The sequence below is a fragment of the Lithobates pipiens genome, unplaced genomic scaffold (genome assembly GCF_037356315.1).
Source record: "Lithobates pipiens isolate NorthernLeopardFrog02 unplaced genomic scaffold, aLitPip1_a1.2 Scaffold_8, whole genome shotgun sequence".
In the NCBI taxonomy this organism is placed as follows: domain Eukaryota; kingdom Metazoa; phylum Chordata; class Amphibia; order Anura; family Ranidae; genus Lithobates; species Lithobates pipiens.
This window is the reverse complement of record NW_027507903.1, coordinates 493,716,567-493,841,544: the sequence shown is the minus strand read 5'-3', so window position 1 is coordinate 493,841,544 and position 124,978 is coordinate 493,716,567. Positions and strand designations below refer to the sequence as shown.

At 44.9% G+C, this 124,978-nt stretch overlaps 2 protein-coding genes and 1 long non-coding RNA gene across 3 annotated transcripts; 1 reads left to right on the top strand and 2 right to left on the bottom strand.

The window, feature by feature from the left end:
• The first annotated feature begins 7,743 nt into the window (after positions 1-7,743).
• Positions 7,744-76,566, top strand: LOC143960477 (aldo-keto reductase family 1 member C1-like). The gene is made up of 9 exons (XM_077469125.1): positions 7,744-7,915; positions 32,009-32,176; positions 38,854-38,970; positions 44,295-44,372; positions 47,693-47,815; positions 53,031-53,140; positions 54,146-54,311; positions 73,377-73,459; positions 75,915-76,566. The coding sequence occupies exons 1-9, from the start codon at positions 7,829-7,831 to the stop codon at positions 75,955-75,957; spliced, it is 975 nt and encodes a 324-aa protein (XP_077325251.1). The 5' UTR covers positions 7,744-7,828; the 3' UTR covers positions 75,958-76,566.
• Positions 74,379-79,618, bottom strand: LOC143960478 (uncharacterized). The gene is made up of 2 exons (XR_013270328.1): positions 78,996-79,618; positions 74,379-76,572 (listed from the first exon to the last, which is right to left on the bottom strand). It is a non-coding gene; the product is annotated as an uncharacterized LOC143960478 (long non-coding RNA).
• Positions 79,619-81,352: 1,734 nt separating this feature from the next.
• LOC143960476 (aldo-keto reductase family 1 member C3-like) lies at positions 81,353-122,769 on the bottom strand. The gene is made up of 9 exons (XM_077469124.1): positions 122,603-122,769; positions 108,759-108,926; positions 105,734-105,850; positions 101,247-101,324; positions 97,240-97,362; positions 92,202-92,311; positions 91,949-92,114; positions 85,163-85,245; positions 81,353-81,544 (listed from the first exon to the last, which is right to left on the bottom strand). Exons 1-9 carry the CDS (start codon positions 122,687-122,689, stop codon positions 81,502-81,504), a joined length of 975 nt encoding a protein of 324 aa, XP_077325250.1. The 5' UTR covers positions 122,690-122,769; the 3' UTR covers positions 81,353-81,501.
• Between the last annotated feature and the right edge of the window lie 2,209 nt (positions 122,770-124,978).

The following is a 124,978-nucleotide window of genomic DNA, read 5'->3' as shown; positions in this document are numbered from 1 at the left end:
AAAGGTCGATTTTCAGAGCTCCGCAGAGCGCCCTCCAGAATCTTGAGGTGAACTGCACTCCCCTATCAGATGTGATGTTGGCGGGAATGCCATGGAGTCTTACAATCTCCTTAATGAAGGTGTTAGCTGTCTCTGTGGCTGAGGGGGTGCCCTTCATGGGCAAGAAGTGGGCCATTTTGGTGAGTCTATCGACTACGACGAAGATCGTTGAATAGTTCTCCGAAGGAGGGAGTTCGACGATGAAATCCATGGAGATCATCCTCCATGGTCTATCAGGAACAGGCAGCGGTTTTAGTAGACCCCAGGCTCTTGACTTGTTGCCCTTACTCCGAATACAGGTGGCACAGGTCTCCACATACCTCTTGCAGTCGTCCTTCATACGTGGCCACCAGAATGTACGTCTGAGTAATTCCAAGGTTTTGAATACCCCAAAGTGGCCAGCCAGTGGATGGTCATGACAGGAGGCCAGAACCAGGGTCCGAACTTCCTGGGGAACAAAGATCCTGTCCTCATGCCACAGAAGGTCATCACTAGAAGATAGCGGGATACCGGATGGAGGTGTAGTGCCTACGGAAGCCTGCTTAACTTGAGACACCACATCCCCCTGGAGTAGGAGAAAGTTCCCAGTAGAAAGGATGGTATCAGTAGGTGGCAAGCTCTCCGGCTGACTGAACATGCGGGATAGAGCGTCTGGTTTGGTATTCTTGGATCCGGGACGATATGTGATGTGGAATGAAAACCTCGAGAAGAAGAGTGCCCACCTGGCCTGACGGGGCTTCAATCTCTTTGCTGTCTTTAGGTATTCCAAGTTTTTGTGGTCGGTATAGACCAGGATCGGGTGGATGGCTCCCTCCAGCAGATAGCGCCACTCCTCGAGTGCAGATTTAATTGCCAGTAACTCACGATCCCCGACGTCGTAATTCTTCTCTGCCTCTGACAATTTGCGGGAAAAGAAAGCAACCGGGTGGAGTAAGGACTTGGGTCCCTGCCTCTGGGAAAGTATCGCTCCGACTGCTATTTCTGAAGCGTCAACTTCGAGGGTATATGGTAGAGCGGGATCAGGGGGTTTCAGGACCGAGGCCGAGACAAACAAATCCTTCAGGGTCTTGAAGGCCTCTTGCGCTTCGGGGGTCCAACGAAACCTTTGACCCTGTTTGGTCAGCCCGGTAATGGGAGCGATAATCGAAGAGAATCCCTTAATGAACTTGCGGTAGAAATTAGCGAACCCCACAAACCGCTGAACTCCCTTCTTATCGGAAGGGCCAGGCCAGTCCTGAATTGCGGAGATCTTCTGGGGATCCATCTCGATCCCTCTTACCGAGATGACCAGGCCGAGGAACTGGATGCTCTGCCGTTCGAAAACACATTTCTCGGGTTTGGCGTATAAACCGTGAAGGCGGAGACGAGTCAGGACCTTCTTGACGTGTTCCCGGTGGTCGGCTAAAGTGGGGGAAAAGATTAAAATGTCATCCAGGTAAATAATTACAAACAGATCAAGGTAATCTCTAAAAATGTCATTGACAAAACGCTGGAATGTGGCTGGGGCATTACACAACCCGAATGGCATCACTAAATATTCGAAGTGCCCGAAGCGGGTACGGAAGGCCGCCTTCCACTCGTCACCCCTCCTAATACGGACGAGGTTGTAGGCACCCCGAAGATCCAGCTTGGAGAACAACTTAGCAGAACCCAGTCTCTGGAAAAGTTTGGGTACTAACGGCAGGGGGTAGCGATTTTTAATGGTGATTTTGTTCAATGCCCGATAGTCCACACATGGGCGTAAGGAGTGGTCTTTCTTTTCCACGAAGAAAATTCCAGCGCCAGCCGGGGAGGTAGAAGGTTGGATAAATCCTTTTTCAAGGTTATCATCCAAGTAGGACTTCAGGGTACTCAGTTCAGACTCGGATAGAGGGAAGATTCTTCCGAAGGGGATTTCTGCCCCCGGGAGCAGCTCAATAGGGCAGTCATATGGCCTATGGGGTGGTAGAGTCTCGGCCCCCTTCTTACTGAAAACGTCTAGAAAATCATGATATTCCTTGGGCACAGCTTGTCGGGTTTCATCGTCTGCTTCCAAACAGAGGAGGGCCGAGGAGCCCCCGTTGGGAGTCGGGCAGCAATGCTGGAGACAGTAGTCCGAAGGGAACTCAATCATTCCAGTGACCCAATCAATGCGTGGGTTGTGTGCTTTCAACCAAGGCATACCTAGAATGATGGGGAACAGAGGAGACTTGATGACGTCTAGGCATAGGAATTCTTGGTGAGTCCCGGCGATGACAGCGGATAGGGGACTAGTCTCCTGAGTCACTGGTCCTGATTCCAAAGTAGACCCATCGGCCAGGTATACCGAGAGCCCCTTCTCTCTCGGTCTAAGGGGAATCCTGTTCTTCAGGGCGAAGGACGAGTCTACAAAGCCACTGCATGCCCCGGAATCAATAACTGCGTGGGTTGGAACAGTCCTTCCTGGAAGCTGCAAAAGAACAGGAACAGCCAGATGAGAGGTGTTATCAGACAACACAGGTGAGGGGACAGGTGGAACAAGGAGGCACTTACGCATCTTAGCGGGGCAAGAGCGAACAAAGTGCCCTGGTTCTCTGCAGTACAGGCAGAGGTTGTTGACCCGGCGACGTTGGCGTTCCTCTGGAGTCAGGGATGGACGGAGTAGCCCCAGCTGCATGGGTTCCGGGGAGTCCAGTGTGGATGCAGCTGGAACAGGAGGAGCTGGGTGGGCGGAGCTAGGCACCCGTGGTAGCATCCAGACCGGGCGAGTAGCTGTGGAAGAACGTTCTTGGCGGCGCTCTCTCAGGCGCCTATCGATTTGGACTGAAATGTCTATCAGAGCTTCCAGGGTCTCGGGAACGCCCACACGTGCCAACTCGTCCTTCAGAGGCTCGGAGAGACCCATGCGGAACTGGTACCGCAGGGCCGCGTTGTTCCAGTCTGTGTCAGCGCTCCAACGTCGGAATTCCGAAACGTAATCCTCCACAGGCCTGCGACCTTGTTGCAGGGCATGTAAGGCTGCTTCTGCGGTCGCAGCGAGTTGGGGATCCTCATAGAGTCTAGACATCGCCTGGAAGAAGGTATTCATGGAGTCTAAGGACGGATCCTTTCGTTCCAGCAGACGGTGGGCCCAGGCCTGGGGTTCGTCCGTCAGCAAGGAAATTATGAACCCCACTTTAGTCGCCTCAAGGGAGAAGGTCCTCGGTTGCAGGGCGAAATAGAGCTCGCAGGAGTTGCGGAAGGCTCTGAACTTGTTCCGATCTCCCGCGAATCGTTCCGGAGTTGGGACTCTGGGTTCGGGTGGCATCATCACCACTGATGGTGGGGCATGGGCCCCCGAAGCAGCTGGTGAAGAAGCAGATAGCGCCTGGACTTGTTCTTCCAGTCTGCCGTATCCTTCCTGTAAACTCTTAACTGCCTAGGTAAGGCCGGCCAGGTGGCGGCAAAGCTCATCCATGGGGGAGGCTCCCTGCGCAGGCTCGGACATGGCTGTCCAGTACTGTCACGTACCTAATGGACGAGCCCGGAATGCAGGGAGCGGCCCCTCGTATCCCCTGGCTAATGAACCCCTGGAGATGGTGACAGGAATTCAAAAGTTCAGAGGGCACAAGTGCCTGGCAGATGGAGACCGGTCCAGATAAGCAGCAGGATACCGACAGCGAGTAGGAAGGGCTGGTGGTACTTGGCTGGTGTAGGCAGGCACAAGTGGGTAGACTGGCAGGCAGATGGACGTCAGCAAGGGTGTCAGTCACAGGAAATCCAACGGGTAGGCAGGAACAGCAGAGTTGGGTGCAGGCCGGGTCAGCAGGAAACGGTCAGCGTGGTACAAGACGATGAGGCAGAGACGTGGTCAGACAAGCAGAAGTCGTAGGCAGGCAGCAACGGATCAAGGTCAAGAACTAGCCAGGTATCAGGAACCAAGGTAACGGGTACAGGTATGGAATAGCAGGATCACAGAACACGCTGTAGACTGGACAGCAAGAATGGGATGGAGCAAGGGCCTTAAGAAGTCCTTAGGGCGCCAAAACGGTCGCACGACGGGTAAGCGTGCCCCCGCGAGTGGACGTGCGCCCATTCGTGACCCCGCGTGCACGCGTGCGCTCGTTCATGGCGACGCGGGTGCGTTCGTTTGCTTTAGCGCGCGTCAAGGGGAAACGACGGGTTCTCAAAGCCAGGCTTCTGCGGGTAAGTCTCCCGTGTACGACCGGAATGCCAGGACGATCGTGACAAGCACTGATTTTAATAATTATTAAAGTAAAACAATAAAAGTGTAATATTCCTTTAAATGTCGTACCTGGGGGGTGTCTATAGTAAATTCAATTACCAGGCCCTTCAGGTCTGGTATGGATATTAAGGGGAACCCCACATCAAATTAAAAATATTGACGTGGGGTTCCCCCTAAAACTCTTCAGGTCTGGTATGGATATTAAGGGGAACCCCGCATCAAATTAAATAAATTGACGTGGGGTTCCCCCTAAATATCCATACCAGACCCTTCAGGTCTGGTATGGATATTAAGGGGAACCCCGTGTCAACTTTAAAAAAATTGATGTGGGGGTCCCCCTAAAGCCGCGTACACACGGGCGGACTGTCTGGCCAACTAAGTCCGTCAGACAATCCGACGGACAGTCCGTCCTACTTTCGAATGAACGGACTTGACCACACACGATGAACAAACAGTCCGTTGAAAGCTTGCGCGATGACGTGTACAGCACGTACGACGGGACTAGAAATAGGACGTCCAATACACAGCAATGCAACCTTCCGCCGTGTAAATCCTTTCTGAGCATGCGCCATACTTAGTCCGTCCAACTAGCCTACTCACGAGCGGACTGTCCGCTGAAACCAAAGTTGGACGGACAATATTACGGAAATTCCGAAATACTTAGTCCGCCAGACTGCACGCTGAAAAAGTCCGCTGAAGCCCACACACGAGCGGACTGTCCGCTGAAATGTGTTTCGGCGGACTAAGTTGGACAGACAGTCCGCCCGTGTGTACGCGGCTTAAGAATCCATACCAGACCGTTTATCCGAGCATGCAACCTGGCGGGCCGCAGGAAAAGAGGGGGGACGAGAGAGCGCCCCCCTTCTGAACCGTACCAGGCCACATGCCCTCAACATTGGGAGGATGCTTTGGGGGTCTGTGACCCCTCAAAGCACCATGTCCCCATGTTGATGGGGACAAGGGGCTCATCCCCACAACCCTGGCCAGTGGTTGTGGGGGTCTGCGGGCGGGGGGCTTATCAGAATCTGGAAGCCCCCTTGACCTCCAGATCCCGCCCCCCCGTTTGAAATGGTAAGGGGGTACCCCTACCATTTCACAAAGAAAATGTAAAAAAATAGTTAAATAAGACAAACACACTTTTGAAAAATTCCTTTATAAAAAAAAAATTATTCCAGCGGTGGTAATCCACTCTTGCTATCCATCAACGGATGATCATCTCTCCGGGGTCTAGCGATGGCTGATCTGATCCAGCGCAGTGCATCCATCCATCTTCTGTCGCCACGGAGGAGACACTGCGGGGATCCCAGCGGCCTGATGTTTGTTATATGCGGAGAGCGGGGCCACCCGTCACCTGACCCCGCCCCCCTCTGACGCCAGTGAGGAAAGCCGGGCTTCTCCAATGACGTATGGGTGACCCCGCCCCCCTCTGATGTAATGCAGGTTTCCGTAATTCCATAATATTTTCCTCACTATTAAGTGATTCTATATTTTTTTCTCTGCTTGATCTGCAAAAACAGTTGCAATTGACTGCAGTTTTCTTTCTTTTTAAGTGTTTCTTAAAGTCAGAAGGTCGGAATGTTAAATGAAAATAGTTTTGAGGCATGTCTGTGATTGTTTATTCAATTGTGCACAAAAAAAAAATCATTTTCCAAGAGTGGTGATTCTATACTTTTGCCAGGGGTTGTAGTGATGAGGGCTAGCAAGCTGTATTCCAGTTGCTAATACTGGCACTGTAAAATTATAGCTATATCTGTGCTATACACCAGTGGTTCTGAATGCACCGATGGCTAAAAGGGACAAAAGGGAATGATTTGCATCACTCTGCCCACTTTCCTACAAGCAAAGACTGGGCTCCTTGTTTTTAGGAACCCACGGTATGTATGTGAGTCTGTCAGGCTGCTCGGAAATGTAATCCTGTGCCTGCTGCTGTGAGTGCTGGCTGGGAAGGAGCCTGCCTACGCTCCAGACAATAACAGATAAGAGTAGAACATCCCAGGAGCCACACATCAGAACAAGACCCCTGTCAGGCCACACCACCAGCGCGTTTCACTCCACTCACTGGAGATTACTCCATTCCCATGAGTAAGCTCCAGTGGGCGGGGCTACACACAGTAAGTCTTGTTCTGATGTGCGGCTCCCTAGATCTTCTGCTCTTATCGCTCCCTGTTTTTGGATTTGAGAAGTAAGGGTGTGTAAACAGTGCTAGGGCTAGGTCATCCAGGGAAAAGATGTCATGCTACAAACCCCTTCCCTGATATGTTCGCCCAATTGTCTTACCCTCATCCAATGTGTGCGCTCAATTATCATGTCCATTTACAGAGTGCAGGGATCAGGGGTGGGTAACCTACAGCGTGCAGGGGTGGGTAACCTACAAAGTGTCAGGGTCAGGGGTGGGTAAACTACAGAGTGCAAGAGTCAGGGGTGGGTAAACTACAGAGTGCAAGAGTCAGGGGTGGGTAAACTACAGAGTGCATGAGTCAGCGTTGGGTAACCTACAGAGTGTAAGGGTCATGGGTGGGTAACCTACAGAATGAAAAGGGTCAGGGGTGGGTAACCTACAGAGTGTAAGGGTCAGGGGTGGGTAACCTACAGAGTGTAAGGGTCAGGGGTGGGTAACCTACAGAGTGCAAGGATTAGGGGTGAGTAAGCTATAGATTACAAGGTTTAGGGGTGGGTAACCTACAGAGTACAAGAGTCAGGAGTGGGTAACCTACAGAGAGCAAGGGTTAGGGGTGGGTGACCTGCAGAGTGCACGGGTCAGGAGGAAAGAACACACACATGACACGGTTGTCCTTGAGTGTGCATGTACATACACAGGCTGTCAGCTCACTCAGTGTTGCTTAGCTTGCACAGATAGGCTGTGCGTCAATGAGGAGACTTGGCTGCAGCAATGGGCAGGGAGCCCAGTAATGATGACCTGTGAGTTTACCAGGCTCAGCATTACAGAGCTGTACAGAGGACGGAATGTCTGATATGAACACACTTCGGCCTCAGTGTCGCCCTCCCATCATGCCTTTATGAGAGCTGCCTAAGGCATCCACCTCAGATGACCTCATCGGCAGTGCAGCCCTGGTGCTCACATAATGCAGGCCTGTTCATGTACAGCAGACAATTTTAGAGTGTACAAAATGCTGCTTAGTTTGGCTTCATTATAAAGTTTACTCACATGCTCTGACAGGACTAAACCAAACTCAGAGCACAAAGGGGTCAGTTGGTACATCATAGCATTATATCTGTTAAAGCAATCCTCAGTTTTTTTTATAAGATATTAACAAAGATATGCATTTAGTGTATGCACAGTCATGTATAACATGTTTTAAAAATTTGAATGAAAGCATAAGGCTGGATTCACACCTATGAAATTTTAGTGCCTTTTGCAGATTTGCACTACAGTCCATTTACCATTGTTTTCTATGGAACACGTTCTGTAGTGCAAGTCTACAAAATGCAAAAAGCACAAAAAATGCATAGGTGTGAATCCAGCCTTAGAATGTGAGTTGGTACAGTCCCAAATAACAGGCACGCCCATAGGACTGGATACAGAGTAAAGTCAGTAACACAATTATCAAAGAAGTCATTGTTTAAGACAAGGAGTAGAGGCAGACAATGGCCCTCAAGTCTGGCTCCTGCATGGCCCTGAACGATGGGCACAAGATACCGGTGATTGGGTTTGGTACCTACGCCCCAGAACAGGTGAGGTGCTATGATTCTATGGCTCGGCCTACATGCATGGGAAACTGTGTTTGCTACTGACAGGTTTTTTTTTTTTAATCAAATCAAATTAATTAAAAACAAAACCGTAAGATTTTTAACAGAATCCATATACGTAATTTCATAGTATGGCAGTACAATTTGAGCAGGGCCAGGACCGGGGGGGGGATGTTTTTTGTTTTATCACGTAGTGTGCTGTATGTACGTAGTCACAGTCTGCTAATTTTTTTGTAAAGTGACAGTGGGTGTCACATGCAGGAATGCTCTTTGCACTCCTGTCATGACAGTCTTCATTGGAAGTGGAATCTTTAGGATCTTGTGAACAACAGAGTGTAGCTTCATGCGCACATCTATAAAACAAAAACATATACAAGTGTTTTTTTAATTATGGATCTGAATGCAGCTGCATTATTTTTAATGAAGCGATTTACACAGTTCTGTAAACATATGCTGCTTACAGATCCCTAACACAGAATCCAAAAATCTAAGAACATGCATTTTACACACTTATGTATATAAACGCATGTATACGCATCTGTAGGTGCATAAATGAAGTCAAAACAAAGGGGGAAAATAATTTATCATATAAACAAATTATGTACACATACGTCTCTTTACACGTTTAAAAGCAATCTAAATGCAAATATTTTACTGATCATTAACCACTTGCTTACTGGGCACTTAAACACCCTTCCTGCCCAGACCAATTTTCAGCTTTCGGTGCTCTCACACTTTGAATGACAATTACTCAGTCATGCAACACTGTACCCAAATGAATTTTGTGTCCTTTTTTTCCCACAAATAGAGCTTTCTTTTGGTGGTATTTGATCACCTCTGGGGTTTTTATTTTTTGCGCTATAAATGAAAAAAGACCGAAAATTTTGAAAAAAAACGCATATTTCTTTGTTTCTGTGACAGAATTATGCAAATTATTAATTTTTCTTCATAAATTTTGGCCACAATTTATACTGCTACATATCTTTGGTAAAAATAACCCAAATTAGTGGATATTATTTGGTCTTTGTGAAAGTTAGAGAGTCTACAAGCTGTGGTGCGAATCGCACAAAATTGATCACATCTGATGTACTGGTGGCCTATCTCGCTTCTTGTGACCCAAACAAGTCAGGAAAGTACAAATACCCCCCAAATGACCCCTTTTTGGAAAGTAGACATTCCAAGGTATTTAGTAAGAGGCATGGTGAGCTTTTTGATGTTGTCATTTTTTTCCCACAATTCTTTGCAAAATGAAGATTTTTCATTTTCTTTATTTTTCTCCACAAAATTGTCATTGTAATAGGTTATTTCTCTCACGTGGCATGTGTATACCACAAATGACACCCCCCAAAAAATTCTGCTACTCCTCCTGAGTATTACAATACCACATGTGTGGGACTTTTTCGCAGCCTGGCCACATAGAGAGGCCCAACATGCAGGGAGCGCCATCACGTGTTCTAGGAGCATAAATTACACATCTAACTTGTTGACTACTTATTACACTTTTGAAATACCAGGACAATGACACGTGACACTGATGACAGATGGCACTGATACGTGGCAATGATGACACTTATACGTGGCACTGATGACACGTGGCACTGATGACAGATGACACTAATATGTGGCACTGATGACACGTGGCACTAATACGTGGCACTGATGACACGTGGCACTAATACGTGGCACTGATGACACGTGGCACTAATATGTGGCACTGATGACACATGGCACTAATACGTGGCACTGATGACATGTGGCACTAATACGTGGCACTAATACGTGCCACCGGTGACAGATGGCACTAATACGTGGCACCAATGACACGTGACACTGATGACAGATGGCACTGATAAGTGGCATTGATGACACGTGACACTGACAACAGATGGCACGTGACACTGACAGGTGGCACTGATGACAAATGGCACTGATACGTGGCACTGATGACAGATGGCACTAATACGTGGCACTGATGACAGATGGCACTATGTGGCACTAATAACACGTGGCACTGATGACAGATGCCACTTATACGTGGCACTGATGACAGATGGCACTGGGGACAAATGGCACTGACAACAGGTGGCACTGGGGACAGATAGCACTGCGGGCAGGTGGCACTGGGGTGGGGTGGATTGCACTGGGGTGGATGGCACTGGGGCGGATGGCACTGGGGCGGATGGCACTGGGGCAGGATGGCACTGGGGCGGATGGCACTGGGGCAGGATGGCACTGGGGCAGGATGGCACTGGGGCAGGATGGCACTGGGGCAGGATGGCACTGGGGGGGGGGCATGGCACTGGGGGGGGGTGGCACTGGGGGAGGATGGCTCTGGGGGAGGATGGCACTTTTTATTAAACTTTTTTTTTACTTTTTTTTTTTTTTTTTTCTTTTTTACACTGACGGCTGCTGCAGCCGTTCTTCTCTCCCCTCTCACACGCTGTCTGTGTGAGGAGGGAGAGCGGCGCTGAGAGATGATCTCATATGTTTACATATGAGATCATCTCCCATTGGACACGCCGATCACGCTGTAAACGGCCGCTGTGATTGGCCGTTTACAGCGATCTGTGTTTGCCTGTCCCCGGGGGACACGGCAAACACAGAACTTCCGCGATGCGCGCCCGCGGCGGCGCGCATTGCGGAAGTAAACACCAGGCCGTCCAGGGACGGCCAGGCGTAGGAAGCCGCCCGCCCTAAGGCCGGCATTCGGCTATAGGGCGGGCAGGAAGCGGTTAAGCCTGAAATTTCCTCTTAGAAAACACGTAGTAAAATCTTTATGGGCATGTGAATGAGATCTAAGGAGCACCTGGGTTTTGCTGCAAGACCATTACCAGGTTGAGGCCCTCAGGCACACCCATGCAGGCTATGGAGGATTAGAAACCAGGAATAGCGAAAACACGTAAGCAATATGAGTCTTTTACAGCACAGGTACAGTAAAGAAGTTTCTAGCAGAAAGTCTCTCGCAGCACTGGGAACACAGGAGAGACCTGGTACAGTATTGCTGTCATTCTCCTGGAGTATAGAAAGCAACCAGCTGTGGGAACGCTGGTGCTCACTTGGAGGGTCACACTTGTTTACACATAAAATGCAAATGTAAAAAGTGGAGCAGTGTTTGATGAAACTTTGGCTGTTGTCGGTCTTACAGACTGCAGTTTCGAGCTGGTTTCAGAATATAGTGGGCTCTAAAAGGCTGACCCTGGGCTTCATTCAATGTACTGTGCTTGAATGGTTCTCAGCCAATCCCTGGGGGGGGGGGGGGGGGGGAGTGTTAGTGCCCAGTAGGTGGCTGAGAGGAGATAATTAATCTGAGGTACAGAGCAGCAGGGTTCTTGTCCTGGAGGAGATCCCAGCCTGGAAGGGTCAGGTCAGCTGAAGCCTGCAGAGAATTCACTAGGGTTCCAACTATTGCAGAGAATTCATTGAGGTCCCGACTCAGGAGGATTTGAGTGGCCTATTCTCCTGGAATTAGTTCAGACGCAAGTAAAGGGAGTGGTTATTGTGAGAGACTGTGCCAGGTGCCTGGCAACCTGAGGGTGCAGAAGGGAACAGAACCTGAGACAAAACAATGACAGGAAAAGGGAGAGGGCAGTTTCTTGCCCCCCCTTTTCCTCATGGGAGAGCGGCTGGATCAGCTGGTTCAAGTTCCCCCGCAGAGCCTGTGGCCAGCGGGGAAACAGCTGTTAGTCACATGTTTTGAGAAGGGGTACAGGTGACCTCTCTTCATGACATGTGAAAAGCCTGGGAAGAACTGGTTTAAACCAGTTTTCTTGGGGTTATAAAAAGGGGGTTCCGCTGAGGGGGGCTCATTCGCCTCAGAAGAAAAGCTGTGGTGTTCTCTCTGGGTTCTGCCCTGAACAAACAGTCTCTTCTGAGGCAGGAAGATGAGAGAGGAGGGAAGCCTGGATTCGCCAATGCCTAGACCTACCCGCCCGTCGTGTCAAGAGGCTCCGGTGGGAGCTACACCGCCTGTCAGCCATCCTGGTCCGGAGGAAAGAAGAGGAGAGTGGTCAGCGGTGGAAGCCCGGGAGCCGTCGCTGCGTCAGGAAGAAGCGGATCCCGAAGATGTGGAGGAGGAGCCAGCGCGTCAGCAAGGAAGCACCGCCCCTGGTTCGGTCGGATGGGGCGGCGAAAAAGAAGCGCAACCCCCGCCGGAGCTATTCGTCTACCCTCCGCGCCCTGCTATTCAGAAAAGCTGGTCCTTCTCAGGACCGTACCAGAGGGCAGGTGGGCGGGGGAAGGCTTGGAGCGGGCAGGCAGAGCGGCCAGCTGAGCGGAAGAGCATCCACGTCTGAAGCGGTGGTTGGGGCCAGAAGTGGTACGGAAGGTGGAGCAACCTCTCTGAGAGAGTGGGCTCCCCCTCCACAGTGTCAGGTATCACCTAGGCAACCGACCATGCTGCCTTTCACTGAAGCAGGGCTTGATAGTGGGCCTGCTTTACATCAAGGGAGTGCAGGTATGTATGAACCTTCTGTTAATGAATTATTAAATGGTACTATTATCTAAAGTGTCTAAAGAATTAGCTATTCAGAAATCGTTTTGTCAGCCAGCTATAAGTAATGTTTTAGCCTCTAAAGTTTCAGCTATGGAAGTTTGGTCGCCACCTAGTGGCGTCTCTGCTAATGGCACTCCAACTTTGCCAATTCATTTAGAACAGAATATCAATGTGTATTATAGTAATGCTAAATCACAAAACTTGCTGGAAATTTGTTTAACCACTTGGGATCCGCGCTATTGCAAAATGACGGCAATAGCGCGGACCCACATTTTCGGGACTACGTCTATTGACGTAGTCCCGGTTACGAGCGGCCTGCGCGCCCCCTGAGGGGCGCGCGCGGCGCGCTCTGTGATCGGCGAGTCCGTGAGACTCGCCTGATCACCGATCCGTGTAAGGGGTCGATCCCGACCCCTTATCACGTGATCAGCTGTCAGCCAATGACAGCTGATCATGTGATAAAACGGAGCCGGTAATCGGCTAGTATTCCTCCTCGCGCTGACAGCGCGAGGAGAAAAAAAAAAAACCGATCGCCGGCGGCCGTGTTCGGGACATCAGTCCCGATCACGGCCAGCAATTTAAACGGACACCTGCCCCCTGCCAGTGCCCACCTGCCACCCGCAGTGCCATCCTGAAATAAAGTAAGTGCCCCCCTGTCAGTGCCACCCAGCAGTGCCCATAGTGCCCACAGTGCCACCCAGCAGTGCCCACAGTGCCACCCAGCAGTGCCCACAGTGCCACCCACAGTGCCACCCAGCAGTGCCACCCACAGTGCCACCCAAAATCTGCCTCAAAGGTGCTGCACCCCAGTGCCGCCCATCAGTGCCCAGCAGTGCCGCCCATCAGTGCCCAGCAGTGCCGCCCATCAGTGCCCAGCAGTGCCACCTATCAGAGCCACCTATCAGTGCCACCTATCAGTGCCCATCAGTCCCATCTATCTGTGGTACCTATCAGTGCCCATCCGTGCCACCCATCCGTGCCACTTATCCGTGCCACCCATCCGTGCCATCTTATCTGTGCCCATCTTTGCCCATCAGTGCCGCCTTATCTGTGCCCATCGGTGCCGCCTTATCTGTGCCTATTAGTGCCGCCTTAACTATGCCTATCAGTGTCCACCAGTGCAGCCTATCAGTGCCCACCAATGCAGCCCATCAGTGCCCACCAATGCAGCCCATCAGTGCCCACCAATGCAGCCTATCAGTGCCGCCTAATCAGCGCACTTCAATGAAGGAGAAAAATGACCCGTTTGCAAAATTTTATAACAAACTATTAAAACATGATTTTTTTTTTTTTTTTTTTTTGCATCTTTTTTTGTTTGTTTAGCAAAAAATAAAACTCCGAGCTGTAACTAAATACCACCAAAAGAAAGCTCTATTTGTGGGAAAAAAATGATAAAAAATTCATTTGGGTACAGTGTTGTATGACCGCGTAATTGTCACTCAAAGTGCATCAGCGCTGAAAGCTGAAAATTGGTCTGGGACTGAGGGGGGTTTAAGTGCCCAGTAAGCAAGTGGTTAAAGGAATCCATGCCCTGTGATATTTTTCCGTTGGGATTTCATTTGTGTCAGGTTGTTAAGGAAAAATTTGGCGGGGGGAATTTTTTTTTTTAGATATTCTTTCATTTTTCCTTCCGCTAAAGATTTTATTATTAAAAAAAAAAAAAAATAAATAAATAAGAGGATGACGACAGACGTAGACCTGTATCAAAAAATTTTTTTTTTTTTTTTTTAATAACTGGTTACAGGCGTTTTTGTATTTTTGGGGGTGTTTTATGTGAAATATCACCTAAAAAAAGTACGGGTTTATTTCAACACTTAGACATTAAGTGGCATGGTTTAATTTTGATGAGGCATTTCGTCTGAAGTAAAAAAAAAAAAAAAAAAAACAGCAACAAATTTGTAATCTGGAGATTTTTCAAACAGCACACACACCAGTGATATTAGCAAACATGCTCCCATGGCTTCAGGTGTTTCCAGACAAGTTGAAGGCCCATCTTCTCATTGTAGGTTTTAGGGATGGTTTTTTATTGCCTATATTTCAAGGTCAGGGTTGTACCATAGTTAATAATTCAAATCAGTATCTGAATTTCTTCAAGTAGTTTTAGATGAGGTTAATTTTGAAATTTCAGAAGGAAGGGTGGCAACTTTTCTTTCCCTCCATTTTCAAATTCCCCTTTTCTTTCCCTCAGTTTTCAAATTTCAGGATTTCTACTTTAGGTGTATTTCCTAAAAAAAAAAAAAAGGAAAATAATTATTTTAGATTAATTCATCACTTATCTTTTCCCAAAGGCAATTCCCTTAATGACCAAATTGATGAGAGTATGTCATCAGTTTCATATGCTTCTTTTGGAGGTGTTCTAGTAAAGTAAAGAATGTTGGGGAAGGGAGCTATTTTAGCAAAGGCGGATGTCAAGTCAGCTTTTAGCTTACTTCCCATTAATCCTTTATCTTTTAATTCCCTTGGGTTTTTTCTTTACTGATGATTTTTATTTTGATAAATGTTTACCTATGGGTTGTTCCTTGTCTTGCTTTTATTTTGAGTCTTTCTCTTCATTTTAGAGTGGGTAGTTTTTGCCATTTCCGGTTCACAATTTTTAATTCATTATCTAGATGATTTTGTTTTTAGGCCCTCCCGATTCTTTCCTTTGTATTAATTTATTACAGAAAATTTTTGAGGTTTGCGACCATTTTGGTATCCCATTGGCTCAGTAGAGGACTATTTGGCCTTCAACTTGTCTGGAATTTCTAGATATCATTATTCATACTGGTTAATGGAGTTTAGGTTATCAGAAGAAAAAATTTAGAAAATAGCCTCTTTATTGTTCAAGTTAATAATAAAAAAAAAAAAAAAAAAACAGTGATGTGAAGGAGTATTTGCTGGTTTGGTTGCAATTTCTTTCACATTTAACAATGGTAGGGCCTTATGGCAGGGGGATTTCATTCTAGATTCGGATTTCCTTCTCTTCACTGATGAAGCAGGGTCACATGGCTTTTTGCCGCAATTTGGCAGAAGCATTGGTGCGCTGAACGTTGGCATGTTTTTTGATTAGTAAAGTGTTACATTAAAAACATAGTCTTATTGGAATTATTTCCTATCATTGTTGCATTTGAGCTTTGTTCTTTCTTCCAAAATAAAATAATTTTGATACGTACAGATAATAAAGGAGTAATGTACGCTATTAATTGTCTAACATCCAAGTCTCCGCCAGTCATTGTCCTTATAAGATACCTGATTTTTAAATGCTTACGTTTGAACATATTGATTAAAGGCTTTACATGTACCAGGTAAGGACAATGATTTGGCAGATGAGTTGTCTCGTTCACAGGTGGAGCGTTTTTTTTTTTCAAGCTACTTCTGGAGGCGGATCGTGTGGGACACTCCTGTCCAATCAATTTATGGGACCTGGTTTAAGGCCTATTTCTATTTATATTATCAATTCTGCCTGGTTTTTGTATATAAAAAATAATAATAATAATAATTTTGAATATGATAGGTGAACCGTTGGGTTCCTTGTCTGAGTTGTTGTTGCTGCCTGAACTGTGGTGGTTGGGCTAGCTTTAAGTTTATTTGTTGTTGCTGCCTGAGCCGTGGTGGCTGGGCTAGCTTTAAGTTTATTTGTTGTTGCTGCCTGAGCCGTGGTGGCTGGGCTAGCTTTAAGTTTGTTACTGTTTATTAAAGTTTCTTGGTTCTGCTTTGCTTCACGACAGCTACAATTTTTATTTTATTTTCCTTATTTTGAACATTATCAATTCTTTGGCACCTTCTACTTGGGCAGGATATCAATCTGCTTGGTTTATGTATCAAGAATTTTTAAACATATTAGGTGAACCTTTGGGTTCCATGTCTGAATTGCTGTTATTGAAGTTTGTTGGTTCTTTGTTTGAGCAGAATTATTTCTTGGTCGTACATACATAAAACCCTGTCGGGAATTTATTTTTTCTTGAAATTAAATAACATGCCATCTTGCATGCAGTATTTTTCTATAAAACAAGCTTTAAAAGTTTACAAAAGGATTAATTTTAGGCCTGATTCAAGGAAGCCCATCACTCCTCTAGTACTGGATGAGCTTTGCTCCGTGATGGATAAAAAAAAAAAAAAAATTCTCATTTTGAATCGGTTCTTTTTTGGGCGGTTTTTTCAGTTATGTTTTTTGCGGCGCTTAGGGTATCTGAGCTGGTTCAAATACACATGTCTGAAGTTGTTATTTTTGAAAGTTCATAAAAAAATTTTATTAGCAGATCCAAAACGGATCAGGTAGGTAAAGGTAATTGGTTAACATTAGATATGTGTATGAGTACTAGCATTTGCCCGGTGGCTCTAATAAGTCAATATTCATCAATTAGGCCTTTGGGGGTTTTCTAAGTTTTTCATTCATGAATCAGGGTTACCCCTTACTAAATACCAGTTCTTAAGTGTTTTCAGGAGATGTTTGAAGGCCTTAAATTTAGATCAGGAACATTTATCGATGCATTCTTTTCGGATTGGAGCAGCAACAGAGGCCACTAGATTGGGTTTTGATGTTAGATCTATTAAACAGTTTGATAGATGGAAGTCGGATAGGTATTTGCTTTATATTCATCCTAACGCAATACTATGATTTATTTCAGGTAACACTCGCATTGTATGGATGATTGGACACTCCTTCATCTATTGGGCGAATTTGAGAGCTCAGCAACGAGTTTATACTAGCAATTTAGGATTGGATGCTTCTAAATTTAAGATTTTTTGGTTAGGATTGGATGCTTCTAAATTTAAGATTTTTTGGTGTGGAAAGAGGGGAATGTTATGGTCAGACCTAATTTCTTTTATTTCACAGCTTCTTCTTCATTTTCCCTCTCTGGATATCTTAATTATTCATATAAGTGGTAATGATATTGGTTACCATAAAACTTTGGACCTTAATTTTCGGATTAGGGATGATCTACAGAAGATACAGTTATCATTTAGGATACAGTTGTCATTTCCCAATTCAGTAGTGTTTTTTTTCAGAAATTGTGCAGAGGATAAGTTGGCTTTCTCATCCTTCTGTACGTCCTTTTGAAAAAATCAGGAAGAGAGTGAATAGGGCAGTATCCAAGTTGCTATCAAGATTGGGAATGCTATCCTTTAGGCACACTGAGCTGGAAGGGGGTATCCCTGGCCTTTTCAGGCAGGATGGCATCCATCTGTCTGATATTGGCTTGGATATTTTCAATGTAAATTTAAGTTACTGTGTTGAGATGGCCGCGGGTTGGGGTTCTGTGGGCAGTTGGCCTTAGGTCCTCCTGCCCTTTTGGGGATTTTGTGTTGCTGCCTGAGCCGTAGTGACTGGGCTAGCTTTAAGTTTATTGGATGAGTTTTGATGAGTTATGTACAACATTTTGAAACCAATAATAAACAACCGCGGCCATTATTATCCAAACACTTGTCTTCTTGTCTTATTTCAAAAGTTATGGAAAAAAAAATTCCGGCCTGCTGTCCCATGACAGGAAAAGGGAGAGGGCAGTTTCTTGCCCCCCCTTTTCCTCATGGGAGAGCGGCTGGATCAGCAGTTTCAAGTTCCCCCGCAGAGCCTGTGGCCAGCGGGGAAACAGCTGTTAGTCACATGTTTTGAGAAGGGGTACAGGTGACCTCTCTTCATGACATGTGAAAAGCCTGGGAAGAACTGGTTTAAACCAGTTTTCTTGGGGTTATAAAAAGGGGGTTCCGCTGAGGGGGCTCATTCGCCTCAGAAGAAAAGCTGTGGTGTTCTCTCCCCTCCCTCCCTCCCTATAAAATAAATTTGTATTTAATTGTATTTTAATTCTGTATGGTTATGTTAATTTATTCTGTCGCGGTTGTTGTTATGTGGTAAGTCACCTTTGCAAAAATAAAATAAAAAATAAAATAAAAATAATAATAAAATAAAAAATATTTAATAATAATAATACTGAATTATAACAGCAAAGGGGGACAAGTTATTAAGACTTTTAATTATAGTGTTCAAATATGTGCTACCTGAGCCGTAGTGACTAGGTTAGCTTTAAGTTTATTGGATGAGTTTGGTTGAGATATGTACTACATGCCCCTTTTGGGGATTTTGTGTTGCTGCCTGAGCCGTAGTGACTGGGCTAGCTTTAAGTTTATTGGATGAGTTTTGATGAGTTATGTACAACATTTTGAAACCAATAATAAACAACCGCGGCCATTATTATCCAAACACTTGTCTTCTTGTCTTATTTCAAAAGTTATGGAAAAAAAAATTCCGGCCTGCTGTCCCATGGGACAAGTCAAAGGATCTGCGCTACACAAGAAATATGAACATATTTCTGTAGCGCCCTCCTAGATAGGTGCTAGGATTAGTTAGAGTTAGTGCTGGCTTCAGTGAAGCTGTATTTATTTTTGCTAGGTACATTTATTTGTGCTAACTGTAATCAGTGCAGCTTCATATGATTAGTTAGGTCTGCTCAGCGTTTCAGCTGCTGCTAGTTTTGCCTGTTTCCTCTGCTTTCCAGAGTGCTGGAGAACTTTCTGTAACATAAGTGTGAAGCAATGCAAATAGCAGTATGAATATTTATACAACCCTGGAGGATGGCCCTGAAGGCTCCTGGGAGTCTGTATAAATACTCTGCGACACAGAGCTTCTGGGTCTTTGCCTGCAGAGGGAATGTCCAGCCTGGAGGGCTTGCTTCCCTCTAGAGCAGCTCCGCCATCTGCTTGATGTTCTTGTGGCCACAGGTGGGCAACCTGAGGACCTGTATGCTGATGCTACAGAGATCTAACTGAGGGAATATCTGCTGAAGATCTAGTCTGGTATCACAGGGGAAAAGTGTTGCATGGGTGTTGGAAGGAGGCAACCAACTGTCCCTGGGCATTTGTGAGTACAGTTTGCTGTTAAAGAGCTCAGGCTTCTGCCACCCCTCTTGTGCTAGAGAGTCAGCTGTGTGTCTGAACAAAGGGGACATCGACTGGTGTCCTGAAGAGATCAGCCAATCCAGTTCTTTGTGAAGAGCAGGACCGGACTGGCCATAGGACACATTGGGCATTTGCCCGGTGGGCCGGGGCCGCTTGGCTGCTCCTTGAGCACCTGCCCTCTGCCTATCCATTATATTGCTTGTGCTTCTACTATGGAGGCTCTCAATAATGGGGTGCCTTATGGTGGTCCCCCCCAGCTTACGCATGTATTTGCAAATGTGTGCAAATGAAACCCCTGTTTTTAACGCAAACTGTTAGACGGGTTAATTCGGTTGGTTGCAGGCTGGCTTACAAGTTGAGCTGGGATCTTCTTTGGTTCTGTTTTACATGTGTTGCCCTTTGCATGTGCTCCTTACCGCTAAGACCAGTTATAGGTGGGGGCAGTGGCCATTTGTTTGTATTGAAGGATCCAGGCATTGCACCTGCAATCTGCTGATCGCGGTGCAATGCCTTACAGGCTGCAGAGTAAAAAAAATAAAAAATAATTAAATGCACATTTTTTTTTACCTGCAAAAAAGCATGCGCGTTGATTTTTTTTTTTTTTTAAAGTGAACTTAGCCTTTTAAACCCAACTGAACCTGTCATTTTAAATCTGTTAAATACATTTTAGACAAACTACAAACTAAAACAAAAGATGTTCAAAGTCTTTCAGATTTAGCACCATGGAGTTTAGGTAGGGTTGCTCCTCACAAATTTACTTGCCAAGAGTAGTTATCCTGGTTGATTGAGATCTATTGATTCCTCCCTAAGTTTGGCCTTGCTGCACTTTTCTCTTCTACCGCTAGGTGGCCAGGTACTTGGTGGTACTAGATGTGAGAAGGGTAACTCAAGGTCAAATTATGTGTATGTGGGGTGTCTCAGCCAATGGGCAGGGTTTTCTTGAGTCCCTTGGCCTGCTGGGAGAGCCTTTGTATTCAGGGGGGAGTCAGGTGATCTATGTTCTGTGCCACCTGGACGGCTGACTGGGTGGACATGTGTCATGTGCCCCGGGCTGCTAGGCCGTAGATTGGGCCTATCCCAGGGGCATCTGGCTGCTAGGCTGTGCAAAGACCATCCAGAAGTAAGAGAACAGCGCAGAGTTGGGATTGCGGCTTGCAGTCTAAGTGACGGTTTTGGTGGCCAAAGAACATGTCAGTGGACAGAGGTAGAAAGGAAGCTGTTGCCTCAAAGGGACCGACCGCCTTACTACCAGGGACCACAGGGGACCACAGTGAGTAACTGAAGCAAGTACCAGAGCAGCATTCTCACCGAACAGGCATGGGGGAGAATCGGGAAACTTCAGGCGATGATCAAGTCAGGGACCCAACCAGCGGAGGTGAAGCTTGCAGAGCAGCCTTGTGTGTAAAGCTAGGGACCGAGCCAGTCAGCAGGGTTGAAGCTTGAGGAGTATCTGGTGTGCCAAGCTAGGGACCCAACGAGGAAGCGTGGGTAATGCTTGAGGGAGATATCTATGCACAGATTGGAGGAACTCAAGGGATTCAGAGTCAGAGGGTCTACTGAGAGACTGGAAGCTTAGTGTTGAAGAACTAGAAGAGGCATCTTGCACCCACTATGCCTCAAGACCCACCACATACAGAAGGATGTCAGCTATCTTTGGCCTGGAAAGTTCTCATTAGACTGGACAAGGCCAGAGACCTTGCTCCATAGTTCATTGTATTTAGAAAGCAGCCATAGCCCGAGTGGAAAAAGCTGTACCTTGCCAGCAGTCTGCAGAGAATGAACCTTTCTGTGGAAGCAATGCCCTCTCTGTAACGGACAGATGCAGAGTCAGAGCTAGTGCTCTCCAATCGGGAGGGAGCTTGAGGTTTTCTTATTGCAAATCTACACGTCTGACTCAGCAGGGGAGCGGGGGGTAGTCAGACCTCTGTAGAGAGAGACCACATGCCTTTTTTTTTGTTTAAATAATAAACCACAGCATGTAAACAAGGAAAGTAGGGGGAGAGGTGACTAGCCTCAACGGGACTTTTAACAGTATCAAACATTACATATGAAAAAAAAAAATCGCATAGCAATCAAAAAAAGTTTTTTTTAAAAACTAATTTTCTTAGAAATTTATTATACAAAAACATAACAGAGTTTGCTAAAACAGCACCATGAATACAGATATACATCCATACAATACATAGAGATCTGGAAGAATCATTTGTGAACTCACTCAATGTAGTATGATGCTCGACATGTTTCACTCGTAAGCGAGTTTCTTCAGGAGCTTAGAGTATCATTGACAAGAATAGTACTGCATGGATAAACACATAGACAAACAAAGATTAAAATAGTGCAAATTCCATTATTCACAATGAGCTTTAAAGAAAAGCAAAACAAATCGATATGATTGCTACAAACAGCATTGCCATAAACAAAATTCAAATAAATGGGTATTTAGGGAACAAAACATTTGGGTCATTCAGAATCATGGGGGCTGAAAGATCACATACTTACCAAATATATATTTACACAATAGATCAAAATAATCCCGTATTGCAAAAAATAGAGAGGCTCAGTGGAAGATAAAGGGATGGGGAAACCATCCGGACCATATATGCTTGCAGGGAGGTGCTTCAAAATAGCAGTTTAAATATATGCTATAAAAAGAGGAAAACAAAAATCCTGCCTTGATTAAAAGGGCATAATATTGCTCTCCTGAATCGCATCAAATTATGCGACTCTGGAGAGAAATTTATATTAACTGCATAGATTGATAAATAATTTAAAATTAATTACCTGGTAGGATCAAGATTAAAGAAACTGAACTCCCACATAGGGGTCAGGGGCTGCCATAGCTAGACCACAATTTCCAAAATGGGCAGGGGAGATGTCCACCTAGCCGTTCTTATATAGGGTGAAATTGACTCAGTGTTATGCTGGGGCTTATCAAATCTGGTATGCACAGAAAAGAAAGACCAAACAGCAAGCAATAGCCACAAATGAGTTCGGATAAATTCAGTATTAAAAAATCAGGATAGAGATAAAGATTTGAGCTGAAAGTCACACAAGCAAGCAAACAGCTACATACCTAATTACATAGGTGTAACGAACTTGCACATACACAGTCCTCCACAGATCAAGTGAAAGGCAGACACATGCTGCCTTATGAAGCCCTCCCCCAGCACAGAGGCGTCTGGGAATGCCTCCGGTGGGCGGGCGGAAATATCTCAGCTTTCAGTCTCGGAACGAGCCGAGGAGTGTATCGTACATGCGCGCCGTGACGTAAACCGACGTCGCCCGCGCACGGCGGTCATTTTGGAAAATCTAAATAGTCATCCACAGTGCTGGCAAACCGGAAGATTCCTAGAGTACAACTCCTGCACCTGCGTGAAATAATGACAACAACACACAGGATATGCCATATTGGCTGGGGGAATCCACAATATACTGTGCGTGGATCAGAATGAAAGAGCTGAGAGGGGAAAGCGGGCATTGAGTATATAAAATCACTCGCCACCAAGATAAACCCAGTGGGAGGGAGCAATGCCGGGGACCACCTACATCTGCTCATTAAAATACCACAGCGAAGGATCTCATTCACCTACATAGAGGAGCATAAATATGCTTCTATATGGAGGGGAGAAGGTCCTATCATTTAAGGCATAAATAGCCAACAGAAAACTGAGCAGAATAGGGACTTACCGTATATACTCGAGTATAAGCCGAGATTTTCAGCCTCTTTTTTGAGGCTGAAAGTGCCCCCCTCGGCTTATACTCGAGTCATCGCTGTCTGCCTGCTCGATCAGCGTATCGAGCAGACAGACAGCGGCCATTCTAACATTCAAACGCCGCGCCTCCGCCTTCGCCTGTGATAGGCGGAACACTGAATTTCCCAGCAGCCTGTGTTCCGCCTATCACGGACATCGTCTCATCCTCGTACTACGGACGAGGATGAGACGATGCCCGTGATAGGCGGAACACAGGCTGCTGGGAAATTGAGTGTTCCGCCTATCACGGACATCCGATAGGCGGAACAGCAGTCAGTGGGAAATTGAGTGTTCCGCCTATCACCGACGGAGCGCGGCTTTTGAATCCTAGAATGGCCGCCGACGAAGAGCTGAAGGACGGAGGCTCGGCTCGGGACGGGACGGGCCGGGCCGGGACGGGCCGGGCCGGGACGGGACGCAGGCTGGACGGGACGCAGGCTGGACGGGACGCAGGCTGGACGGACACAGGCAGGCTGGACACAGGTAGGCTGCACGGACACACACACACACACACACACACACACACACACACACACACACGGATGCATGGACACACACACACACACACACGGATGCATGGACACACACACACACACGGATGCATGGACACACACACAGGGATGGATGGACCCACAGGGATGGACGGACACACAGGGATGGACAGGCATGTCTCACCCTCGGCTTATACACGAGTCAATAATTTTTTCCAGTTTTTTGGGGGTAAATTGGGGGCCTCGGCTTATATTCGGGTCGGCCTATACTCGAGTATATACGGTACATAAATATGGCCAAGCAATAGTAGATCAATCAATGTGAGATTATAATAAGGCCCAGTACGCCCGTACAAGCTTTGGTCCAGAGGTGCCCCAATCGCTATAAATAAGCAATATCAAAAAAATAATAATAATACGTTTTAGGAGTGCTCTTCAAAATGAACTTGGGAATTATAATTAAGAAAATTTATTTCCTCTTAGATTCGAATAATCAATTATGGTATGGTAAGTATACAAGAATATCTCAGCCACTTGATTCATCGACCAAATTGAAATATAGGTTTACATATAAATAGCAGAGTGCCAGTCCATACAATAGAAATACAAAAAACAAAACAAAAAAAAAACAAGAAAAAACAAAACAAAACAACCAAATAGTTATAGTATTATAAAAACATCAGAGGAAAGGTTTATAACTTAGAGAATCGTTTAAACCAGGGGCACAGGTGGCCCCCAGGGTGTAAATCCATCGTGCCTCTTTTTGTAAGGGTATACGGTCGTAATTGCCCCCTCTCTCACCTGGTGGGTAAAACTCCAGTGCAAAAAAGTGCATACACGTCTCATCGAAGGCATGGAAGAGACCCATATGTCTACTTATTGGTGTCTCCATTTTCTTGGCCCGAACCAGGGCTACATGGTCCCTGATTCGGCAGAAAAAGGGACGCTTGGTCTTACCTACATAGTAGGCCCCACACCTGCAAGTCATTAGATATACAATGCCGATAGATTGGCATGTTGCTAAGAATTTAGGTTTGTAAATTTGACCATTGGGCAATAATATATGCCTAGAAGCAACCAGAAAACGGCAATAATTACACTTGTGAGAGGGCCTACTGCCTGTTTCCTTATTTTTAGTTTTAACTATCGGGCTGTAATGACTCCGGACTAACTTGTCACGAAGTGATTGGGACCGTCTATATGTAATAGATGGGCAATCCCCAACAAACTTGCAAATTTTGGGGTCTACGCGCAGCAGGTACCAGTATTTATTTAAAACATCACGTATCTGCTGGTGCTGCCTCGAGAAACGTGTAATGACTCTGGTATAGACATTCTTCTTAGGGACTTTGTTACCATAGATCAAAATAGATCTATCTTGTTTTTTGGCTTTGAGATACCAGCGCTTCAGGCACCTGTGGCTGTAACCACGTTGCCGCAGACGCTCCTGTAACTGTTTAGCCTCTCTCTCGAAGAGTATGTCATCACTAAAGTTCCTCCTCACTTGTAGGTATTGGCTATAAGGTATACTAGAGACTAAAGGGGGAGGGTGAGAACTAGTGGCGTGTAACACTGTATTTGCCGAGGAGGGCTTTCGAAACAAAGTGGATCCCAGACTTCCATCATTATTGATGAAAATTTGGAGATCTAGAAAAGTGAGGGAAATTCGGCTTTTTTCCAACGTGAATTTTAAATTAAACTCTTTAGTCTTCGAACTTTCAAAGGAAATCAGTAGGTCCCCCTCCATCCCCGTCCAAACAAAAAAAACGTCATCTATGTAGCGCCTCCAAATGGGGATCTGATCGAAAGCAGTACGTAGATTTTCTTGCGCTAGGAGGTGTCGCTCCCACCCACCCAGGTACAGGTTGGCATACGATGGGGCACATTTTGTCCCCATCGCAACCCCCTGCACCTGGAGGTAGTGGGAGCCACCAAACATGAATATATTATTCTCCAAAATAAATCGAAGGAGACTCAAGATGAAATTGGAATAATCTGGGGTACAGTTGCCGCCCTCGGAAATGAAGCCCTCCACAACTCGCACCCCCAAATCATGGGGTATAGAGTTGTAGAGGGCTTCAACATCGAGGGCAACAATGAGCATAGTATGAGCATCATACTACATTGACTGAGTTCACAAATGATTCTTCCAGATCTCTATGTATTGTATGGATGTATATCTGTATTCATGGTGCTGTTTTAGCAAAATCTGTTATGTTTTTGTATAATAAATTTCTAAGAAAATTCATTTTAAAAAAAAATTTTTTTTGATTGCTATGCGATTTTTTTTCATATGTAATGTTTGATACCGTTAAAAGTCCCGTTGAGGCTAGTCACCTCTCCCCCTGCTTTCCTTGTTTATATTGAATACTTGGGATGTGGTATCATTTTGTTTGGTTGGCTTCACTTCATCCTTTAAAACCACAGCATGTGTTGAAACTTACTACCTACACTTCCATGTCTTACCATGGGTTTCAGTAATGAACAGTAAAACTATGGGCTTCACATGTGGTTGAGCTTTCAAAACTCTAGCTTAAAGTGGAAGAAGTAAACTTTTTTTACTTGAACCTACAGGTAAGCCTATAATAAGGCTTACCTATAGGTACAGTCAGGGTCAGATTTCCCACAAGGCCACCGAGGCCAGGCCTCGGGACAGCAGTGGTGCAGGGGCGGCGTTGCATTCAGGGGTGATCCTAGGTAGCTGTTCGGGGTGCAGTGCTCCCGGGCACCAGAGAGGTGGGGGCGCTGAAGCACCAGAGTGCTCCCTTCCCTCCTGTCAGAGAAGGAGAGCAGCCAGGGATGAGATCGGAGGCAGAGGTCTGTGTGGAGCAAGACCAGCGTCAGCCACGTGGGGGTGGGGGGGTGGGGTGGGCAGTCCGTGCCTGACACATTCTCTTCCTCCTCTCTGTGTCTCTCTCATGCTTGCTGTGAACAACTGCTCTCCACCCGGGCGGAGCGGCTGCACACTGTCCTCTCCTCTCCTCTCCTCTCCGGGTGTTTTTATGTACCCTAATGGAGGAGGGGGACCCTGGGGGGGGGGGGGTCTGTACTAATAAGGGGCGTGGGGGTCTGTACCAATGGAGGGGGAGAGAGAACCCCGCTGCCCTGTGCCACCAGAGGGAAAGCCACACAGCCTAACGCCATCCCTAGCAGAGAAAGGAATGGAGTCAATGCAGGAATACAGATCTAGGTGCTACCCAGCGGAGTCACCATGGGTAATTCAGCGTGAGCTGACTCCTGATCAGAGGAACCGTTACTGTATTGCTGGGTCAGGTGAGAGGGGCGATCAGTCATTATCTACCAACGTCCATAGGAACTACAGTCTGACCATCTCCTGTCCTATGTCTGCAGTCTCTGACCATCTCCTGTCCTATGTCTGCAGTCTCTGACCATCTCCTGTACTATTATCGCATAAAGGATGAGAATGGTGGTGTGTCTGCGGGGGGGGGGGCAGCATTGAAGGACCTGGCCTTGGGGTGGCAAAGGGAGTAAATCCGGGCATGGGTACAGTGGCTATCTCCCATACTTCCCAACATTTTGAGATTGGAATGAGGGACACCTACTAGAAAATGTATGTAGGCATAGGACACTCCCCCTGCTATGCCCCCTTAAAGGAGAATTAACCCCCAAAAAATTAAAGGGGTTGTAAAGGTAATTTTTTTATTTTCTACATAGTTTCCTTTAAGCTAGTGCATTGTTGGTTAACTTACCTTTTCCTTTGATTTCCCTTCTAAATGTTTTTTTTCTTTGTCTGAATATCTCACTTCCTGTTTCTCCTCAGTAAACTTCTCACCATCATCCGAGCTGGTGGTTAGTCAGCCAGAACAGCTTACTGAGGAGGAACAGGAAGTGAGAAATTCAGACAAAGAAAACAAAGAAAAAAAACATTTAGAAGGGAAATCGAAGGAAAAGATAAGTGAACCAACAATGCACTAGCTTAAAGGAACCTAGGTAGAAAATAAAAAATTTACCTTTACAACCCCTTTAAATCCACGAGGGACTTTTTTTTTTATTACTACTATTCCTTTATATTGGCTTTTAAAATTTACAAATGCAGCAATTTATAATAAGGGACATTGCTCCAAATTAGGGACAGTCTCTCGAAATCAGGGACAGTTGGGAGTTATGATCTCCTAAAACTGACATCATCGGCACATGTGCTCTGAAGGGACAACATACCTGTGCTGTCCCTTCAGAGCTCCATGCCACGGTCCGTGATGTAATTGCGGTGCACCCAATCAGATGACCGGAGGATGCAAACCCGGAAGGAAGACCAAGTGAAGATGGAAGTGCATGTCAGCTGTGATATCGTGGCACTGGAAGACTTCGTTCTCAGGCAAGTATTGCAATGCATACTAGCACATTATGCCTTTACCTTGCAGGGTTTAAAAGAAAAAAATAAATAAATGCAGTGTATTACTGCTTTAATTTCCTCTGCTTGTAATTTAATGTCAGATGGTGCTCTAACTATGTCCTTTTGTCTATCTTTGTGCATGTATGCGGCTCTGTGCCATATGATCACTATAAACAGTGCAGTACAGTGTTTCCTCCACATCCTCGATTTATCTGACCCTTAACATGTCATGTTTTCTGATACTTTCCTTTCCTGAATGTACACAGTGAGTGATTGGTACTGATCACTCCTGTGTTCATTCTTAACCACTTCAGCCGCGGAAGATTTTACCCCCCTTCCTGACAAGAGCACTTTTTGAGATTCGGCACTGCGTCACTTTAACTGACAATTGCTCGGTCCTGCGACGCTGCACCCAAACAAAATTGACATCCTATTTTTCCCACAAATAGAGCTTTCTTTTAGTGGTATTTGATCGCCTCTGCGGTTTTTATTTTTTGCGCTATAAACAAAAAAAGCGACAATTAAAAAAAAAAAATATTTTTTACTTTTTGCTATAATATCCCAAAAAAAATATTTAAAAAAAACACTTTTTTTTCCTCAGTTCAGGCCGATATTCTTCATATTTTTGGTAAAAAAAACAAAAACACACACAACTCAGCGATTTTTAATCAGGACTGTGACAATATGGCAGACACCTTAGACAATTTTGACACATTTTTGGGACCATTGGCATTTTTACAGCGATCAATTCTATAAAATTGATAGATTACTGTTAAAATGTCACTGGCAGTGAAGGGGCTAAGTGTGTCCTAGTACGTGTTCTAACTGAAGGGGGGAGGGGACTGTGCAGGAGTCTGTATGAACAGACGATCTGTCTGTTCTACCCTCAGAGAACCGGAAACTGCGTGTTTACACACACACACACACACACAGATCCCGGTTCTCAGTGTGCCCCGAGCGATAGCTGGAGCCTGGCGGAGATCGCGACTGCGGGGCACTCGCGTTGGCTCTGTGGGCGAGCCCCCTAGTGGCCGTCTATGTTACCGACGGTTAACAGAAGCATAGTAAGCTGTGCCTTCAGTTTGTGAATGAACAGAAAGTCTCTGTACAAAGTGCCTCCAGTTTATTTGTGAGTGCATCCGAGGCTGCAGAGAAGGTGACAGAGGACTCTCAAGTGAAACAATAAGGTTCTGTTTATTCACCCTGATAATTTAGCAAAGCCCCAAAACAGGAATGTAAAAAAAAAAAAAAAAAAGTATAAATAAGATTGTAAAAAGGAAGGCAAACTTTTTTTTTTGTGGCTATGGTCATTTGGAGCTACATGGAAAAAGAATGCCCTTGGATTTTGCGGGTGGGAGTATAAGTAAGGGATAGATAACAACAGTATATATAAAAGTAAACAATTTTATTCCAAAATAATAACAAATACTATACATATTCCTAAAATCATTTAATAGAACATTGATGCATATAACGTTGCTAAGTTCTTGGATCAACAAATGAACTTTACAGATGGAGTCCTGGAAGTGATGCGATCACAAAAAAATCCCAACATATTTCGGAAAAGTGGGGGGGTAATAATGGTAAACATATTAATTTTCTTCCTCTGGGTCAGATAGAAGCAAACTGTTATGTTATGTCTAATAAACAAAAGAAAAAAGGAGGAATTACATTGTGATATCGTACAACGTACAATATAAATTGTATATCAGTATACTTTAACAGTGTGAATTCAATCTAAGCATCACATAACATACCAAATAAAAATAAGAATGGTACCAACAATAATTTCCAATAGAAATTACACAGACCAAGCATGAAGAGAGACGGGGCTTCCAACCTTAAAACCATTTTTGCATCGCAATAAAAGGCGCAGACTTCAATCTCATTGGATGATGGATCGGAAGATTAATAAACTTCAAGAAAATGAGACTGGGAAAAACCCAAATCTCTGTTTTCCCATATATGTGGTATTGCGGTGACTAATGCCCACAGCCCTGAGCAGCAGATCAACGCTCACAATAAACAGCCACAACGTCAACACAGCACCAATCTAGTATAAACAGTAAAAAGACTGAGTGTGTATATCTATCCTAATTTGTTGGAAAAAAAAAAAGTATCTATAGAGTCAAAAATCAATGCATGCTTGTATAGCAGCATCAAAAAACCCCAGTGAAAAACCGTCAATAAAATAAGTGCAAATGTAGCAATATTGAAGTAAGCTCAGTGCAAGACTAAAGTGTCATGCAGCGAGTTCCAGCATTAAATGTTCACGGTTTTAAATCTATAAGTATATGAAAATGCTCTCCAAGCTTAAAACAGCGCCCACCTTATTTGCCACATCAGATATGTGACCAAATCCTGGCTGTGCAGCAACAAACTGCTGAATAGTAGGAATATTTATAGCCAGGTGTCAAAGAATTAAATTCAGTAAAGATTAGACACAGCTGAACACCAGGTATGGGCACTAACATATAGTGCTGACCTCCTGGTGATGTTAGTCAGCTGTGTCTGCAAGGGAAGCGCATCTAGATGGAGCAAGTCCGATGCATAGGCGTTTCCCCCGGCCGATGCGGCGTCCGAACTCACCACGTCGCAATGCGCGTTGACGTCAGACGCCAAAACGGCCGCCGGTACAGGAAGAAGGGAACTCAAATATGGGCACGGTGGAGAAAAGCCCTATTGCGCATGCGCCGCCTGTTTGATGCCCACACGGCTGCGCAGCCAATACAGGAAAGCTGTAAGTGTGGAAAAATACTGCGAAAGGCGATTATTGTGGACGCCACCAGGCGGCCGCGCAAGATATCGCAACCCTTACAAAAGGAATTCCCCGGGGAAGGAAAAGAAAAGCCGCCGGGGCTCCTGTGTGGCGGGGAGTCTCGGCGAGCCACGGGGGGGGACACCACAATACCAACATATAGTATAAAGTTTTAGACATAAAAAATGTATAATAAATTATGACCATTATTTTCCATAGCGGGCAAATGCCGCCGCTAAAACGACGGTAAAGTGGCGCTAAAAATAGCACCGTTTTACCGCTGGCGCCCGCACTGCCCCAGTGTGAAAGGGGCCTAAGGTGTACGGAACACAGTGCCCCTGTAAATGAGCAACAAGACCTCATTTATACACAGAGCTTATTTATATGAGAAAGTAAACAGAGACAAATTTGTGCTTAAGGGCCGGTTCACACTGCAGGCGCGGCGAGGCGTCTCCGACTTGCCTCGCCGCGACCTGCGGCGACCTCAGCGGCGACTTGCAGAGGACTTCTGTATAGAAGTCAATGCAAGTCACCCCCGAAGTCGCCCAGAAGTAGTACAGGAGCGACTCGAGTCGCTCCTCTCAGAACGGTTCCATTGTACAGAACGGGGGCGACTTGCGGGAGCGAGGCGAGGCGAGTCGTGTCGCCTCGCATCGCCCGCTGTGTGAACCGGCCCTAAAGATTGCTTTCATAATTTTTTATAGTATATAAATATAATATAATTATAGTATATGTTTCTTATCTAGTAACAAAAAGGAAAAAAAACAACCAAAAAACTAAACAAACAAAAAAAAATGGTTAATGAATACCACTAAGGCCTCATTCACACGAGGCAGATCCACTCAGCAGAGTCCTCCAGCTCAGCAGGAGATCTCTCCATTGATCTCCATTGAGCCGGTGGATGACTGGTCAGTCTCTGGTCACTGAGTAAGGAGGGGCCTGTCAGAGTGCCACTGATTCCTATGGAGGGATCGGACGAAAATGGACAGCAGGTCCGTTTTCATCAGATCTCATCCGATCCGCCAGGACGGATGCGAACATATGACTTTAGCGGATCGGATGTCAGCGGACATGGTAACCGCTGACATCCGTCGTTCCATAGACCTGCATGGAGAGTCCGTTCAGGTCCACCTAAAAAACTGACAGGCGGATTTGGGTGGTCCATCTGTGTGAAAGGGGCCCAAGAGATAAATATTAGATAAATTAAAATGAATTTGGGTACTGTGTCTGACCGAATAATTCTGAGACAGTCAAAGTATCACCACACTGAAAATGGCCTGAACATAAAAGGGGTGCTTATGAAACACGATTTCTAAACAATTTATCATTGTTTTTTCTTTTTTTTTTTTTTTTTTCAGTACACTAAAGAGCAGGCTGAAGAGGCTACAAAGGTGGCAATCGATGTTGGCTATCGTCATATTGATGGTGCTTTTATCTATGGCAACGAGGCGCAAGTTGGCCGGGCTATCAACGCAAAGATTGCTGATGGAACAGTGAAGAGGGAGGACATTTTCTATACTGGAAAGGTAACTAGACCTTTCTATAAATCGCATTAGATGGAGTCACTGTTTGGAAATTCAATTGTTTTCAGGCAGCTGCAGGTGCCATGGCTGCCTGAATACAGTGCTGACAGTAGAGATTTCTCCATCCAGTTAGCGTGGATGGGGAAATCAATTGATTTTCTCTTATTCTGCCTGCAGGCTGAACGAGAGAATAATATATATATATCGAAGCCTTATAGAAGCCTTAAAGTGGTTGTAAACTCTTACAGACCACTTTTTACTACAGGTAAGCCTATATTGAGGCTTACTTGTAGCCACCCCGGATATGTCCTAAAACTGGCAGTTTAGGAGATATCCCCTGTATCAGCATGTGCTGACGTCACATGCGCACTGAAGCAATGGCACGTTCGTGCTGTTTCTTCAGCTAGTGTGCCGTTACTGGCGGCTCCCGTGCACATGTGGGAGAGTGATGCCATCACAGCTCCGGCCAATCACAGCGCCGGAGCCCACAATACCTGGAAGTAACTCCGGGAGCAATGTCGCCAGCCCGAGCGGTGTATGAAGACTGCTATGGGGGCTTCGATCTAAGGTGAATATTTCATAATGAGCTCATTATGCCTTTGTCTTGCTGTTTTTTTTTTTATTTATTGTGGGTTCACAACTACTTTAAAGCATTTGTTACCCCAACACTTCATATTCCTGATATGTGCCTTCTATACCATGTACTTGTATGAGAAAGTATCCTGTTCTCTTGGTATTGCTTCCTTTATGTGAAAACCCTGGTGTTCCTGCCAGTCCCTCTGCTTTCCTGTTAAACTGACCACACTAAGCAGGAGAGCACACCATGGTCAGTTCTCTAGCTGTGCTGGGAACTAAGTGTGCTCTCCTCTAAGGATTAGACTTTTCCTGACTTGCCCTCGCTGCAAAGCTATTCACTGACAAGCTCAGTGTGCTGCTGCTACTCCTTCCCCCAGCTCTGAGAACAGAGGGAATGTGAAGAGTGTTTTTTGTTTTTATTTATATCTATAGAAATATGTTTTGCCTTTCATTTCTATTTTAAATGGAATGGAACAGAACACCTATCAAGCTTTTTTTGTTGTTAGGGAGATTCACCAGGGCTCAAGTCCTGTGGGAACGCATGGGAATGGAGTTCCTGTACTTTTTCCACAACAGGAACTCCGTTCCCGTTAGCAGCCACATCCTGCAAGACTTTTATGTATGCGAGCTGTGTGGCAGGTGCTACACCAGCAGCTGCTGACACAGCTCGCAATTGTAAGTGCCGCACACCAGGGGTGGACTGACCATTCAGGCATTGCCAGTAGGGGACCCCATGACAGCTTCCTCTACGATCTACCTGTCAATCACAGCTAGCTGACGGGTAGATCAGGTCCCTGCTGCTAAGAGATTGTATTTAGTCAGATCTCTCGTGATGTGCTCCTCCCGGCCAGCCCCTCCTGATTTTCTGTCTCCTCAACCCCCCCCAGTCTCCTGCATACTTGCTCTGTGTGTCCCGCTGAATCCCCCCCTCCTCTATCTTCAGTGCCATATGATGAGAGAACTCAGAGGAGGAGCACAGCTACTTCAGGAGCTAAGGGGCACCCGTGACTGGCTGTCTTTTATTTGTTAAAACCCACCCACTACACCCAAACCTCCTACTCCTCTCATAACACGTCATATTAAATTTTATCACTTCCTACTTCTGCCAAAAGTGGTACGGCCGTCATCTTAGTACTTAATTGGGAGTGTTGCGACCGCCATATTACCTTAATCTTATTATTTCCTGTTTAAACAGGAAACTCCTATATGGCCAAATTTGTATTCCATATTAGAGAAATGTTTATGGTTTATTTTACAACTCTCCCTTTTGTTCATACTATATGCATTCCCATACCATATAAAGAGGTGTAATACGTATGTCCTGGGATTCATTTATAACTACCCTTTTTAAATATATTAGATGCATTCCCGTACCATATATCAACAAAATCCCTAACATACGCATAATTAATAAATCAGCATAATCAATTGCCTTACTCTCTCCTTAGACTACTTATTAAGCTCCTGAAGAAGTGAAACTTTGCAAAACATGTAGAGCCTATGAGCCTATTATGTATAATATCATTATGCCCCCTCAGAAATGATTTTTTGAGATATAAATAGTTTACATTGGAGAGATTTAGCCATTATTGCAATTATTTTGCAATTTTTTTAAATTGTCTTTTATTGTAATATATTAACCTTGAATAAAATATTGTTGTTTCTTTTTCTATTATTGGTGCCTGGAAAGTCAATTTTTTCTACCCCCCTTCTATTTTTGACTTTTTGAATTTAGGATGTGGCACTGCGCTACATTAGGCCCCCACAGTTCCATTCTGTGCTGGTGCCTTGTGTAACTTTCTGATCTAGCATAATCAATTGATCACCATACAAAACATATAAAACATATATATAAAAAAAGTAATTTTACATCATATACATTCCAATTTAATAATTTGTAATAAAACAGTTTATGTTTAAATCCACGTTTAACCCTGAAGGTGTCATTGAATGTAATTGGTATATCCATTTTGTTTCATTTTGCAAAATGGCTTTTTTCATACCCCTCCAATGACTTTCTTCTTTATGTATTCCACAGAAAGTTAATTTAGATGGATCCCTATTATGATACAATCTAAAATGGTTGGAAAGGCTGTGCTTGCAAAAGTCTTTTTAATGTTGTCGACATGTTCCTGTAATCTTATTCTCAATTCCCTAGTGGCTCTACCCACGTAATGTAACCCACATTCACACTCCAAAAGGTATGTAACGTGTGGTTCCGCACGTGATGAACCTGGTTATTACACATGTTTGTCCTGTGGCCCTAGATTGAAAATGTGTGCTCTTTCTCTTCCCGTTAGACATTTGCCACATCTAAAAAATCCAACCTGGTCCAAAAAGGTGACCATTTTCTTAGGTGGATCAGAAATACCTTTCACAATTTTATCCTTTAATATTGGTAAGCCAAAATTTTGGAATACTCCTAGTGGTGGACTTTTAAGGCAAGTACAGTAAATATCAGATTTTAAAGATACAAAAGAGTTTATTATTATTATTGATGTTTTATGTTTTGTATAGTGATTAATTGATTATGCTGATTTATTAATTATACGTGCGTTAGAAATTTAGTTGATATATGGTACAGGAATGCATATAGTATGGACAAAAGGGAGAGTTGTAAAATAAACCATAAACATTTCTCTAATATGGAGTACAAATATGGTCGTATAGGAGCTTCCTCTGTAAACAGGAAGCAAGGAATACGATTAAGGCATACCAATATGGTGGTCGCAACACTCCCGGTGGAGTACTAAGATGCCAACCACTTCCGGATGAAGTAGGAAGTGAAAAAATGTAATACCATGCGTTATGAGAGGACAGTCAGTCACGGGTGCCCCTTAGCTTCCGAAGACTCCCAGTCGGAGGGGCGAAACGCGTCAAGAAGGGACAAAGCAAACAAGACCTAGTGACGGCTCTGAGCATGCCAAGGCGGTGGTTTTTACTTATATGCCCTTTCTTTGACGTAAGTGCAATATTACGCTGCATATCTCTCTCTTCATTGGCATGTTACACACTTATAGCTTCCTAATGGAAGCCTGAACCCAGGAAGGAGCAGGAAGGAGGACGTTAAAACCTGAGCCATTGGAGCTGGATAAATCATGCCTTATTAAAACATACTGCTGGTGAGTGGGGACCCAGGAGGGGAGCACAAAGCATCACCAGAATCCTCAGAAGCAGGAATTGAACACATTTGACACTTTATGCATATGGCTGGACTTTTTCACTATTATGTTAATTGTATAAGCACTTTATGTATAGTTTATGTGATGTAAATGAGCAGCGCTATGTTTAATATCTTGTAAACATTTATTGTTTTTTTTTTACCTTACCCTACAGCAGCAGCTCTTTTTCTGTTTTTTTTTTTTCAGATTATTTCACTTTTATTATTTAATTATTCATATGTCACCATACACTACTTTACTACAAAGCTACTGCCTTGGAAATACCAGTGCTTTCATCCTGCCTGCTCATCTTTTCAGTTAATTGTTGGGTTGCTTATCTGATCAAAAGTATAGGTAAACTCAAAATGCTCACATGGCAGGCTGACAACACTGCTGCTCCATAGCTCCCAACTGTCCCTGTTTTTGAAGGACTGTCCCTGAATTGGAGAAATGTCCCTCTTTCCTCCTCATATGTCCCTCATTTTGATCTGACCTGTATAGTTGTATATAAAATGAACTATTTATCTTTCAAAAGTGTTTCCCAGTGCTAAACCTTTCATCCATTTTCTAAATTGCTGCATTTGTAAATTTCAAGAGCCAATTTAAAGGAATAGTAGTGGTAAAAATAAGCCCTTGTGGGTTTAACAATTTTTTTTGTTAATTTTCCTTTAAGGGGGTGTGACAAGGGTGAGTGTCCTATGCCTCCATACTTTTGCTAATAGTGTCCCTGATTCCTATCTCAAAAAGTTGGGTGGTATGCTATTTGCAAAGCAGCCGATAGATGATTTGATTATCTTTCCTTCCACCCACTCAATTTCCCCATCAACACAGTGGGGTTGATTTCCTAAAGGCAACAAACTACACTGGGGGTCGGCAACCCGTCGATTGCGTTCCACCTGTCGACCGCCTGCTGTTGACAGGTGGACCTCGAAGAGATTCCTGCGCTGCTGACCCCTGTCTTCTAAGTGCCAGTCCTTGTCTTTCCTCCCAGCCGGCTCACCAAAGGTGTGCCATCCCAGTCTCTCTCTCCCTCTGGGGTTATGCAGGTATCTGCTCTAGTTCCCTCCAGTCCCCCCACTGAAATGCGCCAAATGTGACACCGGGGGGAGGATTCTGAAAAGCGTAAGTTCCATTTTTGGGGGAGCTCCACTTTAACCCTGCATTCTGAGCGTAATACATTCATTAACTCTGCATTCTGAGCGTAATACACTCCTTAACCCTGCATTCTAAGCGCAGCACACTCCTTAAAGCGGAGGTCCTGCCAATTTTTTTTATTTTTTTTAAAGTCAGCAGCATCAAATATTGCAACTGCTGACTTTTAAAATATCGACACTTACCTGTCCAGGACGCCCATGATGTTGGCACCCGAAGCCGATCTGTCTCTCAGCTCTCGGATGGAGGCGCCGCTATCTTCAGTAAGGGAATCAGGAATCAGAACGTGGTTCCCTACTGCACATGTGCAAGTTGCGCTGCGTGATCCCACAAGTCCCTGCTGTCTTCAGGGACCTGTGTGTCTCCCAGAAGACAACGGGGGGACAGAGGAGGCACCGGATACGGCATAGATATCCGCGGGTACTGTGGCTATCTATGCCCGGAAGTGGGAGCAAATACCTGGGTTATGCAGGTATCTGCTCTAGTGCTCCCCACTGAAATGTGCCAAATGTGACACCGGAGGGGGGAGGATTCTGAAAAGCGGAAGTTCCATTTTTGGGTGGAGCTCCACTTTAACTGCATTCTAAACGTAATACACTCCTTAACTCTGCATGCTGAGCGTAATACACTCCTTAACCCTGCATTCTGAGTGCAACACACTCATGATCACGGCATTCTGAGCATAATGCACTAATGAACCCTGCATTGGGGAATTGTTCTCTCTTTTTCTTCAATTGATTTTTGGGGTGTGGTGTGCAGCTTTTTTAGACCCAGTGGGTATGTTCGATTTTCTTTTTCAAAACCATCTAGTTCAACCTGAGTGAATGTCTACAATTGTCCCAAACCCTGTACATTGCACACTCACATTGGTCCTTATACCCTCAAGGAGCCCACAATCCAAGGTCCCCATACATATACTAGGGCCAATTTTGGACAGAAGCCAATTAACCTACCAGCATATCTTTGGAGTGTGGGAGGAAACCGGAGTACCCGGAGGGAACCCATGCAGGCACAGGGAGAATATGCAAACTCCAGGCAGGTATTGTCATGGTTGGGATTTGAACCAGCGACGCTTTTTACTGCTAGGCGAGAGTGCTAACCACTACACCACTGTGCCACCCCCAAATGGACTTTTGGCGGAGTTCCGATGGACTTTCCGAACGAACGGACTTGGCCATACACAATCACTCCAAAGTCCAACGGATTCGAACGTGATGACGTACGACCGGACTAGAATAAGGAAGTTCATAGGCAGTAGCCAATAGCTGCCCTAGCGTCAGTTTTTGTCTGTCGGACTAGCATACACACGAACGGATTTCTCGATAGGAACTGGTTCCGGCGGAACATTTTTAAACATGTTCCATTTCTAAAGTCCGTCTGATTTTTAGACAGCAAAGGTCTGATGAAGCCCACACACGATCGAATTGTCCGGCAGATTCGTTCCGTTGGACCTTTGCTGTCAAAGTCTGGTAGTGTGTACACGGCATAAGAGGATGTGTGGGTTTGTGGGGGGGCGGGGGTTGGGGGACTTATAGGAATCTGGAAGCTGATTTAGAATTAGAAGTCCCCCAGATATCAACCAAACCCACAGGGAAATGACGGTTAAAAAAAAAAACTGGCCCCATGACAAAGATTTTTTATTTGAAAAGCAAAAAGTCACCCAATGTAAATACATCGTCGTTCATGTCCTGCTACATGATGAGGTTACCCAAGTCTTTGTCTATGACTGATCCTTTTCACTATCTTTATCACCTTTTCTGACCAAGTTCTTTTTATTTTTTTTATTTCAAGCTTTGGTTAACTAATCATGCCCCTGAAAGGGTTCGTCCGGCTCTTGAGGGATCTCTAAAAGATCTTGGACTAGATTACATGGATCTGTTCCTAATCCACACCCCTGTGGAGTTTAAGGTATGTTCACACTTCATCCCTATACAGACTTGTTTAAAAATTATTATTATCACTATTATTATACACGATTTATATAGCGCCAACAGTTTATGCAGCTCTTTACAATGTATGGGGGGGGGGGGGGGGAACAACACAATTACAGTACAGTTCAATACAAATGGTACAGGAGGGCCCTGCTCGTAGAGCTTACATTCTAAATGGAGGGGGTGGTGGTACAAAAGGTAATAGCTGATCAAGTAAATCAGTGACCATCTAGTTCTTAGTTTTCTTTGTCCTGACTGCTCTAAAGTTAAGGAAACAACCCAAATAGTAGCCCTGAGTTAGGGTGCATCTTCAGTTCTGACTTGTATTACTGATGTAGCACCCTGGAGTTTAGTCAGGGTGCTTCTCACCAAATTCCTTGATGGGATCCATTGACTTGATCCTAAGTTTGGCCTGGTTGTACTCTCCTCTTCTACCACCAGGTGGCCCAGCATTTGGAGGTATTAGATTGAGAAGGACAACTAAAGGTCAGGTTATGGGTATATGGGGTATCTCAGCCAATGGCCAGGGATTCTGTTGAATCACTTAGCCTGCTGGCAGAGCCTATATATTCTGGTGAGGTCAGGTGATCCGGTGTTCTTGTGTGCCACCCAGACCGCTGTCTGGGTGGATGTGTGTCGTCTGCCCCGGGCTGCTTAGTCAGAGATTGGGCCTATCCTGGGGGCATCAGGTTCTAGGCTGTGTGAGGGCCTATCCAGAAGTAAGAGGGTAGTGCAGGGTTGGGACTGCAGCTTGCAGTCCAACCAAAAGTGATGGTTCTGCCGGTATTCTCACTGAACGGGCACGGTGGAGAATCGGGAAACTTCAGGCAGTGATCAAGTCAGGGACCCAACCAGTGGAGGTGATGCTTGCAGAGCAGCCTTGTGTGTCAAGCTAGGGATAGAGCCAGTCATCAGGGGTGAAGCTTGAAGGTATCCGAAGTGCCAAGCTAGGGACCCAGCAGGGAAGCGTGGGTGACGCTTGAGGGAGATACCACCACAAAAGCCTTGAGGAGCTCACAGGATTCAGAGTTAGTGAATCAGAGGGTCCAGTGAGAGACCAGGAGCTCAAGGGGCTAAAGAACTACAAGGAAAAGTTGTAGTACAGCGGAGAGAACTGTTACTTTGAGTTAGGAACTGTTTAAGTATTGTTGACATAGGAGACAGCAATCCTGCACATGCAGAAGTGGCGCCTTGCTGGGGCCTTTCACTGTGTGGCTGTTCTCCTATTGAAGTCTTGGAGTCTGCCATTTGAAATTGCAACTACTTAAGGGTGTCCTGGCCCTAGCCCTCTTTCCCCTGCATAATATAAAAAGGACTGTCAAAGAAATAAAACCTCTTTTACACCCAAGAAGTGTCTGGATCCCAATGACTTTTACCGTCTTTGGAGTATGTACGGTATTTAGGAATGCGTCCCTATTGTACCATAAGAGTATTAGTGAGGTCAGTTACTGATGTCGGAAAAAAACTTGAAGTCGGCGTTCCATTTCATTCTAATGGTGTTCAGTAGGGTTGAGGCCAGGGCTCAGTGCAGGCTATTCAGTTCCTTCATATCAAACTCAACAAATGATATATTTATAGAGCTGGGGCCTTCCACCAAAGTGTTTTCACAAAACTGGAAGTCCACGATTGTCTAAAATATCTTTGTATGTTGTAGCATTGACAGTACCCTTCGCCGGAAACACCAATAAAAATTAACCCAGTAATTTAGAGGTATGTCCACATTCTTTTAGCAATAAAGTAGGTGTGATGATCTGATGTACACAAACTTTTGACCATACAGTAGTATGGTTTATATCTAGGGCAACTCAATTGGTAAGTATCTAGGTCTGCACTTCTGCTCTGCTCCCACCATCCCTGCTGGATGTTTATTCAATTTGTATTATTTATGTAGGGACCTGCTCTAAGCAAGTGTTCCTACCCTAAATCGTTGCGCTGTAGTCAGCCTGAAAATGGATTGTTCCAGTTTTGCTTTTGTTAAGTTTTCCGTAAGCTCAGTTTGATTGATTACTTCTGACTGGTGTTGGGATTGTCCCTGGCAATAGTCTGATTTTATTTTGAGTTCTGAATATTTGTCTGCCCACCAATCCATAGGAGATTTATTGCTAGTGGTGCATGTTAGAAGAGAATATTACAATTTGGGTTGTTCTCCTTGAAGCCCTTTGACTGCTGCCAGGAAAAGAGGCTTTGTGTATTTGAGGCCCATCCCTAGGGTGGGCTGCTGCCTAGGGAGGACTTTTTGCTAAAGGAGAGGTATATGAGGGGGTTAAGTCTTCACTGCTAAAGAGTGTCATAGAGAGCTAGATAGAAGCTATTGTGAGTGGACAGTGCAGAAGAGTCTAATGGCTCATCCAGGGGATGTAATGTCTTTTGAAAATGTGAAACCTATCCCTTGCAGTGTTTACTTATTTAGTCTAGGGGAGAGTTTTTCGCACTATAACTTACCTGATCCACCACTCCTGTGGCAGATGGTGCTCCCCCACTCTCCACCGGTGGACTGTCCCTTTGCGTCATCACATCCAGTGCAGGGCTATTGACCCAGCATTGGTCTTAATAACATCAGGATCTTAAACCTCTAGAACATGAAGGAAAAAATGCTGCAAGGAGTGATTTAGCAGCACAGAGGATTAGATAAGTAGATAATCCTTTTTTTATGTCCCCTAGACCTAAATAAACATTTAACCCTTGCAGTGTGGGCACAGTACCACCACAAGGGATAATTTTTAGGTTTCCCAGAGTTGCGCTTTAAAGTTGTCTGTAGAGTACAAAGTGCCAGTTCCAGCTTTAAGTGGTTGTAAACCCTTACAGACCACTTTTACCTACAGGTAAGCCTATAATAAGGCTTACCTGTAGGTGCTGAAAATATCTCCTAAACCTGCACAGTTTAGGAGATATTAGCCATATACGTCATCAGTGCATGCGCACTAAAGAAAGGGCACAGTAGTTTCTATAGGCCCCCTGCCGTGATCGTTGGCTTCCACGCGAATGCACGGGATTGATGTCTCGCGACTCTGGCCAGTCACAGAGCCAAAGTCCACGGTCCCAGAAGGAAGAGGGGTGAAGATGGACGCAGCCACCAGCGGGGACATCGGGACATTGTGGGCTTCGTTTGCAGGTAAGTGGCACATAATGAGCTAGTAAGCAATGCATACTAGCCCATTATACTTTTACTTTGCAGGGCAATAAAGAGGAAGTAAAACCCATCAGAGTTTATTTCCTCTTTAAAGGCCCACCCTCCTGTATTGACTGTAAGTAGAATCAAGGCTCTGCATTTTGGCTATTTTTTTATATCTTGTTGCCCTACCCCACTCTCCCCAGGTTTATTGGCTTTAATAAATTCTGTTAAACTCCTTAAAGTGACTGGTGTCCAATTTCTTGCACCCCACTAAGAGTCAAACGTTGCGCCATGAGGTGAAATCACTAAGCCACCTGGGTGTCCTCCACCATTACCTAGGGGTAAAGGGGTGCTACATTTAGAATGTAAAAAGGAGGAGCTAGAACACACAAATTGATTGGAACAACAAAAACTCCCAATAGGGACAAGGGCAGAGCTGTTGGAGTGATAACTCTTTGCCATACTCCCTGTCTCGAGTATACTGGTGGTGCATTTACTTTTAGAATACAAAGTTTTTTTATTGGGTAATATAGACAGTTTAATTCAGAAATGCAAAGACCATAGTGGATCTCACAGAGGTCCCATAAAAGTCAATCCTTCCTAATTGTTCAGTGTTTTAAGCTCACTAAAGATGGAATTTGGTAAACATTTTATTTTTGTATTTCTTTTCTGAAAAAGCCAGATTTTGACATAATCATCATTTAAATTCACTGTTCTGATGAAGCAAAGACAAGATGGTCAAAATTGGCTTATTGGTATGGCTACATTATTGCTTCAAGTCAGGGCCGTACCGTGCTGGTGGCGAGACCGATGCCCGCTGGGGGCGCATGCCGAGGGGGGGGGGGGGCGCTGTCCCAATCACTTCAGCAGGAACAGGCTTCAGCACTGTAGAGCAGCGGTGGGCTGGCGGCGGTGGCGCCGAACACTGCTGCTTGCTGCTGGCACTGCAGAGCCAATGATAGGGGGTGGGAGGAGTGTCATCTCCCTCTCCCTCCGGTGTCAGCTTCAGATGCTGGAGGGAGAGGGAGCGCTCTGGCGCAACTACAATAGCGGCTGAGCTGTGTGTCTCTTTCACACACAGCTCAGCCAACACTGTCAGTTCCACTGCTCCACTTCTTCCCGCCCCTCTACTCTGTCTGCCCCGCCCACACCCCCTGTGTCTGCCCCGCCCACACATCCCCGGGGAGATGTGAAGGAAGGAAGATTTAAAGGCTGCAGGCAGCCTGCTCCTGAGCCTCATCCTGGGGTGATTAAGCTCACCCTCTCTCCTGCCTTCTAGTGTGTATAGAAAATGAATTTAAGGGGTGTTCAGTGGACTCTGATGCAAGAAGGGGGCTTTGGTGAGCAGAGACCCCCTTAAATCAGTGTTCCCCTTTACATTAGGGTCCACAGAGCTCCCCCTTACAGTAAGCGGGGGCTCTGTTTGGACTCTGATGTAAGGGGGCTCTGTTTGGACTCTGATGTAAGGGGACCTCTGTGCGGACTCTGATGTAAGAGGACCTCTGTGCGGACTCTGATGTAAGGGGACCTCTGTGCGGACTCTGATGTAAGGGGACCTCTGTGCGGACTCTGATGTAAGGGGACCTCTGTGCGGACTCTGATGTAAGGGGACCTCTGTGCGGACTCTGATGTAAGGGGACCTCTGTGCGGACTCTGATGTAAGGGGACCTCTGTGCGGACTCTGATGTAAGGGGACCTCTGTGCGGACTCTGATGTAAGGGGACCTCTGTGTGGACCCTAATGTAAGGAAGCAGGGAGTGGGAGGAGCTGGAGATCTGCACAGTGAGTAGAGAGTAAAAGCTGGGGGGCATGATTGCAGGGACACTAATATAAAGGGGACTGCACTGTAAAGGGGCACTGTAATCATTACAGTGCAGTACCCTTTATATTTATATCAGTGCTCCTGCACATTATAGCGTGGTGGCCCGGCATCACACCCTGCGCCCCCCCCATCCCCTGCTCAGTCTAAATGAAAGGAAATTGATGTAAAAAAAACAAACAACTGAAATTCTAACTTTAATGAGGGGCGGGGGCGCTGATGCAGATTCTCGCCAAGGGCGCTGGAGACCCTAGGTACACCTCTGCTTCAAGTGTCCCCCCCCCCCCCCCTTACTACTAATGGTGTATCTCTGATGAAGACTACTGCCCCATTTCAAACCAGAATGTAAACATTCTTTCTTACTCCCCAGCCTGGAGATAATCCAATGCCCAAAGACGAAAATGGAAAATTGATTTTCCACAACACTGATATCCCGGATACCTGGAAGGTAAGACAGGAGATTTGGTCATTGATTCTGGGCTCAGCCATGTTTGCTGGGGAGGACTTAAAGAATATGTTAAATTATTTTAATTTCATATAAGATTTACCATACAACTTGTACTGACACAGTGCATTGTTTCAAAAATGGTCAGGTTGTCTTTCTAATTGCACAAAAACAAATACAGTAGCTTCTAACAGCTGTTAGCATTAATGAAGGCCCCTCGAACCTCCTTTAACCACTTCAGCCCCAGAAGGTTTTACCCCCTTAATGACCAGGTAATTTTTTGCGATTTGGCACTGCGTCGCTTTAACTGACAACTGCGTGGGCGTGCGACGCTGTACCCAAATAAAATTGATTTCCTTATTTCCCCACAAATAGAGCTTTCTTTTGGTGGTATTTGATCAGCTCAGGGGTTTTTATTTTTTGCACTATGAACAAATAAAAGAGGTTAGTGTTCATTATTTTATGCCAGTAGGTATTCTAAGGGAAAATCTTGTGCTAAATAAAATAAAAGACTGCTGCACTTTTATTACTCCGTGAATATGAGGAGGTGAAAAATAGGTGCTAAAAATATAAAAGATATGCGCTGTCTTGTGTAAACCAACAAAATAGAATATTATGACCCAACACAAAATATTTAACCATGTAATTATGCCAACATGTGACACAAATATTAAAAAAGGATATCACACAATATTGTGTAATATTTATTTTTAATATTTGTGCCATTATGTTGGCATAATTACATGGTGAAATAATTTGTGTTGAGACACAATATTCAATTTTTTCTTGGTTTACACAAGACAGCGCATATCTTTTATATTTTGAGCACCAATATGTATTCTGCTACACATTCAGCAGATTCAGCTATCACAAGTGTCCCCCCCCCCCGGGTGTGATTTTTTGTCACAGCTTTATTGACAGTTTTGACCATGCCAGCAATTGATGTTGCTTAATGGGCTATGCCCTCAAGTTCAATTCTGGGGTCAGTCTAACGTCCTGGTACTGATGGTGAGGACAGACCTCTTAGCCCTTGTACACACGATCAGAGATTCAGACGGAATGTATCCTATTGGGCCATTTTGTCAGATAATCCGACTGTGTGTGGTATGCATCGGACCGTTTCCATCGGAATATCCGTCGGACGCAATTTTCCAACTTGTTGGAAATATTTTCCGACAAACTGGTCCGATCGGACATACTCCGATCATGTGTAGAGAATTTTGATCGGACAAAGTGCCACGCATGCTCAGATCAAATTCCTACATCAAAGCTATTGGCTACTAGCGTGAACGTAGTCCCGTCGTAATGAAATAACGTCATCACGCTCTGAACAATCGGATTTTCCGACAATTTGGTCCGATCGTGTGTATGCAACAGTTTCGGACACAATCCATCGGACAAAATCCGTCGGACAAAATCCAATGGATTTGGTTGGCAGAATGTCCGACCGTGTGTACAAGGGCTTAGACTATGAGTTCATGTTTTATGGGTGCTCACAGTATAACTGTGACTGGCATGGTTGTTTGGTACATTTGGAAAGTTGTTACTTTTGCAAAGTTATATAAAGCTGTGGCCTTGCCCTATTTCCAACTTAACCACTTCCCGACCAGCGCACGACGATGTACGTCGACAGAATGGCACGGGCAGGCATATTGGCGTACATGTACGTCCAATATTCGTTGCCGCCGTGCCATCGGGAGCGCGCCACCGGCGGCGTGCTCGCGCGCTGGTCGGGACCCCCGTGAGTCCGGTCGCGGGACCCGCGGACTCGATCGCCGCGGGCATCCCCGCAATCGTCTCACGGAGCGGCCGAATGGAGGAAATGCTGTATAAACAACATTTTTCCATTCTGCCTAGCAACTAGTGACGCTGATCTCTGCTCCATGTGATTGGAGCAGAGATCAGTGTACACTAAATGAAAGCCCAACCCCCCCACAGTTAGTAACACACCCCTAGGAACACTTAACCCCTACACTGCCACCCACTGGTTAACCCTTTCACTGCCAGTGTCATTTACACAGGAATCACTGCATTTATATAGCAGTGATTACTGTATAAATGACAATGGTCCCAAAAATGTGTCAAAAATGTCCGATGGGTCCCCCACAATGTCGCAGTCACAATAAAAATCGCAGATCGCCGCCATTACTAGTAAAAAAAAAAATAATAAAAAATTATTAATAAAAATGCTATAAAACTATCCCTATTTTGTAAACGCTATAACTTTTGCGCAAACCAATCAATAATCGCTTATTGTGATTTTTTTTACCAAAAATATGTAGAAGAATACGTATCGGCCTAAACTGAGGGAAAAAAATGTTTTTTTATATATTTTTGGGGGATATTTATTATTACAAAAAGTAAAAAATAATGCGTTTTTTTCAAAATTATCGCTCTATTTTTGTTTATAGCGCAAAAAATAAAAACCGCAGGGGTGATCAAATACCACCAAAAGAAAGCTCTATTTGTGGGAAAAAAAGGACGTTAATTTTGTTTGGGAGCCACGTCGCACGACCGCGCAACTGTCAGTTAAAGCGACGCAGTGCCGAATCGCAAAAAGTGGTCTGGTCTTTGACCAGCAAATTGGTCCGGTCTGAAAGTGGTTAAAGCAGAGTTCTCAAAGAAAAGACCACCTTTCCACCCCTCGTTTTTGGATATTAAATGTTTTTTTTTTCTTATTGTATAGTACCTTTTTATGAAGTACAGCCTGTACTTACAATCCATCCGGTCCACAGCGCAGGACGTCATACCCTCTTGTGCAGCGAACCCCCCCCCCCGCTGTCTTCTGGGTCCTGTGTGTGTCCCAGAAAATAGCTGGCCATTCAGAAAGCGCCATGCGACTCGCACATGTGGAGTAGGAAATGGGCACTGAAGCCGCAAGGCTCCATTGCCTGTTTCCCTTAGACTGCGCCTGCACCTGATCCGATAGATGGATCGGCCTCAGAGGACCAACATCGTACGCTCCCTGGACAGGTAAGTGTCCTTATTAAAAGTCAGCAGCTACAGTGTTTGCGGGTGGAACACCGCTTTAATCAGCTTCCGTGTCTTTTTGGGGGGCAAGGTATTGGTTTATTAGTTGGTCATAAATAAGCCTATGATTCTCAGCAGTCATGTCCTTATGTTGCTTGAGGGAGTATTTGACTACTTTTAGGGTTCAGGAAGGATTTCTTTTTTATTAGAAATGTATAAGGCTTTTTGACTTCTTCTGAATCAAATGTAAGTATAGGGTTCTAAAGATGTAACATGTTTTTAGTTTGTTTAATTCAATGGATGTGTGTCTCTGGTTTTAAGCTAACTAACTAATGTAAACTGGCGATTTCCAGGCTTTGGAGGCTTGTAAAGATGCCGGGTTGGTCAGATCAATCGGTGTGTCCAACTTTAACCGCAAACAACTGGAGCTGATCCTAAATGCACCCGGACTGAAGTATAAACCTGTCTGTAACCAGGTAACTACAGTGAATAAAATGAGAAGAGACTTTAGGAAACATAGCATTTGTACAAAAAAAAAAGGTAAATTGATTTACCTTATCTGGCCAGTTTGCCTCCACTCCTCTGCTGCTGCATGCCAGACAATACAGCCACACCTTATGCTCTTCCTTCTTACCGCTTATTGGCTGGGGTATACTTAATCCTGGCAATGCCTGCAGACTTCTTGCCTTTACATTGTTCTTGTATCTTTTTGCACCTGATTCAAAATTCACAAGCCCTGTGCATGGGTTTCTCCACATGCCTCATTATCTGTCCTTTTCCCATATCTGTATCTTGATCTGCCTGTTGCTTGAACTGACACTTGACTGTATTAACCACATTTTCTGCCTACCGCCTTGGCCTACCTTTCTGCATGTCTCCCTGACTAAGCACTTTCTGGGGCCATTAGTGTGTAGACCATCAGTGGGACATCAAGTCCATCAAAGTCCAACCTATGTGTGTGATCATATGTCAGTATTACATTGTATATCCCTGTATGTTGTGGTCGTTCAGGTGCTTATCTAATAGTTTCAAAAAAACTATCGATGCTCACTGCTGAGACCACTGCATGTGGAAGGGCATTCCACATCCTTGCCGTTCTTATAGTAAAGAACCCTCTACGTACAGTAGTTTAAGGTTAAACCTCTTTTCTTCTCATTTTAATGAGTGGCAACGTGTCTTGTTAAACTCCCTTCCGCAAAAAAAGTTTTATCCCTATTATGGGGGTCACCAGTATGGTATTTGTAAATTGAAATCATATCCCCTCTCAAGCATCTCTTCTCCAGGGAGAATAAGTTTAGTGCTCGTAACCTTTCCTTATAACCAATATCCTCAAGACCCTTTATTAGCTTTGTTGCCCTTCTTTGTACTCGCTCCATTTCCAGTACATCCTTCCTGAGGACTGGTGCCCAGAACCGGAAAGCATATTCTAGGTGCGGCCAGACCGAAGTCTTGTAGAGCGGGAGAATTATCGTTTTATCTCTGGAGTTGATTCTCTTTTTAATGCATGGCAATATTCGGTTTGTTTTGTTTGCAGCGGCTTGGCATTGCATGCCATTGCTAAGCCTATCATCTACTAGGACCCCCAGGACCTTTTCCATCCTAGATTCCCCCAGAGGTTCTCCCCCCAGTGTGGGATTGCATTCATATTTTTGCCACCCAAATGCATTATTTTACATTTTTCCACATTAAACCTCATTTGCCATGTAGTTGCCCACCCCATTAATTTGTTCAGATCTTTTTGCAAGGTCTCCACACACTGCAGAGAGGTTATTGCCCTGCTTAGCTTAGTATTGTCCACAAATCCAGAGATTAAACTGTTTACCCCATCCTCCAGGTCATTTATGAACAAATTAAATAGGATTGGTCCCAGCACAGAACCCTGGGGGACCCCACTAACCACCCCTGACCATTCCGAGTACTCCCTATTTATCAACACCCCCTGAACTTGCCCTTGTAGCCAGTTTTCAATCCATGTACTCACCTCCATGCCAACTGACCTTATTTTGTACAGTAAATATTTATGGGGAACTGTGTCAAATGCTTTTGCAAAAAGATACACCACGTCTACGGCCTTCCTTTATCTAGATGGCAACTCACCCTCTCATAGAAGGGTAATAGATTGGTTTGGCAGGAACGATTCTTCATGAATTCATGCTGATTACTTCTAATAATACCGTTCTCATTACTAAAGTCTTGTACATAGTCCCTTATCATCCCCTCCAAGAGCTTGCATACTATTGATGTTAGGCTAACTGGTTTGTAATTCCCAGGGATGTATTTTGGACCCTTTTTAAATATTGGTGCTACATTGGCTTTTCTCCAATCAGCTGTTACCATTCCAGTCAGTAGACTGTCAGTAAAAATTAGAAACAATGGTCTGGCAATTACTTGAGTTCCCTAAGTACCCTCAGATGCAAGCCCCGGTCCCGGTGATTTATTAATGTCAAGTTTCCCAAGTCTAATTTTAATTCTGTCCTCTGTTAACCATGGAGGTGCTTCCTGTGATGTGTCATGAGGATAAACACTGCAGTTTTGGTTACTGAAGCCCCCGATTCCCTTGTGAAGACTGAGAAGAATAAATTCAATACCTTCGCCATCTCCCCATCCTTTGTAATCAGATGTCCTTCCTCATTTTTTATGGGGCCAATATAGTCTGTCCTCCCTTTTTTACTGTTTACATACTTAAAGAATTTCTTGGGATTTTGTTTGCTCTCCTCTGCTCTGTGTCTTCCGTGTTCTATCTTAGCCTTATCCTTAATTGCACCCTTACATTTCTTGTTGCATTCTTTATAAAGTCTGAATGCTGATGCCTCAACCTTGCATTTTTTGAAGGCCTTCTCCTTTGCTTTTATATGCATTTTTACATTGGAGCTAAGCCATCCACTTTTGTTCGCTCTTTTAAATCTATTACCCAGTGGGATGCATTGGGGAATGCCCTTATTTAATATGCTCCTAAAGCAAACCCATCTCTCCTCCGTGTTCTTAGTTCCTAAGATTTTATCCCAATTCATGCCTTCTAGCAAGGTTCGTAGTTTAGGGAAGTTGGCTCTGTTGAAATTCAGTGTCTTTGTATTCCCCTTATATTTCCTATTTGTTTGATTTATACTGAAGCCAATTGACCTGTGATCGCTGTTTCCTAAATTGCCCATATTTCCACATCAGTGATCAGGTCTGTATTGTTGGTAATCAGTAGATCCAGTAACGCTTTATTTATAGTTGGTGCGTCTACCATCTGAACCGTGAAATTGTCCTGCAAGACATTTAGGAACTGGCGAGCCTTAGACGAATGCGTGGTTCCCTCCGCCCAGTCTATGTCTGGATAATTAAAATCCCCCATTATGATAACACTTCCCATCCTTGCTGCTAATCCAACTTGTGATAGGAGATCCGTCTCCCCCTCCTCCCCCAGGTTAGGGAGCCTATAGCATACTCCCAGTATTATTTTCCCGATTATATCGATTCACCTGTTCAGAGGCTGCCAGGCCCAGGTACCAGAGCACAACAACAAACTTAGGCTCAGTCTGTGAGTGTCTATGGAAGAATTATTCCAGTATTTGAACACAGGTGGGTAAAGGGATGATGGTGCAGGATACTCCAAAACACAAACAGGTACAAGAGGACAGATTCACAAGCAAAGACCTTCGGTAGCAGCCTTAAGTATTGCTGGAGGTAAAAGGTGATAGCCAGCTAGTGTGAAACTCTGTAAGAGCAGTCACAGTCCTTGTAGCAACCTCTGGCATCTAACTCTCAAAGGACAAGCACACCTTGAAATCTAGGTAAGGTCCTACTCAAAATGTCCAGAGACAGCTCCAACCAGCTTCCCTACAATATACTTCAGTGAAAGGGATTCTACTCCAGTCCAGCTTCCAAAGGTAGCATCCTCCAGCAAATGTCTTTAAGTGTAGGGTCCCCCAGGCCCTTCAGCCAAGCACATGCTGAGGTCTGACAACAACAGCTCTTCAGTAACACAGGCTGTCTCCCAGAGGGAGAGGTCCCAGGAGAGAGAAAGAGCTCTGAACAGACCCTCCCAAACAACTATCTTCTCCACAGCCCCACCTTCTGTGCCTGCCCCACATGGATTGGCTAAAGTTAGATAAATATTCATAACCCAATGGCTAACCTTCCTACTAAATTTATGAAAGCGTCTTCCAGAGGCAGGCGGCAGCAATCAACCTCCTGGCTTAGAGAAACCTGACCAGACCTAAAAAAAACATTGCTGCTCAGCTGGGTACAGCAGAGCCAAAACTAAATTTAGCCAGCCTAGAGCAGGAGCACTACATTCATTTTCTTCATCCTCTGCAAATATATGAATCTCCCAAGTACCACATGCACCCTCAGCCACTTGTTCTGCTTAGCCTGAGAATATGCCATTGTGTAAAGAGTGCAGAGCCAACCAAGGAAACCTTGCCTTAAGGAAACAGACAATGCTATAGGTTAAGGATCAGTAAGCCATTGATCCTGATCTACCAGTTGATCGCAGGCATTCGGCAGGTAGATTAGGAACACAGCCCTGCATTGCTGGTCCTTCCATTCCTTCAGAGCGGGACATATTACAGTATGGGAGCTGCTGGAGTTAACTGTTCACATTACCCAGCAGGTGATTGGTTAATAGGAATCTGAGTGGTCCTAGCAACCAATCACCAGCTTGTTCATGTGAAAAGGTAATTCTGGCATTTCCCACTTCCGCCTTCCATCCAGTACTATGACACCTCTCGCTCTCCTCTCTGCTGCACAGTGTTAACCAGTGTAAGGTAAGAGACTGCTACCTACAATGTGTGTGTGTGTGTGGGGGGGGGGGGCAGAGGAACCTACAGTGGGGTGTGAAGGGGACAGGTGACACTCGTTTGAGGGGAGGGCACTGCTATGGGGGAACAGAGGACACTACAGGAAGGGGAGGGGTGATGTGAAGGGACACAGGGGCACAGGGCACTGCTATGGTGGGGGCTCAGGACACTACAGGGGGGGGATGTGATGCAAAGGGGACAGAGGGGAAGAGGACACTACAATTGGGGCTGTGATGGGGTGATGTGAAGAGGAGCAAAAGACACTGCTTATTGTTTTTTTTTTTTGTAAGGGCTTTCCACCCCCTCCCTCCCCTCTTACCTGAGACACTTTAATTTCCTCAGTGTTGTCCAGGTAGATCTCAACCTCTGCTATAGGTTGCCTACCCCTGCTATAGGTGACGTTACACTAGCCAGCCATATTCTCTGACCCCATGAACAGGATTAAGCATTATGGCTAGGTAATTTTATATTGGCTGCTGAGATACTTCTTACAAATGCCAGTGAAGTTTCTCATTTATCCAGGTCAGGGTATAGCAAGTAGAAGCGGGTTCCATCCAACTGGACCTGTTCAAGATGTTTTACCATCCAAGCTTCCTCATTGCCCCCCCCCCCTCTTTCAACACAAAAGAAATAGGATTAAACAATTATGATTGCCTTGGTACTGTTATCGAATGCTTCCAGGCGGCACTACAGAAGTCATTGCACCTCACCAATGTCTTTTGGCAATGCTGAGTGCTTGAAATACTGTAAGAATGTTCTCTTACTAATTGCAGAGGAGTTTGTAGGGGGGGGGTTAAAGTCATGAGTTAACAGGTATATACATTTTTTTTTCTTGCATACTGAAATATGTTTTTAGCATGGAGTTCTTCTTAACCAGTTTCTCCTTAACCAATGTTTCTCTCTGCAGGTGGAGTGTCATATATACCTCAATCAGGGTAAAATGTTAGAATTCTGCAAATCCAAAGACATTGTACTGGTCGGGTACAGTGTCCTGGGATCTAGTAGAGCTGAGGGCTGGTAAGTGCGGATGCAACAAATTAAGAACCTAGGTCATACCTTATACACCTCAGAGAGTCCTTTTCCAGATGCAGACTTATGTAGCTGCCAATGCCTGCTGTTTGACAGCTAAGGTCCTGTTTTGTGAGTCTTTGTTGCTATCATCAACTAATTCAGCAATAATCAGCCAAAATAGCTGTTACTCGATAGTGTCTCAAAAAATGTGAACAAACACTGATGTTTTACTATTACTGTGGCTGTCGGAGAAACAAATCTTTTCCAGAATCACTGTAAAAATAATAATATATTTTTTATATATATATATATATATATATATATATATATATATATATATATATATAAAATCCCCCCCCCCCTTGTTTAACCCTTTTATTATCCATTTTTTTGGAGAAAAGTCTCTCAATATAAATTCCTTCATTCCTTTCCTTTTTTTTATTTTTTATTCTTACACACACATACATTATAGCATATATTGTTGAGGTATGGGAATCCTATAAACGGGCAGCAATTATTTATTTTTTTCACAGAAACAAATGTTATTTTTTCTGAAGTTAAATTTAAGCTAGTTTTATGTGGTCAGCTTAGATGAGTTCTTTAGCAATGTCATCCAGTTGGGCTCTTTTCTTTAACACTGGCGGACTCCACAAGCATTTCCACCTGCTCAGCGGGGGATCTCTCTCTTTCTCTCTCTCTCTCTCTCTCTCTCTCTCTCTCTCTCTCTCTTTTCTGCAGAGCAGACACAGCCTGCTTTACTCTATGAGTGGTCGGAGGTCTGTTTACATCCAACTGTCATCTGGCGGATCGGCTAGAATGTTGATGGGTGTAAACAAACGCATGTCCGTTTACATCCACTGCTCCATAGAGGGCAGTGGATGGTTTGATCATGTTCGCCTGTCAGTTTATTAGTCCACCTGTGTGAAAAGGGACTAGTGGTTTGGATTAACTTTGATACTGATAGTAAAAGATTGGGAAGTAAACAAGCTTCTTGTGTTTCTTCTCTAAAAGGGTAAACCAAAATACTCCCCAAATGCTGGAAGATCCCGTACTCAAAGAAGTTGCGAAGCAGATTGGACGAACAGTGGCACAAGTGGCAATGCGTTATCTGTTGCAGAGAGGGATTGTCATTGTTGCAAAGAGCTTCACCCCAGAGAGAATCAAACAGAACTTCCAGGTGACGCACAGAGTTAACCATGCAGAAATTTCAGACACTAAACACATAAAAGTAGGGTACTCCTTAAACAAATGTCCATACAACAAAGATGTAATAAAATAAACAAATTCTTTATTATGAATAACAAACACTACAAGTACAAAGAATCCCACAAATGTAACCCACAGCAAAAACTCATGAAAAAAAAAGATAAATACCATGCTACTGGTCCCTTTTTATAAAGATCATTAACCACTTGCTTACTGGGCACTTAAACACCATTCTGCCCAGACCAATTTTCAGCTTTCGGTGCTCTCACAATTTGAATGACAATTACTCAGTCATGCAACACTGTACCCAAATGAATTTTTTGTCCTTTTTTTCCCACAAATAGAGCTTTCTTTTGGTGGTATTTGATCACCTCTGGGGTTTTTATTTTTTGCGCTATAAATGAAAAAAGACCGAAAATTTTGAAAAAAAACGCATATTTCTTTGTTTCTGTGACAAAATTATGCAAATTATTAATTTTTCTTCATAAATTTTGGTCACAATTTATACTGCTACATATCTTTGGTAAAAATAACCCAAATTAGTGGATATTATTTGGTCTTTGTGAAAGTTAGAGAGTCTACAAGCTGTGGTGCGAATCGCACAAAATTGATCACATCTGATGTACTGGTGGCCTATCTCGCTTCTTGTGACCCGAACAAGTCAGAAAAGTATAAATACCCCCCAAATGACCCCTTTTTGGAAAGTAGACATTCCAAGGTATTTAGTAAGAGGCATGGTGAGCTTTTTGATGTTGTCATTTTTTTCCCACAATTCTTTGCAAAATGAAGATTTTTCATTTTTTTTATTTTTCTCCACAAAATTGTCATTGTAATAGGTTATTTCTCTCACGTGGCATGTGTATACCACAAATGACACCCCCCAAAAAATTCTGCTACTCCTCCTGAATATTACAATACCACATGTGTGGGACTTTTTCACAGCCTGGCCACATAGAGAGGCCCAACATGCAGGGAGCGCCATCACGTGTTCTAGAAGCATAAATTACACATCTAACTTGTTGACTATTTATTACACTTTTGAAATACCAGGACAATGACACGTGACACTGATGACAGATGGCACTAATACGTGGCACTGATGACACGTGGCACTGATGACAGATGGCACTAATATGTGGCACTGATGACAGATGACACTAATATGTGGCACTGATGACACGTGGCAGTAATACGTGGCACTGATGACACGTGGCACTAATACGTGGCACTGATGGCACGTGGCACTAATACGTGGCACTGATGACACGTGGCACTAATACGTGGCACTAATACGTGCCACCGGTGACAGATGGCACTAATACGTGGCACCAATGACGCGTGACACTGATGACAGATGGCACTGATAAGTGGCATTGATGACACGTGACACTGACAACAGATGGCACGTGACACTGACAGGTGGCACTGATGACAAATGGCACTGATACATGGCACTGATGACAAATGGCACTGACACGTGGCACTGACGACACGTGGCACTGACGACACGTGGCACTGACGACACGTGGCACTGGGGGCAGGTGGCACTGGGGGCAGGTGGCACTGGGGTGGATGGCACTGGGGGCAGGTAGCACTGGGGTGGATGGCACTGGGGGCAGGTAGCACTGGGGTGGATGGCACTGGGGGCAGGTAGCACTGGGGTGGATGGCACTGGGGGCAGGTAGCACTGGGGTGGATGGCACTGGGGGCAGGTAGCACTGGGGTGGATGGCACTGGGGGCAGGTGGCACTGGGGTGGATGGCACTGGGGGCAGGTGGCACTGGGGTGGATGGCACTGGGGGCAGGTGGCACTGGGGTGGATGGCACTGGGGCGGATGGCACTGGGGCAGATGGCACTGGGGCGGATGGCACTGCTGGGGGTGGATGGCACTGCTAGGGGAGGATGGCACTGCTAGGGGAGGATGGCACTTTATTTTATTTTTTTACTTTTTTTTCTTTCACAGTCAGAACGGCTGCCGCTGCAGCCGTTCATCTCTCCCCTCTCGCACTGTCTGTGCGAGGAGGGAGAGCGGCGCTGAGAGATGATCTCATATGTAAACATATGAGATCATCTCCCATTGGATACGCCGATCACGCTGTAAACGGCCGCTGTGATTGGCCGTTTACAGCGATCTGTGTTTGCCTGTCCCCGGGGGACACGGCGAACACAGAACTTCCGCGATGCGCGCCCGCGGCGGCGCGCATTGCGGAAGTAAACATCACGCCGTCCAGGGACGACAACCCGGACGAAGGCGCCTGCTCTACTGCCGTCATTCGGCCATAGGGCGGGCGCGAGGAGGTTAAAGGGGTTGTAAAGTAATTTATTTATTTATTTAAATAACAAACATGTTATACTTACCTCCACTGTGCAGCTCATTTTGCACAGAGTGGCCTCGAACCTGCTCGTCTGGGGTCCCTCGGCGGCTGTCTCTGCTTCCTCCCGCAGGTACTTCTCGCGTTCATGCGAGCTCCCTCACAGGGTGAGAAGCACCTGCGGACACGCTTGCGTGATACAGCCGGCGGCTATAGCTGCTCGCTGTATCACACGGCCCCGCCCCAGCGCACCACTTCATTGAATGTGATTGACAGCAGCGTGAGCCAATGGCTGCACTGCTTTCAATCCATCCACTCCAGCCAATCAGCGGCCAGGCTGAGCGGCGAAGAGGACGTCGGGGGCGAGCGCGGGACTTTCGAGGGGTCAGGTAAGTAAAACGGGGGGACTGGGGGCGCCGGCACTGTCAGATGTTTTTTCACCTTAAATGCATAGAATGCATTAAGGTGAAAAAATATTTACCTTTACAACCCCTTTAATATAAATATTAGCACAAGTAGGTACAAAGATGAACATGCTAAATCTCACTAATGAAAAAATGAAATGCAACTGAATCTAATCTTTACAAACGCTTTGCGCCATGAGTTGCGCAACGACCGTTTTTGTATTCACAAAGCATTTGCGCCTGTAACACAGCACAATTCCCCATTTACTATCAACAGGAGGCGGCGATCTGTGCGCCGCTAAAGACCTGGTGCACGCATTATTCAACTCAGAATTAAAAGAAGGTGGAAGTGCCAATATTATGGGGGTGATGTGTGTGATGTGAGGAAGTATAGTTATAACTATCCAAGTAACAAATATGCCCAAAATAGAATGGAAAAGTAACTTTCTCTGAGCAAGCTTGCTGCGCCTGCAAATACACTTGGAACTGCGCAAGGTCAGTTTATGCACTGCGCATGCGCAAGCAGCATTTGTGCATGTTCAAGTTGGTTCACTGCGCCGGCAAAATCTTGAACAGGCGCACCTCTCAACTTGACTTTTTTTGTTTTTTTTGCGCTGGTTCACTTCTATGTTTTTTTTAAGGCTATTTGCACACAGGTCATGTTGGCATTAAGAAAAAATAAAAATTAAGAAAAATAAATGCGTGGTGGTCCACCGAAATTCCATACCAGGCCCTTCAGGTCTGGTATGGATATTAGGGAGAACCCCACGCTAAAAAAAAGAAATGGCGTGGGGGCCCCCCTCAAAATCCATACCAGATCCTTATGCGAGCATGCAACCTGGCAGGCCGCAGGAAAAGAGGGGGGGTGAGAGAGCACCCCACCTCCTAAACCGTACCAGGCCACATACCCTCAACATTGGGAGGGTGCTTTGGGGTACCCCCCAAAGCACCTTGTCCCCATGTTGATGAGGACAAGGGCCTCATCCCCACAACCCTGGCTGGTGGTTGTGGGGGTCTGCGGGTGGGGGGCTTATCGCAATCTGGAAGCTCCCTTTAACAAATCAGATCCCGCCCCCCCCCCCCCCTGTGTGAAATGGTAAGGGTACCCCTACCATTTCACCAAAAAAGTGACAAAAGTGTTAAAAATGACAAGAGACAGTTTTTGACAAGTCCCTTATTAAAGTCTTCTTCTTTCATCTTCCTTCTTCTGGTCTTCATGCTCGGCTAAAGGTCTGATATGGATTTTGAGGGGGACCCCACGCTATTTATTTTTTTTTGGCATGGAGTTCCGCTTAAAATCCATGCCAAGACCTGAAGGGCCTGGTATGGATTTTGAGGGGGACCCCCACGCAATTTTTTTTTTGGAGCGGGTTTCCCCTTAACCACTTGCCGACCGCCGCACGACGATATACGTCGGCAGAATGGCACGGGCAGGCATATGGGCGTATATATAAGTCCCTGCCTGCCCGCGGGTGGGGGGCCCGATCGGGCCCCCCCCCGGTGCCTGCGGCGGTCGGCATTCCTTCGAGAGCGATCCGGGATGAGGGGGCGGCCATTCATTCATGGCCACCCCCTCGCGATCGCTCTCGACGAATGGAAATCCCCCGTGACATCACTTCCTCTCCTGTAATGTAAACACAGGAGAGGAAGTGATGTATTCTCTCCTCCGTGTCGGTATTTTTCGTTCCGACACGGAGGAGAGCGGATCGGTGAGTTGCACCAACACTCTACACACACAGTAGAACATGCCAGGCACACTCACACCCCCCCTTTACCCCCCGATCACCCCCCCAATTACCCCTGCCCCCCAGTCACAGTGACACCAATGTCATTTTTTTTTTATTTTTTTGCATTGGTGTCATTTGTGACTGTAATAACTGTTAGGGCAGTTAGAGTTAGCCCCCTTTAGTTCTAATGTACCCCCCTAACCCCCCCAATAAAGGTTTAACCCCGTGATCACCCCCCGTCGCCAGTGTCACTAAGGCTGGGTTCACATTGCAGCGGTTTATGAGAACGAATGTGATTCGCACCGCACTGCAGTGCAAATCACATCCGATCTCTGTGCGATTCGAGTTCAGCCATTCGCCGCACCCGCCGCACCCGCCGCAAATTCGCACGGGACCCTTTTTTTGGCCCGCAGCAGAATCGGATCGCATGGGTGTTCACACCATGCGATCCGAGTTTGCAGATCGCACTGCGATATGCGAACTGATCTGGGGGTGTCAGTAACATTTCACTGACACTCCCAGCAGTTCGCATAGGGCAGTGTGAACTGCCGCCGGGAGGCATGCGATGCGGGAACCCGCCGCGGATTCGCGGCGTTTCCGCATCGCTCCAGTGTGAACCCAGCCTAATAAGCGATCATTTTTCTGATCGCCGTATTAGTGTCACCGGTGACGCTAGTTAGGCAGGTAGGTATTTAGGTTCGCCGCAGCTTTTTATAGCGCCAGGGACCCCCATATACTACCGCATAAAGCCCCCTGATTGCCCCCTAGTTAACCCTTTCACCAGTGATCACCATATAACTGTTACAGGTGACGCTGGTTGGTTAGTTATTTTTTTATAGTTTCAGGGCACCCGCCATTTATTACCTAATAAAGGTTTAACCCCCTGATCACCCGGCGGGTGTCATTTGTGACTAATAACTGTTAGGGCAGTTAGGGTTAGCCCCCTTTAGTTCTAAGGTACCCCCCTAACCCCCCCAATAAAGGTTTAACCCCGTGATCACCCCCCGTCGCCAGTGTCACTAAGGCTGGGTTCACATTGCAGCGGTTTGAGAACGGATGTGATTCGCACCGCACTGCAGTGCAAATCACATCCGATCTCTGTGCGATTCGAGTTCAGCCATTCGCCGCAAATTCGCACGGGACCCTTTTTTTGGCCCGCAGCAGAATCGGATCGCATGGGTGTTCACACCATGCGATCCGAGTTTGCAGAGCTCACTGCGATATGCGAACTGATCTGGGGGTGTCAGTAACATTTCACTGACACTCCCAGCAGTTCGCATAGGGCAGTGTGAACTGCCGCCGGGAGGCATGCGATGCGGGAACCCGCCGCGCATTCGTGGCGTTCCCGCATCGCTCCAGTGTGAACCCAGCCTAATAAGCGATCGTTTTTCTGATCGCTGTATTAGTGTCACAGGTGACGCTAGTTAGGCAGGTAGGTATTTAGGTTCGCCGCAGCTTTTTATAGCGCCAGGGACCCCCATATACTACCGCATAAAGCCCCCTGATTGCCCCCTAGTTAACCCTTTCACCAGTGATCACCATATAACTGTTACAGGTGACGCTGGTTGGTTAGTTATTTTTTTATAGTTTCAGGGCACCCGCCATTTATTACCTAGTCTCACTAGTGTACCCCTAAATTTAGGGGTGTCTAATTTCCAAAATGGGGTCATTTGGGGGGGGTTTGTGCCATCTTGGCATTTTATGGCCTTCAAAACTGTAACGCCCTTAGAAAGCCTGAAGGCGGTGCTTGGTTTTCGGGGCCCCGTACGCGGCTAGGCTCCCAAAAAGTCCCACATATGTGGTATCCCCGTACTCAGGAGAAGCAGCAGAATTTATTTTGGGGTGTCATTTCACATATGCCCATGGCATGCGTGAGCAATATATCATTTAGTGACAACTTTGTGAAAAAAAAAAAAAAAGTTTGTAATTTTCCCGCAACTTGTGGCAAAATATAAAATATTCCATGGACTCAACATGCCTCTCAGCAAATAGCTTGGGGTGTCTACTTTCTAAAATGGGGTCATTTGTGGGGGTTTTGTGCCATCTTGGCATTTTATGGCCTTCAAAACTGTAATAGGTAGTGAGAAGTGAACTCAAAAATTTACGCCCTTAGAAAGCCTGAAGGCGGTGCTTGGTTTTCGGGGCCCCGTACGCGGCTAGGCTCCCAAAAAGTCCCACATATGTGTTATCCCCGTACTCAGGAGAAGCAGCAGAATTTATTTTGGGGTGTCATTTCACATACGCCCATAGCATGTGTGAGCAATATATCATTTAGTGACAACTTTGTGAAAAAAAAAAAAAAAGTTTGTAATTTTCCCGCAACTTGTGGCAAAATATAAAATATTCCATGGACTCAACATGCCTCTCAGCAAATAGCTTGGGGTGTCTACTTTCTAAAATGGGGGCATTTGTGGGGGTTTTGTGCCATCTTGGCATTTTATGGCCTTCAAAACTGTAATAGGTAGTGAGAAGTGAACTCAAAAATTTACGCCCTTAGAAAGCCTGAAGGCGGTGCTTGGTTTTCGGGGCCCCGTACGCGGCTAGGCTCCCAAAAAGTCCCACATATGTGGTATCCCCGTACTCAGGAGAAGCAGCAGAATTTATTTTGGGGTGTCATTTCACATACGCCCATAGCATGTGTGAGCAATATATCATTTAGTGACAACTTTGTGTAAAAAAAAAAAAAAAATTTTTTTTTTGTCATTATTCAATCGCTTGAGGCAAAAAAATAAAATATTCAATGGGCTCAACATGCCTCTTATCAATTTCCTTAGGGGGTCTACTTTCCAAAATGGGGTCATTTGGGGGGGTTTTGTACTGCCCTGCCATTTTAGCACCTCAAGAAATGAGATAGGCAGTCGTAAACTAAAAGCTGCGTAAATTCCAGAAAACGTACCTTAGTTTGTAGATGTGACAACTTTTGCGCAAACCAATAAATATACAATTATTGACTTTTTTTTTACCAAAGACATGTGGCTGAATACATTTTGGCCTAAATGTATGACTAAAATTGAGTTTATTGGATTTTTCTAATAACAAAAAGTAGAAAATATCATTTTTTTTCAAAATTTGCGGTCTTTTTACGTTTATATTGCAAAAAATAAAAATCGCAGAGGCAATCAAATACCATCAAAAGAAAGCTCTATTTGTGGGAAGAAAAGGACGCAAATTTTGTTTGGGTACAACATTGCATGACCGCGCAATTACCAGTTAAAGCAGCGCAGTGCCAAAGTGTAAAAAGACCTCTGGTCATTTACCAGCAAAATGGTCCGGTCTGAAAGTGGTTAATATTCATACCAGACCTGAAGGGCCTGGTATGATCTTGGAGGGGAACCCATGCCATTTTTTATTTTTTTTAAGTCGCCTGGCCTGGGGGCAACTTAAAGTTGTGTTGTAAGTCGTCCCAAGTCGCGCTGTGATTCACACTCAAGTCGTGTCCAAGTTGCCTCCCAAAGTTGCGCTGGAAGTCATGTTGCCCCTGTGAGAATGGACTATTAATGATACGACGTGCGCTATTATCAATGGGATATTATCAGGCGTGGCGGCATATTATCAGTTGCACTTATGCGTGCGCCAGTTCATATGCTCGCTTAATAATTTATCTGGCGCACAAATTGAGGTATGAACCGGTGCAGCGCATTCATCTTAGTAAATCAGCCCCACTGTGTATCCCAGAATATTCAATAATAACAAGAGGTTAAATAGCAACTGGTGCCTAAACATTCTACACATATTAGGGCTTATGCATAGAATAGGGTTTTTGTGGTGTTTTACGCTGTTGGTTACATATGCGGGAGACTTTATACTTGTGCAGTGTTTGTTATTCTAATATAGAATTGTTCTTTTTTTTAACAGTTCTGTTCTGATATATTCCTTTTGTGGTGTGTGTATTTGTTTAGGGGGTACCCTATTTTTTGTCTAGTGTCTTAATGGTATCCCCCTGTTTGCACACTTGATTAATCTGATATTCACTTTAAGCATCCAGAAATATATTGTTAGTCTATAAGAAATCCTTGTTAAAGCGAACTGCCGCTCATCGGAACCCCCCCCCCCCCCCCCCTCCAGTGTCAAAGTTGGCCCTTTCAGGGGGGAGGGGGTGCAGATACCTGTCTAAGACACGGGAGTCTATGCTTCTTCCTGTCCCGCCGCTCTGTCTGCTGGGACACACACGAGTCCCAGAGACAGAGCGGACCATTCCCATTGTACTCTGCGACTCGCGCATGCGCAGTAGGGAACCGGGAAGTGAAGCCACAATGCTTCACTTCCTGATTCCCTCACAGAGAATGGCGGCGGCAGCAGCCGAGAGTCATGCGATCGAACGGCCTTGGCTGCCGACATCGCTGGCCCCCGGGACAGGTGAGTGTCTATTTATTAAAAGTCAGCAGCTGTAGTATTTATAGCTGCTGGCTTTTAATATTTTTTTTTCCAGTGGACTCCCTCTTTAACGCCTAGTTCCCTCTAAGACCTCTTTCACACTGGGGTGGTTTTCAGGTGCTTTAGCACTGGAAATAGCCTCTGCTAAGCGCTTGAAAACTCATTCATTCAAGTGTGACTCATTGGCGGATCCAGAGTCTAATGACACGAGGGGCACTGGCAAAAATTTTGCGGGCAATTTGTCGGGGCAATGGCTGGTGTTGGCACTTCAATCATTACGGCACCGTGGTTGTTATGGTGTCAGGATAATTCAAGCGCATTATTTCTATTATTACATTGTAATGTATAATGAAATAGTTCAACTCACCATAATGCAGAATCAGTGGGAGCCCTGGGTGTGTCACTTGGGTGTGTCAATTGCCATCGTCACCTGCCAACAGATGCGGATTGTCACATGCCAGTGACAGTGTCCCTGTTGTCCCAGAGTGAGGGCAGGCAGTCAGAGATTATGTCATCTCTCTGCTGCCCACGCCTGCACGGTAATGGCAGTGTTCTTTTAGATTCAGAAATGCGGTGATGCATGAGGGCGGTGAGAAACACTGATGCCTCCAGCTTTCATATTTAAGGGGGGCACATGGAGGGACAGGGACAAAAGTAGGGGGGCAACTATAAAATGCAATTATATACATATATATATATATATATATATATATATATATATATATATATATATACACGCGCACGTGCGCACACACACACGCAAACAGGAAGGGGAGGACAGGGTGGATGCAGCCAGGTGGAGGGGAGGACAGGGTGGATGCAGCCAGGTGGAAGGGAGGACAGGGTGGATACAGCCAGGTGGAAGAGAGGACAGTGTGGATGCAGCCAGTGGGGGCAGGAATATCTTCCCAGTGGGTAAGACATAAAGAAAACCCTGACAGAAAAGTTAACTTGTCCTGTCCAAAACTAAATAAATACATTGAGCTTAAAAAAACATTTGCATCACATTTCAGGGCATGTTGCACCGTTGGTATCAGCCAGTATCCCTCTCCAAAGGAGCTTGCAGTTCCCACCATAGTCCTAGGTTAATTCTGACTTTATTGGCCCTATCACTAGGCGTTGACATTAACCACTTGACCACTGGGCACTTAAACACCCTTAATAACCAGACCAATTTTCAGCTTTCGGTGCTCTCACATTTTGAATGACAATTACTCAGTCATGCAACACTGGACCTATAGGAAATTTTTGTCCTTTTTTTCACACAAATAGAGCTTTCTTTTGGTGGTATTTAATCACCGCTCGTTTTTTTAATTTTTTGTGCTATAAAAGAAAAAATACCGAAAATTCTGTAAAAAAAAGAATTTTTCTTTGTTTCTGTTATAAAATTTAGCAGATTAGTAATTTTTTCTTCATAAATTTTGGCCAAAATTTATACCACTACATATCTTTGGTAAAAATAAGTACAAATTGGTGGATATTATTTGGTCTTTGTGAAAGTTATAGAGTCCACAAGCTATGGTGCCAATATCTGAAAATTGATCACACCTGAAGTACTGACGGCCTATTTCAATTCTGGAGACCCTAACATGCCAGAAAAGTACAAATACCCCCCAAATGACCCCTTTTTGGAAAGAAGACATTCCAATGTATTTAGTAAGAGGCATGATGAGTTTTTTGAAGTTGTCATTTTTTCCCACAATTCTTTGCAAAATCAAGATTTTTTAACTTTTTTTTTTTTTCACAAAAGTGTCATATTATCAGTTTATTTCTAACACACAGCATATGCATACCACAAATTACACCCCAAAACACATTCTGCTATTACTCCCGAGTACGGCGTTACCACATGTGTGAGACTTTTACACAGCGTGGCCACATACAGAGGCCCAACATGCAGGGAGCACCATCAGGCGTTCAGGAGCACCCAGGACAATTCTGACATTTCTCTCCTACATGTAAAAATCATCATTTATTTGCTAGAAAATTACATAGAATCCCAAAACATTATATATGTTTTTTTAGCAAACAACCTGGAGAATACAATGGTGGTCGTTGCAACTTTTTATCTCGCACGGTATTTGCGCAGCAATTTTTCGAATGCTTTTTTTTGGAAAAAAAACAGTTTTGTGCTTAAAAAAAAAAGAACACAGTAAAGTTAGCCCAATTTTTGCATAATAAGAAAGATGAAGTTACGCAGAGTAAATAGATACCTAACATGTCACTCTTCAAAATTTCACATGCTCGTGGAATGGCGCCAAACGTCGCTACTTAAAAATCCCCATAGGCGACGCCTTTAATTTTTTTTTTACTGGTTACATGTTTTGAGTTACAGAGGAGTTCTAGGGCTAGAATTATTGCTCTCGCTCTAACGTTCGCAGCGATACCTCACATGTGTGGTTTGAACACCGTTTTCATATGTGGGCGGGACTTACGTATGCATTCGCTTCTGTATGAGAGCACACGGGGACAGGGGCGCTTTAAAACATTTTTTTTTTTTTATTGTTCATTTTACTTTATTTATTTTAGTCTGACATTTTTTCCCCCCAAAAAAAAATGTTTTGATCACTTTTTATTCCTATTACAAGGAATGTAAACATCCCTTGTAATAGGAATATGGCATGACAGGTCCTCTTTACAGTGAAAAAGATTCTGGCTTTGATCGTATTGGCGAGTCGGTAGAGGCACCGGAGGGCGGCGGGGGATGTCTATGGCTGGGTATTGCAGGGTATCACCGACTATGGCTGGGTATTGCAGGGTATCTCCGAGTATGGCTGGGTATCTCCGAGTATGGCAATTTATGGCAGGGTACTGCAGAGTATTGGCGGGTACTGCAGAGTATTGGCGGGTGTTGCAGAGTATTGGCGGGTGTTGCAGAGTATTGGCGGGTGTTGCAGAGTATTGGCGGGTGTTGCAGAGTATTGGCGGGTGTTGCAGGGTATTGGTGGGTGTTGCAGGGTATTGGCGGGTGTTGCAGGGTATTTGCGAGTATTGCAGAGTATTGCAGAGTATTGCAGGGTATTGCAGGGTATTTGCTGGTACTGCAGAGTATTTGCTGGTACTGCAGAGTATTTGCTGGTACTGCAGAGTATTGCAGGGTATTTGCTGGTACTGCAGAGTATTGCAGAGTATTGCAGGGTATTTGCTGGTACTGCAGAGTATTGCAGGGTATTGCAGAGTATTTCAGAGTATTTGCTGGTACTGCAGGGTATTGCAGGGTATTGCAGGGCATTGCAGAGTATTTGCTGGTACTGCAGAGTATTGCAAGGTATTTTCTGGTACTGCAGAGTATTGCAGGGTATTGCAGAGTATTTCAGAGTATTTGCTGGTACTGCAGAGTATTGCAGAGTAATGGCAGGGAATTGAGGGGTTAAATTTCGGTGACACCGATCTCTTCCCCCTCCGCTGTACCGATCGGTACAGAGAGGGGGAGGGAGGAACCGGCGTCATAACATGACGCCGGTTTGTTTACAAGTGATCCCTCCGTCATTTGACGGAGCGATCACGTGGTAAACAGCCGCGATGAGTGGCCGTTTACCATGATCCGTGATCCGGCGGTCACGGATGCTCTCGAGTGCGCGCCCCAGGGGGCGCGCGAGAGCGGAATTCTGGGAGGACGTCATATGATGGCCTCCCAGAGTTAAACAACCGCCCTGTAGCCGTCATTCGGCTATGGGCCGATTGTTAAGTGGTTAAGAGGAAGTTGGAGCAGTTGTTGCAAATCCTCACAGTCATGGGACAGTGTTATTGGTGGGAACCCAGATGGGTAACACTGCTAAACCTAGAAACCACACAGCTGTAGTGACATTTTGGTTTGTGTGCTGTATGGCTCCCGCATATGTAACTGTTCTTTTCTCTTAAGAAAACGGAATGACCCTGAACACCTGTGAGATATTGATAGGACTCTATACTCCATATGCAGTCAACAAAAGTAGAATGTTACATTGTTTCTGTACGAAACACATCTGAAAAGTGTCAAAACACATTGAAAATGCATTAGAATGCATCAAAAACACTCATGCAGGAACACATCTGTAACACAGAAATTGTGGTGATCTGGTCATTAGGCTTGTACAGAATGACAGATTTTGCCTTTCAACCAGCAATAGCGTTAAATTCGATATAAAAACTTTAGAAATGGCATTACATTCAACACTGGAAACGGCAAGATTTGGTACAGTTTCTGTAAGAGTTGAACCTGGCAACTGACTTTTGGTTGATGCTTTTGATAGACCTAGTACAAGCGGTAGTGCACTCACTGCTATGAGAGCATTTTGGTTACACCACTGAAGGGCACAAGCCTTCAACATTTCCTATAACAAGAGGTTATTGTTTAGCCAAATGCTGAACAACTCAATTAAGCAAATGACAGGAGGAAAAGTCGGGACTGTGGCCACAGACTAGTAAGAGGAAGCTGCCCTCTTTCACTCATGCCTATTGAACTTCAGAAGGTGCAAGAAGCCAAATATTATATTACAGGCTGCAGATTTAACAGATCAGTGGAGGTACCTCAATGTTACTTTTTAAATCAAGTGTAGAGCAAGTTGTTAAGATGGCTGGAAAGTCTTTTGAAAGTGTATCCAACCAGTCTCTTCCAGTTGGGGCCAGGGAGCCTGAATGAAGTTGATGATTGTAGCCTCCTTCTGGAGGGTTTGGTCGACAATCATCAAAGACCCGTGGATCCCGAAGACAGGTGGGAGTACAATGGAAAATTCCAAAGTTGACCACTGAATCCATTGAATTTATGACCAACAGATCTCTGAAGCGAAAATGTTTGCAAGATTAGGTATATTAATTTATACTGCTACAATGCCATCATGCCAGTAAAAAATCTTTGTGTCTGTACAAATTCAGCAAGAACAAAATTTTGGACATCACCATTGTGCTTCAGCCCAGGAGATAGGATGATTCTGAAGCCATATGCCAGTCTCTGAGGCTGGGGAGTCCACAATCTGAAGAAACAAGTGCAAGGCCATTGGAGCGCAGTGGACTCACCAAGTATCCTGAATGGAAGAAAGCATTTTCTAGTATTGCAAGCCTTTCAGAATCTTTAAGGGGGCCTGAGTAAGGTTGACAGTAAGACAGTAGTAGCCTACATTGCGTGATAAGGGGACACCAAAAGTCTTTTCCTGTTACATCTTGCAAATAAACTTTTCGTGAGGCAGAGAACCACTTAGGCCGCGTACACACGCGCGGACTGTTCGCCCAACTTTGTCCGTCAAACAGTTTCGGCAAACAGTCCGCTCAAAATTAGCATGGACGGACATGGCCACACACGACGAACGAACAGTTTGCTGAAACCGTGCACGATGACGTGAACGGCACGTACGACGGGACGAAAAATACGGACTGTTCGCTGAAACAAGGTTTCAGCGGACAGTTTTACGGAATTTCCGAAAAACCTTGTTCGTCAAACTGTCCGCTGAAACTGTCCGCTGAAAGCCCACACACGAGCGGACTGTCCGTCCAAACACTGTTCAGCGGACAAAGTTGGGCGAACAGTCCGCGCGTGTGTATGCGGCCTTACAGTCAGTTAAGGTTGGTCTTCTTGCTAAGGAAACAAAATCTACTATTGGTTCGGTTAGGCAGAATATTTTTCAACAAGTGCCTCAAACCAATATTGGCCCTATGGGGCATTCCAGCAGTAGTTCTCAGGGAGACTTCACTGAACACGCAGCTTCTGATGTTTGCAACAGGATACCAATGCAAAGACTCCATCATATTAAATAGGTTCACAGTGCCATGGAATTTTCTCTTTGATCTTTGTCTGTCTCCGGAGTGTGCTTCTGAAATTTTGGACAGAAAAGATCCTTTCTACATACTGAGAAGGCCTTGGCTTTCACTGCTCCCCCAGATGTCATCAGCTCCACCAAACCCATTTCTGGTCAAGCAAAATCTTTTATGGCAAGGTCAGTGACAGCACTCCAATCTAACTAGACTACTTTTATTAGCCTTGCTATGGAATAGGCTAGACTAGAGGCGCAGGGATTCACATCCGAGGTTGTTCAGACCTTGGTGACCAGAAAATCATCCATGAACGTATGAGCGTATATGAACGTTTTCTCTCCTGTGTTCCCTGCTATAGCCAATATCCTAGTCATTTTACACTCAGTGCTAGAGATTGATATGGCATATAACTCCATTTAAGGTACAGATCGCTAATTTATCTTTCACAGGCTGCAGATGGGTGCAAAAGCCAGTGAACAGATGCTTCTTGCAATTGACAATCTATATATGACCTTGAGGGAAATCCTTGTTCCCTCTGTGGGACTTAGACATGGATCGGAGAGCACCCTTTGCTCCAATGGTTTCATTTAGATTGAAGTACCTCATGGTAAAACTAGTTCTTCTGACAGCAACTTCTTCAGACAAAAGGATGTTGAAGATTGCAACACTTTCCTGCAAGGGCCCTTTGGTGTCTTTTTTTCTCTTTTACCAGAGATAGGGATACCACGTCTATCTCCAAAGTTCAATTTTTAAAGTGGTATCCAGTTTCCAACAAAACTGGGAAGTTGTCCCTCAGAGTTTTCACACAAGAGTCACTGAGTGCACAACAGGAAGACTCCAGTTCCTTACACATGGTCAAGTTACTAACAGTGTACTTGGTCAAAAGAGGAAAATTGACAATATTTTCATTTAGCCATCAGGTCCTCAAGAGTCATCCACTCTTGTGGTTACCAAGGTGATTCGATTTGTATGCAGGAAGTAGGCCTTTCTGCTCTTAAACAATTGCAAGATTATTCATTTGGACTCTGAACTCTCCTTTCCGCCCCATATCCAATCACTTTCCAAAGCCTTCTCCTGCAACCTCCACAACTTCTCCAAAATTTGCCCCTTCCTAACAAATGATACTACAAAGCTCATTCACTCCCTGGTTATCGCTTGCCTCGAATACTGCAACTCCCTCCTTATTGGCTCACCTTTATATAGGTTATCCCCTATTCTGTCCATCACGAATGCTGCTGCCCAGAGGCATCGCTTTAATTAGGAAAATTAGGCAGTCACCTTAGGCCTCGGCCGCCTAATTTTCCTGAAGTGTATGTAGGAGTGGGAGGGAATGTTCCCCTCTGACCCTGTCAGTGTTCCCACTAATCGAGCCGGATGGATGAGCGAGGGTCTCTCCTAGTATGTAGCTGTAGTGCTGAAGCTTCTTCCCTCTGTCACTCTCGGCTCTCTCCAGCGCCCCTCTGTGTCCTCCAGACAGGGCCGCATGCAGACAGATTATAGAGGTGGAGGCAGAGCTGCCGGCTGCTGCTGAACCCAGGAGGGATTAGGGGTGCAACGGATCAAAGAACTCACGGATCGGATCGTTCCTCAGATCAGAGTCACGGATCGGATCATTTTTCGGATCAGCAAATAATAATTGAATTTGCAGAAACCTGTGAAAATTCCACCACCATATAGTCCCCACTGTAATGGACATCTCCCCCACTGTAATATTGGCTGAGTATGGCTGGGTACGGCTGGGTATTGCCGTTTATGGCTGAGTATTACAGAGTATTGCAGAGTATGGCTGTGTATTGCAGAGTATGGCTGGGTATCGCTGGTTATGGCTGGGTATTACCGAGTTTTGCAGAGTATGGCTGGGTATCACCGAGTATGGCAGGGTATGGGCAGGGTATTGCAGAGTATTGGCAGAGTATGCCAGGGTATTGGCAGAGTATGGAGGGATGGCTGTGACTGCAATTGTCACAGAGCAGCGCTGTGGGCACTACAGTTTCAGCCCACAGCGCTGCTGCCATCCGATCTCTCCCCTCCACTGTACAGATCAGTACACGGGGGGGGGGGGGGGGAGAGAATCATGATGCCGGTTTGTTTACCACTGTGATCGCTCCGTCATTTGACAGAGCGATCACATTGTAAACGGCCACCAGCTGTGCAAAGATGGCCGCCGCTCCCGTGCTAGGTCGAAGCTGCAGCCTTTCCTAAGTTAAATAAAATAAATTAAATAAATTAGGGCACATTCACACCATATACCACTTTTTTATCATGTGCACCCCTCTCATGTACATACTACCCTCCCATACACTCTGCACCCCTCTCATGTACATATTACCCATCCCCATACACTCTGCATCCCTCATGTCATACTACCCACCTCCATACACTGCGTACCCCTCTCATGTCATATTACCCACCCCTCCCATCTACTCCACACCCCTCTCATGTCATACTACCCACCACCATACACTCCGCACTCCTCTCATGTACATACTACCCACTGTCACACCCTCCACTTTCCTCTCCTACACACCATTGTATAGTGCCATCATAAAAGCATTATGGGCAAAATTATGCACTGGGGCCCCTACTAGGGAGATGACCTGTGGCATATAGTGAGCGTAGCTCAATTATGCTACATATTGGTCATGGCTTTTAAGTCTCTGATTTAGAATTTTCTTTTTTTTTTTACGTTTTTTTGGTGAGAGTTTTTCGGCCTCTTTGGTGAGATATCAGGGGTCTAAACAGATCCCTAAAGTCTCACTTTTTTGGACCGAGAAAGGGACTTAGAGAACACATTCCCAACCTCCTTTCTCTGCAGCCTCAGCCGCACTGCAGATGAATGAACAGGAGACAGAGGCTTCTCTCCATTCCTAAACCGAAGCAGAGTAAAGACAGTCACACACTCACTGCGTACATTTAGAAAAGGAAGCTGCTGGTAAATGACATATTTACCAGCCCCTTTTTCTGAAGATCTCCCACAGCAGTCAGCGTGAGAGAAGAGGAGGGAAGCCGGAAGCACTGTGGGGGAACATACATCTTTATTTTTGTATTGCTTGAATTATTTTTCCTATTATGGACGTGAGTGGGGCCTCATGTCTAAGTTTTGCCTAATCCCTTGTACACACGGTCAGAAATTCCGACGGAAAAGTACAATTATATTGTCGGAAAATCTGATTGTGTGTGGGCTCTATCGGACTTTTTCCATCGAAAATTCAGATGGAAATAATTTAAGAGCAGGATCTCAAATTTTCCGACAAAAAAAATCAGATCGGACTTTTCCCGATCGTTTGTAGAGAATTCCGATCGAACAAAGTGCCACGCATGCTCAGATCAAATTACGAGACCAAAGCTATTGGCTACTAGCCTCAACGTCATCACGTTCTGAACTATCGGATTTTCCGACAACTCTGTCCGACCGTGTGTATGCAAGACCAGTTTAGGACAAAATCCGTCTGAAAAAATCTGACGGATTTTGTGGTCGGATTGTCCGACCGTGTGTACAAGGCACCAGGCTTCACAAAGTCTAGAGCCGGCTCTGCTGCTGCCAGACTTATCCACCTCACAAACCGCTCATCATCTGCTACCACTCTCTGCCAATCCCTCCATTGGCTGCTACTCAACAAATGAAATTTAAAATGCTAATACTAACTTACAAAGCCAACCACAACTCTGCACCCAGCCACATCCCTAACCTAGTCTCAAAATACCAACAAACCTGTTCCCTTCGTTCCTTCCAAGACCTCCTGCTCTCTAGTTCCCTTGTCACCTCATCCCGTGCTCATCTCCGGGACTTCTCCCAAGCCTTTCCCATATTTTGGAATTCCCTTCTCCAATCTGTCCGACTATCTCCTAATTTATCCACTTTTAGGCGATCCCTTAAATCTCTTCTCTTCATAGAAGTCTATCCTGCCTCCACTTACCAATTGTACTTTTAGGGGTGTTTTTCATAGCAAAATATTGCATGGGAACATGGATGGGTGGGTGAGTTTACTTTGAATATTAGAAATTAATTAAATAGTGTTTTCAGTTTGTTATGCTTAGTAAAGTTCCCCTTTAAGCTGAACACCAGGCAGATAAAAAATGCACAAATTATTGCAGTTATGCATGCATTAATACATTCTTAAATGTATTTTTATTGCAAAAAGTTGAAGTACCTGCTTCTTGCGGTCCCTGTATAACTCAGGTTGGAAAAGGAGAAAGTAGCACATGGAGTCAATCAGCTGTGCTGCAGTGCTCATGTTCTAACGCAGAACATGCTGATATAGGGAGAGAGAAAAGTGATAGAGATGAACTAATCAGTCTTTTCTTTTTGATGGTTCAGTCACAGGTTGGAGTAGGAGCGAGACCTGTAAGTATTACTGAACTGCAGCAGAGAAAAATCTGGTTAAGCTTTGTGAGCCGTATAAATCTCAGAACCAGCTACAATTTTTACTTTTCACTGTTTCCTCTCAAAATTTTCTTTGTAGTTATGATTGTTTTGTTGCTTTTTTGCAGCTCTTTGACTTTGAGCTGAGTTGTGAAGACATGAAAAAACTGGATGGCCTTAACAAAAACTTTAGATACTTAAGCCTTGATAGGTATGTAAGAATCTTGTCTGTCTGTAGTTTGTGGACTTTTATAGAATTCATGGATAGGATTTATCTGTTTAAATGTACCGTATATACTCGAGTATAGGTCGACTCGAATATAAGCCGAGGCCCCTAATTTACCACAAAAAAACTGGGAAAACTTATTGACTCGTGTATAAGCCGAGGGTGAGACATGCAGCAGCTACTGTTACAGCTTAAAAGAGTGGAAAAGAGGGTCAACAATGCCCATCTGCAGCTGTATACCTCCCTGTGTCCATCCCTGTGTCCATCCCTGTGACCATCCCTGTGTCCATCCCTGTGACCATCCCTGTGTCCATCCCTATGACCATCCCTGTGTCCATTGCAGCCTACCTATGTCCTGTGCATGCCTCCGTGTCCTTCTGCAGCCTCTGTGTCCTTCTGCAGCCTCTGTGTGCCATTTTGCACCGATCTGCATGTATAAAAAACATACGGCGGCCATGCCATTCAAAAGCCGCACCTCTCCTCCTCGTCTGTGACAGACGGCGGCCATTCCACTGTTCAAAAGCCGCGCCTCCGTCTGTGATAGGCGGAACACTCAATTTCCCAGCAGTCAGTGGTCCGCCTATCACGGACATCCTCTCATCCTCATCCGTAGTATGAGGATGAGCGGATGTCCGTGATAGGCGGACCACTGACTGCTGGGAAATTGAGTGTTCCGCCTATCACAGACAGGGAGGCGCGGCTTTTGAATAGTGGAATGGCCGCTGTCTGTCTGCACGACACGCTGATCGGGTAGGCAGACGGCGGTGACTCGAGTATAAGCCGAGGGGGGCACTTTCAGCCTAGAAAAAGGGGCTGAAAATCTCGGCTTATACTCGAGTATATACGGTATTACTAAACCTAAAACACAAATTACAAAAAGTTATTCAGATCATGCATAGCTGTATATGTAAAAGCCAATTTATTTTGATGCAAAAACTGTTGATATTTCAGTGCCATCCATTGATTAATTACCCAAACGAGTGAGCTGCTCACTGGAACGCGGTTCAGTGTAAAACTTTGTTGACAAAGAGTCGAAGCGCAACCCATTTGGGCTTCTCCTATTCACAAATTTTAATGGACTAAGCTCTGTTAAAGAGTAAAAATAGAAAGATAAGCCCAAACTGGTTGCGTATTGACAATCAATACAGTTTTAATGCAGCATTGTAAAATGGTGTGCAGCTAAGTTTCTTCATGCAAGGTTTGGACGTTGGGAATATCTGAGTGGGAATGCTATGCATTAGGGGGGATTTATTAAAACTGGTGTACTCAGTATCTGGTGCAGCTGTGCGTGGTAGCCAGTTAGCTTCTAACTTCAGCTTGTTCAGTTAAACGTTGGGTATAAAACCTGGAAGCTGATTGGTTTCTGTGCAGAACTGCACCAGATTTTACACTGCCATGAATCCCTGTTCCTGTACAGCTGGGAGTTTTGGGTGTCCCCATCCATCATTTTGTGTTTTAGCTCTACCAGTTGCATTCATATTTGGCACAGCAGGTGTACAGACCAAGGAACTCAGTGCAGGCATGATGGGAACTTCTCATTATGGGCACAGCGGGTGTGCAGAGCTGTGCAGCTCTAATGCTGCGTACACATGATCAGAATTTAGGCCTGCAAAAGACCGATGAGAGTTGTTTGTCAGAAAATGCGACCGTGTGTATTCTCCATCGGACTTTTGCTGCCCGAATTCCAGACAGAAAAAGATTGAGAGCATGTTCTAAATTTTTCGGTTGGGAAAAGTTCCTATCCGAAAATGCGATCCGTTTGTCTGTGGCAATTCCAACGTGCAAAAAACTCACGTATGCTCAGATTCAACTACGGGACAGAAGCTATTGGCTACTGCCAATTAAACTTCCTTTTTCTAGTCCCGTCATACTTGTATGTCACCGTGCTCTTGACAGTCGGAATTTGGTGTGACCGTGTGTATGCAAGACAGCGTGAATGAAATCCCGTCGGAATTCCGTCGGGAAAACTATCAGAGCTTTTTCCGACCAAAATTCCAATTGTGTGTATGCAGCATAACAGAATCCCTAAAAGACATGGAAATGTCATATGGTCTAAGGCTAGCCATACATTATACAATTTTCTTCTACAATTTTCCTTTAGATTTACCCAAACCATATAATATAAGGTCAATCCTGGTAAATCTAAAAGTTGAATGAGAAAATTGTATAATGTATGGCCAGCTTAAATCTCCAGCACCTATCAAACACAGAATTTTAGTTTCAGGTGGCTTGACCTCTAAATGCCAAAGGGCATAAGAAGTTGCTGGGTAACCAAAATCCATTCACAATTATTGGTTTCAGGTGGGGGCTGCTATATGCCTGAATATTAAATGCAAAGCCATTCATCCTATATTTTTTTTTCTTTTGAATTTTTGATACTGTTTTGCAGATATGAATTTTACTGATTAATGTACATCTTCCTCTCTTTTTTCCCATTTAGTTGGAAGGAATCTCCTAAATACCCCTATCATGATGAGTATTAAGACATTGGGTTTCCCAGCCGGGCACCACAATGTCCAGAGCCCTCAATTGACATTGGTCAAGTGTATCTGTACAAGAAGTGCAAGAAGATGATGACACAAAGTGCTGTAATGTCACACTGCTCAGAATGATGGTTTAATGGGAAAGTTTGAAGCTTAACTCCAGGTTAATTTTACTTTAAATGGGTTTTTTCGGGCCAAGCTCGGTTTAACTTGATTTTGTTCAGCTGAACCCGTACGATTTCATAGCCGTATGTCAGTCCCGGCTTTGGGGGTGATTTCAGAGACATCTGTGTTGGTTCCTGCACAGATGTCTGTTGAAATCCCACCCAAAGTAGCCAAAAGTAGTACAGAAACTACTTTTGGGAATCGGTGTGGCGCCATAAAGTCAGCGTCGCACTGATTCGGACTGTGCCATTGCCGGCAATAGCCACCGATTTGGCATGCGATTTAACATGCCAAATCGCATCAATGTGAACTTAGACTTTAACTTTAAAAAAGAAATTTGGACTAGTTTAATGAGAACGTTTAATTAACTGTTGTATACATCTGAACTTTTTAAGTGAATGGTGTTGGAGTTTTAGCACTGAAATAAAGCTTTTGCATTTCTTATTTCTTCTTAGGCCTCATGCACACGAGACGCAGATGAAACCTCTGTTAAAAAAAAGCTGAAACGCGCGTTTAGAAACGCGCGTTTTGCCGCGTTTGCATGCCGCGTTTAGACGCGTTTAGACGCGTTTAGACGCGTTTGCGTTTAAACGCGTTTATAAAGATAACATCATGTAGACCCTCCCCAAGCTCTCAAAGCATTTTTTTAACTATTTCTGCTATTTTGATCAGAGTGAGCAGCAGCAGCATAGAGAGCAGTTGTACACTTGCATTTGCCGTGTCACTTGCCACGGCACCTGCCACAAGTTGTGGATTGTCCACTTGCCACGTCACTTGCCACAAGTTGGGGATTGTCCACTTGCCACATCACCTGCCACGTCACCTGCCACAAATTGTGGATTGTCCACTTGCCACGTCACTTGCCACATCACCTGCCACGTCACTTGCCACGAGATGTGAATTGTCCACTTTCCACGTCATCTGCCATGCCACCTGCCACAAGCTGTGGATTGTCCACTTGCCACGTCACCAGTCACATCACCTGCCACAAGTTGTGGATTGTCCACTTGCCACGTCCCTTGCCACATCCCCTGCCACGTCACCTGCCACAAGTGGATTGTCCACTTGCCACATCACTTGCCACATCACCTGCCACAAGTTGTGGATTGTCCACTTGCCACGTCACCTGCCACAAGTTGTGGATTGTTCACTTGCCACGTCACCTGCCACGTCACCTGCCACAAGTTGTGGATTGTCCACTTGCCACGTCACTTGCCACAAGCTGTGGATTGTCCACTTGCCACATCACTTGCCACGTCACCTGCCACGTCACTTGCCACGTCACCTGCCACAAGTTTTGGATTGTCCACTTGCCACGTCACTTGCCACGTCAGCTGCCACGTCACTTGCCACGAGATGTGGATTGTCCACTTTCCACGTCATCTGCCATGCCACCTGCCACAAGCTGTGGATTGTCCACTTGCCACGTCACCAGCCACATCACCTGCCACAAGTTGTGGATTGTCCACTTGCCACGTGACTTGCCACATCACCTGCCACGTCACTTGCCACATCACCTGCCACAAGTTGTGGATTGTCTACTTGCCGCGTCACTTGCCACTTCACCTGCCACGTCACTTGCCACGTCACCTGCCACAAGTTGTGGATTGTTCACTTGCCACGTCACCTGCCACGTCACCTGCCACAAGCTGTGGATTGTCCACTTGCCACATCACTTGCCACAAGCTGTGGATTGTCCACTTGCCACATCACTTGCCACGTCACCTGCCACAAGATGTGGATTGTCCACTTGCCACGTCACCAGCCACATCACCTGCCACAAGTTGTGGATTGTCCACTTGCCACGTCCCTTGCCATGTCCCCTGCCACGTCACCTGCCACAAGTGGATTGTCCACTTGCCACATCACTTGCCACATCACCTGCCACAAGTTGTGGATTGTCCACTTGCCACGTCACCTGACACAAGTTGTGGATTGTCCACTCGCCACGTCACTTGCCACATCCCCTGCCACAAGTGGATTGTCCACTTGCCACATCACTTGCCCCATCACCTGCCACAAGTTGTGGATTGTCCACTTGCCACGTCACCTGACACAAGTTGTGGATTGTCCACTCGCCACGTCACTTGCCACATCACCTGCCACAAGTGGATTGTCCACTTGCCACGTCACTTGCCACATCCCCTGCCACAAGTGGATTGTCCACTTGCCACGTCACTTGCCACGTCACCTGCCACAAGTTATGGATTGTCCACTTGCCACGTCACATGCCAGTCACCTGCCACAAGTTGTTGATTTTCCACTTGCCACATCACCTGCCAAGTCACTTGCCGCGTCACCTGCCAGGTCACTTGCCACGTCACCTGCCACAAGTTGTCTATTGTCCACTTTCCACGTCACTTGCCACTTCTCCTGCCACGTCACTTGCCACAAGTTGTGGATTGTCCACTTGCCACATCACTTGCCACCTGCCATGTCACTTGCCACAAGTTGTGGATTGTCCACTTGCCACGTCACTTGCCACAAGTTGTGGATTGTCCACTTGCAATTGTTTAAAATATTTTTCTAATGGTTTTTCATCATTTGCAATCATTTTTGAGATTTTTAATGTAAAAAAAAGGTCACCTTTAAAAACGCATATAAACGCAAACGCGGCTAAACGCGGTAGCGGCGTTTTGCCACGTTTTACCGCGTTTTGCCGCGTTTTGCGTCTGAAACGCAGAAATTTTTGTTTCTGAACGCATTTTTTTGCTTCTGGAAAAACGAGATTAAACGCAACTGCATATAAACGGAAAAAAACGAGACTGTGTGCATGGACACATAGGATAACATTGAATGAGTTCAGGTGCAGTTGAAAAAACTGTCCAACTGCATCTGAACGCGCGTTTAACTGCGTCTCGTGTGCATGAGGCCTTATCTGTTTATTACTAAAGTCTCATAATATTCTCATTCTGTGACTCTTTTTATCACAAAACTATCAATTTATGCAGAAGAATAAGAGTTACAATGTATCGCCTGTGCACTACTGTCAACAACAGGCAAATATTGTGGGTGATTTTGGCACTGGAATTAGAGAATATGTAGTGGCAAAACATCTCTTTAAATGTTGGTAAACAGTGTGGTTACAACCCCTATCAGGTTTTTATTGGTCTACACTGGGGAGATTCACACAGTCTGTTTGTCGTGGTGACCATTGTTTTGAAACAAAAAAGTGAAAGGAAAACCAAAATCTTACAGTGGAACGGGAACACAGAGGAAACCTTCCAATGGGGACACCTGTTGCCCCCCTCAAATGAAGGGAAACCACCTCAATGGGACATGGACATCAACAAGAGAAAACTGCCAGGGGATTTAAATCTTTACTGTATTCAAAATTAAACAAAATAAGTTGTGGCTCTAGACATACTTAGAATAGTTGGCTATTTTTTTAAGGAAGACCATCTAAGGCAGTATTGGTCAACTTATGAGGAACAGGGGGCCTCAGCTGTAACCACCCTCACCATTACCATGGGGAGGGGCACATTATATATGTACTGCTACAAAGGACTGTCAGGGACAGCAGACATTACAGGAGATGGGCACATCTAGGGATGAGCCGAACACCCCCCGATCCGGTTTGCAGCAGAACATACAAACAGGCAAAAAATTTGTGTGAGCACTGTTAGTCTATGGGACACGAACATTAAAAATTAAAAAGTGCTAATTTTAAAGGCTTATATGCAAGTTATTGCCATAAAAAATGTATGAGGATCCAGGTACTGCCCCAGGGGACACGTATCAATGCAAAAAAAAAGTTTTAAAAACTGACTTTTTATCAGGAGCAGTGATTTTAATAATGCTTAAAGTTGAACAATAAAAATTAAATATTCCCTTTAATATTGTGCCTGGGGGGGTCTCCTTAGTCTGCCTTTAAAGTAGCACATCTTTCCTATGTTCATAACAGTACCACAAAAAATGACATTTCTACTCTACAAACTCATTGAAAAAAACGCGCCAAAAATCTAATAAAAATGGCGTGGGGGTCCCCCACAAAATCCATACCAAACCCTTATCTGAGCACGCAACCCGGCCGCCGCAAGAAATGGGTGAGTGGACAAGGTGTTTTGGAGAGGACATTTTTTCCTTTAGCAATGTCATTTTGCTGCACTCATTACACTATACCCCCACTATGTAAGCAGCCTTACATAGTGTGGGGCGTGGACTTAGCCCCCTGAGCCATGATTGTTTTGGCTAATTGTGGCTCTCTCAGCAAAGCCCCCTGTGACTGGCCAAAGTATGCAGGTTAGGTGCATGCTTAGGCCAATCATAGGACGCCAATGCACTGTGATCTTGCAGTACATTATAGGGCGTTCCACAATGCTCGAATTTGCTGGGGATACCCTATAATGGCTGGTATTCACCAAACAGGCGACCACCCGATGGTCAATTTGAACTTACATTCGACTCGAACATGGGGCTAATCCCTAGTCACATCCTGCAGAAGTACTGCAAGAGTGATTGGAGATGCTACAAGAGATAGTCAAAGATTTGCGGCATGTTACATGAGACTGGTAGAGATCACTGCCATCTTGTTGCATTACAAATAAACATTCCCACTTCTGACTTTTGCAGTCCAAACAAATTCAAAGGGCAGCAGGCTGTGCATCGGGAAGATACTGCTGCAATGGGAATTTTCATGAGTTCCTGTCCTGCTTGGGGAGTTCTCTCCTCTGCTAATTTTCAGTATTCTAAAATAACAGCAGGTGTGCAGGTCAGGGAACTCAGGGCAGATATATCACAATTTTCTAAAAAAAGACAAATTGAGAGCAAGGTTCCTAGACCAACCAACCTTGAATCAACTAACCCTTCAATACTCGGAAGAGACAGCAGACACTACACAGCCTCTAAGTGATTTAGAATGTGGTCAACAATGTGTCACGGGAGTTCAGTTTCAGATAATTTGTTATACACAGACTCTGGACATGGCAGCAGTCTGATATGGCCGCATACACAATGGCCAATTTACCCATAACCAATTTGTGTGTGGTCAAAACTGCAGAAATGCTGACCCTGGAAGCACACTGGCTGCTTCCAGGGTCTGTATTTGCATGTAACTGCTCTGATGAGCAGTTACAATTAGACAGCAGCACTGCCTGCCATTGATTTGTACACCTGCTGACAGTTTACAGCAACCAGTAAGAATCTACTGATCCTTGCTGGTGACTGCACACTGACTCCCGTGTGAATGTAGCCTAATTCTAAACAAAGCAGTGTTCATTCAAATGCTAAGTATGTATGTAAACTGTAGTTTATTAATTTTTATCATCCATAAATACAGCTATAATTTCCTTTTCAAGATAGTGTTGGTGAAGCCAACCTATCAGCATCCAGTCCTGATAAAGTCTCTTCTGTAGTAGTGATGGCTGATGACATCATTCTTCAATATTCATCGTGGAATGGGTACTTTGGATGGTCCTGCCACCTGAGTAAAAGAAACAAATACACCATATAAGTATGGCAAAGTGTAGTGAAATAATTTATTAAAAATCCAAACACATACGGGGGAATTCATAACGGATGTTGTAAACACCCTTTGGCATTCCATGAGGGTACAGCATGGAAACTGTCAATGCTTGAGCTCAGTTCATGTACCTGAATTTGTCCCTGTCTGCAGTGAGGAAGAAGCGTCCGCACTGGACATTCTTTCCTCAGCACACTCACTTTTGCCCTCTGTCCTTGGAAACTGCATCTGTCACATTGATAGGCTCATGGCCAAGCAGTATACTAGGTGCGAACTAATGAAACTAGTTCTCCGTCAAGTTCGCTTCACTTTTGATTGACAGCGCATGGAAGTGTGTGTGGATCCATAGCCACTATTCAGTTCAATGCAGCTTTTGAATCTGCCCCCAGCAAAATGGATTAGGGGGAAGAACCACGGAAGGCAAATTATAAGTAGATTTAAACGTCAGTTTTATATATTAAGAACAATGGTTCACTCTTGCCAGAAGTTTACTTATAATCTAACACAGTAAGCCAATGGTTCATTTTATAAAAAGGTTTAAAGTGGTTCTAAAGGCATATGTTTTTAACCTAAAAAGCCGAATTCCAGGAATTCAGCCACCTGGTAAAGTATAGGCACACTATGAGTTAAGTCCAAGGAGGTGCATGCCTCCTCCTTAACCTATCCCTATTATTTACATCTGACAAGTTTATTGCACTCCCAGAGGAGACACTGGGGCTCTGAGAGGAGAAAAGCACACAGAGCAGCTATGCTCACCCCTCTGCTGCCCATTCACAGCAGCCTTTGTATTTTGTGAATGAGTTCACATAATACAAAGGCTTCTCTGGTTGGGGAGGGATGGGCATAGCAGCTGCCATGACTCTAAAATTGAAGGAGCTGAGACCACAGCATTCAGCATTGAAGCTCTGGAAGTTACCATCCTGGAGCACAATAAACCTCTCATATGTAAATAATCAAGAGAATTCCACCAGGTAGCAAGCACCCTGTTGAGACTTCATCGATTGTATTGGTCTGTTCATTAAGGCAAAAAAGAAGTTCAAATCCAATCCCCTCAGCCCCCCCCCCAAACACCTATTTTTCGACCCAGTGTGTGCTTGTCTGCATTAGCACTGCTTCTCTCCCTCTTCTCACAGAACACAGAGGTAGCCAATGGCTCCCACTGATGTTATTCAAACCCTGTGGGGGATGAGACCGCACCGTGTGTGTCCATGAACACATACAGCTCGTCTCAGGAGCGCACCCGCATGAGTGCCCTTAATGCAGTCAGCTTGCTATAACGCACTCACAGAAGAGGAGGAGCAGACAGCACTGGTGGCTGACCCCAGAAGAGGAGGATTGGGGCCAATAAGATTGCACAGAGCAGGCAAGTATAATATGTTTATTTTAAGGAAAAAAAAAATGCATTTACAGCCACCGGTACTTTAAATTTGAACTCTTCCCCCTCACTTTCTGTCCCGATGACAAGGTGTCAGAAAGACAGGAAATTATAGGAAATCCCTTTGTTGCATTGAACCGCTTCACACAAACAGAACCAATCCAATTACCCTTTGCTTCTTGGCAAGTGTTGGAACCTCTGCCAGCTATTTTCCATCTTAGTAACCTCCATTAACCTAATTTCTTGTCCTTCTAAGAAGAAATGTCTTCAAAGGTGTCACAAGCAGCTAAAAATATTTGATAGAGGTTCTAACCCCCTCCCCCAGAAAATAAAACCAGTTTTGACACAAAGTTGGTTTTACATTTAACATTTACAGGTAAGTATTTTCCCTTTTGGTGACTGAAAATGGATCACTTTGACACAGTGGGCCAGCTTGAACATAATTATCAAGTGTATTAGCAGTGTCAAGTGTATTGCAGGTTATAGCAGTCTGCAAGGGACTGGTGGAAAATAAAGATATGTTAAATGGAAAAAAGCTAATTTTGAAATTAATAAATTGATTAGAATTGTTGTAACACAAATCCAGCTTTGAATGGAACAAAAGAAATCCGTTTATTGTACTAAAGTCAGGGAATGCTCTAACCTTTCTTTGAACAATCCTATAGTTCAGCAGGCTTTTTGCAATGTCATTGTCTCATGATTTAGCCTTGTGCTTCCTGTATTGATATGCTCTCTGTTGGGCACCTTATATTTGCACAAACTTATGAATATAAGGTAAGGAGACTGGCAACCCCTATGGAAACTAATTGAACAAGTTTAATGCTTGGATCAAAATCAAACCCACTGAGAAATCAAGCTGAATGCCCTGCCAGTTCAACTGCTAAACTGTACTATAATCCAAATCTAGTGGCTTTGCTCCAAAGACCAAATCTGGGTGACGGCCATCTACATCTCTAATCAATAGAATGTAACAGAGTGCAGGCCGCACATCAATGGCACCAATTCTTTATAAAAACGTTATTGAGTCGCAAACGACACATGGCATGTCCCCACCTGGGAACTGGTCTCGTTTGACCCCAATGGGCTTAACTGTAGAGAGTCTAAACCAATATTTAAACCAAAGCATCCCTTTAAAGCGGAGTTCCACACAAAAGTGGAACTTATGCTCATCTGATTCCTCCCCCCCTCCGGTGCCACAATTGTCACCTTTCATGGGGGAGGGGGATACAGATCTGCACCCACTTCTGGGAATAAACTCCCGCGGGAGTCACGCCCCATTGCGTCACCCCCGCTGTCTCCTGGGAAACACACAGGTCCCAAGAGATAGCAGGGGCCATTAAGGGCCGGTTCACACGGGGCGACACGACTTGCCGTGCCGCGATCTGACAAGTCGCCCCCGTTCTGTACAATGGAACCGTTCTAAGAGGAGCGACTCGAGTCGCTCCGTCTTAGAAAAAAGGTTCCTGTACTACTTTTGGGCGACCTCGGGGCGACTTGCATTGACTTCTATACAGAAGTCATTTGCAAGTCGCCGCTGAGGTCGCGGCAGGTCGCGGCGAGGCAAGTCATGTCGCCTCGCATCGCCCCCAGTGTGAACCGGCCCTTAGGATGCGCAGCAGCAGCCGAGGTCTGAGCGATTGATCGGCTTTGGCTGCCAACATTGATGGACTCCAGGAAAGGTAAGTGTCCATTTATTAAAAGTCAGCAGCTGCAGTATTTGTAGCTACTGGCTTTTAATATTTTTTTTTTAGGTGCACTCCCGCTTTAAGATCGTCAAGGAAACAGCCCAAAAGGGATTAAAAGCTACAATAGCATGGCATGTGATCATCACATGCCTGGCGAAGGGGTCCTGCATGGCTCCGAAACGTTGCATCACACTGTTTTGTGATTTGATCTTTCTTCAATAAAAAACGTTTGGACGTAATTGAAGATCCTTGGTGTGCTGGCGAATGTCTACATTCTAGTGTATGTTCCAGTATCCAGCTGGTGGTCGCTACAGCACCCGGTACCTTAAGAGCTCATTCCAGGAATGTGTGCGATAGTAAAATGGACAGTGTAGTTGTCAGATCTGTCCCAGGTGACAGCTTCTAAAGAGCTTGTTGCACTCAGCATAACCTTGGTCTGCTCATGACCCACCAATAAAAATGATTTAAAGGTAAGCATATATGAACAAATTTAATTTCTGATTAAAGAATGGCACTTACTGTGGAGTTTGTATATAACGCATGTTTTTGTTTAAGCCATCCAGGGTCTTCATGTCTTCTTCACTCAGTTGGAAGTCAAATATCTGAAAAACAAGCAACATGCACATTTACAGCTGTCCATGTCTCCTAGCCAAGGACTAGGAAACTATCAGAGAATTGTACAGATCCCAGTTGGTTCGGTGAAGTGCCCATTATTTGCCATGGACCCTAAGAGAAAGTTTGGGATTTTTAGGATACTGTCAGAACCTTGAGATTGCTCCATTGCATGCTAGCAGTTGGTTTAAATCTAGGAAACCAAATGTGATTCCAAATCATAAGACAGGAGTGTAAAAGGTAAACGGGTGAATGCCAGGGTAGATGGCGTTTAGGCAAAGGCAGAACAGAAATCAAAAAGCCAGACAACAGAAACATGAAAAACAAAAAGATTTGAGGCAAAGATTAGGTCAGAAGGCAAGAAATATAAGTGAAGAGCTGAGCAAGCAAGCAGGGCCAGAAGTTACATTCCAGTAATAGGAACTGTATGACACAGAGGCTTGGCAGTAGAGACCTTTTATTTCAACATAAATCTTCCTGTAAGATTATATGTACATTTGGCAGACAATATTTTGGGCATGCTATTGTCCTGTAAAAGCTTGCTTTGATTAGACATGCAAAAGCCCTGATTGCTACTAGGGACTGCTGCTACTGGGCACCATCATCTTGAATGTGACGTCAGCAGCCCAGCAGACTAAGTAGTAATAGCAAAGTAGCTGGGCCAGCTAAGATATTAATTAGACATACCCAGAAAAGAAGAACAAGAAAGTATGTAGCTGTGCTAGGAAATTAACTCTCACTGTGTAGTCAATTTTTTTGCAACTTCAGTGGCACATTGCATTTCCATAATTATATATGGAAATGAACAAAAATGCTGCAAGTTAGCATTTAAAGTGGTTGTAAACCTTAGCCATGTAATATGAACACAGCATGCCCCTCTATTATGTGTACTTGTATCAATTAAGAGCATTAAGTGTCATTTTTGTCTGCTGCGTCATTCCTCTGCTATCAGCATGAATCACTTCTGACAAGTTTTTATGACACAGAGAGGAAAAAGCTGAAGGGAGGGATCTCTAGCTGATTGACAGCCTTAGCTCTCTTACTGTGTGCTGTGTGAAGGGGAGGTGCCCCTTCCCTCCACTGAGCTCTGCAGGGTGTAATTTCAGCTCAGCTCCCTTTTTTCTGAACTCTCAGAGCCCATTCACACAGGGGCAACACGACTTGTAGGCGACTTGAGTCAGGCAACTTGGACACGACTTGAGTTAAGATCACAGCGCGACTTGGGACGACTTCAAAACGACTTGTGATGACTTCAAGCCCGACTTGGGACGACTTACAAGTCGCCCCAGGCCAGGCGACTTTTGCCGAGGCCAAGCAGAGAATGAGCTCAAGGGGGAACTCCACGGCAAATTTCTGAAAAAAATTTGGCGTGGGTTCCCCCTCCGAGAGCATACCAGGCCCTTAGGTCTGGTATGGATTCCAAGGGGAACCCCCTACGCCGAAAAAACGGCGTGGGGGTCCCCCCCAGACCCTTATCCGAGCACGCTACCCGGCCGGCCAGGAAAGGGGGTGGGGACGAGCGGGCGACCCCCCCCCTCCTGAGCCGTACCAGGCCGCGTGCCCTCAACATGGGGGGGTGCCTTGGGGGAGGGGGGGCCTGCGGCCCCCCCACCCCAAAGCACCTTGTCCCCATGTCGATGAGGACAAGGGCCTCTTCCCGACAACCCTGGCCGTTGGTTGTCGGGGTCTGCGGGCGGGGGGCTTATCGGAATCCGGGAGCCCCCTTTAATAAGGGGGCCCCCGGATACCGGCCCCCCACCCTATGTGAATGAGTATGGGGTACAATGTACCCCTACCCATTCACCTGTGGAAAAAAAGTACAAAAAAAAAACACAACACAGGGAAAAAATATTTTATTGCACAGCTCCGGGGGTCTTCCGTCTTCGGGGGTCTTCTCGCCGGACTCCTCCGCTATCTTCTTGTAGCTCTTTTACTAGCGGAGGAGTCCGGCTTTCTTCCTCCCCGCCGCCGGCCTCTTCTCCCGACTTCGGGGGTCTTGTCCCCCTCTTCGGTTCTTCTGCCGGGCCACCGCGCCTTCTTATAGCTCTTTTACAGGCGGTGGCCCGGTCTTCTGTCGTCGCCGCCGCCGCCGCCGCCTTCCGTTCTTCTTCTTCTTCTTCTCCAGGAGATGTTGACACGACGCTCTCTCCGGCCGGAATGCCAGAGCCGCCCTGCGCTGCCACTTATATAGGGACAATGGGGCGGTGTCACATGGGTTGATGTCACATGGGTTGGTCACATGGGTTGATGTCACATGGTAAGGGGGCGGGGTCACCATGTGACATCAACCCATGTGACCAACCCATGTGACATCAACCCATGTGACACCGCCCCATTGTCCCTATATAAGTGGCAGCGCAGGGCGGCTCTGGCATTCCGGCCGGAGAGAGCGTCGTGTCAACATCTCCTGGAGAAGAAGAAGAAGAACGGAAGGCGGCGGCGGCGGCGGCGGCGGCGACGGCGACGACAGAAGACCGGGCCACCGCCTGTAAAAGAGCTATAAGAAGGCGCGGTGGCCCGGCAGAAGAACCGAAGAGGGGGACAAGACCCCCGAAGTCGGGAGAAGAGGCTGGCGGCGGGGAGGAAGAAAGCCGGACTCCTCCGCTAGTAAAAGAGCTACAAGAAGATAGCGGAGGAGTCCGGCGAGAAGACCCCCGAAGACGGAAGACCCCCGGAGCTGTGCAATAAAATATTTTTTCCCTGTGTTGTGTTTTTTTTTTGTACTTTTTTTCCACAGGTGAATGGGTAGGGGTACATTGTACCCCATACTCATTCACATAGGGTGGGGGGCCGGTATCCGGGGGCCCCCTTATTAAAGGGGGCTCCCGGATTCCGATAAGCCCCCCGCCCGCAGACCCCGACAACCAACGGCCAGGGTTGTCGGGAAGAGGCCCTTGTCCTCATCGACATGGGGACAAGGTGCTTTGGGGTGGGGGGGCCACAGGCCCCCCCTCCCCCAAGGCACCCCCCCATGTTGAGGGCACGCGGCCTGGTACGGCTCAGGAGGGGGGGGGGCGCCCGCTCGTCCCCACCCCCTTTCCTGGCCGGCCGGGTAGCGTGCTCGGATAAGGGTCTGGTGTGGATCTGGGGGGGACCCCCACGCCGTTTTTTCGGCGTAGGGGGTTCCCCTTGGAATCCATACCAGACCTAAGGGCCTGGTATGCTCTCGGAGGGGGAACCCACGCCAAATTTTTTTCAGAAATTTGCCGTGGAGTTCCCTCTTGAGAGCTGATAATTCTGTCAAAGTCGCCTCCGTATAAACGGAGATCCGACTTGGAGGCGACCTCCATTGAAATCAATGGGTACCGGTCGCCTACAAGTCGGATAGAAGTAGTACAGGAACCTTTTCTGAAGTCGGAGCGACTTCAGTAGTGTGCATTAAGACGGCTCTCATTCACTTACATTGCTTTTTAAATGTTGTCCGACCTGAGGCGACCTGAGGCGACTAGGGGCGACCTGAAGTCGGATCAGGAGTTGCCCCTGTGTGAATGGGCTCTCAGACTGCACTTTAAATGGATAGTGAGAAGAGAAGGCTACAGATAAACAGGTACAACTTATGTAGGGGGATTTGTTTCATCTCTGTGTATCCCCCGAGGCCAGTCACTTCATTGGGTATATGTAAAGGTTTACAGCCGCTTTAAAATACTTTTCTACGCTCTTACCTGTAAAGTAAGTGATAGACTAAATCATTTGATAAAACCTGGTATGAGCCTGCTGGTTGATCGGAAAAAAAAATTATTGTCATCTGTGCCTAGATTTAGGTAGTGGGGAAAATCAGTGGCAGATATATTGCCAAAGATCATGGCACAATGGTAAGAGAGTGTGCCTAAAAGTACACAGGCAGATCAGTGACTAACACCGCTCAATTTGACAGTTGGTAAAGTGGTGTGTGACAACGGTGCCAATCTGCTTAGCGCATTGAAACAGGGCAAAATTACGCACGTGCCATGCATGGCACACGTCTTAAACTTGGTCGTGCAGCGATTCGTTGTCAAATACCCTGGGGTCCAGGAGATCTTGCGGCAGGCAAGGAAAATCTCGGCCCATTTCAGAAGATCTTACACGGCCATGGCTCGCCTTGCTGACATTCAGCGGCGACACAATCTGTTGGTCAGACGTCTTATTTGCGATTGCCCGACGCGATGGAACTCAACTTTCTATATGCTTGATAGGCTGCTCCAGCAGAAACGTGCAGTTAACGTCTACCTGTATGAACTCTGCGGCAGAACAGGTTCTGAGAAGCTGGGTTTTTTTCACCGCGCCAGTGGCTGCTCATGCGCGACGCATGCAGACTTCTGCGGCCATTTGAGGAGATCACCAAACTGATCAGTCGCAGCCATGGCGCGATCAGTGATAAGTACCTTATGCCTTCTTTATGGAGCGTGCATTGCGCCGTGTCATTGATCAAGCTGTGGAGGAGCAGGAGCGGGAAGATGAGGAAGTCGCAATGCTGGATGAATTCCCGGGGGGGCTACTCTATCTGAGACAAGTGAACAACAGGAGTCTGAAGAGGAGTCAGAGGAGGATGGTGCCGGGGCGGATGAGGAGGAGCAAGAAGAGCATGCTTTAAATCTTTCTGGGACCCCTGTTTTGTGCGTGGATGGGGAGAGGAGAGTGAAGAGGACGACATTATCCTGGATGATGAGCAGGAGCCAGGCCACCACACCGCTTCCAGTTTAGTGCAAATGGGGGCCTTCATGCTCCAGTGTTTTAATAGGGACCCCCGTATAAAAAGCATAAGGGTCAAGGACCAGTACTGGGTGGCAACGTACTTAGACCCCCGGTACAAACACAAAATGGCGGAAATGTTACCACCGTCACAGAGGGCTGTCAGAATGGAGCACTTCCAGGCCTTGCTTCGAGAAATGCTGCATTCTGCTTTTGCGTGCGCTAGCAGAGGAGCAATTCCCACTCCCACAGAAGGAGTTGCGGGTACCAATCCAACAGTGCCTGCAAGAAGAGGCCGGTTTGAAGATGTGTTGGTGACTTCTGATATGAGGTCATTCTTTTAGCCGACCCATCGACAGGTGTCATCCGGATCCAGCATCAGGGAACGCCTAGACCGTCAGGTGTCCGACTACATCGGGTTAACGGCCGATGTGGACGCTCTGAGGAGTGATGAACCCCTGGACTACTGGGTGGGCAGGCTTGACCTCTGGCCAGAGCTTGCCCAATTTGAAATCGAACTGTTGGCTTGCCCCTCGTCCAGTGTCCTGTCCGAAAGGACGTTCAGCGCAGCAGGGGGGATTGTGACCGATAAGCGTACTCGCCTAGCTCACGACAGTGTTAACTACCTCACATTTCTAAAAATGAATGAGGCATGGATCTCTTTTTAGTTGTAAATGAAGTAATCCAAAAAAGTAAGGTGTAACAAAGTTAGCTAAGCTGTGATTTATCCTGGCAATAGTATATCTTCCTTCTTTTTATAATCCTAAAGATGTCATCTGATGTAGCTACTGGAATCAGTAATTTGTACTGAGCATAGGCATCTACTGACTGTCCGTTATAATAGAGAGTTTTCTGTGGGACTACAAGTACCACCAGCTAAACTGTGTGGGTGTTGTTTAATAGCAGTGTCCTTAACTATAACAAGGCCTATGTCCGCTCACCACTCCTAGTATCAGATGGATTAGATAATGGCGCAGATGATGAGAAGACTCCAGCTGGAACTCTCTCTCTGTATCTTTGCTCTGTAAAATGGGGCCACAACGCCATGCTGCAGCTCACTGGAATCTGAATTGCAGGTGCCTCTGGATGATCCGCAACACCCGCCGGTCAGCTGCACTGAAGAAGCGATACTGTCCGCAGAGATCCCTCTGGGTATTGCAGTCTGGCTCCCTGCTGTGTAGGCCGCAAATCATCAGCAACTCCATGTCACACAGACCTCCTGCTGGCAGAGTCAAAACGGCATCCAGAGAGGCCGATCTAGGCTGCACCAGACCTTTTTATATCCTCTCCTAGCAGTCTGTTTTGTGCACTCAGCATTTTGTTCCCTGTAGTTCAGATCAGTCCTGCTGAACTACACGTTTGATGATGCTTTGCTCTGAGTTCTCACACAGGAAGAGAAGAAATTCACATACAGAGTCCAGCAAACACTAGAGGGAGCCAACCCCACATTAACAACACAGAACATGTCTCTAGTTTATAAGCATAATAGCTGACCTTGGCGTCACATGGAAGTTCAGCATCATGTGAGCATTATCTAGCGTGGTCTGCATGCAAATTAAGTCTGTCTAAGAATGCCCACTCTTCCAGACTGACATCCACCTATCAAGGCATTTTGATATTTGCATAGCACCTCCAAAGAGCCAACCCACTGCTTACATCGGAGCTGAGGGCTCTTGAGAGGAGTACAGAGGCAGGGTACAATTATGTTTTCGGGAAGATATGTATAACACTGTGCTGGCCCCTCCCACCATTTATGATTTGCCTACACTGCATAGAGAAGCACAGGGTTTCAGTGTCATCACAGGGTGTAATATATGGTATGCAATCGCAACGCAAATGTTTTATTTAAAATTAGAGTTGGTATGTTGATGAGGGGAGAGAAAGGAACCAGGGAAGGTAAATTCTAAGCATATTAAATTCAGCTTTAAATGTATACCTACTAATAGTGAAGCAACAAACAACAAAGCTCGTAAATTTAAATGTGGATGCCCCTTTGATCTTCAGCAGTGCCCACCCTTCCCTCACCTGCAGATTCTGTTTAATTCTGGCCGGCGTGTAGCTTTTTGCCAGAACCACAATCCCTCTCTGTAGCAGGTACCGCATGGCCACCTGGGCAGTTGTCCTTCCCAGCTTTTCTGCTATTTCTTTTAGCACTGGATCCTCCAGCAGGACAGGAGAGTTAGGGTCTATCCTGGGAAATGGAAAGTTTACAATTACCTACAATTCTGCTTTGGTGAGAAGGTCAAGTACTGTACATCAAGTAATATGACGATCTTACCATTTCTCATCTCGACTGGAGCCCAGCACGCTGTATCCCACCAGTACGATGTCCTGTGACTTGAGGAATTCCTGCAACTTGCCCTGGTTCAGATAGATGTGGCACTCCACCTGAGCAGCAAATAAGAAATTTAATTTGGAATGGAAACCCGTAGAAGTCATTGCATGTATTCCTCCACTTGTTCTTATTTCCCCACATTACCCACTTCAGCTCTCATACCTTTTTACTCCCTATAAATTAAAACTAATTTTACATTTCCAATATACAGTGCCTTGAAAAAGTATTCACACCCCTTTAAATTTACCACATTTTGTCATGTTACATCCAAAAAGGTACATTTATTTTATTAGGATTGTATATGCTAGACTAACACAAAGTGGCACTTAATTGTGAAGTGGAAGGAAAATGATCAAAATTATTTACAAATAAATATGTGAAAAGCGTGGCGTACCTTTGTATTTAGCCCCCTGAGTCAATACTTTGTAGAAGTGAACTACCTTTTGCTGCAATTACAGCTGCAAGTCTTTTTAGGTTTCATCTGACCAGAGCACCTTTTTCCATATTTTTTCTGCGTCCCCCACATGGCTTCTTGCAAACTGAAAACGGGACTTCAATTGACTTTCAACGATGGCTTTCTTCTTGGTACTCTTCCATAAAGGCCACGTTTGTGGAATGCACGACTAATAGTTGTCCTGTGGACAGATTTGTCCACCTGATCTGTGGATCTCTGCAGCTCCTCCAGAGTTACCATGGGCCTCTTGGCTGCTTCTCTAATTAATGCTCTCCTTACCCAGCCTGTCAGTTTAGGTGGACGGCCATGTCTTGGTAGGTTTGCAGCTGTGCTAAACTCTTTCCATTTTTGGATGACTGATTGAACAGTGCTCCATGAGATGTTCAAATCTTGGGAGATTTTATTATAATCTAACACTGCTTTAAATTCCTCCACAACTTTATCCCTGACCTGCCTGGTGTGTTCCTTGGCCTTCATGATGCTGTTTGGTCACTAAGGTTCTCTAACAAACCTCAGAGGACTTCACAGAACAGCTGTATTTATACTGAGACGAAATTACACACAGGTGGACTCTATTTACTAATTAGGTGACTTCTGAAGGCCATTGATTCCACTGCATTCCACTGCATTTTAGTTAGGGGTATTAGAGTAAAGGGGGCTGAATACAAATGCACGCCACGCTTTTCAGATATTTATATGTAAAAAAAATGTAAAACCATTTATCATTTTCCTTCCACTTCACAATTATCTGCCACTTTGTGTTCACATAAATCACAAAAGAATACATTTACGTTTTTGGAATACTTTTTCAAGGCACTGTAAGCCTTTTTATTCAGAGATAATGTTATCATTACTTAGAATTAAGGATGAGCCGAACACCCCCCAGTTCGGTTCGCACCAGAACATGCGAACAGGCAAAGATTTCGGACTAACACCATTAAAGTCTATGGGACACGAACATAAAAAATGAAAAGTGCTCATTTTAAAGGCTTATATGCAAGTTATTGCCATAAAAAGTGTTTGGGGGCCCAGGTCCTGCCCGTGGGGACATGTATCAATGCAAAAAAAAGTTTTAAAAACATCAGTTTTTTTCGGGAGAAGTGAAACAATAAAAATTAAATATTCCTTTAAATATCGTGTCTGGGGATGTCTATAGTACCCTGTTTCCCCTAAAATAAGACCTAGTGTGATTGTCGGTGATAGCTGCAATAAAAGCCCTACCCCCCAAATAAGCCCTAGTTAAAGTCCTTGTAGGTCTTCTTTTCAGGGTAGGGCTTATTTTTGACGAAACAGAGTAGGGCTTATTTAGGTGGTAGGGCTTATATTGCAGCCAACACCGACAATCACGCTAGGTCTTATTTTAGGGGAAACAGGGTATGCTTGTAAAGTGGCGCAGTTTTCCAGTGTTTAGAACAATAACACAGCAAAAGTACATTTCTAAAGGAAAACAAATCATTTAAAACTGATCGCGGCTGTAATGAATTGTTGGGTCTCGGCAATATAGATTATACTCATTGAAAAAAGACCTTTGGGTCTGGTATGAATATTAAGGGGAACCCTGAACCACAATTTAAAAAAAAGATTTCGTGGGGGTCCCCTCAAAATCTATACCAGTCCTGAAGGGATATTAAGGGGAACTTTGCGCCAAATTTAAAAAAAAATAGTGTAGAGTCCCCCCAAAATCCATACCAGACCCTTATGTTGATGGGGCCTCATCCCCGCAACCCTTGCCCGGTGGTTGAGGGGGTCTGCGGGTTGTGGGATGAGGCTCTTGTCCCCATCAACATGGGGACAAGGTGATTTGGGGATGACTCCAAAGCACCACCCCATGTGTAGGGCATATGGCCTGGTATGGTTCAGGATGGGGGGTGCTCTCTTGTCCCCCCTCTTTTCCTGCGGCCTGCCAGGTTTCGTGCTCAGATAAGGGCCCCCCCCCCCCCCCGGCACGTTATTTAAAGGAATACTTAATTTAATTTTTATATAAGCCTTAATAAAATCGCTGCTCCTGAAAAAAATTGCAGTTTTTAAAACTTTCTTTTGCATTGAGACATGTCCCCTGGGGCATAACCCGGGTCCGCAAACACTTAATGGCAATAACTTGCATATTAGCCTTTAAAATTAGCACTTTTGGTTTTTCATGTTCGTGTCCCATAGACTTTAACGGTTTTCCGCGACTTTCGAATTTGCTGCGAACACCACATAATGTTCGCTGTTTGACGAACAGGCGAACACCCGATGTTCGAGTTGAACTTATGGTCGTCTCGAACATCAGGCTTATCCCTACTAAGCCCCTGTACACATGGTCGGAGATTCTGCCAACCAAATCCGTCGGATTTTGTCCGTCGGATTTAGTCCGACGGATTGTGTCCGAAACTCTTGCATACACACGGTCGGACTAAGTTTTCAAAAAATCCGATCTTTCAGAACGTGATGACGTAATTTCGTTACGATGGGACTACATTCAGGCTAGTAGCCAATAGCTTTGATGTAGGAATTTGATCTGAGCATGCGTGGCACTTGGTCCGATCAAAATTCGCTACACATGATCGGAGTATGTCCGATCGAACCAGTTGGTCGGGAAATATTTCCAACATGTTGGAAAATTGGGTCCGACGGATATTCGGACGGAATCAGTCCGATGCATACCACACACAGTCGGATTATCCGACGACACGGTCCGATAGGACACATTCCGACGGATTCTCCGACCGTGTGTACAAGGGCTTAGAATGACAAAGTGATGCATTATTTTTATTTGTTATTTTATAAAAGAGGTTTTACTGTAAAAAAATATAATAGATTTATACATATTATTGTATAAATTATTCAATTTAAAATTACATTAAAATGATGTTTCTGGTAAAGAGCATGGTTCAAAACTATTTGCAAATGGCATAAGGAGCACAGTCCAGTAGGTGCTGAGTTTTTCCTTCAGGTTTACCAAAACCATGTAGTGCAAGGGACTGCCCGATTGCATACAAATTGAAAACTCCTAAGGTTTGACCTCATATTATATGGTTTTGGTAAATCTGAAAGAAAAACTGATAGTGTGTATGGGGCTTAAGACTGGGATGCCATTAAAGGATGCTGTAAAAGCAGTTATCCCAATACTTTTAGTAATAATTGTATACATAATATTGCGTACTACCGCAACATGCATTAACGCACATTCTAATGAATTGTGGTGCCATTTATGTAGAAGGCAGCTGCCTTGCAATGCATCACGACACATATGTCATGCTCTGTGTTTTAAAAAAAACGGTTATGTTTCATTTCTGGACCATTGTCATGCTTTGGCAGCCCATTTATAATAAATTGGGTGTCTTACCATCATGCACATCAATGCCCGTGTGTTGCCGGCGCCGCACTGCAACAGCCCAGAAAAAAGTTAAAGGGATCTTTTTTGTTGAAGTTCAGTCAGGGAAAGGTTTGTATCTCAATGATTCCTCATTTGTATCTGAGTAAATGATTGACTCTTCGCTACTTTGGCAGATAGAATATGCAGGTAGATCTGAAGCTGCTGCAAATATCTTGTACAAAGTTGCTGGCGTATCACAGCCCTGGTGAGCACAATGCAGACCTGAATTAGAGGAAGGACAAACCTGCCTCCTCTTCTGCAACATCTCCACTAGGTATAAACACAATCTGCCATAATCTATGACAGTAGTGCTGGGCTTTCTTATTTGGAAGACAAATCTATAAAGAGACTGTCACTTTGCTTGTTGGGGCCAAGAGCCCAACACCCCCCACCCCTATAAATGTCAGACAGTGTCTAAACTTATGTTAAGGACTTCCTTTCTCTCTCATAGGACAATGTTTAGGTTTGGCGATCGGCCACTCAGGCTTGAGAACTACATCCCAGGAGGAGGTTACATGCTACTCCATACTCAGAAGACCAGTGTATGTCCAAAGGGCAATGCAGGCATCGGGTAGCATGATGAAGCTAAGTTTTAGAGGTAGCAAACGTTGTTTTTTTAAAGAGAACCTGTCACTTCTATATGGGCAAAATGACATAAGTGACAAAGTGAGTTTCTTAAAAAAAATACTTGCAAACTTTCAAACAAATACATTGATAAAAAAGTAATGATAGGTTAATTTTGCATTCAAGAGATATTGTTACACATCAGAAAATCCCATTATTGTAAAAAGTATATATGGGTTCACAGAGAGGTGGGAAGGGAATATTTTGATATTTAAATGGCATACCCCTTATTTATTAAGTAGTGACATCTTTGGGACACACTGGTCCCTTTCATATGTATAGGGTGAATACCGCCTTGGTCCGCAAATAAGCTAAACAATATTATAGGTCCACTTAAATTCTATTTCACAACAATATAATACATTTTTACTAATGAATGACAGACAGATAATGGTTCTTATTAACAAGTAGGGATGAATTCATGTGTGTTTGGATCCCCCAGAAAGCTGTCACTTTGCTGACTTAATCATAAGCAGCTGAGGCATTCTCTGCTCTACAACCACATGTATATATACCCCTTGTATATGTGTGAAAGCAGTTATTACCTGATTACAGACAGGTTTGTATTTGAGTCCCGGCATGCTGAGAATCAATTCTATTTGCCGTTTGTTGAAATTGGAAACTCCAATGGATTTAACGAGTCCGGCATCTTTGCACGCCTCCAAAGCCTAAAAAAAAAAAAAAAAATATCTAAGTATTATAATCCAGCTAAACACAGAAAACAATCAGTTAGTGAAGTGTTATTGCCATTCTAAAAATACTGCATTATCAGTTCACTTAAAGGCTCAGTTTACCTAAAAGTTAAGTGTCTGTTTAATGTGGGGTAGGATAATCACTGCTCTGCTTCATAGATTGGGGACTATACGGTGAGAACTTCAGCCTGTTTCCTAGCTCTGTTTCCTCTTACCACTGTGTCTTATGCCCCATACACACGATCAGACTGTCTGGCGGCCTTTGGCCCCACCCCAAAGCACCTTGTACCCATGTTGATGAGGACAAGGGCCTCTTCCCGACAACCCTGGCCATTGGTTGTCGGGGTCTGCTGGCTGGGGGCTTATCAGAATCTGGAAGGGGGGCCCCCAGATCCCAGCACCCCACCCTATGTGAATGAGTATTGGGTACATTGTACCCCTACCCATTCACCTAAAAAAAAGTGTCAAAAATAAAACGCAGTACACAGGTTTTTAAAGTAATTTATTAAGGCAGCTCCGGCTTTGCTTCCAATTTATTTTCCCCTCTATGACTCTTCTACCTCTTCCGCTGATGTGTTCTGCCTCTGAAGGTTCTTCTCCCCTCTCTGGGTCGTCTCCGCTCTCTACTAAAGTCTTTTAACCCTCTCCGGTTCTTCTCCCTCTGTCTTCTGCCTCTGCTGGGTCTTCTCCACTGTCTTCTCCCTCTGTTCTTCTTCTCATGTTGACTCAACGCTCTCTCCTGCTCTAACACTGGGTGCGTGGTGTGACACTACTTAGACTGGCATGTGGTGGGGTCATCAGGTGGCGTCATCCGGAGGCCCACCCATATGACATCACCACACGGGGCATGATGGGCAGTGACGTCATAAGGGGCGGGCCTTCAGTGACCCTGTCCCATGCCAGTATAAGTAGTGGCACACCGCGCACCCAGCATTAGAGCAGGAGAGAGCATCAAGTCAACATCGGAAGAAGCACAGAGGGAGAAGACAGCGGAGAAGACCCGGCAAAAGAGCGAGAAGACAGCAGACAAGACCCGACAGGAGCAGAAGACAGCGGACAGAGGGAGAAGAACCGGAGAGGGCTTGAAGACATCAGCAAAGAAGACCCGGAGCGGGGAGAAGAAATAGGAAAGTGACGCGGGAGCTGCCTTAATAAGATACTTGAAAAACCTGTGTACTGCGTTTGATTTTTGACACTTTTCTTTAGGTGAATGGGTAGGAGTACAATGTACTCCATACTCATTCACATAGGGTGGGGGCCAGAATCTGGGGGCCCCTTGTTAAAGGGGCTTCCAAATTCCGATAAGATCCCCACCTGCAGACCCCAACAACTAATGACCAGGGTTGTCGGGAGGAGGCCCTTGTCCTCATCAACATGGGGACAAAGTGCTTTGGGGTGTGGTGCGCAGGGCCCCCTCTGCCCCAAAGAACCCACCCTCCCACGTTGACGGCCTGCTCGTCCCCACCCTCTTTCCTGACCTGCCAGTTTGTGTGCTCGGATAAGGGTCCCCTTAAAATCCACTCTTGGAGGGGGAACCCATGCCGTTTTTTTTTTACATTTTTGGAGTTCCCCCTAAAGATTCATACCAGACACAGTGCCTGGTATTGTCGGGGATCAAAGTCGGATCTTTGTTCATTTAAGTCAGACGCATGTCGGACTTCAAGTCACAGTGCAAAGTCAGATCCACAGTCATATGACTGACGTGTTGTACCAGTGTGAACTCACCCTAAAACAGGTTCACAGGCCAGGATAACCAGGTGTAGAAAGGTCACTTCTGGGAGACGTCAGAAACCTTTAGGTGATTTAAAGTGCACCTGTCAGTACCATAAAGATACCAAGTCAGATCAAAAAATGCAGAGCCTTTGGTCCCTTTCACATGTCGGATCCAGTTTTGCTTAGCAAGAGGATCTGCCTGCTGATCCCCTGCTGAGCTAAGGGTGCTGGATGACAGATCTGCATCCACTCCGCTTATGCACCATTTACACACGACTGCCCTCCGATCCAATTTTTGCCAGCTTGGATTGGAGGTAGCTGGGTAAATGGACACAAGTCCATTTATATCCGACTGTTCATGGAGGAGAATAGAGGGTCCGATCAGGTCCGCCTGTCCGTTTCTGACCGGCAATGGGGCCTCTGCAGAAGAAGACTACTGAAGCAGGATAGTGTCCATCCCCACTCTCCCCCTCCTCCACCGGAACCATCCCAAGACTAAGCAATTTGTCCCAAACCAGCGGGGCTTTGTCCCTGACCTACTCACTACGCAAAATGCATGCCAGCCTGGGGACAGTGATATAGATATCAGCAATATATAAAAAAAACTGATACAAAAATACAAAATGAAATAATTGAAAGTCCAAAAAAGACAAAAAATAAATAAAGTCCCACTGTGTATTTGGTGAGAAATAAAATCGAGAAGGACTTGTTCCAGCAGCACCAATGATCACAAAATGATATCTCAAACAGTGTCCAGGTGACCAATCACCAACATCAAGTGCATTAAAAACTCACCAGAACAAAAGGCTACCATTACAGCAGCATATACGCCTGAGTATAAAGCAAATCAAACGGTGCTCAAATGACCAATCATCAATATCAAGTAAATCCAAAACTCACCAGAATAAATTGCTACCATTACAGCAGCATAAACGCCTGAGTATGTATGAAATCCAACAGGAATTAGTGTGGCAACTCGCTCCCAGTGGTATCTTCTTACCTTATTACAGCAGACTCCACCTGTACCTGAACTTCAGGGTGGAGCAGCACTGAATGGACCAGGTATAGTTAATGCTGGCAGACAGCAGGAGACCTGAGTATATATCAGTTACTACATTGAACACAATTTGTTTTAATGCACCTGGAATATAGTTAGCATACTTAGAATAGTTCAGCTGGGCTTTAGCCCTCGTTCACAATGAACGCGGGTTTGAAATTGTGCGACTTCAGATGAAGTCAGGGGGTGGTTTGAAAGACATCTGTGCAGGTTCATGCACAGATGTCTATTGAAATCGCCTCCCTAAGTCGCTAAAAGCAGTGCAGGAACTACTTTTGGAAATCGGTGTGTGGAGCTGCAAACTCGGCGTTGCACCGATTGGGACAGTGCCGTTGTCAGCAATAGGCTGCAATTTGGCATGCAATTTGACATGTCAAATCACGTCAATGTGAACAGGGGCTAAATCTGTGATCCAAAGAACACCTCACAGGGATCATCATTGTGTATTTCCTGAAGCCTGCTGTGTGTAACACCCCCCTCCCACTCTATTTTACATATCACCAATCAAATTCAAACTGAATTGGCAAAGACATCACCGACTTTCATCAGTGGCATTCAGAAACAACTTCCAGTATATTGACGTTTTGCATGGCTCTGCTATCTAGCATGTCCACCCTCTGCATTATGGTGGTATGGTGGGAGGAGGGCAGTGTATAGTACCAGAGCCAATTCCAGGAAAATTGGTTTTCTGATGCTATTTTTGCTATTCTTTGAATACTTTTAGTACTACTATAAGCATCTACCCTAATAGGAATAATTATTATTTAAAGCGGAGCGCCACCCAAAAGGGAAAGCTCCGCTTGTTAGCTTCCCCCCCTCCGCTGCCATATTTTGCACCTTTCTGGGGGAAACTGCTACCTGTTTTTCATAAGTACCTGTCCCCACTTCCAGAGACCTCACCGCAACCTCGCTGCTGACATCATGGGATCCCTGGATAGGTAAGTGTCATAATATTAACAGTCAGCAGCTACAGTATTTGTAGCTTCTGACTTTTAAATTATGGAGGGGAGGGGGGGCTGGAGAACTGTTTTAAGTTGCAATTGAAAGTCAATTTTTTCCAAGTTTGGCCAGCTAAGGAACCGTACAGTACCTTCCATGTGTCCCGAATGTCTGTGTTATGGTAAATTAGTTTTCCATTTTCATCTGTAGGGAACACATCATTTCCAGGCTGAAATATAAGGACAAAAAATACAACTATATTAGTTTGAGCACTAAAGGTCTCCCTGGGATGGACAAAAACAAAGAAATTGTGAGGATTTGTTGGTGTGAAGCAGTAGAGAGAAGGCAGAAAGAGCAATTGTTCATTATTTAGCCCCTCATGGGAATCCAAGGGCCTCCCCATTATAGACTGTGTACTACACTGTATGATGCCTTTTTCCTTCTGTGGAATGCTGGGAACTCTCCTTACTCCCTCTGTGTGCCAGACCAGGGACCAGGCTAGATGGAGGACTAATTGCTAAAGAGGATGGGTAGAGAATAAACCTTTGTGTAACTCATCTGAAAGTTCAACTAAGGGATGCTGTGCCCTTCATACACCTATTAAGTGTTTCATGTGAGAACAATTATGCTGTATTATATAAGTTCCTGTTTAGTATCTTCCTTGCCAAATAAAGGGTAACTTCACTTTTGTGGGGGAAAAAATGGCAAATAAAAAAAATAATACCGTATAGCATATACAATTGTGACTCGAGTCATATTGTAATTGAATGGTATTAAAAATGACTTTTGTTTTTCAATCTGCAGCTCTGTCATTTTCTGTAAATGCAATATGGCTACCTGGAGGTGTTCTGTACACAGACCACCCCCCAGAAACATAATTTCCTGCTAGTGTGACTGGCTCACTGACTTTCCTATAAGTCTGCACTAAGATACAAGTCAGATTTCAGGCATCCCTTGCAACAAAGATTTCATTTTTAGTGAGATACTCCCAATAGGAAATCACGTCTAAGCCTGGGTTGAGGTTTACACTATTGCAAACACAGACATCGCATGTGATTCACATCACATTGCTGTGCAGATCACATACGATATCTGTGCAATGCAAATTCAGACATACAGTGTATGGCTGAACTCGCATTGCATTTGCATGAAAATGCTGCAGCTTTTTTTCCCCACACTGGAGTCGGATTGCATGGGAATACACAGTTTGCACTGCGATCTGCGAAATGATTTGGGGGTGTCATTAACTTTGTATTGACACCCGCAGCGGTTCCCAGAGGGCAGTGTGAACTGCCTGCGAAGGAGATTCGATGCGGGAGTCGGCACTGGAATCGCGCTGGTTCCTGCTTTTGCAATAGTGTGAACCAGGGCTTAACCACTTGCTTACTGGGCACTTAAACCCCCCTCAGTCCCAGACCAATTTTCAGCTTTCAGCGCTGATGCACTTTGAATGACAATTGCGCGGTCATACAACACTGTACCCAAATGACATTTTTATCATTTTTTTTCCCACAAATAGAGCTTTCTTTTGGTGGTATTTAGTTACAGCTCGGAGTTTTATTTTTTGCTAAACAAACAAAAAAAGATGCAAAAAAAAAAAAAAAATCATGTTTTAATAGTTTGTTATAAAATTTTGCAAACGGGTCATTTTTCTCCTTCATTGAAGTGCGCTGATTAGGCGGCACTGATAGGCTGCATTGGTGGGCACTGATGGGCTGCATTGGTGGGCACTGATAGGCTGCATTGGTGGGCACTGATAGGCTGCACTGGTGGGCACTGATAGGCATAGTTAAGGCGGCACTAATAGGCACAGATAAGGCGGCACCGATGGGCACAGATAAGGCGGCACTGATGGGCAAAGATGGGCACAGATAAGATGGCACGGATGGGTGGCACGGATAAGTGGCACGGATGGGTGGCACGGATGGACACTGATAGGTACCACTGATAGATGGGACTGATGGGTACTGATAGGTGGCACTGATAGGTGGCTCTGATAGGTGGCACTGATGGGCGGCACTGCTGGGCACTGATGGGCGGCACTGCTGGGCACTGATGGGCGGCACTGGGGTGCAGCACCTTTGAGGCAGATTGTGGGCACTGTGGGTGGCACTGTGGGTGGCACTGCTGGGTGGCACTGTGGGTGGCACTGTGGGTGGCACTGTGGGCACTATGGGCACTGCTGGGTGGCACAGACGGGGGGCACTTACTTTTATTCAGGATGGCACTGCAGGGGGCAGGTGGGCACTGGCAGGGGGCAGGTGGTCGCTTGTATTGCTGGCCGTGATCGGGACTAATGTCCCGATCACGGCCGCCGGTGATCGGCTTTTTTTTTTTCTCCTCGCGCTGTCAGCGCGAGGAGGAATAATAGCCGATTACCGGCTCCGTTCTATCACATGATCAGCTGTCATTGGCTGACAGCTGATCACGTGATAAGGGGTCGGGATCGACCCCTTGCACGGATCGGTGATCAGGCGAGTCTCATGGACTCGCCGATCACAGAGCGCGCCGCGCGCGCCCCTCAGGGGGCGCGCAGGCCGCTCGTGCACGGGACGACGTCAATAGACGTAGTCCCGGAAAAGTAGGTCCGCGCTAATGCCGTCATTTGGCAATAGCGCGGATCCCAAGTGGTTAAGGAATGCAGGTCCTGCAATTTTCCTCATTAGTGCCCCGTAGGAGAACCAGCTGGTTGATAATTAAGAAACCACTCCCATTAGATTACCTTACCACATGGACACAGACGGACATAGACAAACACATATATTTCTTCAGAATAACAAAAGGTAGGAATCTGCAATAAAGATTGTTAAAATCCTTGTAACATACGTAGATCACCCAGAGGGGAGTCCTTTTTTTCTCAACAATAGTGGAGTTACTCTTTAAGGTTGGTAGCCGATACCTGGGAAACCTTGTGAGGTTCATGACTAAGTGGGAAAGAATGGTACACTAGTCATTGGAATCAGGCAGTGTGTTTGTGAAATGGGTTCTCTGTCTACACTGTGTACCCAGTACCCCAGTGGCCTGAGGATCAGGCAGCTGACTTAGCCTACTAGAGACTAGGTTGGAGATGATGGGAGTTGAGACCCTGATATCTGTGTGGATCCAGTGAAACAAGGGCTTCCTAATAGGCCTATGGGCAACAAATAGTAAGCCAATGCTTTGGATGGAGATATAGTAACATTGTTCCTGAACTTAAACTCCACTCCAAACACATGCTGGTAGGCTAATTGGCTACTTTCTAAATTGGCCCTAGTATGTCTATTTAAGTAGAATTATAGGGGTCTGATAATGTTGAGTTATTGCTTATTTATATATATATATATATATATATATATATATATATATATATATATAGAGAGAGAGAGAGAGAGAGAGAGAGAGAGAGAATCTATGATGACCTTCACTGCTAGATGAGAAGCAACAGTTTACTCCCATTTTGCTCTGAGAAATGGTCAGTCTTATCTAGCTGGTCTGGTCCAAAACAGCACCCATGTTTTCTTTCACTTTCTATCAGTTATATGATGTAACCATCTATTTAACTGTTCCCTTGCAGTTAAGAAGATATGTTGCTGATTGGACTAAACTATATGGTCACACCTATAACATGCCTAGACCTTATGCATATTCATACATATAAAATTGTATAGCCTGTAGATGTACCCTCAGAAACGCTTTAACTTTTACTCGCTTATAGTAGCCAAAAACTGTTGTATTTCTCCACTGCAGTGAATAAAAATGCACCTACCTGGATCTACTTTCTCATCTGAATGTCTTGTTTTGGAGACTCCCTAACCTGATTTAACAGTATGTATGAATGTGAGTTAGGGACCCCCGGATGGTAAGGGCAGGGACTGATGTGAATGTATAATATATGTAAAGCACTGTGTAAATTGATGGCGCTATATAAGTACCTGTAATATATAAATCAAACAAAAAAAAATTACAAAATTCTACTGTCAATGGAGAATGGTCTAAATTGATCAGATGAAGGGTGCTTGGTTTCCATTTTTGTATCAATCAGTTGAGGTGCATTGAATGATTGTATTGTTATGGGTGTAAACACCATAAGAGAAACAATTTCAGCATGCTTTTCTGATGAGATTTATGCATGTTGTATGCATTTTCCAGGAAGACAGGCAACTTCATGTACTAAAATGTATGTAAATTACAAGTGTCATGAATAATGCAGCAACATTGTAACTTTATGGATCTTTATAAACACTGTTCTGTATTCCCCAGGATCTAGCTGGAATGTATGTGATGTCATCCTTTCCTAGGTGACACAGGTGAAAGACGGGGCTGTATCATCCAATCACAGGTCCAATTACATGGATCTGTGAATGGAGAGACTACAAGTCCAATCTTCTACTGCAACAAATGGCATCACCATACTCGTAGTTCATTGATTACTTTCCTCCAGCCCCGTAACTGAAGATCTGTGCCTTCATATGAGCCTGGGGCTGGAGGAATAGTCTGCAGGAACCTGTGGATTGCAATCACAAACCACTGATCATGTTTGCAGTGCTTTGCAGGCTCCAGCAAAAAAATTAAAGAATACACTTTTTTCCTTGGCTGAGGGGTACATTTATTAATTTACTGAGAGTGCTTTATCCCTTCAAGCTGTTTGCATGAACTTACCTTGAGCTCTATAGGGCTATGAATAATGTATAGATCAATGTAATCCAGCTGGAGATCCTTCAGGGATTTTTCTAAAGCTGTACGGACCTGATCTGGTGCATGGAAGGTTGACCAAAGCTGCAATTTAAAGGTTGATAGATAACATGTACATATAACATAATAATCAAATATTAAACAGCAACCTCCAGGCAGCAAGTAACTTCAATGTACCGATTTAAAAATATTTTTAATGAGACCCTGTCAGTCTCTCAGAAATTTACCCCATGTTACCTGCAAGAGAAGAGTCATTATACTCACTTCTCCAGCAGCCCATCTTTCTTATGTTCTCTCAATTCCAGCCCCCAGAGGACTCCTTGGCACTCAAGTTCCTCTGGCAATACCGCACAATGTGGGTCCTTCTTCACTACAGGACCAAGCAATGACTTTGGGGTTGGAGGAAGCATCCTGAGCAAGCAGCAGAGGACACAGGCATCCCACATGACTGAAGTGTCAAATGCTCAAGAAAGTGGCACAGGCAGCAGAGCTGGAATAGAGGTAGAGTGAAGGTACGTGATGGGACATAGGCCGCCACATAGGTGAGTATAATAACTCTTCTTTTGCAGGAAATTTCAGGTATATAAGCTGAATGGGTTCATGTGCAGAAAGAAATTAAAGAGGAACTTCCTTCTTTCCCAGCATGTTTTCTTTTTAACACCACCCCCTTACTTGTTATGATGGTCTTGTCTCAATTCACATACTCCCCTGCCCATCGGATCCAGGGTTGTCCTGCTATAATGCGCTGTTCAAGCATCCCAGCCCAGGTCGATTTTTTGTCATCCTCAGGGATTCTCCGGCAGCCACTCACCCAAAGTGGGGGCCTGCTCGGTTCTCCTTCAAGATATCTTCTTGTCCAGCTCCGATCACTGGGGATCGGATGCAGAGAGGAGCCTGCTATCATGCCTGGGGCTGCTGAGCCCTGTAGTCCCACAACATGCAGTCCACTGCAGGAGGAAGGGAAGGCAAAGCCAGCTAGCAAGCAAGATGAGGGAGAGTGCTTCTGCTCCAGATTCAAGAAAATCTGCTACAAACCTGGAACTTTCCACATGTAGGGGAATTTCTGGGACTTGCAGTCCTCCTGAAGACACCAGCATGGACTTTACCTTTGAGGGTAAGCAGGCCAGCACACAAATTGGTTGATTTACTAAAGACCAATCCAATGTGCACTAAAATGCACTGAATGTGTGCTTGGAAGTGCAGTCACTGTAGATCTGAGGGGAAGATCTGAAATGGAAATGGAAGCTTAAGACACCAGCATGTCAGGTGGCTTAAAGCCACCTGACGGTACACCTTCTGTAGCAGTCTGTCTCACATAGCAATGGGATTGCTATTGCTGAGGTCCCATCCTGTACAAAGGTACGGGAAGTCAAGAGTTGAATGTGCACAGGGAGCCCACGTTGCATGGCGAGGCACCATTTTGCTTCCGGGGAGAGGTAGTGACAAACACTGGACAGGTGGATGTGGACATAAGCTCAACGTGTTCCTCCTAAATGCAAGTTTCATTGAGAGGTGTACATTGAGATGTAACTGGAGGACAATTGTTGTGCAAGTGTACATGTTGTACGTCTAACTCTGAGAGTGGGGGCCCGCCTTAAGGTTGAGAATTCCCCCACGGTGGCCTCAGCCTTGTTCATGAATGGAAACGGCACAGAGTAAAGGTACAAGTGCTCGTGGTGATGTATAATACCTCAGGTGAGTTTACTGGAGTTCGTTCCCAGATAGCAAGGATAACTTGCCACAAATTTGTGGCAGTGTTGAATTGTTAGTCTTGTTAACTTGCTGCTCAGTTTTACTGGCAAGTTATACACTTGCAAAGCATTTTTTCAATTTGTAGCAAATTTGCGTGGCAAGTCTCCGGCAAATTTACAGTGGTGAGTCTACAGCAAGAGTTCTGCAAATCAGAGTGACCACTCTGGTGGGATGACTATTGCGCAACATAGCTATACCAGAACTTGCAGTAGACTTGCAGAATGTTTGAAACAAAAGTTGTCATGCAATGCGGACATGATGCAATTGTGAAAAAAACTTGTGAAGCCTGGCAAGTCTAGCAATAGCTTAGCAAGTAATTTTCAAACTTGCAGCTCAGTTGCTTGCTATCTGGATTCATGTTTGTCATCTACTAGGTTATACGCATGGCTCAATTAAAAGTCCCCCATGTGTGAAGAGTGTGACACTGTTACAGGTGCCTCCTGTAGCCTAGAAGAACCCACCTCAGGGGTAGTCCTCTTATGTGACCCAGACTTGGTACCCAACCAATTAATGGGGCAAAAAGACTCATCAACTACCTACACCTTACTCCTTACACGACTCCTCTGGGTTCAGACAGCCAGCCCCTGATGGCCCCAGCTGCTGTAAGTCGCTACTCCTGCAGCCTCCTGGGACATGTTTTGGAGACATGATGGGACAAGGGACATTTTCAACCTGTTCCTTGTAACTATATCTAACACTGTACCATCACTAAGTGAGGCCCAGGGCTGGAGAAGTTTGTTTAAAACAAAATTAGTCTGAGGCTCAGTGGCAGCACGGAAACTAGAAACACACACACACACATGTAAGCACTGTTCACAGCTGTTGTGCAGATTATTAACATTCTTACAGCATGAGAAGCTGTGCCTGAGAATGCTAATATACAGGATGTGATTGTCTGATGGTTAAAGGAAACCTATCTTGAACAAAATACAGCTGACCTCCTTCACAAAATAATAGTTACCTGGCCATCTTTGGACTTGGTACTTTCTAAGACACTCATTCAAAGAAAGCATACTAGAGCTTCACGGCTCTGATCTGCATGCTTGTTCCAGGTCAGTGGCTTAGAGAGTACCAGAGTCTTCGGATTAGCATAATAACAAGGTAGGTAGCATTTTGAGAAGAAGAAATCAGTATGGTGAGCTTCCATATTTCCTCAGCACATGTTTGAGCTCTGTCACAAGTAGCTGCAAAAACATTTAGGTGGAGTTCCACTGGAAGAAATATTGTAAGTTGGATATACCTTTGAGGTGTAGAAGACATCCTCCCTCTTCACTGTCCCGTCCGCAATCTTCTCTCTGATGGCTCGTCCCACCTCCACCTCATTGCCATATATAAATGCGCAGTCTATGTGCCGATAGCCAACTTCTAGTGCCACTTTCACTCCTTCTTCGGCCAGACTCTTGGGTACCTAACAACAACAGAATGACAGTAATAATTTACAGGGCAAGTACAGTTCTGATCCACTTTATTTTGTATTGTTTGTAAAGATTACAATCTTTTTGTTACAATATTAAAGTATACATTTTACAAATATTATTTTACTGTAGATTGCATCTGTAACACACAATTTACAAAGTATGCTGATCCTTCTAATGAGCCATCCCAGTTTATTATCGTCCTGTCTTTGCTAAACCTGATGGGGTTTCCTTAACTTAAACAAACATATACAGCTTTATTTTTATTGTCATTATTTATTTATTGACATTCATCCGCATTTCCCAGGGACAGTCCTGTAGTGAGTGAGTGTAGTGTAGTGAGGGTCTGTTCCCAGGAAATGGGCGTTACCAGATTTGTCCCTGAGAACCACCTTGTGGTGGAAAGCTTGTAGTGCACAGGCTCCAAACCGCCACACTGCTAAAGCAGGCTCCCAGGGATGATGCTCCAAACTGTGAGTAACTGTTGACCTCTAAACAACTTCCCACCTTTCTGTCTATAGTCCTGTACAATATATATGTGGGTACATTATATTATATATATCATACATATACATAATTATTTTACTTTATTTTAGATCCCATTGGGGCTCTCACCGATTGCTACAGTATTGGAAGGGGGATCCTGTTTTATGCACTCTTGCACTTTCTTGCTCCCTGGTTGGCTTTGCCCTGTTGCCTCTGTGTTACCACATCAGCTCCCGGGTGGATGATTCTTTCATCCCCTGGTGCCTTTCATTATCAACAGTCCTATTGTAATGTTTTTCTACAAATCTATTTTACATTCACAGGTAAGAGTGTTAGGATTGTAGTTGCTGCTCCCTCTCTTCCTGTGTGAATTAATTGAATATTAATTATTTACTTATTATTTATTTATTTTGGACATCCCTATTTAAACTGCTCCTGATGAGTGGATACCAATCCACGAAACGCGTAGAGCTTATATATTTGATGTCATGTCACAGCAACCATGTCCATACCATGGGCTTTATTTGGATGAGTCATCAATTTATTTAATACTACATGTTTATACTGTTCCGTTGACTATTCTGGACGTATTGCTTATATTGATCTCACTATATGATACCTTGTTTACTATGTTATTTTATATGATGTTTCAATAATGTTTTACTAATGTGTATCATATTTATTGTATCAATTAAATGCATATTTATCATTGTATTATGTCCATTATCGTCATCTTTGATTTAATTTAGATATTATATTGTATGTCCCATCCTACCCTGAGGGTTGTGTTATCATATAAAGTCCCAACTCTTTTCCCCCTCCTCCCATTTTCCCTTTATTTTCTCTAAAGAACTGCGTTACATAATCCTCACCCCTGAACTTTGTGCATTATATAATCCTGACCCCTGATTTCTGTGCATTACTTAATGCTCACCCACTGTTACCGCAATTTCTCCACACCCACGTTTCAGCATGGCACACAGCAGCAATTTCCTTCTAGCCATTTTTTTCTCTAGTTAAAAAAATGGGGTGTGGTTTTGTGGACATGGTCAGTAGGGTGTCCCCAGATTTCATTTTGAAAATCTGGTAGCATTAATATAACTAACTATATTCTGTATCTGAAAAAAAATCTGTAAACTTGCCATAACAACTTTTAAAAGCAGAAGAACCCCATATAATCAAGAGGTCAGTTCAAAATGAAACATAGAGACTGCTAGAGCTGATCTCCTTTTTGTCAGGGCTGGCTTAGCCCTTCCTCCTCTGGGCTGCCCGCTGAGCTGTCGGCTAATTGCCAGCTCTCTTCTCTTTCCACAGTTACCAGCTGTTCCCGATGATGCTCGTCTGACCTGCCTATTTAAAGCCTTCCATCTCACTTTTGCTTTGCCTTCATGTTGGTCACATCACAAGGAAACATCTCCTGCTGTTTGTTTCAAGACTGGCTTGCTGACATCCCCCCTGGCTTCTTATCCTGCTTGCAGTTGCTCTCCTTGGATCCCTGACTTCTGGCCTGGCTGATTTCCCAATCTGGTTAATGAACTTTGGGCTGGCTGACTACCCGATCTGGCTACTGGACTCTCTGGCTACTGGATTCTGTCTCTGTCTGTTTGATGGTTTCCGACACTTTTGAAATTGATAGTTGCCTGACTGTTATGCATACCCATTGGCTTCAAAACTATTAGTCAATGAGCTACAAGAGGCATGTAGATTAGTAAAGTCAGAGAAAAAAAAAATCTGACTTCCTTATGTGCATTTTCTAGGTTAGTTACTCAAAGTATGAAATCCAGCGGGTCAACGTGACAAGAAATTTTTGTTTTTCAGAATGAGATCGCGGCAATGTATTTCTCCTGAAAACTGAGCTCCAGTGTACAGCAAGCTATACTTTTATAGTCCCCTCTCCAGCCTCCTTTGCAGCTTTCTGCTCTTAAGTTAATATTAATTTGAGGTTTTCTACCTTGAAACTAGAGGTCACATAACCATTGTGGCAGGTGAGACCAAGGCTCTGTTAGTATGGCAGTCTGGGTCAGGTTTTCCAGGACACAGGAACACTAATGGCACAGGTGCGTGTTGGCTTCATGTTATAATCAGAGTTAGAAGTCAGTGGCCCTACCCTCTGGAGGGGGTCAGTGTGTGAAGGGAGCAGTAAGAGGTGCACGCTTGCACCGTACTGTCCAGGTCTGGACAGACAAAAGGGCCGAGCCTATAAGGATATAGCAGTTGGGAACTGCAGGACAAGAAATCAAGCTGGCAAAGGTACAGCATTTTGTGCACGAGCACTGGGACTGTGTGTTAAATGGTCTGTGTGTTAGATGGTCACGACTTAGGCGTGAGGCCTGAGCAGTAGCGCTGCGAAAAGAGCCACGAGGCTGAATATTGTTCATTTATCGTATTGATGGTGAGAGTCCTCTGTGTGGGAAGTCAATCATTTTGGAACTTTTCTGTTGTTTAAATAAAAGTGGTAAGAAAAAGCACTGAAAAGACATGTCTGGCATGGAGTAAACTCACTTTTGGTGCTACCAATCAGTTACAAAATCCCCAGCTTGTCACACCATTCATGCTTCTTTTTCATCCTGCTCTGTAGTGGCTGCTGGGAGGAGTCAGCATATAACTGGTAACCACAGTAGTAATGATTAACATCTCATGTCAACTCCTTTCTTAGCATTGACACACAATTGTACTGTATCTAAATGTGAACAGTAGAAGACAGTAAACTATGCTGTGAGTTACATGTGCCTGAAGTCCAGATCGCACTGACTAATCCGTGCTCCCCTTACATTCTCCCTTCTATTATAATACAGCACATATTTTTACCTAATACAACAAGGCTTCTTTCATATGGATGGCCAGGGAATTGAAAAGACAGGTGGTTGAGCCTCTGAGTGCCGAGGCTAATTATGCAGTTCAAGATTTGCAGTCCCAGCTAATTTTTGAGAAGATTTGCCCAGGACTATTTTTTACATCATACTTAGGCTTAGAGGGGCACAAATAAAACTTTTGGATGTCAGCCCCATCACTATGTAGTGCTGGCTCTAGTCCTGGCCTGCATCCCGGGTCTCGGGATCGGCTGGCCCGAGGCGGCGCAACTGCAGGGACAGGCCTGAATGGATTTCAGGGCCTATTGATCCAAAGGTGGTCCGGTGCCATCTCATCTAAGGGAGAGGCCCAGCAACTGGAGAAACCAGGACTGATCAGGAGAAGGCCGTGCGCAAGGCTGGCTTCTCTGGAGGAGCCTGGAGGCTTAGTTGAAGGACACTACATGGATCTACACTCATACGGTATCGCCGGATCGGCTGAGAGATACTGGTACCGTATGATAGCTCTTTAAATTTGTCTATGTCCCTCAGTAATGCTCAAGTCTGTGGCAGAGACTTTCTCAAATATCCTACGCTCAAGTCTGTGGCAGAGACTTTGCTTAACACCCTACCGGCTGCTAGGCCTAGTGAGAGGAGGTCTATCCAGGGGTTGTAAACTCCAGCTGTTAAACGGTTGCTATTCTCTGGATTTTTCCATTAAGAGACTTTCCATTTTTGCAATCTAAAGTACCTGAACTTGCTCCTAACCCTCTACCCTAAACTGAGAGACTCTGTTTCTGTTTGAAATAAATAACCCAAAAAGAGATTCAGTGTCAATTTCCACATTTCTTTGGGCCATCTACCACGGGAACCCGTAGACGGAGAAGCAGTCAAGAAGGTAACGGTAAGCCCAATAAAACCAGCAGCTCCTTTAGGGGTCAGTGGTACAACTATAAAAGGGGAGTGGGGGGCACAGAGAAGCCATAGTGTATTGGAATTTGTTTCCGGGAAAGCTAACAAACTGCATGTGATTCTAATTGAGAAAGCTCCTTTGTTGCCTCTTCTTATTATTGGGGGCTTTTTTGTCTTTCATTCTGACATTTATTTAAGGTACTTTTATAGTACTGTCAATTTATGCAACGCTTTACATATATATTGTACATTCACATCAGTCCCTGCCCTCAAGGAGCCTACAATTTAAGGTTCCTAGCTCACATTCATTCACATTTGTTTCCGGGAAAGCTAACAAACTGCATGTGATTCTAATTGAGAAAGCTCCTTTGTTGCCTCTTCTTATTATTGGGGGCTTTTTTGTCTTTCATTCTGACATTTATTTAAGGTACTTTTATAGTACTGTCAATTTATGCAACGCTTTACATATATATTGTACATTCACATCAGTCCCTGCCCTCAAGGAGCCTACAATTTAAGGTTCCTAGCTCACATTCATACATACACATACTAGAGACAATTTAAACAGGAGTCAATCAAACTACCAACATGTCTTTGGAGTGTGGGAGGAAACCCGGAGTACCCGGAAAAAAAACACACAGGGACAACTTGCAAATTTCAGACAGGTAGTGCCATGGTTGGGATTCAAACTGACAACGCTAGTGTTGCTAGGCAGAAGTGCTAATCACTTAGCCACTGTGTGTTATGGTTGATTAAAAAGCATCAGTCATCATGTATAGATGGGAAGGCCTGGAAAAAAAACAGAATAATTGGGACGTTTTTTTTTACGTTTGTTTTGGGGGGTTTTTAAATTGAATTTCATTTATTCTGGTGAAATATGTTTATGTTGACAGGGCTTTCTTTTTTTTTTCTTTTTTTTTTGTTCACTGCAATGGTTTCCTTCCTTAAAAAAAATGGGCTTATGTTTCAGGAGTGGTGTTTTGGGTTTCAAATCTTTTTTTTTCTTTTAATTTGTATTTATGTTTAAGCTTTTAAGTAGGGCTCTTTTTAAGTTTGAGCAACTTACATCTTACATTTACAGCTTCCAGGCAGTATTAAACCCAAAGCAAACATTTACTATATTGCAACTTACCAATTTAGACAAAGACTAGTATAGCTTCAGGTAAAGAAAAAAACAAATACATATAACAGTACCATTATCCCAGTAGATAATTGTCAAAAAATAGGGATTCTAGGAATGCCGGGGCAGTTGCTGAGGCTGCTCCCTTGGTTTCCACACCCAAAAAACGTTTATTTGTATGGACTATCTCGGGTCCATACCGAGATAGTCCATACAAATAAACGTTTTTTGGGTGTGGATACCAAGGGAGCAGTCTCAGCAACTGCCCTGGTATTCCTAGAATCCCTATTTTTTTGACAACTTACCAATTTAGATGGTATGGCTGCATTTGTTTCCTTTTTTTAGGTTTCCTTCTTCAATTGACATCTGGTGATCCAGCCAACAAGTCTGTTTTTCACAAACACAAGCTCTCCAGCAGAATGTATCATTTCAGGATCCTGCACTACAAAAGGTTTTTTACCTTAATGCGTAGATTGCATTATCTTAGTTGTAAAGGCTCAAGGTTTTTTACTTTCATGCATTCATGGTAAAAACCCTTCTCTGTGCAGAAGCCCTCCCCCCCCCTAATATTTACCTGAGCCCCATCTCTATCCAGCAATGTGCATGAAAGCCTTGGCTCTCTGATACTCTTCCTCCTCATTGTCTGAGACAGAAGCAGGTGCCATTGGCTCACGCTGCTGTCAATCACAGCCAGTAAGCCAATGAGGAGAGGGAGGGAGCGCGGCCAAGTCGCGGCTCTGTGTGTGAATGGGCACGCAGAGCCGGGGCTCAGGAATGAGCCTGCTTGGGCGCCCCCATTGAAGCTGCTTGCTCTGAGAAGAGGATCAGGGCTACTCTGTGCAAAACCACTGCACAGAACAAGTGAGTATGACATGTTTGTTATTAAAAAAAGAAAGTCTTTAATATCACTTTAAGGTAAAAAAAAAAAACCTTATGGCTTTAGATTAGATTAGTTAGTTGTATCCCTGAATTCGACTTTAACTCTTTTGCAGTCTGAATTTTAAATTAATTAACTCTTTAAATGAATTACAGGTAGTTATTTACTCTTTACTATATTTGTGCTCTTATCATTGCTCGCTATATGCAATAAAGATATTTTTTTGAGATACAAGTGGTTAGAGGCTAATTATGTAAATGTCTGTGGAAACGCTCCAACATAATAACCACAATCACACGTTTGAGACCTGACTGCAATCCATATATGGTAAAGAGAGGAAATGAAACATTCCTGAAGTCCACGCAGGTCTCTGGAGGATCCAGTCAGGCATTTGCACTATGACTTTGCATTAACCCCTGGTATAAAAAGTATCACTATAAACTACAAAGTTGAAAAAAACGCTCTTTACTGTCAATACAGTCTATTCTAATTAATAAATTATTTTCTAATTCTATTGAACCAGAAAAAGAAAAGACAGAAGCACAAAATATGTGTAGCCCATTTAAAAGTGTTTTGGAATTTTAGATACCATGGATGCCTATTAACACGTCTGTGACGGATAAGATGCTTTATTGATACATTTTGCATGTGTGGCATGCATTTGCTTCATGTTAAATAACACTTTCCAGGTGCCTCCTCTTGGTTAGTTTTGTTTTGAATGAATTCTTGTACTATCATTTCTGCTAGTAATGCTTCTAAACATTGAAATTGCGCTGTTGAAACCATAGGGCCATTTGTGTTGGGTTTGCAGTGCGTTTACATTGACATGAATAGAGGCATTTGGGGAGTGGAAGAGGCAGCCAAATGCTGCACATCGTATAAGTTTTGGTGCAATACAACATAAATGCGACCGTGCAAAAGACATTGTCCGTTGCAATGCATATACATGACACACAGGGGGTTATTTACTAAAGGAAAATTCACTTTGCACTGCAAGTGCACTTAGAAGTGCAGTCGCTGTAGATCCGAGGGGGACATGCAAGGAAAATAAAAAACAGCATTTTAGCTTGCACATGATTGGATGATAAAATCAGCAGAGCTTTCACTCATTTCAGATCTACCCCTTGGATCTACAGCGACTGCACTTCCAAGTGCACTTTTTACTTAAATAACCCCCCACAGTGTTGACAGGCATTCGTGAGGCTTCAAAAATGTCTGCTTTTGACATCAGTGTAAGCTTAGCCTACGACAGTATGAAATACATATACTTTAGTTTGCCACTGGCATTAACACAGAAGTCTTTGCTTTTGCTGAGTACTCAATGTAGCAAAGTTTATTATCCTATTATTCAGTGTCGGACGCTCACAAGGGGTGCAGCCCCCCCCCCCCCAAGTCATGCGCCCAGCCCCAAATCTCCATGCAGGGAGCCAAGTGCATGGATTTCAATGGGGTATTTTTTTAAGCACATGATTAGAGCCTGAGGCTCTAATTGGCTTCACAAAGGTTGGGCTTGGGGCGCAGAGCCCACCCACTTGTGTGACATTAGCAAATTAATATTCACTAATGACTTCCTGCTTCTCCTCTGCCAATCAGGAAGTGGGTCCTGAGACCTGATTGGCCGGGAGTCCTAAGACCTGACTGGCCGGGAAGAGAAGCGACCGTTGGGACTCAGGAGGAGATTCAGGGGGAAAGCCGCTAAAGACACGACCTAGATGGGGTAAGTGCAGGGCTGGCGGGTGACGAGCGAATGAATCAGCTATTGATTGTACGATGGGGGCATTGGGGATTGGGAGGGTTGAGTGAGGGCCAAGTTTGTCGCCCCCTCCAAAAAAATTAAGCACCAGCCGCCACTACTATTAATCTGCTTAATCCTAACGTTTGTAAACGTACTTTGTAAAGAACCCCACACATTTACTCCCTTGAATTCTGTGACACGTATCCACTATGCTCTGTACATCGGGACCCCTATGTCACACATTTCACAGAGCCTGCTTCCTGAACTACAGAGGTGCTAAGAGGAGGAGTTTCAGGAGGCAGGGTCAGTACAGTGTAGCCAGGTGCTTGGCTAGATAGCGAGCGAGTGCTGCAGCCGCTCTCTATGCCCTCCCTGGACTGGTATGCTGGAGCTAGCAACACCGTCTGCCTCCCACCAGCAGGGGGGAGCAGACAAGCCAAATAAGCTCCATAAACTTGTATACTGCCACATTGGACTGTGGGAGTTGACGTTTGGGAACCGTGCTGTGGAATCTTATGGATGACTGAACTACAGTAACCACAAGGAGACAGTGTGAGGGAGGAGGAAAGGCTGTATATCCCGGGCTGCGGACCAATGAGCTTCTTCTTTTACCCACAGAGACCAGAGTGAGCACCCTTGCCTTTATGGGTATGCAACCACCTGACACAGAGATCGGGGTCCTGTGTGCTGGGGGCCAGAGAGAGAGTGCAGATTGGAATCTGCAGAGGCTGAGGACTAAACTATTGGTGGGACATATACCTTTTCTGCAGAGAGACCAGAGCACTGTATACTTGTGGGCTGAGGACTGAAGCCATTACAGGCAGATCCACAGAACATCTGAATAGCAGGACTGTTGCTGCCATACCGCTGGGACTTGTGAGAGGGCACTTCTGCCATAGACCTTGTTGCTGCTAGTAGGGACTGAGCACATAGAGAGTGGACATTTGACTAGCAGCCTTTAACACTGCATGCAGACTTTACCAGGACTGTATTTATTTGCACCACCATTATAAAGACTGGGCCCCAATGTTAGCCGCCTGAAGACCTAGGGCAAAGAACAGACTTGTTAGATAGCTGCGCTATTGGGACTTTATTTGCTGCCACAAGTAAGGAGAGACTTATACAGTAAGACCTGGTCTTAGTATAGGCATCTCTAGAGTGCACACTAATAGCACAGTATAATGGCTTCAGGAAAGTTATAACAGTATCATTCAGCATTGTAGCTATTGTCATTCAAGCCATTGCTTTGTGTGGATTTATAGGTTACCAGGTATAGATTACTCCTGCTACTTAGAACTCAATATCAACCTGCTACAAGTTAGTTATCCTATTGTCTAGCGAATTGTGATTAACTACATTCTCCATTTAAACATTTATGACACTGCTGCCATTTATCCCAATCCGTAACAACATACTAAGTCCTGCTTTCACTATTGTGTTTGGTGTATACTTCCTGATATTGAGTTATAGTTGTGTGCAGAGTATATAACTTTGTGCTCTCAACAGCGTTGCAGGTTCTTTCTGCTTAACTTGGTGTGTCAGAGATGATGAGGTTGTGTAAAGTGTTAAGGTAAAGAACAGAGAACTCAAACTATCAAATGGCTCTTTTCGGGAGGTAGCGCTACAACAGAAATCATTGGTTGTAGGCAGCAAGGTACCATGGGATATGTAGTCCTTAGCAATTGTATGTAAACAACGGAGGAGAAGCTGCAAAGCATGCAGGGAATACAGGAAGTTGATGAAAGTGACACCTACAGAGGCCAACAGACAGGCAGGGCTCACAACACGAAAGAAGATTTTTCAAGTAAAGTTATATTGGATTGTCAAAATAAATATTGTTTGTATTTTATTAAAATGATGATGTTATAAATTAAATTGTATGCTATGGTCATAAATTTCCTTTCTAAAATAAACCCCGGCCTTCTCTCCAGTCTTGCACAGCTGTACAGGTTTCTCCACTATAAATCGGTTACTCTGATTTCACTGCACACCCCCACAAGGTGCATTAAAAGGTGCTGCAAATTAGATAGAGACCATCTTATTTTCTGGCTAGAGGACACCCATTATCATATTGCCCTTTCCTCTGCATCCCTACTGTCCCTGCCCTACTTCTTTCATTAATTGGATTTCAGTTATTTCAATCATAGAGGTTCAACATTACATATGGGTGTTACCCAGGTCAGGCTGCTGTTTTTGGAAGTCTTATACAGACCCTCTTGCCATCTATGATCTGCCTGCATTGCATATAGAAACACAGAGACCACTAATGATATCCCTGGGTAGTAAAATGTATGTAATGAAAACAAAAATGTTTTGTTTAACCACTTGCCTACAGGGCACTTACACCCCCTTCCTGCCCAGGCCATTTTTCAGCTTTCAGCGCTGTCGCACTTTGACAATTGTACAGTCATGCTACACTGTACCCAAATTACATTTTTATCATTTTCTTCATACAAATAGAGCTTTCGTTTGCTGTTTTTTTTTTTTTTTTACAAAAAAAAAAACATTTTGAAAAAATGATTTTTTTACTTAGTTTCTGTCAGTAAATTTGGTATATAAGTAATTTTTCTCCTTCACTGATGTGTGCTGATGAGGCGGCACTGATGGGCACTGATAGGCTGAACTGGTGGGCACTGATTAGGTGGCACTCATGAGGAGGCACTAATATGCCACACTTATGGACAATGATAGGTGGCACTGATGAGCACTGATAGGCGGCACTGATAGGCACTAATAGGTAGCACTGATGGGCACTGATAGGTGGCACGAATAGGCACCACTGATGGGCATTGATGGGTGGCACTAATGGGTGACACTGATGGGCATTAATGGACAGCAGTGATGAGCAGTACTGATAACCAGCACTGACTGGTACAACTAATGGGCACTGACTGGTACAACTAATGGGCACTGATTGCTGGCACTTATTGGTGACACTGGTGGCGCTATAATGTAATCAGGGGACTGATGACCATTGCCCTGATCACATGTTTTTGTTGTCCCCTGCAAGGAGATGCTGCTGATCTGCTCTCCTCGCCACACACTCTGTCAGTGTGAGGTGAGGAGCATCGATTACTGGCATCTCCATGTTTACATGTGACCGGCTCTGATTGGACACAGACGATCACATGGTTAAAGAGCTGCAAATGCGGCTCTTTACAGAGATTGGGGTCGCGCCGTGTCCTAGCCATACATTGTGGCCACGATCAACGTGCTGCGTGCCCCCCGTGGGCACGCGGGAGTGGCCGTTCTGGGTCGCAATCATATGACATTGTCCCAGAACATCCCACAATCATATGACATTGTCCCGCACTGTCCCGTCGTCATTTGACGGTGGGTGGGTGTCAATTGGTTAAAATTGCCATTAGCATGTTGATGAAGGGGATAGGGAAGGCAAAATTTCAGTTTTAAAGTTTCAATTTCAAGTTTAGTGAAAATATGTTTTTCAACAGCTTTGGTTATCTTACTTAAGTGTAATGAAGTTTGACCTTTGATGTGCAGGCTGCTGGATTCTGTAGAAGGGCTGTGAATAGGGGAGAGAATCTACTGCCTGATCAGATGACAGTGGCAGAAGTTCGGCAGCGGGTAGCGGACAGGGCAGCTAAAACTGTAGAGATTTTTTTAAATTACATTTTTAAATCTGCCACCATTGTATGTTATGTGGCGGGAGGTGTTACACACACTCCTAGGGTTTTTCATTTTCTATGTTAATGTTTTGAGCCACCCCAGTCTCCCCAGCCCCACATACACAGACACATGAGCATAAAAGCATGCGTCAGGCACACTTAGGCATGGAAATGCTGACTGTGCTACACATGTTACATAGAACAGTGCACACTGAGTGATAGTTTTAATCCTAGGCCCATTATTCACATTTAACTGATCATCTGTAGGGGCTTTTAAAGCATCACCTATGAAAAAGTAAATAGGGTATTAAAGTTTGCTAATATTTCACAGGCATACACAATTTTAAGGATTGACATGTTCGGTATCTATTTACTCGGTGCACGTTTTTCTTTTATATTTTACAAAAAACTTGGCTAGAAAATTGTGTTTGTGTACCCTAAAGTTAACTTTAGTGTATGTTTTACTGACATTTTGGATTTTGGAAACTGTTGTGCTTATATTGTGTGACACTTTTTTTTAATTACCACTATTTAATTCTCTAGGGCACGGGTGTCAAATTCAATTTCATCACAGGCCACATCATCATCGTGGTTGCCATCAAAGGGCCAGTTGTATCGGAAAGATTAGATGTCCAGAGAACCTCAACCTACGTTACATCAGATGTCAAGAGCCCCCCCCCAATCATCAGAAGTTAAGAGACCCCCACCCTCCCTTACATCACAGTGCACCCTTCTCACATTGTGCTGCAGCTGGGAAGAAGCTGGGGGCAGATCTTGGAAGCAGAAATTGGAGGAAGGACCAGAGGAGGGCTGGAGTCTGCTGAACGATACCAGGGGTGGTGGAGTTGAGGGGGTGCTGAAACTGCACAGAGAGGATCTGTAGGACGAGTTCTGTCCTCCTCTCTGCTGCCCACTGCTGAGACAAGGTGGGGGTGGACATAAGGGGGGGTTTCGCAGCTGCAAGAGAGGTATGAGGGCCACATTAAATGGCCTGGCAGGGCACCATTGGCCCACAGGCCTTGTGTTTGACACGTGTTCTAGGGTGTCTGCTTTCAAAAAATATGTACAGTTTGGGGGGGTTTTGGGTGATCTTCAGGCCTAAAACTATTTTTTAAACATGCATGCAAAAAGCGTAAAAACATTTATGGCAGCAAAAGGAATAAAATGTATGTCCAGCCAAAGCTTTTTTTGTTGTTGGACAGAGAGGAAAAGGGTTATAACCCTGTATACTTTTTACTGTTATCTGAGAATCCCTCATCTTGTGCCCTGTTGACAACCAGCCTGGAAGTGACCGAAAATCTGCGTCTGGGATACAGACGGCAATAAAAAGCTGCCTGAGGTTCTGACCTTTCTATATTCTACTAGAAGAAAAAAACAATTCTGGCTGTGTATTTTCTTGAAGATTCACCCAAACTTCCTGGGTGTCACCAGGACAGAAAGTGAAGAGAAATCTCTCTTGGAGTCCCAGATAGCAATTCATATCTCGGAGGGGTTCAGACCCTTCACCATTCTATACTAAACTAACAACAAAGTATTAGGGCTAGACATACCTTAAAGGAGAAGTCCAGTCTGAGTTTGGTTGAGCCTCTCCTTTGGGTTACAGGAGTGCAATTCATTTTGACCTGTTTTCATCGGAGAGTGGTCTGAAGCCTGCTCTCTGCTAAAGTCACCAAGATCAGCCCAGGCAGCGCATCATCCCAACTTTGGAAGTCTGGATCCGCCAGCTGCCTGGACTAATGGCAGTCTCAGCCTCTCAGTGAGCCGTTGAGATGGCCGCTCCCCGCCCCCCCCCCCCCCAGCTCAGCGCTCCAATGAGTGTGGAGGAGCAGAGCAGGAGAGCTGCTGACTGACAGTCCGCAGATCTCCGCTCGGGGAGGTGCGAGAACCGAGCCATCGGTGGTGTTCTGTGGCTTGATTCTCAATGAAGAGGCGGTGGGGGACAGAGACAGCATCGGTCTGATGCTGCATCCACCTAGCTAAGTATGAATCTACAAAAAAACAAAAAACAAAAACAAAACATGCTTCTCAGAATAAAGCACTCTTTTTCAGCCACCTTTTTTTACATAGTTGCATTGTTATTAAGGTTAAAAAAGGCACTGTGCGAAATTGTTTGCAGTCACTCACCTCCTGCGGAGCATATGTGCCAAAGCCAACCACTGGCATCTTATTTCCATCGTTCAACAAGACATATGAATCTTCTTTAAGTGCCATCTCCCACCCACGATGTGTCAGCAGCCAACTGTACTCTGCAGTGAAGCCTTCACTGTTTACTCGTTTTAAAGCTGTCTCTCAGTCCCTCCTTCTTCTTCAGTATGTTTATTGTCTGCAGCGTGATTAGGCGAGCATACCTTTTAGCCAACCATAACAAATATGAGTCGGGGGACGGATCTTTTCCAGTTGTAATCTCCGTTTTTTCACATTAATACCACACCCAGGCCAGAAGGAGAAAACTCCAACTTTTGTGCTAAATCATTGCAGGCTTGTGAAAGTAGATAGTAGTTATGCATTAGAACATTCATTCTCCTCATGATGCCTGGTAGGCTTCTCTTTTAAGAGTAGCTCGGACCAACTAATAAAGACCATTTATAAACTTTTAGCGTAAAATAGCTAAATAAATTTCAGGTGCGTCAAAACAAAAGATGTGCAAAGTCACTCATTCATACCAGCATTGTTGGGCTGTATTGGGTAGCATTGCCCAATGCAAACCCCACACATAGTGAAGGCAATTTGCCTAAAGTCCTTTTTGTTTCAAAAATAAACAGGAAGCATATCCCCTGATGACGAGCATGTGCATGAAACGCGTTGGAAGGGGCTTTACGTGCTGACACCATGCTGGTTATTCTGAGACAGTGGCCATCTTACTAAGTGTAGCCGAGTTTGTTTTGTTTGATTTTATAATGCTATATGTTGCAGCCCTTATGCAATTTTAATATACGTGCAATAAATACTACTGGGGGTTATTTACTAAAGTAAAATCCACTTTGCACTACAAGTGCACTTGAAAGTGCACTGAAAGTGCAGTCGCTGGTGGATATCCAGAGCGTATTTATTATATGTGCATATATTTTATTAATCTCTGAGTGCATAAGGAGAGCGAAGTGGCAACAGTGTCTTTGCACTACATAGGGTTGATTCTTCTTCTAAATTTAGAGGATTTATACTTTTTTAGTACTTTCTATTGATTTTTTTGAACACTGCTGAATATTAGTTTCTTTTAAAGGCTGCATTTTGTTTTTTGTTTTATCCTTTTGCTGCTTCAGTTCACACCAACATGCTACATTAAAATGTGCTGAAAAAAAACAGGACATGTTGCATTTGTGGGCAGTGCATTCCACTGTGCTGCAACACAATGGGGGTTATTTACTAAAGGAAAATACTTTGCGCTGCAAGTGCACTTGAAAGTGCACTTGGAAGTGCAGTAACTGTAGATCCGAGAGGGACATGCAAGAAAAATAAAAAACAGCATTTTAGCTGCACATGATTGGATGATAAAATCAGCAGAGCTTCCAGTCATTTCAGATCTACCCCTTAGATTTACAGCGACTGCACTTTCAAGTGCACTTGCAGTGCACTTGTAGTGGAAAGTGGATTTGCCTTTCGTAAATAACCTCCAATGTGCTATTGTGCTTAGAATTGAATAGAAGTTGAAAAAAGGAAAAAAAAAAGCAAACACTTTTAAGGGTACAGCAGTGCATGTGTACAGCACACTCAGGGCACCCTACTCTGCGGCTGTTTGTTTAAATGAGTTGGATTTCTTTAGAATGTCTCAGTAGAAAAGCCTATCCTCTATCAGCATGCTGCAAAGAGGATTTTGCTCTATGTGTGAAAGCAGTGGTCTCTTTGCAGAGGTCTGACACATCCCTGCAGAATCAGACCTACACCTCTCCAATCAACAGGGAGCATAAGATTTGTCCAATTGGAGAGCACTAGTTCTGATTCAGCATGGGAAGTGTTGTGACTCTGCAGACAGACTGCTGCTTCCAAACAAAGAGCAATGTTCCTTTTCTATCGCATTCTGTCAGACAAGGAATCAGTCTGTTGTAATGTAATGCTCATGTGCTAACAAGAAGCATTCTGAAAAAAGGAGAGAGCTATGAGCAAATTAATCTGTTACTGCTTATTCCGTCCAGTTATAGAGGGACAGGAACTGTTTGTGGTATTAAACTGCAGCAGAGAAAAGTCGGGTCTCACTTTTGCCAGACAGGGCTGTGTTGTGTGGAAAAGCTGTGTAAGCCCTTGTACACACGGTCGGAGAATCTGTCGGAATGCGTCTTATCGGACCGTGTCGTCAGATAATCCGACTGTGTGTGGTATGCATCGGACTGATTCCGTCCGAATCTCCGTCCGACCCAATTTTCCAACATGTTGGAAATATTTCCAGACCAACTGGGCCGGACGGACCTAATCCGATCATGTGTAGAGCATTTTGATCGGACCAAGTGCCACGCATGCTCAGAGCAAATTCCTACATCAAAGCTATTGGCTACTATCCTGAATGTA

Bases quoted from the DNA above. Each gene is read 5' to 3' on its own strand.
- LOC143960477 (XM_077469125.1), top strand. From the start codon at position 7,829: ATGGCCCTCAAGTCTGGCTCCTGCATGGCCCTGAACGATGGGCACAAG. The intron at 7,916-32,008 runs GTGAGGTGCTAT...TTTTTTTTTCAG, and splicing joins GTACCTACGCCCCAGAACAG to TACACTAAAGAGCAGGCTGA. The intron at 32,177-38,853 runs GTAACTAGACCT...TTTTATTTCAAG, and splicing joins ACATTTTCTATACTGGAAAG to CTTTGGTTAACTAATCATGC.
- LOC143960476 (XM_077469124.1), bottom strand. From the start codon at position 122,689: ATGGCACTTAAAGAAGATTCATATGTCTTGTTGAACGATGGAAATAAG. The intron at 101,325-105,733 runs GTAAGTTCATGC...CTTATATTTCAG, and splicing joins ATAGCCCTATAGAGCTCAAG to CCTGGAAATGATGTGTTCCC. The intron at 97,363-101,246 runs GTACTGTACGGT...TTTTTTTTTTAG, and splicing joins ACATTCGGGACACATGGAAG to GCTTTGGAGGCGTGCAAAGA.